Source organism: Schistocerca gregaria, chromosome 3, assembly GCF_023897955.1.
Source record: "Schistocerca gregaria isolate iqSchGreg1 chromosome 3, iqSchGreg1.2, whole genome shotgun sequence".
NCBI lineage: Eukaryota > Metazoa > Arthropoda > Insecta > Orthoptera > Acrididae > Schistocerca > Schistocerca gregaria.
This window is the reverse complement of record NC_064922.1, coordinates 145563768-145707946: the sequence shown is the minus strand read 5'-3', so window position 1 is coordinate 145707946 and position 144179 is coordinate 145563768. Positions and strand designations below refer to the sequence as shown.

General features: G+C 41.8%; 1 protein-coding gene across 1 annotated transcript; it reads right to left on the bottom strand.

Annotated features, from left to right (window-relative positions):
• Positions 1 to 40926: 40926 nt before the first annotated feature.
• On the bottom strand, positions 40927 to 116278 carry LOC126354417 (uncharacterized). Its single transcript, XM_050004039.1, has 3 exons — positions 116102 to 116278; positions 58155 to 58371; positions 40927 to 41195 (listed from the first exon to the last, which is right to left on the bottom strand). Exons 1-3 carry the CDS (start codon positions 116139 to 116141, stop codon positions 41147 to 41149), a joined length of 306 nt encoding a protein of 101 aa, XP_049859996.1. The 5' UTR covers positions 116142 to 116278; the 3' UTR covers positions 40927 to 41146.
• Positions 116279 to 144179: the final 27901 nt, after the last annotated feature.

Genomic DNA, 144179 nt, shown 5'->3' with positions numbered 1-144179 from the left:
ACTGAATATAATTGGCGAGAAGAGGAATTTATGGCACAACTTGAGTAGAAGAAGGGATCGTTTGGTAGGACACTTTCCGAGGCATCAACGGCTCATCAATTTAGTACCGTAGGGAAGCGAGGGGGGTAAAAATCGTAGAGGGAGACCAAGGCTTGAATGCATTAAACAGATTCGGAAGGATGTAGGTTGCAGTAATTATTCGGAGATGAAGAAGCTTGCAGGGGATAGAGTAACATTAACATGGAGAGCTGCATCAAACCAGTCTCTGGACTGAAGACCACAACAACAACAATAACAACATGTCTGTAAAACAATGCGTCTGTTTAGTCAAAAAGCAATAAAAGTTACATTGATATGGCAGAATGTTGCATTTGTAACCCTGCAACACATATACAGACAAGGATAAATATTTATCGCTGGTATAGTGACGAACAGGGCGTGGGGCTACGTCGCTATGTCACAGAGTGTTTTACTTTTCGCCTGCATCTTAGCACTGGGCGTTGTTGCCGGACTGGATCACCGCGTTCACCGTAACCTGCCGTTAATCTTTCATCGGACAGATACAGTAGAGTGAAATAAATTGTTTTGCATGTTTATTTATGTGCCATGGAAACGATTCGTCTTCGGATGTGAGTTTCTTTTCGTTTTAGTTTCTACCCGACGGCCTCTTCACAGGATGGACAACAACGTGGAAACGCAAGGAACACAACAAAATGCTATGCCGAGTACGGTGTAGGAAAGCCGGTAGCATTCAATACAGCTTCCAGTCGTGTAGAAATGGATAAATACAGGTCCTGTACGGTATTCAAAGGTTTCTTATACCACTCTACCTGCAAAACAGTGGCAAGTTCAGGTAACGATTCTGAAGGTAGATAGCGATCACGCACCATTTTCTTCAAAGTGGACCACAGAGGTCGTTCGTGGTCAAATACTGCAGCGCAACCTACATGCTTGGCTGCCATCCTCATTTATATTCAAGTATGAATTTCTCGCGGCGTTTCGATATTTATGCTTGCTGTCCAACCCCTGTACATGTACCAATAGCGTGTAAGGATAACTTAGGAGTACTCTGGAATGAAGAGTTGTGACTGTATTTATGATTCATTAACAGGCACGGCGCAGCACTTTCTACATCAACATCTACACGAAGTTCGCCCCCGGTAGCTGTGTGGTCAGCGCGACAATGTCAATCCTAAGTTCCCGGGTTCGATTCCCGGATGCGTCGGAGATTTTCTCCGCTGGGGTACTGAATGTTGTGTTGTCCTAATCATCATTTCATCCCCACCGATCCGCAAGTCACCGAAGTGGTGACAAATCGAAAGACTTGTACCCCGCGAACCGTCTACCCGACGGGAGGCCCTAGTCACGCGACATTTACATTTATCTACACGAATACCTTGTAATTCACACATAAGTGTCTGTTGGTATGTTTGTTTCGTGGTTTCAGCTACAAGAACAAACGGAACTACGAAACAACTGTACACTGAAAATTGTGAAGCAACTACGGACAATATGACCACACAAAAGAAAAATTTAATGACTTTTAAGTGCTTGGCACGGGGTTCATAGAACCATTTTCAGTATTCCTTTACCGTTTCACTCTCGAACAGAACGCGAGAAAAACGAGCTCCTAAATCATTCCGTGAGAATTCTATTTTACTTTGTTTTATTACGACGACCATTCCTCCCTATTATAAGTACATGGGAGTCAAAAAAATATTTTCTCCATCGTAAGAGGAAGTTGGTGACTGAAATTTCGTGGAAAGATATCGGCGTGGGGAGCCATCCACAGATAAACAATAGCTGGGGTCTATTGCTGGAAAGCTGCAGCAGGGTGGTGGCGGGAGGGGGAAAGGAATCGATTCGATTTGGTAACTTGTGACTCTAAAAGATGTTGTGCAAGTGAAATCCATCAACAAGCAATTCAAATGCTTAAGTCTTTGAGTCCTTGTTCTGGTAACACCGACTTGTTAGCCTACTCCCAGGAGGAGTTCGTAGCCTGCAATTATTTTACTGTTGGCAACCATGTCGTTCAAGGACCAAGTAATTCCTCCCTATCACCGTTGCTGAACACGATAATAAGATAAAATTCTCATTGAGAAATAATTTCCCGAAGTTTATTACAGAATATAGACAAGAGTGCAGGTTGGTACTACCAGAACCATGTTCACTAATTGTAGGCAAAGGGTGCTCTGAAATAGACCAAAACATTACAAGAATACACACACACACCACACACACACACGTATGTCTTAATATAATAAAAACTACAGGCAGCACACAACACAACTGCAGAAAGTCACCATAGTGATCATTTTATGAAGGTCCTAAACAGAAAGGCAACGACTGAGTACGCCGCAATGGTGGGTAATGCCGGGAAGGCTCACCTATTGCAAGCAGCTTGTACTCTGAGGTACTTCCCAATATCGTGTAGGAGTTCCTTTTGCTCGGCGTAGAGCAGCAACTCGAGGTGGCACAGAGTCAACAAGTCGTAGGAAGTCCCCTGCAGAAACATTGACTCATGAAGCCTCTACAGCCGTCATAACTGCGAAAGTGTTGCCGATGCAGCATCTTACTCACGAACTCACCTCTAGATTCTGTCTCATAAATGCTCGATGGGCTTCAGGTCGGGCAATCTGGGTAGCCAAACCATTCGCCCCAATAGTCCAGAATGTTCTTCAAGCCGTTCGTGAACAGTTGTACCGTGGTGTCATGGAGCATTGCCAACAAAAAAGATTCCATCGTTGTTTGGGAACATGAAGTCCATAAATGGCTGCAAATAGTCTCCAAGTAGCTGAACATAACCATTTCCAGTCAATGATCGAGTAAGTTTCGCCAGAGGACACAGTTCATTCCATATAAACAACACAGCCACTCCACTAGGGAGCCATCACCAACTTGCACAACCCGTTGTTGACAACTTTGGTCCATGGGTTCGTGGGGTCTGAGCCACACTCAAACCCTAGCGTCAGCTGTTACCAACTGAAACCAGAACTAATCTGACCAGGCCATGGTTTTCCAGTCGTCTAGGATCCAACCGATACGGTCACGAGCCCGGGAGAGGCGCTACAGGCGATGTCCTAATGTTAGTCTCGTGTCGGTCGTCTGCTCCCATGGTCTACTAACGCCAGATTTCGCCACACTATCCTAACCATTTGTTCGTCGTAGTCGCACATTGATTTCTGCGGTTATTTCACGCATTGTCCTTGTCTGTTAGCTCTGACAACACTATGCAAACGCCGCTGCTCTCAGTCGTTAAATGAAGGCCGTCGGTCACTGCGTTGTCAGTGGTGAGAGGTAATGCCTGAATTTGGTATTCTCTGCAGCTTTTGACACTGTAGATCTCGGAATATTAATTTCCCTAATGATTTCCGAAATGGAATGTCACACCCATCTGGCTCCGACTACCATTCCACTTTCAATGTCTGTTAATTCCCTTCGTGCTCCCGCGATAACGCCGGACATCTTTTCACACGAATACAAATGACAGCTCCGATAAAGCAGTGTCGTTTTATACCTTGTGTACGCGATGTTCTGGCCATCTGTATACGTCCATTTCGCTATAGCATGACTTTTGTGACGTCAGTGCATGTTAGCCCACCGCTGGCTGAGACGGACCATTGACGATTACTGAACACGATTAACGTCTGCGAAAAATGAGGGAGAACAGCGGGATTATGACGGTTTTAGAAACCTGAGGTTCGAATTTCCCGTTGAGCCATGACCCCACCATCTGGTTCCAGTGCCAACATAAATAAGGGTGTCCTGAAAGAATCGTCTCCGACTCTTCCTTAGCATAAAACATTGACGCACATTCGCAGAACTTGGCCAAGTATGGCCGAAGGCAGTGAGGATTAAACTGTTCCGCGTTCTGGTACCAAGCTTAACGGCCAAACCTGGTGTTGTTTTTACCGGTCTGGGGCTTTCGAAGCACTTATTCGCAACACTACTGATTACTCCTGTAAATGTGCTATTAATAATGCACTACATGCAACGATAGTAGAAAATGGAGGAGGCTTTAGTGGAGTGACAAGATGCTCTGGTGATTCAGAATTAATATCTTTTAACCGAACGATTAATTTCGAAAATTGAGTAATAACTTTCCTTAGAGAGGTCCGCATCTGCTCCTTCGAACCATTTTAGAAACGTTTAAAAGACAGGTGTCCGATATTGTTACAAGAGTCAAAACTGATCAAAGTCAGAATAAAAGTCCTGCAAAAATGTGTCCAGAAAATGTACCATTCGGTCGAACAACATTAATCGAGACCACGGCCTAAGTTCGACATCAACGTGCAATAACCACTCACAGACGGTAAGTGGAAGTACCAACAGTGGAGGATATACAGACCGTGTCGGGGAAACGCGGAAGGCAGCGCAGTCGTTGTCGTAAAGTGGAAACGGAGCGATTTATCTGACTCCAGAACGGCATGATCATTGGCTTTCAGGCCAAGGGTGGAAGCGTTTCCTAAACGGTGAAGTGTGTAAACTGTTCGCATGCAGCTGTTGATAAAGTGTACCGAGGGTGCCAAAATGGCGCTGAACTGAACAACAACTTCAGAAATGTGTACGAGCGAGCAGACGTACAAGTGTTGAGCAACTGACCGTCGAGATGAACCAACACTGCCGTCTCAACGACCGTTCAGCGAACTTTGCAGAGGACACGTCTGCGCAGAGCCGCTGATCGTGTCGCAGCAACTCAGCAACGATGTCTGCAGCAGTGGGAAGAAAGGCAATCTGCAAACCAACAGGCTTCACAACAGCCTAACCGTGTACCCAATATCCGCCACAGATCAAATTATAAGTTCTTTTCCCAGTTACCTGAAAAATCCGTAAAGCAAAACATTGAGCTGTAGCAGATTCAGCCTAGAAGATAAGGATAGACGCAGCAAAATTCACCACTCCCTGTTGTAGAAGGGTTTTATCGTAAAAAAAAAAAAAAAATTGGCAATTCAACAAAGTCACCGAGTTTCTATATGTTCGTTGTGCGGTCTGACACTCCTTGAAATCTTTGCCCGAATAAATTGAAATTCTCCTAATTTTTACTTAAATAATTGATTAATGTCACTAAAGAACCAATCTTGTTCTCACTTAACGAAATATTCCACTTTAAAGCTGATCTTGTTGACCACAACCGCCGATAAAGATTTAAAACAGAATTTTACTACACTTCACAGTATCGATTATTTTCAAAATGTCAGTACGTGTGTACTTCTCATTAATAAAACTTTAACTAGTTAATTGTTGAAGATCGTTCACGCTCCTGATAAAATTCTGCCAGAATCTCTTCAAGAAGTCAGAATTTTAATAACATTTGCAAATTTCACACGTAAGTAATATTTACGATGTATGTCGTAACAACAGAGTCAACTGACTGCTTTAACTTCCAACTCGAAGTTTATTTAACAGTTGATAACCAGTTGACATCCAATTGCAAACTTTATCATTCTACACTCAACATTGAACTCTTTTTCATTTTATAAATATAAAAAAACATAAAACATATTTTAATAATGGTCAGCATGATGTTTCAAGGGTTCTTCCAGGCGCCGGCCGTCGACTGCGATGCAGTAGTGGTTAGCTCTCGTCGTCCGCCGCGTCTGTAGTCCCCACTGGATCATCTCGCTTGGCGTCGCTCAAGCAGCAAAGAAAGGCGATGTTTCCCGATTAGACTTTTGGAAGAGCACAGGCTCCACAGTCGGGTGTGGTTGACGCTGCCAGGCTGACTGCTGTTCGTCGGTGACGAAGGCTGGAATGTGAACTGGTCGTCGGCTGAGTGGCGGCGGGTGGTCTTTTCAGACGAATCACGTTTTATGCTCCGATGGACGGATGGCTGTTGGCTTGTACGGCGTAAGACGTCTGAAAGTAAACACCCTGCATGCATAATGGACTGGGGAAAGTTTCTGTAGCCTTCTCTGGGTGATCTTGTCATTCTAGAAGCAACAATGGATCAACGCAAATATGCAGGCATCCTTGGAGACTATGTCCATCCCTGCATGCAATATGTTTTTGCTGGGCACGATGGCATCTACTAGCAGGACAACACAACATGTCACACGGCTCTCAGCGCACATATTTGGTTCGAACAGCGGCAGGATGAGTTTATCGCAGTCCCTGCCATCAAAATTTCCAGATTTAAATCCAGTCGTGAATCTGTGGGACCACGTCGATCGGGCTGTTGACGCCATGAATCCTCAGCCGAGACACCTCGTGTATCTGGTCACAACACTGGAACTGGCATTCCTGTCGATACCTTCCAGAACATCATTGGTTCGCTTTCCGCATCTCTTGCACTACAAAAAATGACTATTCAGCTTTTTCACAGTCGTTCACGTTAATGTGACTGGATAGTATATTTGCGTCGCGAAGGCCAGTTCACAACTGTCTCCTACATGATTTATTTCATACGTACCGTTTAGAGACTGTGCTGGCATCAAAACAAGATTAACGATTCCATGCAGTGTGAACAACATAAACAGGCCTATTATTCTACACGAGAACTGGCAGATTTGGTTTACTGCTACGGTTTAGGGATACGTAGTTAATCAGCAGTTATTATGTACGCCAAGCGACATACTCGTCGATGCATCGCTTCAGAAAAAAAGAATTGCTCAGCACATTGTCCGGCGCAACAAAGACAAGGACGGGTGTATACTCAGCCGAATCCATGCAGAACACCATGTGTGTACCCTGGGTAACGCTAAATGTATCAGAGCTAACCTCAGCTGCCACATAAAATCTTCAGGCGCAATTATAGCCATTATTCACGAAATCCTCATAGAAAACGAAGACCAGCAACGTCAAAGAGGCAAAATACACTCCTGGAAATGGAAAAAAGAACACATTGACACCGGTGTGTCAGACCCACCATACTTGCTCCGGACACTGCGAGAGGGCTGTACAAGCAATGATCACACGCACGGCACAGCGGACACACCAGGAACCGCGGTGTTGGCCGTCGAATGGCGCTAGCTGCGCAGCATTTGTGCACCGCCGCCGTCAGTGTCAGCCAGTTTGCCGTGGCATACGGAGATCCATCGCAGTCTTTAACACTGGTAGCATGCCGCGACAGCGTGGACGTGAACCGTATGTGCAGTTGACGGACTTTGAGCGAGGGCGTATAGTGGGCATGCGGGTGGCCGAGTGGACGTACCGCCGAATTGCTCAACACGTGGGGCGTGAGGTCTCCACAGTACATCGATGTTGTCGCCAGTGGTCGGCGGAAGGTGCACGTGCCCGTCGACCTGGGACCGGACCGCAGCGATGCACGGATGCACGCCAAGACCGTAGGATCCTACGCAGTGCCGTAGGGGACCGCACCGCCACTTCTCAGCAAATTAGGGACACTGTTGCTCCTGGGGTATCGGCGAGAACCATTCGCAACCGTTTCCATTAAGCTGGGCTACGGTCCCGCACACCGTTGGGCCGTCTTCCGCTCACGCCCCAACATCGTGCAGCCCGCCTCCAGTGGTGTCGCGTCATGCGTGAATGGAGGGACGAATGGAGACGTGTCGTCTTCAGCGATGAGAGTCGCTTCTGGCTTGGTGCCAATGATGGTCGTATGCGTGTTTGGCGCCGTGCAGGTGAGCGCCACAATCAGGACTGCATACGACCGAGGCACACAGGGCCAACACCCGGCGTCATGGTGTGGGGAGCGATCTCCTACACTGGCCCTACACCTCTGGTGATCGTCGAGGGGACACTGAATAGTGCACGGTACCTCCAAACCGTCATCGAACCCATCGTTCTACCATTCCTAGACCGGCAAGGGAACTTGCTGTTCCAACAGGACAATGCACGTCCGCATGTATCCCGTGCCACCCAACGCGCTCTAGAAGGTGTAAGTCAACTACGCTGGCCAGCAAGATCTCCGGATCTGTCCCCCATTGAGCATGTTTGGGACTGGATGAAGCGTCGTCTCACGCGGTCTGCACGTCCAGCACGAACGCTGGTCCAACTGAGGAAATGGCATGGTGGAAATGGCATGGCAAGCCGTTCCACAGGACTACATCCAGCATCTCTACGATCGTCTCCATGGGAGAATAGCAGCCTGCATTGCTGAGAAAGGTGGATATACACTGTACTAGGGCTGACATTGTGCATGCTCTGTTGCCTGTGTCTATGTGCCTGCGGTTCTGTCATTGTGATCATGTGACGTATCTGACCCCAGGAATGTGTCAATAAAGTTTCCCCTTCGTGGGACAATGAATTCACGGTGTTCTTATTTCAATTTCCAGGAGTGTACATGGATATGGCCTACTTGGAGCCGCAGACCATAGTTGAAATGGAGTTGCAACCTACGTCCGGAAAGACATCGACAACGCGAAACTAATTTCCAGCATAAATTCAAGTGTCCAACAAATAACAACAACAATAGGGGACATCACCGTCGTCATTGTTTATAATCCACCTCAAACACCTTGGCCTGACAATGTGTCAGAAGTGCACCCACATCTTTTTAATAGTCACCACACTGCCTGGAAATATCGAACTGCAGACGAAAATGGCGAACATCTTGTAAACTGCGGTGATTCCGAAAATCGTAATTCAATTTTTGATGCCAAAGAACTTAATTCGTTCAGATCAAATGCGTGGAATACGGAATCGAATCCAGATCTGTGCTTTGCGTCAGGGGACTCTCAGTACTGACAGACCCCAGTTCAAAGGAGAGTTCTGGACGATTTTCCACACAGCCAACGCCATCCAATTATCATCGAAATTGTAATTCAAATTCCAATAATCCATTTGACACCAAGGCCTAGGTAGAATTTTGGGAAGGCCTGGAGGGACAAATTTGGCGCACAGGGAGATTCCCTCCGAAAGGTAGTTACTACAGTAGATTTGTCAAAAGTGTGTAACAACAGCTGAAAGGCATATATTCCGTGGTTTCCGAAAGGAACATGTTCCCGGTTGCAATTATGGTACAGGGTGGCTTTATGAAGAATTCCAGATCAGCGGAAATTCCGAAACTGCTGACGAGCTCTTCAATCAGTAGATGTAGAATATCGTAAGGAATGGGAACAAACACCCTGTAACATGAACTTGAAAAAATAATTTAGGAAAGCTTGGAGTCGCGTTCAGAAACTAGGTGACTCCAACCAAACTGTGCGGAACTTCAAGAAATAACGAAGACCAGATTGTAACGCGAGTACCAATGCTCCATATGGCTCCAAGTAATAAACAACATAACGAAGACATTTAAAAACAATCTAAATACGACGCCAAACAATACCAGTTGTATACCCCTGAATATTTACTGTCGATAATGTAAACAGGAAAAGTGTAAGCTTGGCAAATCTCCTCCATTTGAAGGAATCCATCCCAAATTCCTCAAAAACTCTGGAAAATACGAGGGCTATCCACAAAGTACATTACGTTTTCGTTTGTGTCCGTTAGGGGCGGGGCTACGCGGCCATCTTGGTGTCATGGCCGCTCAGTCGGCATCCTGCCGTGTTAGTGAGAGGTTGGTGCTGTACTCCGTTGAGTTACTGTGACAGTTTCAAATGTCAGCGTTAATTGAAAATGCCGCGAAGCGTGAAGTGCGTGCTGTAATAAGGTTTCGACTGCAAAAAACTGTACACCTATAGAAATCTATCGGCAGGTTTGTGAAGTGTATGGGGACAACATAATCACTGAAGGTGGAGTGCGTCAATGGGTCATGAAATTTAAAAATAGCCGAACTAACGTTCACGACGAAGAGCGAAGTGGAAGACCCAGCATAGTGACTGCCGAACTTGTTGAAAAAGTCGACGCCGCGGTCCGTGAAAACCGTAATTTCACAATAACGGAACTCTCTATGAGTTTTCCACAAATTTCACGAAGTTTGTTGTACGAAATCATTACCGAAAAGCTTGGTTACCACAAGTTTTGTGCAAGATGGATACCAAAAATCTTGACAGAGATTCACAAAAATCAGCGAATAGCTGCAGCGTTATCGTTTTCGGACGCTTGCGAGGAAGATGGCGACTCATTACTCGATCGCGTCGTTACTGGTGACGATACATGGGTTAAGCATGTGAACTGAGAGAAAAAATTGCAGTCAATGCAGTGGGGGCACACAAATTGCCCGCAAAAACCCAAGAAATGCATGCAGACAATGTCGGCAAGGAAGGTGATGGCGGCTGCGTTTTGGGACAGAAAAGGTGTAATTTTTGTGGATTTCCTGGAATGAGGCACTACAATAAACTCTCAAAGGTGTTGCCAAACTTTGCACAACCACCGAAGAGCAATACAAAACAAGCGCAGGGGAAAGTTGAGCTCAAAGATCTTGCTGATTCACGACAACGCCCGGGCCCACACGGCAAATGCCACTCGTGAAGTTCTCGAATCTTTTATGTGGGAGTTGTTTCCTCATCCGCCGAACAGTCCTGACCTGGCACCAAGCGACTTCCACTTATTCCCAGCAATGAAGAAGTGGTTGGCTATACAGCGTTTTGATGACGATGCACAGCTTCAAGAAGAGGTAACCACGCGGTTGAAGGCGCAGGCGGCCGAATTTTACGTCGAAGGAATTTCCAAGCTCGTCCATCGCTGCGATAAGTGCCTTAATTTCAATGGCAACTATGTAGAAAAGTAGTATTTAAGTGTGGCTTTCATCTGTATATAATAAAACAATTCCAATACTTTATTTATTTTTAATTCCAAAACTTAATGTACTTTGTGGATAGCCCTCGTATACAGGAACACGGCTAAGCAGATTATTGTCTGATATCCTGGTAACAGACTATATCCTTGAGGAGCTATAGAAGTCGGAAGTCATCGCAATACTGAACTGGAACAAAGTGAAAGAACCAACTGAAAGCTACCTCCCATCTGCTCTACTGAGTTCATGTTGCAAACTCTTAGAAAGACTGATTCTAGAGACGAATAGACCCATTAATACTAGAACATATCCCGATGAACAGGCTGGAGACTAATTCCAAATATACAGGAACATGGCTAAGCAAATTCTTGTCTGATATCCTGCTAACAGACTATATCGGAAATCATCGCAATACTGAAATCGAACAAATGAAAGAACCAACTGATAGCTACCTCCCTGCTGCCCTATTGAGTTCAGTTACAAACTCGTAGAAAGACTGGATTCAGACGTCATCAAAGTTGGCTCGTTTCACAAGCGGTTGAAAACCACAGTGGTGTATATTGACTTGGCTGCAGCATACGACACGGTTTGGAAGGATGATCTTCTTTATAAACTTCTCAATGCGGTACCATGCGGCAGAATAACGTCATCAAATAATATACTCCGCGGCGGGCCTTTCCAGCTGATAACAGTCTCAAGGCTCAGACCTCGTCCCGGTCCTTTTTAATCTGTATATGCTGGCGACCTTGCCCTTGGCGCCCGCAATAATTTCACAGAGGTAGGCAGCAACATCTTGTCGGGAGACCTTACTGTGCTGGGGTGATAATTTGTCGACTGGAGATTAATTCCAAAAATGACCAAAATTCAAATGTCGTGCTTTCACCTCAATAATAAATCCAACGGAGAGCAGCGCGCTTCGTTACAGGATCATTTAGTAATTGCGAAAGCGTTACGGAGATGATAGATAAACTCCAGTGGAAGACTCTGCAGGAGAGACGCTCAGTAGCTCGGTACGGGCTTTTGTTAAAGTTTCGAGAACATACCTTCACCGAAGAGTCAAGCAGTATATTGCTCCCTCCTACGTATATCTCGCGAAGAGACCATGAGGATAAAATCAGAGAGATTAGAGCCCACACAGAAGCATACCGACAATCCTTCTTTCCACGTACAATACGAGACTGGAATAGAAGGGAGAACCGATAGAGGTACTCAGTGTACCCTCCGCCACACACCGTCAGGTGGCTTGCGGAGTATGGATGTAGATGTAGATGTAGAAACAAGCACGTCTAGAGCCACAATTACACTTCAACAACAACTTAGTTCGCTATAATCCTTTCCCAAAATGTTTAGGGACAACAGTGACCGAAAAGCTTTTAAAAAAAGATATGGAAAACCCCGCAGCAAAACTCAACAAGAGGAACACTATGATCCATAAACTGTGCGGTATCATATAGTTGGGAAGGCAAACGCAACCACCCACGTAACATCAGCACTTAGTCTCGTGTACTCGCTTGCCGAATACTTCGCTCCTGTCTGCTCAAGTATCCACCATGCGAAGACTCACACCAAACTGAATGAGAGCATGAGAATAAATATTGGCTGTGTATAAACCACTCCCGTACCTTGGCTAACTGTTCCTCCACTTTATTCGAAGACAGGTAAGATTGGTTGAGGAATACAACAAAATTTTAACAAATCTCCACGTTGCACTGCACGGTGATCTGCTTGATGCTGGTCTGCTTAGGCGAAAATCTAGATCTCCCCAACTCCCACTAGGCACAACTACCTCTGAGGGACCGTTTGAAAATTAACGACATGAGAGAACTTTCCAAAACTCTGAAACCGGCTCGAGCTGCACCCATTATGGAGCCTATATCACCACTGCCAGGAATGGGACTGCCTCGCCACGTGTGGGGCACCCTCAATACAAAGAACATCACAAGTGACTTCTGTGAAACTTCTAACACTACTACTACTACTACTACTACTACGTGATCAGGCCCAGTGGACCGCACACATCTACAAGTTTCCTCCTCCACTGTATTCTGCCCATTGCTGCCATCCGCCATTCGTCCACATCTGTTGACACTTGGTTTCAATCTTCATGGAGTCCATCCCTCCAACGCTTCTTGGGTCTCCCTGGCGGTCTCTTTCCTGTAGGTGTGAAATCCAGGAGCTTCCGAGACCATCTGTGATCCTCCATCTGGGCCATATGGCCGGCCCACTGCATTCGTTTGGCTTTGACAGTTCCTGCTATGTTGGGCTGCTGGAGCTGTACCTCAAGCTCTTGGTTGTATCTGATCCTCCATTCCCCTGTATCTGCATCCAGAACCGGACCGAAGATCTTCCGAAGCACTTTTCTCTCAAAAAGAAGGAGCGTATGGAAGTCCTGTTTCCGGATACTCCATGTCTCACAGCCATATAGAACAACAGGCTTGACTGGATTAATGGTCGCAACTCTAAATTTATAATTATATGCACGGCTTGAATGTTCTGTTTTATCCTTATGACTACACTGTGAAATTTTATCACTTTTTTCTATGCATATTACTTACATACAGGGTGTTTCGAAATTTCTGTTGCACACTTTTAGAGGTTGTAGACAGGACTTAGTAGATCAAGTTTTACATAGGAACTCGTGTTCGAAAACGCTATCCAACGACGCTAGAGAGCGTCAACGCCATTTGCACCAGCATCTATTAATTTGTATAGGCCACAGGCTGATTCCGTGATGATGTTACAAACTTTCAAGGATGATGGAGAAGGTTCAGTGTATAAATTTGACGTAACAGTCCCTCTGTGGGAAACGAACGAGCCGAAAGATATACACGAAAACCGTCCTCACACCTCTGACAGTGCAACACGTGTACCAGTACTGTTGTTGCTAAGATTTTATAATAGGCAACTTGCAGCAGTAGTAGTATGAACGAGAACAATAAAAATATCCAGTAAACATAGGCTCTAAAATGCGTACCTTAAAAGCTATGAGCACTTGCTAGATAGAGGAGATGTATTACAGAGTAGTGAAAATGGACAAGTGCTCGTAGCTCTTAAAGTGTGCACTTTACAGCCCATGGTTACTGGACATTTTTTCTTGTTTTGGTCCACACTAGTATTGCTGAAAGTTCCACAGCCTACAATCTTAGCAACAACAATGCCATTATACGTATTCCACTGCCAGAGGTATCAGAATGGTTCTCGCGTATAACTCGTTCGTTTCCGGTCAGGGACTCTGCCCTCAAACTTATGCATTTATTCTACAGTTTTACCTTTAGATTTTAAGACTGAGCCGTAATGTCCGCACTTAACTTCAAGCATTTTATTTACATATAAGAAGCAGGGCTGGAGGAAGAGTGACAATATCTGGTAACTGCATTGAATACCATCTGCAGTGTCAACAGAGAGATGGCTATCACAAGACAGAATGACCCATACCTCAATTAGTATTTCTTCCGGACAAATATTTATGTAACTCTTTCTACTTTCGCCCAACATTATCTTTTGTAAGAATATAGAAGACTTTTCTACTCAGCCTCTAATGAAGCTGTGTAGTCAGTGTTAGCAGTTATCTCAGACGGAGCACCGACAGCACTGCTTAATGTATGACGAAGTATTATCTAAACCGTGGAATTGTAAAGATAAGATAAGTCTAATTACCGCTCACACAGAAGCTCGTGTGCTGTCAATCTTCACAAGCTCTATACTTGTATGGAACGGGACGCAGGCTGAATGTGAAGTGCAACGGGAAGCACCCATGTCACATAGCCTGCTGTGGTTTGTAGTTATGACTGCTCTGACTGAAAACAGCCTATCTTCAGATGATTCGTTTTTCCATTTCTTTCCAGCAATACGCACTGCATGGACTACTGTTGAATGTGTGCCTGTTCGTTGTTTGCGTCACAATCTTTAAACAACACCCGTGACGCCGCGATAACTGATGAGGTGAAATCGTTCTCTTCACAAACAGATAAACAATAGCCGTTATCAGGTGTATAAAGTTCTTGTGGAAGTAGCTTCCTTCTCTTACGAAATCGAACGCTGCAGAATTGGCTGGTGTTCTGAGTGAACGTTATTTGAGTGATTTGTAGATCTCGCAACTCCGTATGTTTCGCGCAGAAATCTCCATCTCGATAACTGTTCGCATAGTTTCTTTCTAGGAATATTCTGGAAGAGGTAGTTTGTGTCGTTAAAGAGTTATTGTGGTTGCTTTATCGAAATAATTTTCCCCTGCTTATTAGAAATAATTTAAGCACCCAGCATGTGAATGAGAAAGCAGTCACGAGCACAGTGTAAAATTTCGCAGTTATGGTGTTGGAAGGCGAAAGCATAAGAAAATAACAAAAATATGTCAAATTCCACCCGAATAAAAAAAATTCTTGTGTGTATCGTGATTAATTTTTCACAGCTATCAGACGAACAATCATCGTGATGGACATGGCTGCACGGTTGTTTTAGACCGCGATTATCACTGAACGAAAGAAATACCTAATGGTCAAAGTTTTCAGAACAATTCATATCGAGTAAAGTACAGTTGAGCTCAGTAGGATGTCAATGAGACATGCTGCATGTGATATACGGCAACATAAAAATCCTATATTCCCGTAATTCACTGTCTCATTACTCCTGTAACACACTATTTGATCAAAAGTATCCGGACATTCCCATGTAAAGCTGGACTGACCACTACATGCACGAGGAAAGGACTCTCCAGTGTAGGAGGCAGGGAGTGTTGTGTTGTCAGCAGAGATGCAGCAACAGCAACGTTCAGGAGAGGTCAGTGGCTTCGATCTTGGACTGGTCATAGGATGTTTCTTCAGTAACAAATCCATCAAAGATATTTTAGTCCTACTAAAGCTGCCAAAGTCGACTGCTGTCGGTGATGTGTTTGTGAGGTGGAACAGCGAGGGAACAAACACAGCTAAACAAAGACCGGAAAGATCTCATGTACTGAGCGACAGGGATCATTCAGCGTTACAGAGGGTAGTTGTAGAAAATAGCATTGAAATCAACGGATGGAATCACTCGTGAGTTCCACTGTGTCACCAGCAGTCCAGCTAGAATAATGACTGCGCGCATGGAGTGAAGAAGAACGGGGTAGAGTGGTCGAGCACTTCCTCATAAGCCACACATTTCTACAGGCTTGTGGTGACGCTTGAGGTGGCGTAAATAGTGATTCAGCTCGACAGTGGATGACTGGAAACGAGTGATGCATCACCACATACCTGTGGTAAGCCGATGAAAGGGTTTGGCTCTGGCGAATGGCTGAAAAACGTTACTTGCCTTGATGTGTAGTGCAGACAGTGAAGAACGGAGGAGGGATTGTTTTCGGTATAAGGCTTTTTCGTGGTTAGTGTGTGACACTCCCCCCCCCCTCCCCCTTATTGTGCCTAAGAAAACCCTAAATGCGGAAGGATGTGAGCACATTTTACATCAATGCGTACAGAATAAAGTAGAAGAACAGTTCACAGACTATAATTGTTTGTTTCAGCACGACAATGCACCCTGCAATGAACCAGCATCTGTGGGGCAATGGACTGTGGACAGTAACATTCATGAAATGGACTGGCCTGGCCAGATGCCTGACCTGAACACAGTGGAATACCTCTGGGATGGGTTAGTAGGTCGACGTGGCTCCAGACGGCGGTCTCCGATATTGCTACTCACTCTTGGTTCGGCTGTTGTGGAAGAATGCGCTGCCCTTTTTAGAATGAGATTCAGGCACTTCATTGATACTGACCACAGTAGAGTTCACGCCATTATAAAGGCGATCCTTGGACACACCCCACCTTGAAGTCCACTAATAAGTGCCCAGATACTTTGGATAAGGTATTGTACGGTTCGTGCACATACGTAATTAGATTAAAAGGTGGCATTGCGTGAGTCGAAGAACAGAAATCTGATAATGCAATACGAACGTGCCCCAAGTCATCTGGACCGGTTGGAGAACATTTTCTCTTACAAGTAGCATGTCACTTGGCGTCACTTCCCCCTCAAACATTAGTCGCCTTCCCATGAGCTTTAAGAACAAATCTAAGTCTACCGATCGTGGAAATAGGTGGTATTTCTTTTAAAATAAGTACTATGTATACATTCCTCTGCAAAAAAAAGTTTCTGAATCTTATTCCAGTGCTAAATACGAAAAAGGAGAAGCAACTCATTTTCATTTAGAGTAATTCCTGAGATATTTAAAAATTTTCAGTGAAACCGAGATTCTTTATTTATTTCTCTATCGACCTAGTATTAAAGATATGATATTAGATATACAGGTTGGACACAGTTATCAGAGAAATATGACACGTTGGGAAGTATAGGATGCGGTAACAGAAGCAAATACGTTCTGGTAAACATGTGTTCTGTTGTTTTCTTGTAGCATCAGTAGAAGCCTATTATCCTTTAAACTGATTGCGAGTGAAAAGACAGAAAATATAAAATTTCAGTTATTTACATTTTAAGAATGTTGGAATTTTGTATTTTAAATTTCCAAATTATTTCACTTTCCTTCGGATAAAACAGACAAAAATACAATATATATCATATGATTTTTTTATTGTTGTGTTAAACATGAAACACCGTTTAACAGCGTATGTTGTACATTAGGTGTGAAGAAAATTCACCAGTAAGTAGTTATATTTCATAAGCTTCACTAAACTGAAATTCATAAACATGGTCAAATTTTTTATATTTGCATGAGAAAAAGGATATAGAAATTAATTTATGATACAAAGAGAAACAATGTGATGGGCCTGGGTCCAACTACTGGTGACCGCACCAATTTAAACCGACACAGTCATGACTGAAATGACGTCACATGAAAATATTTGCACCAAGCAATGATCTTCACGAGATTTACGGGAAAGTAGCCTATATCGCACAGACCCTCAAATCGCACCACTACGTTTTTAGATATACCGGTCATACTTACGCACCACCTAGCTGAAGTAGTTTGAACTAGGGAACACTCCCATGATGCTACGGTAGTTTGGTTTCAGTGGCTGCGGTAGTTTGTGTTGTATTTGGTATTCCACCTCACAAGAAAAGTGACGATCTGCATGTAAGATTTGTGCACTTTTCGTAAGGAGCCTGCTACAAAGGTACCAAACATAATTTCATTCATATATATTACGTATAATTAAGATATATTTAAGTACTCTTTGGCATCGTTATAATTGTCATTCAATCAGTTGTTTAGCTTACAGCATCACTAACTCACAAAATGGCGTGTTTGCCGAAATCGCACCAGTGCTGAGTTGCCTAAATAGCACCCGTTAGATTTAGGAATCTTTACTGGTGTGATTTAAGAACCTTAGAAATGAAAGTAAGTTAGACTAAATCTTTTGATACATTTATGGAGTCCAATATTCTCAAACTAAAAAAAGTAATTTCGCGGTGATCGTGAAAGTTGACGTTTCCCCTTCGTCATTGCAGATTTCCGTTATGATGGCTGGGAGGAAATACGGGAAGTGATCTCCAGAAAGTATGACTCGTGCATTCGAGGATTTTAAAGAAGAGAAAATAAAACTGGATGAATGTTGTAGAAAAATTTGAAATACTAAAGGAAACGTTTCTAAGACATATTCGAGGTGAAGTTATAGGGGGAGCCAACCGTGGCAACAATGGGGCAGTGAATGGGGGACAAACAGCATTACCACTTTCAGCTGAAGAAGAATTAGTTAATGTCATTTTAGAGTTCGAAGAAAACCTTTTCAACCTTACAGTAACTGACGTACGAAGTTAGCTTTTCAAGTACTTGAGGCTAATCCCCATCTTGACAATCCATTCAGCAAAGAGAAAAAAATGACTGGTAAGAAAAGGTTCTACGCTTTTGTGAAACGTCATCCGACACTAACTCCCTACGACAGCCTGCAAATGTATCTATTGTTAGGGCTAGAAAATGTTAACAAGTTTTTTGATATTCTGTAAAAAAATTGTAGACGAGCGTAAACTAAATGCACTATCATTTTCAATGTTGACGAATCGGGTTTCTCAACTGAACGAAATAAATCTCGTAAGATATTGGCGCAGAAGGGGAAACATCATGTGAGTAGTGTTTCTAGTGCCGAAAGAGGAACTAACACCACAATTGCCTGCTGTATGAGTGCTAGTGGTAATTATGTGCCCGACATGATAATATTTAAGAGGCTTAGGCTGCATCCTTCCCTGAAAACCGGTGCTCCGCCAGGAGCTCTTGTGGGAATTTCAGACACTGGTTATATTAATAGTGAGCTCTTCATTAACTGACTGGAGAATTTTATTGCTTGTCTTGGATGGACACTCGACACACTCCAAGAATCTTTAAGCTATTAAACTTGCAAGGTCGTATGGTATTTTACAACTCGACACACTCCAAGAATCTTTAAGCTATTAAACGTGCAAGGTCGCATGGTATTTTACAACTCGACACACTCCAAGAATCTTTAAGCTATTAAACTTGCAAGGTCGCATGGTATTTTACAACTCGACACACTCCAAGAATCTTTAAGCTATTAAACGTGCAAGGTAGCATGGTATTTTACAACTCCTGGAGCACACTACACACTGTTTGCAGACCCAAGATATGGCAATATTCAAGTCGTTGCAAATCTGTTATGATGCAGCACTGTGCAAATAGCTGCGAGCTAATGAGCCTCCTGTGACTCAGTTCAAACAAGGTTTGTTCTCTGCTTTCCAAAGCGTGGAGCCGAACAGTGACCTTGAGCAATGCAATGAATGTTTCAGAGCCACTGAAATCTGGGCCATAGACAGAAATATCTTTTCCGATGCTGACTTTGTTCCAGCCATTACCTGTTCACAGAAAAGCAACACAAATAAACCTGAAGAGACGCCAATGTGCCCAACTCTTCCCAATAACAGTGCTGAGATTGGACATCAAGAAGCTGAAGAAGTCCTCTCCAATGCAGCAAATACAAAGGTATCACAACCACTTCAAATTAGCCCTTCCGGAAGTTTTGCTGTGACTGTCCATGAAGTAAGTTCTTTGCCAAAACCGGTTACCAAACAAGGAAAAATACTAAAGAAAGGTGCACAGAAAGCTGAACTGTTGACTTCAAGCCCGTATAAGAATACATTGCAAGATATTATCGACAAAAAATTACTTCATGTTGAAATCAACTGATGAGCAGAGAAGCAACGAAAATACCACTGGTTCATCGTCATCATCTCTCGAAAACGTTCAGATTGAAATTGATGTAGATGAGTGGTTTTGCTTCATTTGTGAAGAAAGTAAGATATGATGCAATGCTCAATCTGCAGAAAATGGGCTCATGAAAGCTATGCTGATGTTTTAAATCATGAAATGACCTTTCAGTGTGAGTTTTGTTCATAAGTTTAACTGTACCTGAACAATGATAAATTTATTTTCTTTTTTTCAATAACAACAAAGCATTATTACGAATATTTTAAAGACTATTTGTGTGATGTGTTCGGTGAAATAAATAATTAATTATATGGAGTATACTGTAAAAAGTTTAAAAACAAATTTTCAACCAAAAACCGCATAATAGTAGGAACAGGTGCGATTTTGGCACCCTGTGGTGCAATTTAGGAAACCAGTAGCCTAAATGCCACCGTTTGCAGAATTTTACAAAATGGTCAAAAATAAAGAGTGTATATTATCGCAAAAATTTCTTTCAAATGCTTTTTGTACCCAAAACACAAATGTTCATTTATATTTATTTATATAACGGAAATAGAACATTTTAAGGCTTCTTCAGCGGTTTTTATGAAAAGTGGTGCGATTTAGTCTACTTTGCACTATTATTTATTTATCTATCGACATTATATTAAAGATGTGTAATTAAATATACAAGTTGGACACAGTTAACAGAGAAAATCGACACTTGTGGAAGTATAGGATGCAGTAATAGAAGCAAATACGTTCTGGTAAACATTTGTTCGCTACTGAGTTTATTAAAATCTCTCCGGCCATCACAACCTACCAGGTTTGGAAAATGCTGAAAGAATTTACGTTTCATGGAATATCAACACGAAATCTGAAAAACGAAAGAGCATCAAAGGGCGTTGTGGGCGCCAGAAGTTGATATCAAGTATTAACTGCGACGCGAGATGAACAATAACTCACAGTCTGGTTGGAGTCCAGACAATGAGAATATGTAACAGCGAAACTAGCAGCAGTGAAGAAGACGGCTGGGCCTATAGTCGAAAAATTGTGCAGAAAATGGAAATAACTCGACCCAACACCCGGAAGCTCACTATTACTCAAGTGCATCGAGAAACCCTGAGAGATCACATAAAGCATAAATTGGAACGTAGGAATATCGAACACCTGTCCTTACTAAAACCCCACTCTTTAAACAACTTGCGTTTCTGTTTATTCCATGAGTAATACATATACTGTGAAGATAGAAAATCTACAATTTCTTATTCACACCATATGCTTCGAAATTGTATTATTTAGGATGTAGTTCACAGACTGATGATTACTTCACAACATGAAATTTGCTAAAACAATGCTTACCTTAAAAAAAACGCTTTACTAAATGAATAAAATAACATTTACTCAGTTCATTTCTTTATCAATATTTGGAACGGTCTTGGAGTGACTGGTTGAATAATTCTTGATTCAGTATGGTTAGAGAAACGTAATTCCATTAATACCTGAGTAAGGCAGACGGATCTCTGAAATAATTAGGTTCACGGGTACTGACATAAGCATTAAACCAGGCAAGGTAACAATACTTTGCTTTTTAATAAGCTAACTGGAGCCTTGGAATAGTAACCGCAGCCTTTACATTAGACCCACAACTGTAACAGAGAGAGAATCACAATTAAAAAGAGCATTTAAATCGTTAAAACACTAATTTAGGCGACTAATAACATTTGGCTACAAAATCTGTGGGGGATGCCAATACACTATTCTTGTTTAAACAACAAAAGGTTTACTATGCCACGTACATACTGAAAACATTCAAAAGTTTACAACATAATATGATTACTTAAAACGGGGTTTAGTGCAGCTAAAGCACGTTCTGCTTTGGAAATCAATAAACGATCACAATAACTTAAAAACGAAAAAACACTTTTTAAAAGTTCTCAGCTGAGGCAATAAGTTTAAAATGTGAAACACGATACTCAGACGTTACCAACCGACCAACAGGAATACAAGATATATACAGTAAATATCGGCAAAATGTCATCACTTTCATTTAAACGATATTCATAAACACAAAGGTAAGATATTAACCATGACAACTATAAAAGGAAAATTTTCTGTGTCAATTTTCGCGTGAGATCCGAAGCGATGACAGCATCAAGTTTAACGTAAAGTTCTCACTGAATAATTTGCCTCTGTGATCGTGCTGAATTAGAGGATTCATAGCCTTCGATGACCTATTGAGGCTAACTTTCTTCTCAGGATGCTTCACCAAGTTAACAATGAGGCCTGGACTGCATTAAACGTATCAGAAGTAGAAGGGTGCCAAGGAGAACTTTCTCCGTGGGTCACAACATAGAGTGGTGCAATGTGCTACATCCAGCCCAGCCCAGATGATCATTATCACAACTCACATCAGCACACGACTGGGTAAGCTATTTCAGCCGATCCTCTTAACTCGGCATTGTGCCGTTTATTCCCTGGCGACATGCAAACTAAACACGTCCTCGCCAGTCAAGAAAAGTTACATTTATACATACTGTTGATCACACGCATTGGCACGGATCTAAAAGGAAAACGCAGGGAGGAAAGTTCGACCACTGGATGGACTAACCAACCCCTACAAGACTTCAGTTTTGGCTAAATGGATTGGGCATCTTAATGACTTCACAGGGACCTACGAAATGTAGCAATAAGTTAGCTGCGATCTTTTGATCAGCTTAACCGTGCGGCGGCAGGTTCTCAATAAGAACATAGTCACCTATACCCAACAAGGGTGAACGCCTACCTCGGTTATATTTGTGAGTCTCGCCGATTTGCTGAGTGAATATTACTAACCATTCTCTTCCAGTTCTGCTTAAGAGTATGGGGCTCTACATTCTCAGGAAGGAGATCGTTAATAAATCTCAGGTTACATATTGGCTTATTTACTGGGAAACCAAACATAAACTTGGCTGGTGTAGTTTAGCGAGACTCATGTTTACAGGAGGCAAAGTTTAAGCTGATAATGGAGTTACTCAATTACCTTGAGCTTGATTGTGATGGGTTATGAGCGCAGATATCAAATTTCCATTAACTCGTTCAGAAAAAGAGGGTTGAATGTAATATTGGACAGTTGTAATGTGGATTATGACATTCCCAAAAGATTTTTTTTTTAATTGTCATGTTGTAAATGTATATTCATTATCAATAACTAGGGATTTAGGTGATCCAAAATAAGAAAACAATCCAGCTCAGACTGGAAGTCGTCAAATCAGTCATCGTACCCCAGCTTGGCACAAGCCACACAAAGCGTATAAAGACACCAACTGTGTACCTGTTCCCACGTTAGGTCCGTGGAAGTTACCGCAAGTAACTTATAAAAAGCTTGTACACTGGCCACTCTTTCCAGCTGGACTGTAAAAGACTCTGACTGTTATTAGGATTAGATGTAGCTGTCTGACACTCGTGACACTGTCTAACCAGATTTCTGACGTCATCGATTTTTAAAGTCCCTAAACGGACAGCACAAAGAGAAAAATGAAAAACTTCGGGAATAAGTTCAGAGCGAAGACAGCGTTTACGCTCCCCATCGTATTTAGTGTGGCAACCTAATCTACCCTTATTCAAACAATACCTCTGAACAGACTGACCACGACAGAACTGATTTTTGATACCACTAATCCTCCGACCCGGTGTGCTTCTAGGTAAGATTTTGAAAAGGAGAAATGTCTGTTAGAATGGCGCTAGTAAGCACGAAACCCCCTTCTTCCTGCAGCTGTTCGGCTGCCTCCTGCCCTTGATTAAGGACTCGACTCAGTGTGTCTGTGAATTGGTTGTCACTCCCTTTCACGTGTTCAAAATGGTTCAAATGGCTCTAAGCACTATGGGACTTAACATCAGTCCCCTAGACTTAGAACTACTGAAAGCTAACTAACCTAAGGACATCACACGCAGCCATGCCCGAGGCAGGATTCGAACCTGCGACCGTAGCAGCAGCGCGGTTCCGGGCTGAAGCACCTAGAACCGCTCGGCCACAGCGGATGGCCCCTTTCATGTGACTGACAGGAAAATGAAAGGCTGCAGTCCGCACCACCCAAAGAACTATCCGTCCTGTTTTGAAAGGACGATCCAAAATGAAACTGAGGGCCTGGTTGTTGATCAGTAGGTGAAATTTTCAGTGCTCTAGATAGAATTTAAAATTTTCTAAGCCGACAAGAATAGCCAACGTCTCCAGCTATCTCACCGAATATTTAAGATCGCCGGTGTGTAGAGAGAGCTCTCGATTCGCACACTATCGGTCGACGGTCTCCCGGTAATCTTGCGTCAGAATGTCGGAGGTACGTAAATTAGAGCCATCTGCCTCCAAAATGACCTCGCGTTGAGACGCGCGTATAGCAAGCACGAGAGCATTACTGATGATCAGTTTGATCCCCGTAAAAAGAACGCTTGCTTTTGCACCAGCGTTGGTTAAGTGGCGTGTCCAACTAAGTAATCACAAAAATAAATTTTCTATAAAAAATATCCATGCCAATAAAATGTGCTGTTTCATTTTTTTTTCTACCGGATGGGGAAAATCATAAATAGATGTAGCGCGTTCATTGTAGTCTTTTATTCATTAAGCATATACAAGAAGACCAAGCAAAGATATTTCTGTGTGTGTGAGATTGACCTTATCAGGTTTTTACGGTCAATCCCACATTAAAACCTGAGAAAGATGTACTAGATGTTCACGAAAAGGCAGACTATAAATTATATCATCATCTAAATGGTTGTGCTCGCATTTGAACTGAAGTTCCTCAAGAAGTTCCAAACAAACTGGATAATACAGCAGCACTGATAGACAAACCGAAGGGCACCCTGTTATAAAGAAATAAACTGTAATCAATGCAAAAGGCAGTCAAAGCTTATATTGCAGAGAGGTGGAGATTAGTGTTTAACAGGGTCATTAGAGACGGAGCATAATCTCGAATTGGGGAAGGATGAAGAAGGAAATCGGGTGTGCCCTTTCAATGGAAGCATTTCGACATTTGTCTAAAGCGATCTAGAGAAATCACGGAAAACCTAAATCAGAATGGCCGGTGCGACTTTGAACTATCGTCATCCCGAAAGCGAGTCCAGTCTGCTGAACACTGCACCATCTCGTTATCTCGTTCGGTGGATTATATAGTTCAGAAAATCGAATATGATGGCAAGCCCAATTAAGATCAAGAACTGTAAATTACATGCCCCAGAAAACCAGGAGAAACATGCTTATGGGGCAAGGGGACAGACTGCAAAATAATTTTTTGGTTGAAGCCACAACAGTCAACTATCGGACTATAGCCTTCTCCCTTCTCTTTTGACACCAACAACATGGGAGATGCATATGGAGATATAGACTTCCTGATAACCCCTTCTTGGAGTAATCTATCAATTATTTTCTCAACTCATAAATTTTAGTTGGTGACAAAAGATAGGGAGAATGTCTGTGAGGGATTTGGTCAGTAAACTGAATTACACATTCTATTTTACTAACAAGTCCCAAACGGTCAGTCAAAACATCTGCGAACCAGTTACACAAATGCAACAATTAATCATGAGGTAAATGTCCCACTTCAAACTGAGATTCACTGGTTCTACGATTATCAACTTGAGATATGGAAAAATGCTGAAACCAGGTGTAACTTTTCTCAGGGAAAAATTTGAAAGACAATCTTTTGGTAGAACAATCAAGCAGATATCAAATTTTACTCAAAAAATCACTTCTCAAAAGAGTATTAGTGCAAAGGAGTCGACCTACGAAGATGTCTATGTGCCATGAGAATTTGCCAAAAGTTATGATAACCTGTATTTTCCCTAAAAAGAGTAAATTTTGTCCAATAACCATACAAAGTTTCTCAAGAACAGACTTCAGTTCACTGAAGCTATAAATATTTTTGTGCTTGAGGTACCAGTTGGACAACATTAATGAGATACTACTACCTGAGTCTAAAACACCACAACCTGGTTTGTGCTTAACTGAAAGGCGTACCCTATTGTAACGCCACTTGCCGATTACATCCCTTGGACGGCCATTTCCTTCCTCTTGTTTTACTGTCGCATGCAAAATGCGCTGGTTGATTACATTCACAGCAGTTCACGATTCCACTGATTTTTGAAAATAGCCACTTCCAGATGTTTGCTTTTGGCTTTGATGGTCTTCTTTGTTGATTAGGAAAACTAGTAGTCTTACTAACACGGCTAATTTCATTGAGTTTGAGAAAACTGTCAAGTTTGCTACTGAAAATTACCCTGGAGCAATCCTCACGTCGCATACTATTTGCAGTGACCTCTCTTTCGCTATCTTCCTGTCGGCCCAGCGTTCCAAAATAATTCTCGCTAGCAAGCTGATTTTTCAATCTATCGGGTCAATATTGCTGAACAATTCTACTTCTCCAATCCTTCAAAGTGCTCCCCTTCCCCGGTAACCTGTTCTGTAAAGCTACATAAATGGTTTCTGGCAAAGGGACACACAATTTGAATAATAAAAACATTAGCAACCTGAAGCTGGGTAACAAATCGCTGCATCTTTTCTAACATTTATAGGAACTCACAATACGGGCACTGTTATTGTTGGACAGTTCATGAATACCTTGCAAAATGATCGTAACTTGATTTGGTAACCAATTAGAAAGTTACCACATACCACGCTGCATCTCCATCCTGCTGGCCTCTTGGAAGATCGGAATTGTCCATCTTCTGAAGCAAATTGATACAGTGCTCCAATTATCTAACATTTTCGTGTGGTTTTTCTGTTAAAGGAATTTTCCCAGTGTCTGAATTAATCTGTCATAAATCGCGTAATAGATTACTTATGCGCTCAAGATGAGCATTTACTCTAAGAAACTAAAAATGTAATGGGAAACTATTTTTCAACTTTGAACACTGGACAAAAACTCGCGACAAATATGGAGCAAGTCACTTACCTTGCCAAGTGTAGTGAAGTTGCGCTGTACCTGCAGCACGTGTCACTTCTTGTAATGGTAGTTGCAGCGTCCATCTCTGGCAGAGAGTGACTTATTGTGTTTCACGTCAGTTAAATACCGCTTAGCGGAGCGCTTAAATACAGTCAAGCTCTCGCTAACACATGACGAAGTTCAGGACTTTAGTGTATACCTTTTCACTCACATACTGATATCCCCCATGGCCTCAAACGGACTAAAGCATTTCCAATGTATGTTGGGGAAGGCAACTAGTGCGATGTCACAAGTTCACTGCAGCGCCCATATTTCTCATAGGCCCTGGCTATTTCATGCAGTTTAGTGCACCCGCAAAGCGCTTGCTCTTTCAGTAACATTTTCTTCAGTATGACATCTACAAATTTTAAGTTTGTAGGCCAACTGCTCTTTCTTGAGATGACCGAAGCCTAAAATAGAGTGAGCTTCCATGATCTGGGAATTTTACGTGTGAACCAAAGCGAGAAAGGCTACACAATAGTAAACAATTGTTAAAAAATTAAAATTAACTTTGTGCCATAACTGGCTCTGCTACCAATGACAGATAGCAGACGGGTAGCGTGGAGTGGTGAAATGCCAGACCATGAATAAGCACAAACAATTTTATTTACCGAAATTAGTTTAGTCTTCTGCAAAATAACAAGGTTCTCAGTATAGAATTTGCTAAAACAATGTTTTCTTTGAAAACATATCTCAACACTTTACTAAATGACTAGAATAACATTTACCCAGTCCATTTGTTAGACAATATTTGGAACACTAATAAACAGTGAATGTCTTGGAATGACTAGTTGAATAACTCATGCTTCGGCACAGCTAGAGAAATATAATTCCATTAATACTTGGGTAAAACAAACCAATCTTTGAAATAATTATATTCACAGGCATTGACAAAGCATTAAAACAGATAACATGATAATACGTTGCTTCTTAACAAGCCAACAGGAGCCTTGGAACAGTAATGAAAGTTTTAACATTACTTGGGATAATAAATGGTGCAGAACTAGTACAAAGACAGAAACACAATTGAAAACAGCATTTAAATTATTAAAACACAAATTTAGATAACTAGTAAGAATCGGCTACAAAAAACATGAGGGGATTCCAATAAATTATACCTGGTTAAACAACAGAAGGATGAATATGCCAGATATCCTATGAAAACGTTTAAAAGGTTGCAGTATAATATGAATAGTGTGAAAGGTAGTTGTGGTTAACTGCCACTTAGGTATGTTATGTTTCAATAGTCCCTAAATGATCTCAATACTTTAAGAAAGAAATGGTTATTATAGGCTGCCATGTGAGGTAGTAAGTTAAAAACATTAAAACTGATACTCAAAAATCAGCAACCAACCCAGAGGAACATAAACCATATACAGCAAATATCGATAAAATGTCGCTACTCACGGTAACATTTAAACGCTATTCATAAACACATAGATAAGATATTTAACATGACAAGCAGAAAAGGTGAATTTTCAGTGCCAATTTTTGGGTGAGGTCCAGAGTGATGATAGAAACAAGTTTAACATAGAGTTCTCACTACGTAATTTTCCTCTATGATCATGCTGGAACAACGAAATCATAACCTTCGCTGTCGTGTGCTAGATTTAATCTATGCAGGCTAACTTCCCTCTCCAGGTGCTTCTCCAAGTTAGCAGTCAGGTCTGGGTTGCAGGAAATGCATCAGAGGCAGACGGGCGTCATGAAGAACTTCATCACTTGGCCCCAACATAATGTAATGTACTACACCTAGTTCAGCCCCAGTGATAATGACGCAACTCAATCCAGCACACGACTGAGTAGGTGAGCTCAGCCGTTCTGCTGAATTCTGGAATGTGCCATAAACTCCTTCGGCGTGTGGAAAGTAAACACGTTCTTGCCACTAAGAAAGGATACATTCACATGTGCTGTTGATCCTATGCAGTCATGTAGGCCAACTGGTGTGGATAATTTTGGCTCCAACAAAGTGGGTCTGCCAAAATGAATATTGACTGCCAATTTAGACGACCTGGATGACGATAATTGATATAAGTTGAGTGGAGACCTTTACTGCAGGAAAATCGTCAATATATCTCCATTTGAAAGGGAAAGATAGAATTGGTCTGTAAACTTTAGTAATGTTCTTCATGGATTTGTCCACACCCAATGGAACAAACCAGTAATACCCATAACACAGCATAAAATCCTGACAGTGGATAATCTTTCCATTTATAGGTAACCAAGCAGAATACCTGGACGCCTACAACCGATAATGAGAAACTGATCAACCACTAGTTAAATGATGGCAGTACTGGATGGAGTGATAATATGAGGTATGTTAGAAAAGTATCTGACCACTGGCCGGGCAAAAAAAAAAAAACTGACTTACCTGCAGTGTTATACGTCTAACAACTCTCAAAGTAGTTCTCTTGGGACTCCACACACTACTCTCAGAGGTGCCGCTATTGTCAGAAGCATGCCGAAAAAGCCTCTTTCAGAATAGCTGTCATTGGTGCCATTATCTCCTCTATTTTCTAAAATCGCATTCCTTTCAATGGTCTATTACCCATTAACAGAAGTCGCAGGTGGCCGTATCAGGAGAGTAAGGAGCCTGGTGAAGTACAAGAATCTGGCTTTTCGCCAAAAATTCTGAATCAGGTGCAAGGAATGTGCTGGAGCTTTGTCGTGATGGAGGCGCCAATATCCTGTTGACCGCAAGTCCGGTCTCCTGTGCCACATGGCATCACTTAGGAAATGGAGGACATCCCTGTAGTACTCTTTGGGGATTGATTGACTCTGTGGTGTGTACTCTTGGGAGTCAAAGCAGTGAGCATCACTTTGACACTGATGCGCATATGCTGGGCCTTTTTTAGTCTTGGTGATGAGGAACATTTCGACTGTGGCAACTGGGATTTGGTTTCTGGTTTATACCCGTATACCCAGGACTCGTTACCAGAGGTTGAGGTGTTCACAAAGTCAGGGTCACTGTTTGTGGACTCCAGCATGTCCTGTGAGGCTTTATAAAATAAATAAATAAATATATAAAATAAAATAAATATTAATTATTGTATATGTATGATAGTGATTGGTTGTAATTAATAATTGCTTATCTGGAACATGGACGTTTAATTACTTGGTATCAGACGCTTGACAATGGCTTTTTCGTAAATGCAATGTTATTCGTAGTTGACCGTGAAATAAGACTCAAATAATCGGACTTCGTATTTAAATCGTTTCCAAAGACTGCTGCGGTAGGTGCGGGTTCAAAATCTCAATATTAGAATAATTTGCCAGCCATGTCAATACGTCGTACAGAGGTGACCGTCTACTAAACATAAAAAAGTTTACACAGTTAGTTAAATCAGATATATTCAAGGAATAAGCCTACAGTTAAATAATTCAACTTACTTACATAAATATAGAATCTTTACAGGGTCGAGTGCCTAGTGAGATTGCAACTCGCAGTGTTCTTATATAACACCACATATGGCAGTGTGGCAGTTAATAAAATATACGTGCTTCTCGCACCAGCTATTCTCCGGACCTGCTTCTTCTTAATGAAACATAAGAGTGTCCTAATTGTATTTTGTTTTATCAGCGACATAGCGCTGCAGTTCTATGCCATAGGCTTTATTTATTTGTCAGAGACTAATTATTTAATTAAGATTTCGCGTTTCCGAGGAAACTCACGCACGGCATGCAAATGTGCCTTTATAGATTCTACACGAAGTTGCATTTGCTCTGCTGTCAGCAGCTTCAGCACGAATTTCGCCAACACTCTCTTCATGGTCAAATCTTCGGTCATAATGGAATGTGCCGAAAAAGTGCGGATGCCCAACTCTTCTGCAGCTTCTTTGATAGTCACACTATGGTCCCGCATCGCCACAGTATTCAAATGACTTGGTCATTTCTGCGTGTTAATGGCTGACCACAGTATAGCCCGCTCTCCACTGATGTGCATCCACCTTTAAAGCGGTTGTACCACTCCTTAATCTGTGTGATGCATCATCACCAAAAGCAGTCTGAATCTTCCAAACGCTTTTCACCTGGCTGTCGCCTCAGTTTCTGGCAAAATTCCATGCTCCCGTCGTTCTGTCCTTCTCTTGTAATTAAAAACCAACACGAGTATTACACACTAACTCACGCAACCGCTGCTTGCCAGCAACTGCTGCTGTCAATAGGTGGGAAAATACTTACACATACATATAAAGGATCAAGATCAGCTCATGCAAGTGTGCTAGATTCAAATCCCTCCTTATGTTCACAATAAAAAAAACCTTTTAGAATAAACTTTGTACCTACGAAGCAACAGTTGCCATCATCCCCCACCCTCCCAAAAAAAGTCATATGACAGAATGAGGTAGTACAGATTCTGCTGTGATTACTGATATCTAAATGCAAGAGCAGTTACATATGCATATCCTACACCGAATGTAATGGAAATACTGGACAATCTGGATCAGTGTAAACACTTGTCCATGATGATTTTAAAGGGTACTTATCACGATTTAGAAGTAGTTTCGAAGGACTGGCCGAAGACTGCATTTGTCATCCCATGGGGAAAATATCAGTAGTGGTGGGTGCCATTTGGACTTAAGAATGCACCGGCTACATTTCAGTGAGTACTGGATGGAGTGTTAAGGGTCCTAAAACCACGTCAGTGTATGACCTACTTAGGCGATATTGTTCTTTCCAAAGATCTAGCGGAGCATGCACAATGGCTGGAAGACGTGTTTAAAAGGTTGCGTTCAGTATGCATAATGCTGAGTACTGGAAAGTGTCAGTTTGTGTTGACATAAGTAAACTATCTGCAACTTGTGATTATCTCAGATAGTGTGAAAACTGATCCAAGATTAATATATACTGTCTGTGATTTCTCGCCACTGCAGACTACGAAACAATTCGATTCACTTTCAGAGCTTTGTAATTATTACAGGAATATTGTCAAAGAATTTACACGACTTGCTAGACTGTTAGCATATTTGTTGATGAAGGATGCAAAATTTCAGTGGATCACTGACTGTGAAGCTACAATCAAAAAATTGAAAGAGGCACTAACAGACAGCCCTGTTTTAATACTTCCAAATTACAAAAAAGAGTTTACTCCATCTCGTGACACTGGCGACCGAGCGATAAGATGCATTCTGAGTCAGGATGGGAATGGGAAGGGACACTCAGCATCATATGCATCAAAACAGTTAAATAAAGCTGAATGAAATTACTCAACCATGGAGATGATGTTGAGTATCGTACACAGTATTACCTATTTTTGTTATTAGAGAAAATGCTATCAGAGAAATTAACATCATGTGGTATTAAAGTGGCTATAAGAGGTAACAGGTACTTTTAGCAGATTGGCTCACTGGGCACTAAAATTAAGCAAGTTCGATTACAGGGTAGTGCACGATTCTGGCAAGAAGTATGACAATGCACAGAGCAAATGGTTGAGCAGAAGTTAAGATGAAGAGAAGAGTTAAGCAGAAAGTTTACTGTCGTACGAGTACTTGGCTGAAGCCTTTTTAGAGTGAAAGAAGACGCAGACTGCTGACATGGTGTGACATTTGTTCAGGATGCAGTCGCCGCTCATTATGCGTGATGGGTCACTGTGGAGAGTGACAAAGTTCAGGCCATGCATTTTGGTATAGCCCCTCTCTCCCAAATGTGCCTACATTTTCACAGTCAGTAACTTAGGGCATACATGATGCCAAGCAATGCTGTCAACACCACTCACTAACATTGAAACAAAGACTGTTCACTGTACATAGTGATGCAGCCAGACACATACTCTGAACTTCACCTCCAGAAAGCTAGACATCCGACTGAACAGAAGACTGTAGGCAAACTACTTGACGTCTTCGCACCAAAGGGTCACCTACTGCGTAACTTCCGTCACCTCCCAGGTGGGACGCATGTTCGAGTCCAGACAAGTAACTTCCTGGCTACCCTGTCCTTAGTCTCTGTCCTGGTGGGCCACATTGTCGTTGGTCACCACCCAATTTGGGCACACGCCTTTGACATTGATGATGCTGGAGTCTGTTGTCTGAGTACTGTTCTCCCAGTGTTGTATTCTGTATCCCCGAACCAGGCAAGCAGCTTGGCCATGCCAGCTACTCTCAACCTGCAGCGAGTGGCCTCAGACCAGCTTGTGCAGCCTGGTGCCATCAGTGGCCGACACTGCCTGCACACACTGCCTCCACTACTGCATCTCCTTTTGAAATTTTTTCTTGGATCGAACACTTTCAATGAGATGGATCCTCAAACAACACCATCCACCATATCTCCAGTGTTCCACTATTGGCGAAAAATGTTCAAGACTCATCTCCAAAAAAATTCAGGCCCACTCTAATACTTTCCATTTACACCATGAAGTGACATTGTCAGTCCACATAACCAACTATCATCAATAGTTTCCACATAGTGCCACAAGCCTAGAAGACATTTTCGTCTCCCCCATCTTTATGCACCACTCCTATGTCTCCTAAAACAGTTTTCACTTGAACATATTATCCAAAGGCACTTCGTTCAGTTGCATCATTTCTTTCCAGCTCAGTGTTGTGTAGTCTTTTACCCTAAACTCCACACACTACTCCTGATCTTAATATCAAGAACGATAATTCCTTAACTGATCTACAATGGTCACTAATTCTCTGACTATCCAAATTTGGATAGGTCTTTTTCCATATCCTTTAACAGAAATCGCGCTTTTTCGTACTATATAACAGAAACAAGTCTGTTCACAATACTAAGGGATTATTTGCCATGGCATATTTCTGAATACCTATTACGAACTGTGTTCTTTACCTAAGAAGAGTTTCATAAAATATGATCAACTCACTGGCAACAGATGATCAGTTTGCTATAATCATGTTCTGCACTCAATAAGAAGCCAAAAATGGAAGAGCTCCTACGCAGCATCACAGAATACAACATCCAGAAATGTTTTGTTCAGTGGTAAGAACAAATGCAGACATGAAAATGCTCAAATGGAACCTGCTTTTAAGGGTAGCGCCACTAACTGAAAATTCACAGCAGCAGTCTTATTTCTATTATGTGAGAGCTTGTATCCAACATTTTCGGGAGCAGTGCTGGAACACATTTGCAGTATGCTATTTGTTGTCCACTGCCACTGCGTTTGTCAGTTTTTATTAAACTTGTCACAATACATGGACCCAGTTCATGACTGAAAAAAGTGCGCACTGATAGACCATAATAAATAGTTCATTATTAATGCATGCAATCTTGTTAATTTTATATTAAGACGACATTTCTCCCAGTTACCAGAGTGAATGAACCACATCATGTTTACGTGCTCACAGTCAAAAATGTTCAAATGTGTGTGAATTCCTATGGGACCAAACTGCTGAGGTCATCGGTCCCTAGACTTACACACTACTTAAACTAAGTTACTCTAAAGACAACACTCACAGCCATGCCCGAGGGAGGACTCGAACCTCCGGCGGGAGTGGCCACCTCGAACCACGAGGACACCCCGCGCGGCTGCTTACAGTCCACCGGCTAGTTAGAAATTACAAAAATCACTTTCCTGGCATAAGTTGTGGCAAATAGCATATGAATACCTTCTTCACCTCGTGAGTCTGTTGAGTCCTTCAAACCAGGCATCGTCTGCTTTGAAGAACTAGATGGGCTCTGTCTTTCTGGTAGATTATACATGATCATCGTATTCCTGACGGATATTTCATCTTACTTCATTTGTTTATTTGTCTCGTTAATTTCTATCTCCGTTCAGTTACATTTTAATTTTTGGGTTCACTTCTTCTTTGCCTCCTTGTGTATTCCTGCGTTTTTCCTTTTTATTATCTTTGCATGTTTTTCGTTTCATGTTTTAGTTTCTTGATTTTTTTATTTCCACCTACGTTTTCCTGCTAATCATAGAAAAATGACTCTTCAAATAATTACCATACTTAATTTTTTAATAACATTTTATTCACCTTAAAGATATATCGTCCTTATCCACTTGAAGTATTCATCTACGTCTAAATCTACATGACTACTCTGGAATTCATAAATAAGTGGGAGGCAGAGGGTCCATCGAACCACGTTGAGACTATTTCTCTATCATTCCACTCTCGAAAAGCGGGCGAGAGAAACGAACACTTAAATCTTCCCTTGCGAGCTCTGATTTCTCTTATTAAAACGACCATTCTTCTTCTCGCCAAGAAAATATTTTCGCATTCGAAAAAGAAAGTGACTGAAATTTTTCCAAAAGTTTCTGCTGTAACGAGAAACGCCTTTGTTTCGATTAGAAATTATATTAGATTAGATTTGTTTTTCGTTCCATAGATCCGTGCTGAGGAGATCCTCGTGGATGTGGAACATGTCAATTTTTTTAAGCTGAAATGACAATACTAATAGTATGAATATATAAAATACACCATTTGTTTCTATTAAAAAATTCGTCAATGGAGGAGAAGGAGTTGGCCACTAGTAAGTCTTTCAGGCTCCTTTTAAACTGATCTTTATTTGTAACTAAATAACAATGATTACCACCCGATCGCGCATGTGATACCTGTGACTCTCTCTCCCCTATTTTGCCATAGTACAGAAAGAGCTGCCCTTCTTTGAACTTTATCGACGTCCTCTGTCAATCCTATCTGATGATCTGATGTGGATCCCACACCACGCAGCAACACTCAAGAAGAGGACGGACAAGTATAGTCTACACTGTCTCTTTAGTAGACCTGTTGCATCTTCTAAGTGTTTTGCCAATAAATAGCGGTATTTGGTTCGCTTTCACCTCAACGATATCTATGTCATCTTTCCAATTTAAGTTATTCGTAACTGTAAACGAAATTTAGCGGATTTCTTTTAGTACTCATGGTGATGACTTCACACTTTTCACTATTAAGAGTCAACTGCTATTTTTCGCACCATATAGATATCTTGTTTAATTTATTTTGCAACTTGCTTTGATCATGTGAGGACTTTACAAAACGGTAAATGACAGGATCGCTTGCAAATGGTGTAAGAGTGCCACTCAAATTTCCTCCTAAACCGTTTACACAGATCAGATACAAGGGAGGTCCTGTAACACTTCACGGAGAACGCCAAGTGTTATTTCTGTTTTATTCAACGACTTTTCGTCAGTTACTATGAACTGTGAACTTTACGACAGGAAATCACGAATCCAGACACACAACTGAAACGATTCTCAGTGGCACCCAACTTGATTAGACGTCGCTTGTAAGGGACGGTGTCAAAAGCCTTCAGGAAATATAAGAATTAATTTGAGGTCACATGTCGATGGCACTCTTACTTCGTGGGAATAAAGAACTAGTTGTGTTTCACAAGAATGATAATTTCTGTGTCTATGTTCACTATTTGTCAATAAATCATTTTCTTCGAGGTAATTCATAAACATTTATGTTCCAATTTCCTACTGAAAATTGACGTTAGCGTTGTGTGTCTGTAATACAGCGGATATCCTTTATTTCCTTTCTTGAATATTGGTGTGACCTGTGCAACTTTCCACTCTTTAGTAACGATATTTCGTCAAGAGTAAGTTTGGAACCATTGTATCAGCATACTCTGAAAGCAACCTAACTGATATACAGTCTGGACCTGAAGACTTATATTTATTAAGTGATTTAAGATGAATAGTTACGTTGAGGATATCTGCTTCTAAGTTACACATATTGGCAGGTGTTTTTGATTCGAATTATTTTATATTTACTTCGTCTTCTTTAGTGAAGCAATTTCGGAAAACCGTGTTTAGTAACTCCGCTTTAGTGATACTGTTATCGGTTACGTTGCCATTACTATTGCACAGTGAAGTTATTGATTGGTTATTGGTGCTGGTGTAGTTTACATACTACCAGAATCTCTTTGGATTTGCTACTAGATTTCTAGACAGTGTTTCTTTGTGGGAACTATTAAAAGCGTCTCGCTTTGAAGTCTGCACTTTTCTCGAGCTTCAAGTAAAACGTCACCGATCTTGGAAATTCTGCGTTCTTTTAAATTCAGCATTCTTTTTTCACTATTTCCACAACAGTGTACCGACATTTTTTGCGTACTTTTATTAATTTATTTGGTACATATCTCTCAGTTTCTGTTATACCGAATCTTTGAATCGAGCCAACATCCGGTCTACTCTTAAATAGTCAGTTTGGAAGGAGTGGAGACTGTCTCTTAGGAAGGAGGCAAGCGAATTTTTGTCTGCTTCACTAACTATACATATATTTTTCGTTTATTTCTCGTGGATTTGGATGTTTCGGTATTCAGTCTTGCTACGACCACCCTGTGGTCACTAATCCCTGTATCCACCACGATGCCCCCTGTTTGCTTAGGATTATTTGTTGCTTGTAGGTCAAGTGTGTTTCGCAACCATTTATTATTCGAATGCCCTCCTGAACTCACTATTCAAACTAATTTTCAGAGATAGTATTCAGATAAATTGTGGACGACGTCTTATGCCCATCACCGACTTTAAAGATGTATTTTTGCCATCAAATCGAGGGTAGATTGTAGTGATCACCAACTATATGTCTGTGTGGGACAGCTAGTTGAAATCAAGCTCAAGTTTTATTTGAACCGTTCAACAATTGTACATCTACCCATACCCATACCGAACTCCCAAGAACTATCTATTTCAGTTTCACTACAAGGTAAACTACCGGTACTTCTAACAGCAAGAAACACTCCACCATCATCTTTATTTAATCTGTTCTTTCCGAACAGCGTTAGGTCCTTTGTAAACATTTCAGCTGAATTTACCTCCGGCTTTAACCAGCTTTCAGTAACTATAACGATTGTAGCTTCAGTACTGTCTCTTAGCGTTCGGAGCTCTGATTCTTTCCAAAGATAGCTACGATGGTTTCCGACTACAGTATTGTTGGTTCTATATCTATCCTCTTCCTGTGTTTGTCAAGCACCCTTTGAAACTTATGCCCTTTCTGCACTTTCCTGAAACCCTCTAACCTAAAAAAAAACACCTGGTCCCCTTCAAGCAGCCCTCACTGGCCGAGCAGCTGCTTCCTGTGTGTAATGAACTGCTGACCTATTAAGATGAACCCGGAAAGCTACCACCCTAGAGTGCAAGTCAGGAAACCTGCAGCCCACACGTCACTTTCAGTCCATCTGCTGGGCTCTGTAGCAAAGTTCCTCACTCGGTCCTGTCGATGATGCTGCTGATGGTGAGCTCTGCCTGCATCTTGCAAGCAAAACTGGCACTCTTTACCTCTTAAGATATCCGCTAGAAACAAGAAAGAGTCTTTTCTGATCCATCGTTAGTAACGACATTAGCCACCATCTGCAATTGGTTGCGCCCTATGATCTTCATAGCATCTGGAGACACCTGGTTCACATCTGGGATGACTGCTCTTGGTATGGGCACATAGTGCAATCTGGAATTCTTCCCCTCCATGCCAGCCATATTCTTAAGGATCCCCATTCCATACCTAATATTGAAGCTCTCAACTACCGATAATCATCCTCTGTGACTCCCTAGATCTTGCACGCTAAGAGGCAGGGTAACCGACTGCATCTGGCTCAGAATATTTACCAGAAACAGAGAACGACTGAAACTTCTCTCATCTAAGCACAGCAATCACAGACCCTATGCATACTAAAGACGGCGAAAATATACACTAGACAGTTGTTAAAATGCGGAAATATAGCAAACAGGCAAGAACTTTAGGAATTTTTAAAAAAAGTACATCTTACTAGAATCTGTGTCAACCCACAAATGAAACTGTGGTCTCCTACGTGATGAAGCAGGGACGGAAGGTATTCTGATATTCTGTTCATACACTAATTGCTTTCACTTCACCGTGCAGTCCAGAAAAACTCCTTCTGCCAAATCATTCAGCGGGCATGATGTATTTTGCTTAACAAAATCATAAGAAACAGTTTATTTTTCGTCTCTCTCTGTGCCTCAACCAGCCTCACTAACATTTCCACCAGGATATTAAAAATGATTATTAAACAATGATCATAATTCACTAAGACAGCTATTTTCGCTAAAGGATCAATATGTAATGCATACACTGTTTCTTCTTCCTCACATGTTAAGGCCCCCAGATAAGCTACTGCATGCTTGATAATCACACTTGCGCAAGCATGCTTGCTCAAGCATGCACAACTTCGTCATGCCTCCATATGACTCAAGCACACACGTACAAGCATCTGTTTGTTTGCAATGGAAAATGTCGAGCATAGACGACGATGCGCTTCCTGTTGCAGCCTTTTTGCTTGTTTTACGAAAAGAAACAGGTGGAAACGCGATATGTGGAGTAAGAGTGCCTTAAAAAAACGAAAACCGTATTCTCATACAAATTTACTGAGTGAATTGAAGATATATTCTCGTGACTGGCATAATTACCTCAGGATGAATAAGGAAAAGTATTTGAATCTTTTGTCCCCCGTGACGCCTTATGGCTTAACAACAGATTAATTGCTACCATTGCAAAGGTATACTGCAGGAAACATTCCACTTGATGCTAAACATGTGTGAGAGGAATTTATGAACTATTTTGTGAATGGAGGACAAGTTCCTTGGCAACATAATTTTGTGCATTGGCAGTAAAGAAAATGTAAAAGAAAATAATGTGTATTGCAGTATAGTATAAACAAATAAAAGTATAGGCATATATCTTCATTGTAACAGTGCTACTGTAACTAAATACCACTACCAATCTATCTCACTTACCTCTATTCCTTGTAAATTACTGGAAGAGCATCTTGGTGTCTCCCGTTCATTTGAAAAGCTGAAAAGATCAGAGTACCACAGAACAGATCTGTAAACTTCGTTTACTGCAGCCCCTGATTTGTAAGTGCTGTCACGTTTCCTTTTTCCTTATCTGTAATTCGTTCGTAATGTATTAATTTTCTTAATAACAGTATCTTTAGTTTTTGTCACGTTTCCTTTTTCCTCGTCTGTAATTTGTTAGTAATATATTAATTTTCTTAATAACAGTATCTTTAGTTGCTGATGGCTCTATTTCTTTGTACTTTGTGAGAAGCACCTCATATGCCGCGTCTCTTTCAATTTTATCTGGATATTCTATACTTTTAATATTCCATAAACATAGGTGTCTTTCGTAACACCTATAAAATTCCTTCAACACTTCCCAGTCCGACATCAAAACGAAGAAGGAAACGACACAAAATCTAAATAAACGAGCGCTCTCCACAGTCTGTGTCCGAATGACAGATGCGTGCTTCTTCAAGTCTCCCTACTCTAGGCACATGCAAGCAAGCATGGACACGCTTGGAGGCTTGCACAAGCACGCATAAACGAAATACGGTCAAGCATCAAGCTGCTTGTGCAGGCCTGATGCTTGCGCTAATTTACCCTTCACACTTTCAAGCAAGCTCGCACAAGCACGCTTGCGCATGCGTGATCGTCAAGCATGCACTAGCGTGTGTGAGGGCCTTAAGAAGGATGTTCAATACGTAATGCAACATTTTTTTTCTCACCCATTTTCGGTTGAAAAATACGGAATTTGTTATGAGAGATCGTGGAATATTTCCGCTTCAGCCCCTATACTTTCATGGAGTTCCAATTCGTGATGGCGCAATACTTAACCTTCAAAATGGCGTCCGTAACGGAGGTGCGTTGCACTCAGAGACGTGCCAGTGAGATTCTTTTGGCGGGAGACCAGAGCATCGCAGATATTCATAGGCGCTTGTTGAATGTCCACGGAGACCTGGCACTGAACAAAAAAACGGTACGTTGTTGAGCAGGCGTCTGTCACCATCGCAACAAAGTCGTGCAAACGCGCCGACTGCACACTGTTATGAAATACTGAAGAAACGAGTCCAGCATGTTCATCACCATGAAAATGCAAACGAGCTTCTCCTTCTCCTTGACAACGCAACCCCTCATACAAGGTTGCACACACGAGAAGGCCTCTCAAAACTTTATTGGACGGTTCTTCCTTATCAACCCTACAGTTCAGAGCTCGCACCTTCCAACTTTATCTGTTAAGGCCAATGAAGGATTCAAGAATGCAATCTGTGGGAAATAGTACGCTGATGATGGGGAGGTTTTTCATGCCACAAGATATTGGCTCCAACGTCCAATAGGGTGGTACCAGCCCTCCCTATAAGGCAGCGTAAGGCCCCCACAATTAACAGAGATTATGTTGAAAAATAGCGATTTGTACCCAAAAGAATGAGGAATAATATGGGGTACTGGAATTCTAAAAAACACCAACCTGCTTTACGAAAAAAGTTTTCTATTACTTATTGAACGCTCCTTGTAGCAATTCTCTTCTCTGCTGTAACATTACGTCTTAAGCAGACATTATCAGAATTTTTAAATCTACCCAACAAAAAACACATTTTGTTTCTTCGACTCAACTTTTTATTTGAAACGGGTTTCACTTATGTCAACTTCCTTACTGATTCACACTTGCTTTAATCGATTATGTGAACCACTCCTTAGCAATAAAGTATAATAATGTTTCTCGCTGTACTATTAATGATCACATGAACAAACTCTAGCATCTTTGATTTTTTTACAATAGTTGACACAGTTTCAGTATGAGCTTCACTTTTTACTTAGCTTGGTGGCAGATATCGGAGAACATGGTTTTCGAAATGGAAGTCCCTGGAACATAAATATATAATTAATTTTTATTCTAATTAACTGACAATCACATTATCACAGAACGTTTAGTCTTGTCACAGAAAGTATTTCCAGGTTTTCACAGTATTTGCGTTTATTTACGTTTGTGACCCCCTGAAACAATACCTGGAATCATTTTGAATTAATATCGTTCAAATACAATAATGTCAGATTTGACTGGATTGCACTCAATTTAAAGGCCCAATAAAGATGTGCACTGGATACAGGTGCATACCCTAAATACCATGAGAAATAAATTACACAGCAAAATTAAACAGAACCCCGCCATTTCAACCATTAGGATCAGAAGTTCGAAGTTCGGCCCGACAGTGCCCACAAACTTCCTCTGTAATGGCGCAAAACTGTAGAGCACTGCCATGTTACCCTCGATGTCGGCGACACTTTAAACAGCAAGGTGCCAACTTGTAAAAATAAAATAAAACAACAACTAGAGCTCAGAACTAAATATGAAGTGAAAGGTCGGTTTATGATGTCACATTGGCACCACATTTCACCACAATTCAGCCCAACGCTACGGTGAATGCGTTACACCACAAGCAAGTCGTCACATCTTCCTTTACCCACATCTCACCCCTTCTCTTGACGCCTCTGTGACGGAGGTCAGAACCGCAATGTCCATCTTGAAATAACGTGGTTTTCGAATGGGTGGGCGAAGAAAAAATTTAAAACACACCACAGCTCAGAATCGACACGTAATGAAACCACCTGTTCCCCAAGGAATGGTATACTCCACAGTTAGAGCAACTGAAAAATACTGTTATGCTGTATTCTAGTCTGTACAAAACCAGTAAATCAGAACTGTATAAAGACCTGTATGCTAAAGCTAAATGCAAGTATAGGAAGGCAATAAATGAAGCAAAGAAACTGCATAACATAGTAAACATTGAAAAATCTAACAATAAATGCAAGAAGGCCTGGAGTGTAATAAACTCCATTGCACACACTAAACACAAAGAGGAAACTGCCATTACCCCAGAAGAATTTAATAAATATTGCACTCAGTCCATTGAAGAAATTAGTAGTTCAATAATCAAACCACCTGAAAATGCACTTAGTATTATGGACAGCTGCTTTGAAAAGCTTCCCCCAAGCACCTTCACTTTCACAGAAGTGAGCCCAAATAATATCCTAAAAATAGTGAAAAATTTCAAACCTTCAGTTAGTGTTGATTACTATGATATGTCATGTAATTTGTTGAAAGATGTTATTGATTGTGTGATTTATCCTTTAACCTTTTGTGTTAACAAATGCCTAGTTGAAAGTAAGTTCCCCGACATACTAAAAATTTCTAGAGTTGTGCCCATATACAAAAAAGGGGAAAAGAACTGTCCCGCTAGTTACAGACCTATATCCATAAACACAGTTTTTTCAAAAATCTTAAAAACGATTATGTATGAACAAGTTAGTGCTTACTTGGGTAAACTAAATATAATTAGTGATGAACAGTTTGGATTTAGGAAAGGTAAATCCACAATGGATGCAATGGACTCCCTCGCAAAATTAGTCCTAGATGTGTTTGAGGCTAGGGACTATGCCCAGGCTACATTTTGTGACCTGAGAAGAGCCTTTGACTGTGTAGAGCATGACACTGTGGTGAATAAGCTAGCTTACTATGGTTTCGATGACAACAGTATAAATATGTTGAGGTTTTTTTATAGAACCGCCAACAAGTTGTGTGCATTGGTAGGGAGAAATCAAATTTGGTTAATGTTAGGTACGGAGTGCCCCAAGGGTCGGTGCTTGGACCTTTACTATTTATATTAATGATTAATGACCTGCCCTTATTAATAAATTCTCATACAATATTGTATGCTGATGACACAACTTTTCTACATAAAAGCCCTGATCTAGGTACACTGAAAACACTCACTGAAAATACCCTTGCTCAATCCTTATTATGGTTCACAGCTAATGGCTTCTTGCTAAATGAAAACAAAACCCGGACACTTTACTTTAGCCTCAAAGAGATTCCTAACTACCAGGAATTAGAAACTTTTAAATTTTTTGGTGTTACTATTGACAATAAACTGACGTGGGAATCACACATTAAAAATATATTGGCTAGGCTTTCAAGAGTTATTTATCTAATTAGAAATTTAAAGAGACATGTTCCCAATGACTATGTGAGATCAGCATATTTTGCCTTCTTCCAAAGCATCATCTCTTATGGAATTTTACTGTGGGGTAGTAGCAGTCATGCAAATAACATTTTACTTTTACAGAAGAAAGTAATAAGAATAATAACGGATTCTGATAAAACAGAACATTGTAAACGTCTGTTTATTAAATTGCAATGTCTTACAGTAGTAAACTTATTAATCTACAATGTTTTAATGTACATTAGAAACAATGTGTCTAATTTTGTGTTGAGAAGTGATATTCATAGCCATAATACTAGAAACAGAACACCTGTAGACGTACCATAGCATAGATTATCAAAATCGCATAACTCTTACCTAGTTCTCGGACTAAGGATGTTTAATAGACTAAGTGCTGACTTTAAAGAACTGCCTGTAAATATCTTTAAAGCTAAATTATACAAGCTACTAGTGAACAATCCATTTTATACCATTGATGAATTCTTTGAAGATGAAAATACTGTATTCTAATGTGTACCTATTTTATGTTAACCAATTTACAGCAATATAGTAGTTTATATAGAAATATATGCTCTTGACTTTGTCTATTGCTGTAATCAGATGAACGACAGTAAAATTATTATTATTATTATTATTATTATTATAAAAGATTATTCAGGCTTATTCTTTCTCATCCCTCCGTCTTCGTGTCATCCTATGGCATGCATCTGAGAGGAATGCGATCTTGACATGTGTATGAATAAAATGTCAAAGAGTAACCTCTATGTCACGCCTGTTTCGAAAAAATCTCGGTGCCACCGACTATCTTTGTTGGGCACTTTAAAAATGTCCCTGTAAAGAGATATCCACACATCAATACCTAGACATCAGTGGGATAGACATCCCTGTTGACAAACCTCAGATTTCGCATGCGGCCAGCAAGTGCTAGTGCACCAGCGTTTCACTGCTCAACTGTTTTGTTTTGTCACACAATCAAATCAATCTGCAGACATTTATCATGTGATATGATGTGTTTCTTTCCCATTTATAGTCACTGTTCTAGGTGTGTGCCAAGGATTTCATGAAACGAACAATGAACGTGTTTGTTTTGTTTTGCAGAATGACGGCGCAGATACAGCTGCCTTCTACTGAGATTAGGCAAGCCATTCCTTTGTCTGGAGATGGCAAGTCACAGTGAATGTCCTAGTGTGTCGCCTAGTGTGATAAGAAGGCTGCAACAATCACATCAGAAGACAGGCACTACTATGCAATTTCTAAGTCAGAGGTGCCACTGTTGCAGTACACCGTGGGAGGATAACACTATTGGGTGGCATGCAGCCTGGGACCAAACAGTGAAACCATGGTCTCTAGCCAAAAGCCAGGCTACTGCTACTGGTCAGGTGGTGTCAGTGTAGACAGATCCACACTAGTACCACCTTGACACATGGACATTGTGGGAGCAGATTGCAGTTTGCATGACAAAATGTGCAGTGGCACATGGGGCATTGTCATTGGGTGCTCTTCAGAGAAGGTACATGCTCCTCCAAGAAGGGGGACTGCAGGATCCCTGTTTGGCATTACAATGTTGAGGCAAGTAACCATCCGTGTATCATTTCCCCACAGACTGCATCCACCAGAATGATTAGGAGAGACATCAGTCTAAATGGGGAGACAGCCCTCATCGTCATGCAATCTCAGCATTGAACGCTCAGCGTTTACTGAAAATTCATTTCGAGTCCTTAAAAAATAATTAAATTAAAATATTATCATGCACCTTTTCCCCCCTGTTGCTGGCAACACGCGAAATCTAAGAGGTGTCGAAAGGGTTGCCTATCCCACCAGCATTTAGGAATTGATGAATGTATGTTTCTGTATAAGGACATTCTTAAAGTTCCCAACAAAGGTATGTGAGTGGCATCGAGGGTGTTGCTGAAATGGTGGGTCTTGGAGAGACCCTTCACCGTTTTATTAATGCATGTGTCAATGTCACACACCCCTTCCCCTCTCTTTCCCTCCTCAACGTGCCTGCCACAGTAGGCACAAAAAGGGAGGGATTAAAAAGCAAAAACATTAACAATCTTTCTGCTTCGGATCACGTTCAAATTTCGTAGAATGATTTTTACTGCCCTAATGTTTCCACCCTGAAAACCAGAGCAAAAACTGTGGTCGTGCTACACTCAAAGGAGGTGAGATCACGATCTATTGGATTTGCAGCCCTGCGATGTCCTTAGAGAAGGATGGAACCGTCCAGGGAATGTCGTCGGTGGGAATGCCGTGGGTGTCAAAGGTTGTCAAGAACGTCATCCTGTTGCACACAGTACTGCAAACTGTAGTTTTTGATCGCGAAATGTAAGAAAATAAACGCCCAAACGAAGGAGCTGGTTTCATTCATGCTCTTAATAACACCTCCTGATGCTTTTTCGTGTCGATTCTGATCAGTGTTATTGTTATTCCGAAATGTTTTCTCAGGTCCTCGTAAGAACTCCACGTAATTTCGACGACAAGCATCGCGGTTCTGAACCTCCGCCGCAGAAGCCGAGAATGGATGAAAAATGGTTCAAATGGCTCTGAGCACTATGGGACTTAACATCGGAGGTCATCAGTCCCCTAGAACTACTTAAACCTAACTAACGTAAGAACAGCACACATACCCATCCCCAAGGCATGATTCGAACCTGCGACCGTAGCGGTTGTGCGGTTCCAGTCTGAAGCACCTAGAACCAGTCGGCCACACCGGCCGGCGAGAACGGATGAGATATGGATGGGGTGGGGGGTTGGGGGTGGAGCGTGACCGACATTCTCGTGGTGCGACATATCAACGATGGTGCTGGGCATAATTTTGGTGAAGTATGGTGTCAATGTGACATCACTACTCCACCTTATATCTCACATGAAACTCTGAGCTCTAAACGTTTTTTGAACATGCTTTCTGAAGCATCGCCAAGCACCAGGGTGACAGTGCAGGCAGCTATAGATTTACACCATTACAGAGGAATATTGTAGGCATCTTTGAGACAAATTTTGAACTTCTGCATTCCAGTAGGAGAAAATGACAGGGTTTCAAAAAAAAATGAGCCTTTAATTGTGGTGTGCAGTTTAGTTCAAACGGTGCACCCATCAATAGCTGTATCCTTTAGTTTGTGGTACAGCTCTCCAACTTTATGTATGCCTGTCTGGCCTCAAGAAGAGTGTGGAACCACAAGCACATTGGACTGATAAATGTACTTACACTGTGACAAGTAACGGTTACGCACTGTTTGTGATGGCTGTGGCTCTGAGGCTTAAATCTTGTAAAGAAATGTAATAATGACACTAACTGTTAAAAGTCTTAACTTATCGTTAAATTAAGTAGTATTAGTTAGTAAGTAAAATGCATGTATGTGAAATGACATAGAAACTTACAAACAGTTTAAGATAAGATTTTTTGTCTGTTGTGGTCTTCAGTACCATGTCTATCACGGTGACGCTGTTTATGATAGTCCATTCCCTGCAAGCCTCTTAATCTCTGTATAGCTAGAGCAGATTACATGCATTTGAACTTGCTTACTGTAGTCAGGCTTTAGCCTCCCTCACCCCTTTCCTCCTCCTCCTCAACTCGCACTCCTCATGTCCCCCACCCACTATCCCCATCCTCAATCCACACACTTCCAGCAATACCTAATTAACTATTTCTTGGTGCCTAAGAACATGTCATATTCCTTCTTTTAGTAAACTTTGCCATAAATTTCTTCCCCCCCAAAAAGATTAGGCACACATTCATTAGTTATCCGGTCTACACAATCAATCTTTAGATTCTTCTGTAGTCCCACATATCAAAACTTCTATTTCTTCCCTACTGTTTATCATCTGCGCTTTGCTTACATGCAAGGGTACACTATTCACAAATACAATCAGAAAAGATAACCTAATACTTTAATTTACTTGCACATTAAATGTTAACATAATTATCGTTTTCAGAAAAGCTTTTCTTGGCATCGCAGTTCAACATTTTATACGAATGATACTTCTGCCATCATCAGTTTTTTATTTCCCAAATAACAGATCATCTACTACGTCCAGTGACTCATTTCCTAAAATAATCCCCTCAAAATCTATCTCCTTCTCTGTCTCCTATAGTTCATGTAATCGCATAAGGTCTACGCTTTTTCCTGATTTGGAACATTTATTTTATTTTAACATTGTGACTGTATGCCTTTCCTGTTGCCACATTCATCAGGTAACATAATGGAGGCATGATCTTTGTATGCGTCATGAAAATTTTGTTCTGCATGATTCTGCTTTTTAATCATTTGTGTACCATATTTTCTGAGGCAGAGACCAGGGAGCAGTACAGAATTCACACTATTGAGTGCAGAAAACTGCATAAAAACCACACTCATCCTGGCTGGTGTACCAGACAAATGGTCATTAATGTGCTGTGTGGGTAGAGGAGAACCTGTAATGTCCATTCAACAGATCTTCCAAGTCCAAAACGTAATTTTTTTCTCTCTTCTCCTTGAACTTTAACGACACTGACTGCAAAAAAAAAAAAAAGTGAATAACCCACAAGGCCTGGTCATAAATGGTTCAAATTGTTCTGAGCACTATGGGACTCAACTGCTGTGGTCATTAGTCCCTTAGAACTTAGAAGTACTTAAACCTAACTAACCTAAGGACATTACACACATCCATGCCCGAGGCAGGATTCGAACCTGCGACCGTAGCAGTCGCATGGTTCCGGACTGCGCGCCTAGAACCGCGAGACCACCGCAGCCGGCGCCTGGTCATATGTCAATGCAACTACGTATATGAACACACTATTGGCCGGTATGCAAATGATGAGAGTTGCAATTCTCTGTGACAGATAGGTCATCCACCAGATTGCATTAGGTTGCTCTTACCAGGTCTGGTAGGGTAAACAATGAGTTTGACCAGTGTCAGATGTTAAGTGATCACTGTGAATATATGGTGATGCTCCTTTTGTGTGTGAGGCAGTGTTAGCAGCAGCTCACAGAGTTTGAAATAAGCCCATTACGGGTCTCTGTATGGCCTGCTGATGGAATCATGCAATAAACAGGTTTTCTGTGTCATTTGATGGTAGAGTGGCCCGATTTCATCTGCACGGGAATATGAGGATAGGTACACTCATCATTAAGGTTTTGTGTATACCATGTCTGACCACCACAAGGAAGGATCGCCACATTGCACACCGAGCTCACCCTAGTCAATTCACATTTGTACCTGCCTGCTGGACTCTGTGCAGTATTCTGGTTCATTCTGCACCATTCATTGTAGACAGGTACCAGCAAGCTTAGGGAATTACCATCTCACACGTAGGCTGCTGTCCCCACAATACAAACAGCTGTGTTTGGATTGGTGCCATGACAGGGAAGCTTGGACTGCTGGTGAATGGTGTCACATTCTGTTAATAGTGGCCTGGGCTGAAGCACTGCATCAGCATTGACAATTTCTTATCTGCAGGTTCATATTACAGCTGAAACAATCGCATGTGTCAAATCATCATCAGCACTTCCTCATCTCCAAGGCCATTCCAAGACTCATGACATCAGCACATCATTTAATGGGGGGAGAGGAGGACCTGGGAGGGGATGGTCCACCATGGCCACTCAGCCACCCCCCCCCCCCCCCTGTCCTCCCCCAAGCCCCTGCACCCACCGCACTCTAATGCATAGCAAATGTCATGCAATGTGCATGCATGTTATTAGCATGAAGCACTCCCCACCCCAAGTGCCCCCACTCAGCAGCAAGTGACATGCAATTTGCATGTGTGTTGCCAGCATGAAGCACCTTCTTCACCGAGCAACTCCACGCTACAGCCAATGACATGGAAGCTCAGCTCCCCACCATTTGATCACTTTTTTCAGACTGATGTGCTTGCTTATGCATCATCATTTACTGTCCAGCATGTAGCGCCGGCATCAGCAGCAGCAGCCATCAGCTGGAAAGGAAACTATCAGTATGTATTATGTCAACTCATCTCTAATTATAATTATTATTATTATTACTATTATTACTAAGTGTATATGCTTCATTATGTGCTATTTGCTATTATTGTTACCGACTATGATCTGATGCTAGATGAGGGCATGAAGCTGTTTCCTTCAGCACCACAACAGCCACAGCCCACAGGATGTCTTCCTCACCTGCTGAACCTGTTGTTGTCTGACTATGCCATAGCACAGCCACAGCAGCAGCAGCAGTGTGAACGAAAGTCTAGCATAATACTGCTGTCCACCAATACACACAGTTTACCTGTGAGTGGGTGTAAACATGTGAACATAGATCTAGCACCTCACAGTAACTTTGATATGTTGATTGAAATAGAGAACATTCAACGTCTTGGTGGTAAGGTGCGGCATTCATGGCATGAGGAGCTATCTGTGTAGTATGATGGAGTTCAGAGAGAGAGAAATGATGTCTGAATACAATCCATCACATGCTCCTATTAAAATTAGCAAGTTAAAGGGAGAGTCCTCAATTGTTGATATGTATGAGTGGCCAGTTCTTGAGTTAAAATGTAAGTGTGAGAGCATATACATTAAACATTATAGTGTGGTACATTTAAGTGATCTATACAATGCTTTATCGATTGGTGTGGGCACATGCAAGAGGGGTGTTCTATTAATACGTCCAGTGTTTGTGCAATAAGACTGAAAATATAGCTCAAATACAGCAATTTATCAATACCTGTATTAATACCCTACCAGACTGTGTAAATGTTGAGCCCTTCACAATGGAGGTTGAATTTACTGAAGGAATGCTCATACATGCAAGTGCACTTATAGACTTGAATACAGCACAGGTTAAATTCAAAGCATATAAAAAGCAATTATTTGGACACTTATGTAAAGCTGAATGATTCTGTGTAGGTAAAAAATGTTCAATAAAATAAAATTGTTCTTATTTGCTCCCATATTGCAATGACTTTAATGGTGAAATGATAAAATAATAAGAACACAGATGAAACAAATTAACTCATGTTTTGTTATCAGAAACAACAAACTTTTCTTTTAAAGGAAACTGGTTTTATAAATTCAGAATTATTATTTTTTATTTACTTAACAGCAGCTAGTAACTACACAATATTTAGAGCAGTAGTGATATACTGTACTATGTCAGTAACGACAATTAAAAAAAAAAAAAAAAAAAAAAAAACACAGGAATTCCATAAGTGCAGAATGATTTTATTTACATAAGAGCTACTGATCAACTAAACAATGTTTCCAGCAACAGAAATGCATTACACTAAGAGAGAAGGAGAATTATTTTTTTATTTACAGTTTTTTCAGAGTATAGTGACTAGCAGCAGCAGGAGAAGAACCATGCACAGACACACACACACAACTATGACAAATGTTTCGTCTAACTATTCTATATGCACAACTATGACAAATGCTTCATCTATCTATTCCACACACCCACCCACTCACTCACCCACACACACACACACACACACACACACACACACACACACACACACACACACACACACACACACACACACACACAAAGAAACATACACACAAAATCACTCAAGCAAATAGTGTGAGTACAAGAGGGTCCCAGTTGCATCCACACAGATGAAGCATCTGTTGTCTTGATGCAAAATACAGACTTTCATTATCAGTGCAGTCAGCAGCTCATGGTCCTGTGTCTGAAAGACTATGTGCTTCACTATATGAAGCGATTCATCGTCAGCCAAAAGACACTCCGTATACTCTTCAATTGTGAGTGACTGTGAGGCTGCACAGTGCACATCCTTAGTACATCTCTGGATGGCACCTATGTCTACATAGTATGCATACATCTTTGATCTAAGCCCCACAAACTCCACAATCTGCGAGCCATTCGCCTCACCTTTCATCAGGCCCATAACCTTCTTATTCAGAGGTGTTATGCCTTAAGGGTTATCCACTGCATATCCAGACATGTAGAATTCCTTGGGGTTGCACCCAATTACTTCAAATTGAGTCCAGCCTTTCACCCTGTAGGTGAAACCATCTGTATCCATTTAAAGTAGTTTGACATCAGTGAAGTATGATTTATCGAACATGTAGTGTACTTGATACATGAAGTTTTGACAGGCATCCTGAACTCCACTGAAACCTTTGCATCTCCGAAGTGAATATTCCTTCATTGGAAATTGTGGCCCACTTAAAATTTGGCCTGGTGACAAATCTGTTGCACCATAACGTCTGTCCCAGTGGTACACTAAACGAATTTCATGCTGTTTCTAACATTCTCCATGGTTTTGTCATAAATGGAATTTTCGGTGTTTACAGCTACATACTCCCTCAAACAGTGACACTGCTTGAAGAAGACCTAGGGCTGATCCTGAGAAGTTGCATTTGTAGCCTGAGACAGTATTGGAGGTTTCTATAGTGTAGAATATATCTCTGCTTGTTCCTCAGAATTTTCATCAGTTTGGGAAGGGAACCATTTTACAGGGCACAGTGCCATGTCACTGTACTCGTTATCCAGTTTGGTGGGATATTTGAGATCTGCCTCCAGGACATATCCCATATCAGCATCAGCAGCCACATCATGGATCTTATCCTACAGTGCAATGATTTCATCCTTGGACAGCCTTTGGAACCCTCAAAATGACAGAACTTGTCTTTAGAGATCGTTTACATCCAAGTAAAGGATGTAAGTTAAATCGTTCTATTGCCTGTACTGTTCCTCACTCAATCCGGATTTATTCACCTTGGTGTGTCTGCGGATGCACTGGCAAAGTCCCCTGTAAATCCTATGCTTAAAAAAATAAAAAAATATCAACATCAGTCAACAGTTTAATGTTGATAGTGACTTTTTTAACAATGCATCCTATGAAAGCCCTGGCATGATGTAATAGAAGTCAAGATCCAGAGTGTATGTACCCAGACATACAGTTCACAATTTCCCAAAAATGTCCGTTAGCAAGTACACATCTGTCTCCATGTACAATTTAGCATTCCCTCTAAATCAAATATGTTAAACTTCTGCAGTACACTCACCACATGCCTGTACCATGCATCCCTTATGGCAGTGCCTGTGTATTTCTTACTGAATGTGGTCACATTGCATAACATGGTTTTGTTGGGTCTCTCCATTGAATCCAGGTATTCATAAGGGAAGAACCCCTTCTTTGCTCCAAAGTGACTATTCCTTCATTGAAGATTGTGGCCCACATCAAGAAATAGAGATCGAGTGATATGCGTATCCTCCCAACACATCATCTCAGCAAGATTCAGAAGACGTGCCTGCATAAATCATAAAGAATCCAAAAAGCAGAGTGATATTCTTGTCATGATTTACTTGGAGAATGACATGTACTTTTTCACTGTGTCAGGTATGATACTGACGTTATCATTTTTCCAACCCAAAATCACTGAACTGCTCAACAAGAAAGTCAACGTCATACTCTCTCAATTTATAGAAGAAGACAGGGATGTCTCATAGCAGTCTATACTTCAAGTTACACGCATTGAAGTTCCCTGTTAGATGACAGTGGTCTCTAAGTAAATTTTCCACTTTTCTATCCAATGGCAACCCACAAATACGACATTCAACTGCCTGCTTCAATGAGGCACCGTTCTCCTGTGAACTGGTCGTTGGAATGTTTTGCTATAAAGCCCAGTAACATCAGACATAAGCTTTTCGAGCTCAGAGGGTAACCATCTCGCAGGTTTATCCCTGGCATATTAGTCAAACCTTTTGCAAATGGAGTCATACAAGCACACAACTTGATAGGTTGCTGTGCAGTATCTGTCATTCTGTGAGAATGAGTGAGAAGCATTGGGATCATCTTCACATTGTTCCACAGGAACTAGTAAGCACTCAAAGACAGCATATATAACAAAGGGGCATTGTTATTGGTGGTGGGCGTTCTCAACCTCTAAGAATTTGTTATCCTCAGTAGGCATATCAACATGTATCAGTTCCTGGCTCAAGCAGTCAATCTGATGTTTTTCATCTGCTGTGCTCCTTTTAGGTCAAGGTGATGGAGGTGTCGATGACCACGCTCAACTTCTATGCAATTGGCTATATATTAGAGTGGCGGCATTTAGGGTGGAGGTGTGATGACAACATGCATGGAAGTTGCATGCCATTGTCTATAAACTAGAGTAGGAGTACAGAGTGCGGGGTGCATAGGTTTTGGGGTGTGGGGTCAGGATGGGTGGGAAGGGCATGCAGGGTGGGCCCTCCCTTCCAAGGGCACCCCATGTGATGATTCTGATGTCATGATTCCTGGAATGGCCTTGGAGATAAGGAAGTGCTGATGCTGATTTGACATATGCAGTTTTTTCAGCTGTAATATGATACTGCAGATAAGAAAGTCCTGATGCTGAAGCCAGCATTTTTGCCGAGGACATACGCTGCCACACTACTTGTGTTCAGCAATGACTCATGATTCAGCACTACCCTAGATGACCAATGTCGGCCAGTAAGGTGGCAACCTAGGGAGAAGTACCATTCTTGCAATGTTTTCGAGAAGCAGAGCGATTATACTCCTGTAGTCATAGTATAGTGAATCATTAATTATGACATCAGATCATAGCTGGCTGTGATTCAGGGAACATTGGTGACACAATGGTACATCAATGACAATCTGCATGCTCATGTGTTACCTCTAATGAGACAATATTGAGGTGTCATTTTTCAACAGTACAATGCTCATCAACACATGGCACGTGTGTCTGTAAGATGTGGGATTAGCTTGGATGTCATCTCCTTCCCATTGCCAACATCCAGGATATCAAAGACAATTTACAATAGCTGTAGTTTAGTTTGCCTCAGGAGAGGACACAACGGCTTCATGACACTCTTCTCAAATGAGTTAGTACGTGCATTCAGGAAGCAGGGTTGCAACAATATGTTGGATTCACACTGTGAAGTTCTTAGTAAATTTCATGTGATTTTGTATTCACTGAATGTACATCACATACACAACAACGCATGAAAATTCAATTCGTTTCCTTGGCATTTCTGGGTACTTCACTTTTTTGTCACGGAGTGTATAATGCACCATTTAGTTTCATACATTGTATGAAAACTGATCGTTACTGAAGAAAGTTGTAGGTTTATGTGTTGTAGTTCCTTTTCCTGTATCTTCCTCTAATAAGAATACTATCTTTCAAGATTCCTCTGCTGATTGATAGCACTTTTGGACTAGCATGCTGTATAATTTTCTCTCTTAGTCTTGTTGGGGTTTTTGCCTTTTATTTTGTCACAAATCTTCATTCCCATGCATTACGAAGTTCTGTGAAGAGCTGCAAGCAATGGGTTGGAAGCTTGAAGTTTTCTTTATTTGTAATACTGTACATATACTGGAAACTACAGACATGTATTCTTGCATGCATACAATCATAAGGGGGCGGAACGATGTACTGCAATAGCTTGTCCCGAGCATCTTGTGCCTTTTGTGGCAATTAAGCAATGAGTCTTGCAAGACCTGGAGAACATATTTCCACTTCATCATGTCCCATATATATTCAGTTGGCAAGAGATCTGCTGATCTTGGCCAGAGCTGTTGTTGTACACCACTTACACCATGTAAATAGTCTTCACAGGTGTGCCACCGGATGATGTTCTGCAAATCACACAATATTTCTTCGGAGCATCTGTCCAACATCATCAGGTGGTTGAACCTCACTGGTGGCTAGGTATGACTGACAAGGTCCACATGTCGACGCTGCTGTATATAGAGCATGTGCATGAAGATTGTGCAGGCCCTGAACAATGCATGCACCGAAATTTTCAGATATATGGTGCCAGACTCAAACGCCCTCTTCCGGGAAACACAGAGCAGCCGTTCTTTGCATGTGCTGACGCTGTGTTTGCTAACAGGCATCCAAAGTTATGATGGGTCTATTATCGAAAGCTCTTTGCTGATGTTCATTGTAACATTCTTGTACTGTGCAACATGTCTGACCTATATATGCTGCCCCACACTGACATGGAATCTTGTACACACCATGTTTCCTCAGACTGAGACCATCCTTAATCGAACCTAACAGGTTCCTCAGTTTTTCAGATGGTCGGAAAACACATTTGATGTCATATCTTTCGAGGACTCTTCCAGTTCTTGATGACATGGCACCAAAGTATGGCCAGAAAGCCAAGGTGGTGGGTGTCTTCGTATCTTCTTTCTGCTCTGCTCTCTGAGAAGAGACCAAGACATTGTAATCCTACCTGCTGACAAAGGAAACGCTACCGTTCTCCTCTCACACACAGAATATAACAGCAAGATGTACAAACTGCTCAAAGATCCTGCATACAGCAAATTGAAAAGTAATCCGATGTGTAGGATCCAGAGGGAGACTTTGGAACTCATCAGGAAGAGTTCGATTCCAGTGCAAGCCGATAAGGGTTTACCTCAACAAGCTGCAGTTCCTCCTAGACTCTATGGCCTACCCAAGATCCATAAGAATGGGGTGCCTATGCGCCCTATCATGAGAAACATTGGAGCACCTACTTATTTTGTTGCCAAATAGCGGACGTCACTATTGGGACCTCTCGTAGGCAAGTGCGACCATCATATTTGCAACTCTGAGTATTTCATAGGTCGCTTGACAACTCTTAGTCTGCAGTCATCGGATCTCTTAGTAAGTTTCGATGTTTTGTCTTTATTTACAAAGGTGCCCTTGCAGGACTCTTTAGAGCTCATTAGTAACAAGTTTGAGGAGGACATAGTGGCACTATTTAAACATGTGCTTACTTCAACGTACTTCTTATTACAAGACCAATATTCTGAACAAGTGGATGGTGTCACCATGGGGAGCCCTCTTTCTCCTGTGATGGCCAGTTATTTTATGGAGGACTTTGAAGATAAAGCACTACAGTCAGCCACTCTCAAACCCTCTTGTTTTCTGTGGTATGTTGACAATACATTTGTGGTGTGGTCACACAGACTTGATACTCTATCTACGTTTCTTCAACATTTAAACTCGCTCCATCCAAATATTAACTTCACTATGGAAGCGGAGAAAGATGGCACTTTACCTTTTCTTGTTGTGTTGGTACAAAGGAAAGCAGATGGAACCTTGGGACGCAGTGTATACCGCAAGCCAACACATACAGATCTATATTTGCAGGCCATAAGCTGCCATCATCCAGCACAATGTGGTAGTGCATTACGTACGCTAGTTCATAGAGCACATGTGGTATCTGACTCTGAAAGCCTGCTGAGTGAGATGCAACATTTGAAGACAGTCTTCCATCAAAATGGTTATTCTGGGAGACAGATACGTAATGCATTCAGCCCCAAGCGAGTTCAATCTATGGAGCAGAAAGAAGATACGAAGACACCCATCACCTTGGCCTGCTTGCCGTACTTTGGTGCCATGTCATCAAGAATCGAAAGAGTCCTTGAAAGATATGACATCAAGTGTGTTTTCCAACCATCTGAAAAACTGAGGAACCTGTTAGGTTCGGTTAAGGATGATCTCGGTCTGAAGAAACGTGGTGTGTACAAGATTCCGTGTCAGTGTGGGGCAGCATATATATGTCAGACATGTCGCACAGTACAAGAACGTTGCGATGAACATCAGCGTCATACCCACCTACCACATCTGGAGAAGTCGGCAATTGTAGAACACTGTCTGAACACAGGATTTCACATGATTTATGAAAAGACGGAAGTTTTATTCCCAGCATCCCCTTTCTGGGATTGTGTCATTAAGGAAGCAATACATATCCGCACAGCTGATAACCTTTATCAACAGGGATGCAGGATTTCAATTGAGTACAGCCCAGAACCCTGCATTGGCTGCTGTTAAATCACGACAAGAAAACAAAGAGCTTTCGATAATAGACCCATAAAAACTTTGGCTGCATGTTAATAAACACAGCATCAGTACATGCAAAGAACGTCTGCTCTGTGTTTCCCGGAAGAGGGCAAGTCTGGCACCATATATCTGAAAATTTCGGTGCATGCGTTGTTCAGCAAGTGCGCAATCTTCATACGCATACTCTATATACAGCAGTGTCGACATGTGGACCTTATCAGGCGTACCTAGCCACCACCAAAGTTCAACCACCTGATTATGTCGGACAGTTGCTCTGAAGAAATATTGTGGGATTTGTACAATGTTGTCTGGTGGCACACCCGTGAAGACTATTTAAGACATATCCTTCGGGAAAGCCTGAATGTTGCAATGTAGCAGCCCTTTGTGGATGTCCACCACCTCCACATTAAAGAAATGGCATTAGCATTTGGATGACAGCCAATGCTATTATTTTACCCTACAGAAACACCAAATTTGACTATTGTGACTGATGACACCCCACACCAAGAAGCCTCATACATGACCTATTTGTTGTGGGAAAGTGCGCCCTGGAACAGACCTCTGGAAGAGGCATGTGATCTTAACCCTGATGACATAGGAGGTGCAATAATTGATGGATTTCGTCCCTGGATGGTGTTCGGTAGGCCACCATTGCTTACACAATGCATCGATCTTGCAATTTTGATAATAAACCACATAAACAACATTGTGATACAGAAAGCATCTTTTGCAGTGCGTTAGACTGGAGTTGGGTGAGAATCTCCATGATGCATTTGTGCTTTCTAAATTAAGTTGTAATGAAACATGTTCATCTTCTTTCTATCTTTTCTATTTCCTCTTCCAACCCCACCCTGTCCAGACCTCAGACTGATAAGCTATATTCATATATTAATCGAACTTCCTGAGGATTCTTCCAAACAATCTCAGTCTGGCATCTGCCTTACCTTTAACTAGTTTTATGTGGTCATTCCACTTTCAGTTGTTACATATGCATATCCCTAGATATTTTATGTATGTAACTTCTTCCATCATAAAGAAAGAAAGAGAGAGAGAGAGAGAGTATGTAAATTAACCTGGTTGCAGGTAGCTTGACAACTCTTTTCTCTGATAATGGTAAACCATCTTTAAATTCTTGCCACTTGTTTGCTAACTCGTGGTTCAAAGAGAAGGTTAACCTCTTAATTTCTTCTTCTTCTAACTGTTGCTTCTGACCAAGAGGTAAAATATCAGAAGTTTGTGTGTCTTGATATGAAGGAATATGGTGGTGAAAAAGTGCTTCTGCAAAGTAAGCTGCAATAAAGAACTCTGTGTTAAAACTAAGTCCAATGAAAATTCTGTACAGTTAAACAGTATAAACTAATGCTAAAATTTAAAGAAGTTATGTTATTTATTTCATTAAATGTAACTCTCAAAAGAGTAGATGTGAATAAAAATTTAAAACCTGCCATAGAGTGCAGTGTCTTGTTGAGTTGAAATAGTACTATGATCAGTAAAGTCTTCTTGAACACCAATAATTTCTGCTAACACTTGTTCACCTCCTAAAATGTGAGAGGCATACATGCTAGCCCAGACCACAGAATAATCTTTTAATTTCTCCTTTGTTGTCTGGGATGGTAGAGTCACTTTATCTGCACATTGCAGGTGGTAGCTGTATCTCCTGCAGCAGTTCTTAGCAGCTCTGACATCATACTAGATTCTACACAAGCATTTTAGTCACCAGAAAGGAAAGTGAAGTAATTGTTCAGCACATGTGATAGACAAGATTAGAAGGCACATGATAATGCATTTTTTCGAAACATTTTGTTTAACTAAATCTCCAACAGGAAAAATACAACGAATCATGATTTTTACTGTTTTCGTTATTTTACTCTAAAGTTTGGCTTGTATTTAATGAATGATACTGAATCTGAAACTCCAATAATTATAGGAATCTCGCTTCTGGAGATCTTGATAACTGATTTGTAATTCCCCCTTATAACTTTGTGTTGAAGGTATAATTTATTTCTAGAGGTCTGTAACAGACTTCGTACATCACAACCCAGCAACACAGAGCTACTGCTTTCATAATACTGTAATAAGCAGCTTTCACGAACACCAAGCATTCTTCATGTCCTTACTTGTTTGCTTTTGGTTGCAGTATCCTGTTTTAATGTTTTAATTAATCAAGATAATGTAATTACTGCGTCTAAATACTTAGGAATAGTTACTGCTTACTGCAACGATATGAGTTTGTAACATTTCTTACACCAGACTGGTAATAATTAAAATGATCAGTTCTTCCTTTTAGGAATGAGTCTCCAAATATTTCTTTTGTGCTTGCGTACTACCTCTGACATAAGACAACATATCTTTCACTACTTTCTGAAGAAGGAAAATATTTGAATTACAGCACGCTTGATATGCATTAAGGGTACCTATTTTACCGTTCTCACAGTCGACTGCATAAGTTGGCTAAACATTCTTCAGAATTTCTCCATTCTTCTTCTTCTTCTAGTGCATTCATTCATTGCATCGAAGAAAAAAAAATTAGGACATGGAGATTTGGACTCTCCATTTTCAGTTAACACCTCTACAATTCAGACCACTATGCCATGAGAAGTAGACATAAGTGTCATCTCCTTGAATACACGATTTCATAAACTTGTGGTAGTTCTGTGGTATTAATCTACTTTCCAATACAAATCTACAATTTAACTACTCTAGTGGAATTTTAAGCTCTGTTTCTTAAAATTAATAATGAATTAAACGAGGTCCACCTTTTTGCATGTGCACAACTATTGTTTCGATTTAACACCAAAATATGTTTCACCATAATTGTGACATCTTGAATATTTATTATTCCTGAAATACGTACATATAGATTTTATGAGTTAGGAAATATATTACAACAAATTTCTTGATGTTTAAAATATGTATGTCTTTTACCTTTTATTTATGTTGTGTGTGCCTTGTCGCAAGGGTTGCCTCTTGTCCTGATGTTGTAGGTATCAATCCTGCTTTTCTGTAAGTGTCCCCTGTCTGTAAATGAGTCTCTACTCTTTTGGTTTTCTTTTACGGTTTTACTTTTTTATATCATATTGCATAATTTTTTCTTATGTTTATCATCTTATTCTTGTTAGCCAAAGCCAATATGTGAAACTTACATGAGAGAGCAACAGAACAATGGGTTTAAAAGCCAATTGATTCACTGCCTTGTTGTCATGATAATGTTGAAGAGACAGCTGTATTTCTGGAGTGACCAAATGAAGGAGTATCGATATGTTTTATATTTTCGCTGTTCTGCAAGGGCAAAATATTATTAAATACTACGCTAATTTTAGGGTTTCCTGAAGTCCAATTCATATCACTAGATTAAATGGACACAAAATTGCAGTCTCAGTGAGTGTAGTGATGACAATTATGGCTCTATAAGTTGTAGCTCCAGTCCCACTGATTTTAAGCATTGTCTATGATTTTGCTGTGAAGATAAAAATTGGCGAACATTAGTAGGAATGTCACATTTAATATATTAAGTGCTACCTTTTGTCTGAAATGCTACAGCTTCTAGGTCAGCATGAAGTGTGCTATGGGTTTTGTTGTGTGATTATGTGAGTATCAAAACTGTGATTTAAGTGACTGTATCTTTTGACTGCATTGAATTTTATGCACCAAAATGGGACTATAGCCCTCACTACATGACATATATTTCAACTCGATACCTTGATTCATTTCAGAGAAAAAGGGGCCTTAAGAGACAAACAGACAGACAGACATACATACTGAATGTACAATGAAACTCCAATTGTGAGAAAACAAGGAATAAATGTGACGAACTACAAACTGCAGGAAAGATTAAAAATATCCACCACCACCACAGATAAATTTAATGAAACAGGCATGCATCAGTTAAGCAGCACAAAAATCTGTGATTTCATATATCTCTGTCAGACATGTAGAAGTTTCAAAATACCAACAGGAAGAAGATGCTGTGATATGTAAATGATTAGCTTTTCAGAGCATTCACACAAGGATGGTGATGGTGGCGACACCTACAACGTGCTGACATGAGGAAAGTTTTCAACCGATTTCTCATACACAAACAGCAGTTGACCGGCGTTGCCTGGTGAAAGGCCTCCCAAAGGCCTCACACTAAAGTTCCCATCTCTGGCTGCAATCCTTCTTTCCATCAGTCCTTATACCAGTTCCAAACTGCACAATCCATAGCCCTCACCCACCTAATGCTTCACCTATACATCGATTCGGCCAACGAACACACCCGTCAACTCCTATCCCAAATCAAAGTCCTCAATCTTTCCTCTCCCACATCCACACCGGCTGTTCATAGCATCCTCCTACAGGCCAACCGCAAATTAGAACAGCATGCCACCCTCCACCTCAAAAAAACTATCCAATCTCCTGCATTCCCACCTCCAGAAAGGCAACTCACTCACCCTCCACAACCTTTCCAACAAACCTCAACCTCCTCTCATTGCACACAGACCCAGTCTCTCCCATTTACTCAATCTCCCACTTCCAGCTCCACTCCCCTCAACACCTCAAAATTCTAGTCAACACAATCTGGGACCACACCACCCCAATTCAGTAGTTAACCTTTCTTCCAAACCTCTCTCCCAATCCAAAACCTCTGTCCTATCCAAAGGCCTCACCTTCAGCTCCACTCCCAGATTCAACCAAACTGCCCTTGTCAAGGATTTACTGTCCTACACTCATAGTCTCTGCTGGAAATATCCTGATCCCACTCCTAATGATCCAACTCCCCAAGACACTATCCAAATTGAACCCTGCCTGGAACAGTTCTGTCCTCCATCACAGCGGGACCCACCTCCTCTTCCTCAAAAACACCCTCTCCAAACCTTCCAGGAATTTCTCACTTCCAGCCTTGCCTCTCAATCTTTCTTAAAAAAACTTAATCCTACTCCCAACATCACCACAGCCGAAGCCCAGGCTATCAGTGATCTGAAAGCTCACCAATCCATCATTCTTCCGGCTGACAAGGATTCCACGACCGTGGTACTTGATCATAGGGAGTATGTGGCTGAGGGACTGCGTCAGCTTTCAGACAACTCTACATATAAAGTTTACCAAGGCAACCCCATTCCTGATGTCCAGGCAGAGCTTCAAGGAATCCTCAGAACCTTAGGCCCCCTACAAAACTTTTCACCTGACTCCATCAAACTCCTGACCCCACCGTCACCTTGCACTCCTGCCTTCTACCTACTTCCTAAAATTCACAAACCCAAACATCCCAGCCGACCCATTGTAGCTGGTTACCAAGCACCCACAGAACGTATCTCTGCCTACGGATCAACACCTTCAACCCATTACATGCAGTCTCCCATCCTTCATCAAAGATACCAACCACTTTCTCGAACACCTGGAATCCTTACCCAGTGTGTTATCCCCGGATACCATCCTTGTAACCATTGATGCCACTTCCCTATACACAAATAGCCCGCACGTCCAGGGCCTCGCTGCAATGTAGCACTTCCTTTCATGCCGATCACCTGCCACCCTACCTAAAACCTCTTTCCTCGTCACCTTAGCCAGCTTCATCCTGACCCAGAACTTCTTCACTTTTGAAGGCCAGACATACCAACAATTAAAGGGAACAGCCATTGGTACCAGGATGGCCCCCTCATATGCCAACCTATTTATGGGTCGCTTAGAGGAAGCCTTCTTGGTTAACCAAGCCTGCCAACCCAAAGTTTGGTACAGATTTATTGACGACATCTTCATGATCTGGACTCACAGTGAAGAACAACTCCTGAATTTCCTCTCCAACCTCAACTCCTTTGGTTCCATCAGATTCACCTGGTCCTACTCCAAATCCCATGCCACTATCCTTGACGATGACCTCCATCTGTCCAATGGCCAGCTTCACACATCCGTCCACATCAAACCCACCAACAAGCAACAGTACCTCCATTATGACAGCTGCCACCCATTCCATATCAAGCGGTCCCTTCCCTACAGCCTAGGCCTTCATGGCAAACGAACCTGCTCCAGTCCTGAATCCCTGAACCATTACACCAAGAACCTGAAAACAGCTTTCACATCCCGCAACTACCCTCCCCACCTGGTACAGAAGTAAATAACCAGAGCCACTTCCTCATCCCCTCAAACCCAGAACCTCTCACAGAAGAACCCTAAAAGTGCCCCATTTGTGTCAGGATACTTCCCGGGACTGGATCAGACTCTGAATGTGGCTCTCCAGCAGGGATACGACTTCCTAAAATCCTGCCCCGAAATGAGATCCATCCTTCATGAAATCCTCCCCACTCCACCAAGAGTGTCTTTCCGCCATCCACCTAACCTTCGTAACCTCTTGGTTCATCCCTATGAAATCCCCAAACCACTTTCCCTGCCCTCTGGCTCCTACCCTTGTAACCACCCCCGGTGTAAAACCATTCCTATGTACCCTCCCACCACCACCTACTCCAGTCCTGTAACCCGGAAGGTGTACACGATCAAAGGCAGAGCCACGTGTGAGAGCACCCACATGATTTACCAACTGACCTGCCTACACTGTGATGCTTTCTATGTGGGAATGACCAACAACAAACAGTCCATTCGCATGAATGGACACAGGCAGACAGTGTTTGTTGGTAATGAGGATCACCCTGTTGCTAAACATGCCTTGGTGCACGGCCAGCACATCTTGGCACAGTGATACACCGTCCAGGTTATCTGGATACTTCCCACCAACACCAACCTATCCGAACTCCGGAGATGGGAACTCGCCCTTCAGTATATCCTCTCTTCTCGATATCCGCCAGGCTTCAACCTCCACTAATTTCAAGTTGCCGCTGCTCATACCTCACCTGTCTTTCAACAACTTCTTTGTCTCTCTACTTCCGCCTTGACTGACATCTCTGCCTGAACTCTTTGCCTTTACAAATGTCTGCTTGTGTCTATGTACGTGCGGACGGATATGTGTGTGTGTGTGCGAGTGTGCACCTGTCCTTTTTTCCCCCTAAGGTAAGTCTTTCTGCTCCCGGGATTGGAATGACTCCATACCCTCTCCCTTACAACCCACACCCTTTCGTCTTTCCCTCTCCTTCCCTCTTTCCTGAAGAAGCAACCGTTGGTTGCGAAAGCTAGAAATTTTGTGTGTGTGTTTGTGTGTTATTTTATTCTGCCTGTCTACCAGTGCTTTCCCGCTTGGTAAGTCTTGGAATCTTTGTTTTTAATATATTCTTCCCATGTGGAAGTTTCTTTCTATTTTATTTACATCATATATGTACACACACACACACACACACACACACACACACACACACACACACACATATATATATATATATATATATATATATATATATATATATATATATATATATATATAATAGAAAGAAACTTCCACATGGGAAAAATATATTAAAAACAAAGATTCCAAGACTTACCAAGCGGGAAAGCGCCGGCAGACAGGCACATGAACAAAACACACAAACACACACACAGAATTACGAGCTTTCGCAACTGGCAGTTGCTTCGTCAGGAAAGAGGGAAGGAGAGGGAAAGATGAAAGGATGTGGGTTTTAAGGGAGAGGGTAAGGAGTCATTCCAATCCCGGGAGCGGAAAGACTTCCCTTAGGGGAAAAAAAGGACAGGTGTACACTCGCACACACACACACACACACACACACATATCCATCCGCACATACACAGACACAAGCAGACATATTTAAAGGCAAAGAGTAAGGGCAGAGACCGTGCGGTGTATGTACGGATGGATATGTGTGTGTGTGTGTGTGTGGGTGCGAGTGTACACCTGTCCATTTTTTCCCCTAAGGGAAGTCTTTCCGCTCCCGGGATTGGAATGACTCCTTACCCTCTCCCTTAAAACCCACATCCTTTCATTTTTCCCTCTCCTTCCCTCTTTCCTGACAAAGCAACTGCCAGTTGCGAAAGCTCGTAATTCTGTGTGTGTGTTTGTGTGTTTTGTTCATGTGCCTGTCTGCCGGCGCTTTCCCGCTTGGTAAGTCTTGGAATCTTTGTTTTTAATATATATATATATATATATATATATATATATATATATATATATATATATATATATATTCCACATGGGAAAAATATATTAAAAACAAAGATTCCAAGACTTACCAAGCGGGAGAGTGCTGGTAGACAGGCACAATAAATAAAACACACAAACACACACACAGAATTTCTAGCTTTCGCAACCGACGGTTGCTTCTTCAGGAAAGAGGGAAGGAGAGGGAAAGACGAAAGGATGTGGGTTTTAAGGGAGAGGGTAAGGAGTCATTCCAATCCCGGGAGCGGAAAGACTTACCTTAGGGGGAAAAAAGGATAGGTATATACTTGCGCACACACACACACACACACACACACACACACACATATCCATCCATACATACTGGGGTCGTTGTAGGGATGTTGTGAGGTTGACATGGTATTAGAAGGTGGAGAGGGTAACATGAGGTTAAAGTATATATATGCACTCCTGGAAATTGAAATAAGAACACCGTGAATTCATTGTCCCAAACATGCACAATGGGAGACAGATCCGGAGATCTTGCCAGGGTAGTTGACTTACACCTTCTAGAGCACGTTGGGTGGCACGGGATACATGGGGACGTGCATTGTCCTGTTGGAAGAGCAAGTTCCCTTGCCGGTCTAGGAATGGTAGAACAATGGGTTCGATGACCGTTTGGATGTACCGTGCACTATTAAGTGTCCCCTCGATGATCACCAGAGGTGTACGGCCAGTGTAGGAGATCGCTCCCCACACCATGATGCCGGGTGTTGGCCCTGTGTGCCTTGGTAGTATGCAGTCCTGATTGTGGCGCTCACCTGCACGGCGCCAAACACGCATACGACCATCATTGGCACCAAGGCAGAAGCGACTCTCATCGCTGAAGACGACATGTCTCCATTCGTCCCTCCATTCACGCCTGTCGCGACACCACTGGAGGCGGGCTGCACGATGTTGGGGTGTCAGCGGAAGACGGCCTAACGGTGTGCGGGACCGTAGCCCAGCTTCATGGAGACGGTTGCGAATGGTCCTCGCCGATACCCCAGGAGCAACAGTGTCCCTAATTTGCTGGGAAGTGGCAGTGCGGTCCCCTACGGCACTGCGTAAGATCCTACGGTCTTGGCGTGCATCCGTGCGTTGCTGCGGTCCGGTCCCAGGTCGACGGGCACATGCACCTTCTGCCGACCACTGGCGACAACATTGTTGTACTGTGGAGACCTCACGCCCCACGTGTTGAGCAATTCGGCGGTACGTCCACCCCGCCTCCCACATGCCCACTATATGCCCTCACTCAAAGTCCGTCAACTGCACATATGGTTCACGTCCACGCTGTCGCGGCATGCTATCAGTGTTAAAGACTGCGATGGAGCTCCATATGCCATGGCAAACTGGCTGACACTGATGGCGGCGGTGCACAAATGCTGTGCAGCTAGCGCCATTCGACGGCCAACACCGCAGTTCCTGGTGTGTCCGCTGTGCCGTGCGTGTGATCATTGCTTGTACAGCCCTCTCGCAGTGTCCAGAGCAAGTATGGTGGGTCTGACACACCAGTGTCAATGTGTTCTTTTTTCCATTTCCAGGAGTATATATATATATATATATAGGGAGAGATAAAGGTGTGAAAAAAGTCGAAAATGTGTTGGTTTGAGATGAGCTATGTTGATCCTGTGCTGAACTTAGGTTGGTGAACAACAATGGGTGCAAAGGTTAGGTAGTTGTGTTGTCTCCAAAACACGTTAAAGGGTTGGGAAATTCAGGAAAATTTCGAAAAAAATGCATGTAAATGTATTCAAAGGACTGTTTATGTACTGGCAGGTTATGAAAATGAGGCTAACAATTGTTTGAGGAAGAAATAATAACGTTTAAACTTGTGGGAAGCTGCTAAAAAATGATTGGTTATTTGGGAAAACGGGAATGGAAATAAAACGAAAGCTGTTGGAAATAGCTGAGATGGTTGTTTAATGGGTGAAAGGAACTGAAGCTGTGAAATAGTATTCATGAGTTTACACGAAATGTTTGTAAACTTGGAACAGTGGATTTTATAGCAGCGGTAACGTTGAAAGCGTTAAAGTTTTTAGGTTATGGTTTGGAAGTAAATTACGTATTATTGAATATAATTAGGCAGGATAAAATTTATGGTAGATTATGGAAAAAGGAAAGATGAATACAAAGTGAAACTACTTGTACAAACAAAAGAGAAAGTAAGATGATAGAAAAGATTTCGAAATGCAACAGAGACAATAACAAATGTAATTGTTGGGTTCAAATTAATGATGTAAATAAAACAGAAAGAAACTTCCACACAGGAAAAATATATTAAAAACAAAGATTCCAAGATTTACCAAGCGGGAAAGTGCCGGTAGACAGGCACAATAAATTAACACACAAACACACACACAAAATTTCTAGCTTTTGCAACCAACGGTTGCTTCTTCAGGAAAGAGGGAAGGAGAGGGAAAGACGGAAGGATGTAGGTTTTAAGGGAGAGGGTAAGGAGTCATTCCAATCCCAGGAATGGAAAGATTTACCTTAGGGGGAAAAAGATAGGTATATACTCGCGCGCGCGCGCACACACACACACACACACACACACACACACACACACACACACACACACACACACACACATATCCATCCATACATATATATGATGACAGCAGAAATTTGTAGCATAGGTATATGTATGGATGGATATGTGTGTGTATGTGCGAGTATATACCTATCCTTTTTTCCCCCTAAGGTAAGTCTTTCAGCTCCCGGGATTGGAATGACTCCTTACCCTCTCCCTTAAAACCCCCATCCTTTCGTCTTTCCCTCTCCTTCCCTCTTGCCTGAAGAAGCAACCGTTGGTTGCGAAAGCTAGAAATTTTGTGTGTGTGTTTGTGTGTTATTTTATTGTGCCTGTCTACCGGCACTTTCCCGCTTGGTAAGTCTTGGAATCTTTGTTTTTAATAGATATATAATATTTAAATATTAGATACCTAAAAACATGCTTGTACAAGAATTAGACATTGTGTCAAAATTTCAAAGATAAACAATTTTCACAAACCAACATATACATTTTGTTTTGCAGGGTGTATATGTGGAAAACGAAAACCATTCTTGGGTTTTTCCTGGATTTCTCGGTTGAAAATATACTTTTTCTTGTGTGAAAAAACAATTTGCCTGTGCTAAGTGACAGTATTCTTTCCCTCAGAACTGTAAAACTTATCAATCCTTCAAATGGTCACGGTTTGATACACCGGTGTGAAATGTCTCAGCACCTTTTTTTTTAAAAAAAAAAAAAGATCTCTGATGCGCCATAACATCATGTATGCTGCATATTTTCATATTACAAAAATATAAATTCGAATTCCACCAAACACAGCACGTTAATTGAGACTGTGATGCACGTTTGTAAGCCAGTCATAGTTCATACCATGTGATCTTGCTGACTGATGACAGCAGAAATTTGTAGCATAGGTCACATGATGTAGTGAGCCAATAGCAAGATCACTGTTAAGTAGCACGAACACGCAAATATGAAAAGTTAAAGGTTTAAATTAACATACATAGTGTAGCTACCATAAAAGCTAACCTTTCATATACATTGTTTTTTTTCACGTGTGTTACACTATTTTTGGGTTTATGGAATAGAAACTGAATCTAATTTGATCTTAGCGCCCATCACACAAATGTGCCAGTAAAATGCAATTAGAGGTAGTCGAAACACTGGTGGAGCATGTGACTCAGATCCTCAGGCCTTCACAGACCAAAATTTTCCTCCCAACCTTATTCAGAAACAGATCATCCATACCTTTTTTTCCACTCCACTACAACCTCCCACATAACCACCATCCAGCCACAAAAGGAACACTCCCTTTATGACTCAGTACTGCCCAGGGCTGGAGTAATTGAGTCACATGCTCCACCAGATTTTCGAGTACCTTCAATTGTGCTCTGAAATGAGGGATATCCTACTCACTAACCACTCCACCCCTCCCATAGTGGTATCCTGCTGGACATCAAAACTAAACAATATCCTTGTCCATCACTACACGTTGCACCATCCCTGCACCATCCCTCCTCCCAAACTGTCACCTCCTGGCTGATGTCCTTGCAATAGATTCCCATCACCGCCTATTACAACCCTGTAGCAGGATCTCCCATCCCATCAATTGCAGGGCATCTTATGAAAGCAGCCATGTGATTTCCAAACTAAGCTGCTACCACTGAGCTGCTTTTTATGTGGGCCTGGTAGCTAACAGGCTGTATGTCTTCATGAATGACTGCATACTAAACTGTGTCCAGGAGATCGCTGGACCAACCATTTGCTGAAGATGCTACCCGACACCATGTGCTGCTTCACTATGTGCACCATTGGCACCCTCCCTACCAACGCCAGCTTTTTTTAAAACTGTGTGAGTGGGAGCTCCCCCTACATGTCCTTCATTCATATAAACTCCCTCCCCACCCTCATCCCCCACCCCCTGGCCTCTACCTTTGTTAGTCCCAGTCCCCAGTCCTCCACATACCTATCCCCTTCCTGCTCCCACTCCAGCACTTCACATACTTTCTATTCTGCCAGCACACCCACTAGCATTCATTCTCCTCTTCACTACTTCTCTCTTTTCCTCTGTCCTCCCCTCCCCCACACCAAGCACAGTGACTCAAAGTATCTAGCAACCCTGTTCTGCTGTCCCTACCACATCACTCATGCTCCCACAGACAGCACACCACCTTCCCCCACCAAGAGACATTGCCCCTGTGTGTGTGTGTGTGTGTGTGTGTGTGTGTGTGTGTGTGTGTGTGTGTCTTGGAAACAGAAACATCTTTAGGAATTCCAGGTAGAGTGAGGGGGGTGGGGGCAGAGAGAAAGAGAGAGAGAGAGAGAGAGAGAGAGGCAGGGAGGGAGCAGCTGCTATATCTCTTGTAATGCACATCCAGTATGTGCAAAACTGTATAAATGTGAAGGAAGATCCAGATGTGGAACTTGTAGTGGATCTTGTGAGTACTCAAACTGTTTTTTACTACATGAAATGAGAGTAGTTTCAATGACTAAATGTGATTTGTGCTGGATGCCTTAAAGTGGAAGTAGCAAACATGATGAATTTTTTAAACCATGTGGTGTCTCAAAGTTCTTGTAAGAAGACATGGGTAATTTCTTTTATCCTTTAGTAGAAAATAAAGACATGTGCCCAGTAAACACCTTTTGTAATCTGTAACACATCTCCTGCTCAATCTGATCCACTTCATCCAGAGGTGCGACAGTCTTAAAAGTATAGGACTCATGTTGGAGATCTGATGAACTTCCATTTGCACTTTGTGGTTGCTGCTGTAGCGTCCCCCTCTCATTTGGTCTTCCAGAAAAGACAATGAGTGGAGTTACATGGAATGAGATGTGGGTTATAGAAATATTGTAGAAACATTTTGCAACCTTTCTTACTGACTTACCTGGTTTTAACAAATGGCAAGAGCCAATGATACCACAGTTCATTATCAACACATTGGTAACCCAATTCATCAGTCACCTCTTGAATATCGTGAGATGCCAACATTTGTTGCTTGGGTTACATCAAAATCTTCAATTACAGTGAGTAAGGTCATATTAGTTTACATCCAGAGCAAATACTCTTGATACATAGTTGAAAACATAATTTAGAGCATCACTAGACATGAAACAAATAACCTCTGTAAGACAAATGGTATTCAGTTCTCAAATGACAGGATATGTGAGGTGAGTTGTGTTAAATTGAATTGCTGGCCATTAAATTCAGTAAATTCTTCTAACAAGAGTCTAAAACTTAAGGAAGAAATGAAAATCAAAAGCAGATTGATTAGGTTTGCATAACTGCACCTTGTGTGCTCCACCAGGAGACATGAGTTTTTTCAAATGAACTGTTACAGATAAATAGAATCATTAGGTGACTGATCAGCACTAATGGTATTTCCATCAAATTACTATCAATCATTTTAGGCACGTCAGAAGTATTTCTTCTTTGCTGATTTATACTCTTATCTTTATTCATTTTTACACTGTGCTCCATTTCAAGTGCTGTTGTGTATTCATATGGCATTATAAATAACCTTACTTACTTCCAACATGGGATACTCTTGCACATTCTGCCATATAGCAGCTCCTAAAAGGTATCATGCTCTATAGAGCAAATATGACTTAGTTTGTTTATTAATTTTTTTTCAGGATCTTAGAGACTGATTACAGATTTCAGAATGTGCTTGCAACATTAAGAAAGAGGCAAAAACAGTTGGAAAGGATCATACTGAGGCTAATGTAAGTATTTGTGCTTTAGATTATATGCAGTGAGAGGTGGTTTATTGACTACAGACCTTTGTGTTACATCGTTGTGTATGGTGAAATTTTATGACCTCGAGGCATTATGAAAGTCACACTAGGAGTTGCTCCTCTTTGCTCTACAATGGGAGAAAACAGGGAGAAGATGTTTAAAAAAACAGAGAGAAATAAAGTTTTAGTGCAAATTGAAATCTCAGTTTTGTATGGGTACTCATAAAAAAATAAATTTCTGTAAATTTCAGAAGAGTCTCTATTGCAATTGAGAATTCCTACTAAGCTAAAAGTAAGCATTATTTTTTATAATGCTTGGGATGCACCAGACTGAACAGAAGCAAATGAACTTTTGCCAACAAGCATTGACTCCAGTGTAATTGGTAGACTTGTCAAGAGCATGTGCTCATATATAGTCTCCATTCACAATTGCTTGCTAATATTCCACTGGTTGATGGTCTTTCAGCAGATCATCAAAGGAAGTGGTATGCTCTGCCCTTCAGTGCTCACTTCAGCATTTCCTTTCCCTGTCACTGTTTTTTGCATGTGAAATGCCTTTGTGAATTGTATGACCTATGGAGTGGCCACAAGAGAATTTAATGTTAGTAATCAAAAAGTAGATGTAATAGGAGCCTGTGGGAACCAAGAAATCTACATGTACAAAAAGGGGTGCTCAGTAGGAAGTTTATGAAGCACTCAACAATTCATGTGGAAAATTCAGGAAGAAGGAAAATTCATTATTTGCTACTAGTAGGTGGGAATGGAGTAAGGAGGACATAGGCATAAGTATGGAGAAATCCTGAAAAAGTGCTTAAGATAAATGCAACTGCCTCCAGAATGAGAATACAACTTACAGCCTTTCTTTAGGTACTATTGCTCATCATTAGCTAGTCCCTTGCCTTACTATTTTACCCTCAGCTACAGTGAGTTGACCTCTTTTGTTAACGTATGTCCCAGCATACTCCCTAATTTCTTTTTGAAACAATCAGAGCACTTTATATCAAGAAATTAATTAATTAATTGTATTGATTGTTTTTGTATCAGTTGGAAGTCATTTGATCCACTCTGTCTTCATTAAAAAGAAAATGACGTATTTAAGACTGCTAAGTATTAAAAATAAAGTTCACATTACTTTACCACTGCCACGACAAATGGGAAATCTGGGTTCGAGTCTGGGTCAGACACTGATTTTCAATATCATCATTCCATTCTACATTAGGAGGTCACCCATATTTGCAAGTACAAATACATTTCCTGTAATTCATAATGGCTGTAGTCACCACAGTGTTGTTCCTTCAGACATGCATGCATGTGCAAAGTAACACTGCATCATACTTCTTTCAAACAAAGGCACTGCAATATCATAACATAAAAAACACTCACAAGTCCAAAATTAAAACATGACATGTCTAAATAAATTTTGGAGCAGATAATGATGGTGATGATTATGATTTCTGGTGGCTCAATGGCCTGAAACAAGTTTTTCAATTCAACAAATCTTTTTGGTGACTAGTGTATCCCTAACCTTCTCCACTAATCCAGTCAGAAAAAGGGGACCCACAGTTTATCCTGGAATCCAAAACATATGTTGTTCCTGGTGAATCTTTTCATCACTGAGAGATGAAGACTAGATTAAAGGCAGACTGAAAAATTTCCATAGTTTGATTGATCCCGAAACCTCGCTGTTTCCAGGCCTCACACTTTACCAATAGACCAGCAGGCCTGACAAGGGTATAGAAATAGCATTGCATTTTATTTACTATGATTGATGTTAATGCAGAAAAGAAAAATATGAAGTGTATTGTCATGTCTGTGTGTCTTCATATCTTTCTTGTGCAAGTGCAGTGGAAGCTTTGGACTGCTAAAACTGTAAGTTTTTTTGGTATTATGTTGTGTGTCTCTGAGAAACCTATATTTGTAAATCTTTTGTAGTCTTAACAGGTTATGGGCTCAGGTTGCATGTGAACAGCTATGAAGCATTTGCTTTTGCTCATACATAAATTTTCACGAAAATATCATGAATATGCCCATTGTTTTTGTGTCATGAAAATGGCAGCTGGTAATGGTGACTACAAAATGTAAGTGGATAAATTCTACTCATCTGAAGACTGAGCAAAATAGAAATGGCCTGTGCTGATGCTGTTGTGAATATATGCATTTGAAGACTTTTAAACCATTAAAAAGTCTTCTGAAAGTGTCCTGAGTTGCTGGAAGGCATGACTACAGAGAAAATTGTGGAACATCAGCAGTGGTTGAAAGACAATGTGAAAGCAGTAAGTTTATTAGCAAGTGCATTAAGAAGATCCATTGCCGAGCTCATGTTGACATGCACCTGTGCAACTGAAATCTGGGATAAGTTATGTGTGTGATTTGAAGGTAGACATATGCAACAACAAACATATTGCTCGAAGCACTGTTTTCACATTCAACATGACAATGAATAGAACGCTAGCACTTATGTCATGAAGTTATAAAAACTTTTTGTGGATCTGAATGATGAATTGCAGAATCACAAGAACCAATCAATTACAAAAGACAGTGAAAATATCCGCCATTGGAGCAGAAATAATATCAGAAAATGAAGGAGCAAAGGAATTGGTATGGCTGAAAAGGCTGCTGTATGAACTGATTGGAATATCCAAACTAGTGAAACCATCTACACACTATGTTGGCATTACAACTCAAGTGAAGTAGTCACAAAATCCAATGTGTCATATAAAACTGGAGCACATAGAAGTCCGGCACCTTTATGTCCAGGAAAGATTCTTGAATGGGGACCTTGGATTAGAACACACTGATGTGACTAATCAGTCAGATGATCAATTAAAAAATTGGAAAGGGTCCAAAATGAGGTGCTTTGGAAAAGAACTGAAGTGCAGAAAATTAAATCTCTATTAAATTCAGTAATCACTTTTGTATTTTTCTTTGGAGAAAATGTTAACATTGAAAATAAAAATACAAAGTATGTTATTACATCTCTGTAATGTGAGGTTTTGTATCTTTGTTATGCAAGAATAATGGAATCTTTGGACTGGTAAAACTGAAAGGATTTTAGTATTATGTCACGAGTGTCTTCCAGAGGAATCAAGCTGTGTAAATCTTTTGTAGTCTGTTTGAAATAATCTTAACAGTTGGGAAAGGCTTCATAATAGAAGTTAGCAATATTTACTGTAGCTTACAATTATATAATTGATGATTACAAAGATGAAGAATTTTGCACCTGCCCCTTCATCTTTTTCTCTTCCTTAGACACCACTCTCCAAATACATTATTTTAAAGAAACCCAAACAAAATTCACTTTCACTTTATAATATTGTACAATGTAACATACCTGTGTTTAATTTTGGTAAAAATACTCATAATTGTCAATGTTGCTCATGTGCACTATTTTCCTTAGTTCTGGGAATGATTTTTTTAAAATGACTATTTACACTGTATCAGTCGATGGCAATAATTCCCTGAAACTGTAATGTGAACACTTTTGTCATTGTTAACAATCATGTGAGGTAATGCTCATCACATCTGTGACATTTGATAAGCCACACATGCCCCCTGGGGTCGTGCTAAGTGACAAGCACCTTGGGGACCTTACCATTTGTTTACTGGGTACGGGCTTGGTGAGCCCATGTCTCCTGAATGAGAGCTGGTGAACCATGGCAGCCCTCTGTAAGCTCTGGACATGCTTCAGCAACCACCATGCAGCCGAGCAGTGGAATGTTGTCTGTCACAGAAAATTGGGATCTTGGCTCAAACACCTGGATCACGGGGATGAAAACACTTCTATAAAAAAATCCCTCAATCTCAAGGTGTGCTGTGCTGATGAGATGTGTGGCTGTTGAGGCAGAACAGCCATTAGCAGGCAACCTATGGGGAACCTGCTCCACCTCATTTGTATCAGGATAAGCCAGTCAAGTGAGGCACTGTATGTATGGACCTAAATAACCCTAGCTGCTTGTGGGAACACCATGGTGAATCAAATCAGTACCTTCATTTCCAATAAGACAAGTGTGCCATCTGGGAGTACTCACACCCACTCATCCAAATGAATGTGGGAGACTAGTCCTTATGAGAGATGGTCTGTAGTAAGAGGCCACAAGGAGTCGTAAAGCAGAATGTGTTTCCAGTGATCAAGTGGAAGAAGACCATAACCTTATTTGTGACTTTCAACTCTCCAACACAACCTGAACACATCATGGCAAGGCCCTTTCACTTCCGAGTCAGGGCTTATATAACTGACCCTGTTAGGTGTTTCAAAAGCCTTCAATTTGGCCACAAAACTCTGAGTTGCAGAGGTGAAGCAACATGTGGAAAAGCAGCCCACGAATCTGGCACTGACTGCACTTCTTCAACAATATGCATCAGCTGCTCTAGGAGCCACCTAGCCTGGAGCTGAGACTGGCCAGTTTTTGCTGAGGAACAAAAAAATTAAGGAAATAGAAGTGACAAAGTAGATCCTTACACAGAAGCCAAAAAAGAATGTAAGGTGAGGAAACCATCTGGCTTTGGCACATCGTTGGTTCCTTCTTGAAGCAAATGTCCTGAAAGTAGATTCTTTGATGCAGACAATGTCCAGCAAACCATTGTCCACCACCAGCACATGTTCTTGCACCCTTACATGCCATCGGAAAGAGAGTAAAGATACAGCAATCCAGGCAGCTACAACACAAGAAGGCAACACTCCCATAGTGAGTGTAGGAAAGGTACCCAAAAAGCAGAGTGCCTCTCAAATTCTCCTTTCCTCCGCTGAAGACCTTGCTGTCGTGCACCCAAAACCCCTCAAACCCCTTTCCCCAACATCCTTAAAGAACAGATGGGCAGGGAAAGGGTCATGATGTTTGCGTCAAAAGCTGTCCTTGGAGTCAGTAGATGTCATAATAGGATTTCTGGTGGATAAGGAGGACACCATCATAGAGTTAGATGTCTCATTACCAGACCGAGACAACCCCTCCACTTCCTCTGGCTTTCCAAGTGTCTCACCTACCTGGTACAAAGGTAGGGATAAATTAAAACTGTGCCACTGAAATGGCTCCCATACTCTAATGGAATATGAATGGATTCATGACCCAATGAGTCTTCAAAAGACTCATTTTAACCTTCTGATAGACAAGGGTGGTCACTCGCAGATACCACTTGTTAATAAACTTTGTTTTTTTAAATATTGAATGTTTATCGTAAAAGTACTATTAGGTATTATTCATGGGTTATAAAAAAAGCAAGGCAAAAATTTATTTAAAAATAAAGCTATGTTTCAAAGGACACATTTTCTTCCCACAGCTTCTCGAGGTACTGATACTTACTTCCCATATACTAAAGTTATTTAGAAGTTGAAATACAATAAATGCAAACATTTCTTGAATGATGTAAACAAAACATACTGTCTATATATGTCACATTTGAAAAGAGTGATTATTTAGAAGCTGAAATACAATCATTGCTAACATTTCTTGAATGCAATAAACAAATAAACTGTCCACATATTTTACATTTGAAACAGGTGATTCTTATTTCTTTACTAACAGAACATGGGCTACATCTTTTTTTTCAGAGGCTCCTGAGGTTGATCTTCTCCTTTTCCTCATTGCTGTAGGTGTTCATCTTCTGTGTGCAACAGATTTAAAACTTTTGTATGGAGGTCTCCAGTTACTTTAGTACTTCTCCTTTTTAAGTTTCCTGCTCAAGTTTGTTCGAAAATAGCTGAGATATTTTCTTCTTTTGATATTATGGCTGGTGTCTTCTTTCCATATTATTAATGAACTTATGGTAGCAACATTCATCATTGACAAAAACACCACCACACATCAATTTGTGTTTTTTGCAACGCTGAAAGACCCACCAAGTTTTTCAACAGTGTCAACTCCTCCTTTTGTGTGATTGTAAAAAGTTATAATTTCTTTTTTCTTTAGATCACCTGTTCCTTCATCAATTTTTCCGTTGTTGTGAAGGCTGGATATCAAGAAAACATTCTTTTACTTTTTCGGCATGTATGAAACAAGGGTTCCCTCTTTGCGAAAACCAGACAGACTTGAGTGGGGCTCTCACTTTCTGGTCACTGTGAATTCTGGAGGAATCAGAGGCTTATTTTTATGTAATGCACCAACATATGAAATTTGTTTTTATGCCAATGCCTTTACCAAATCAAAACCCGTAAACCAGTTGTCGGCCATGATATTTCTCCCACTGTAGAAAATTGGAGCTGCTAACCTTTTCACAATGTTGGACGGTTTATTGCTCACACTAAATGGGCCTTCTGGTTGGGTTTCAGCTTATGTTTCCATATTATATTGTAATATAGCGGAGCGTCGACCAAAGCATACATTTTTATGCCATATTTACTAAGTTTTTTTGGCATATATTGTATGAAACTGCATCTTCCTTGAAAAGCCTTGAGTTTTTCATCGATTGTGGCATTTTCACCAAGTAAATCGCATTTTTGGCAGGTCACAACGAATTCTTCAAAAATAACTCTTGTAGGAGCTGGATGGTCAGTTTTTCTTCATTCTCCTGTTGTTTCCATATCATCAAAATGAACAGATTTTATTAAAAACTGAAATCTTTTTATACTCATGACAGTTAGGAAGTCATCCATCTGCCATTAGTTATCAAGATTCAGAAAATTCATGTGGTACACCCCAGCCTGATAAAGCAGCCTGAATAATGCTTTCATTTCCACTGGTTCTGTCTGTTGAGCATCCCTTGAATGATAATAGTTACTTGTATTGTAAGAATAAATTGGTTTTTATTTTCTACAATACATTGAATCATTTTGTCAGAGATAAGACATTTCCATGAATCTAGAGTATTAGTCACGTTTTTTGCAGGTCGCATAACTTTGGGCAGATAAAGTAAAATATTTTGTTTACCTCGTCTTTGCCTGTTCCTTGGCTTTTTTGAGATGACCAAACCTAGATTATTTTTTTTATTTTTCCTTTGAACAGATTGAAATGTTGATTTGGTGCTCTCATCTTCATTGTCTTCTAAGCTGGACTGAGCACTCAGTTCCATATCAGAATCTCCATCTCTTTCCGATACGTGCCCTTCTTCATCAATGACATTGCCCTCTATAAAATTGTTGTCCTGATCATCCTCATCATATCATGCAGAATTGCAGTTATCACAGCTTCTTGTCAGAAGGATTGTTTAAATTATACAGCTCTTTGTCTCCCATAGTACCTAAGAAATAAATATGAAACGAAACTGAATAAATAACATGATGCAAGCATTGAAGGTCGCGCACCTGACACATACAATTCAGTTTAATTTCATTGTCAATTCGAGACACATGAAAATCGTCTGTGTGCACTATTTAAATTACTAATAAGCACTAAACATTTAACAATAAAAGATGGAAAGTTAAAAACTTACACAGAGGGTTGCGTGTATTCCTCAGATACAAAATACGTGTTACTAGCTTGCTGTTTGCCATAGCGGGCAGTGGCCAGGACTGAAGTAGGATGGGGTATAAAGAGGAGGCTAGCACAAAGGGGGAATTTCCCTCCCTCCCACTTTCCAAGAAAAGGTAACAAACATTGTTACTGTGTATCTGACACACAACTATCATAAGGTTAAACTGACTGACACACCTGTACTTGGAGCTTGTTACTTCCACAGGAAAAACAGCCGTACTTGTGACAGTGAAAGGTAAGATAGAAGTGTTTGTCAAGGACACATTCCAATCCTCACCTGTGCTTTTAACTATTAATGCTACAAGTTGTCATTGATAGGATAATGGCCCATGTTAATGTCATGATGTGCTCTATGTACCGACCATCCCATGATCCCACCGACAGCGAGATCCTCTCACAGCTTATTGTTCAGCTGCTCCATCCCTTTCTCCTTTTGGGAGATCTTATTATGCACAGTGCACTATGGTTACCCAAATACCACTTGACCTATGGGTCAGATATGTGAGGTTCTTACACACACAGCAGACACTGTATTGCTGTACTGGGTCAAGCTATGCATTTCAGCACCACTGCAGCTCATCTGCAGCCATACTCCTCTCATTCCACTTGCCTGCTATGTGGACACTGCTCAGTGGAAAGTGAATGACCAATCTTCATGGCAGCAAACACTACCCTATCTAGATCTATCTGCCAGATAGACCATATTGTGAAAGTAAGTTTCCGAGGTGACTGTTCTGAAAGGCTAAATGGATGCTTTTACAGGAGTTTGCTGTTTCTGAGGCATGTGAATGCGTCCAGCTGGATCACATTACAGCTGTGATTCACCACTGCTCATGTGTCCACCTCAAAGTCAATTGGGACATCTAGGAGGCAACCTGCCCCTTGGTAGAATGATGAGTGTCATTCTATAATCAGGGACATGAGGGCAGTAACATGAAGGTTGAATCGTTGTCCTACAGATGCAAATCATGCAAACTTTTGAATATTGAGTGCAAAGGCAAGAAGAATAACTTGAAATAGTAAGCAGAGATCCTGGCAGGACTATGTGAACTCCTTCAATACGTCCACATCCACAAGCAGAATATGGGAAGCCATTAAGAATTTCAGATGCAAATTACAGCTGACAATAGGAGCTATACAAGAGCAGTTGTGCCTCCTATTATCACCAAGAGGTGTTATTTTGACAAATGGCTGAATTCTATAAATTGTTATGGCCAATTCTAGCCAGGATCCAGCTTTCTATCATTATTGGGCAAGACAGGAGAGGGTGGGTTTTGATTTCCATTCCACCAACATGGAGAAATACAACCAGCCCTTCTCTCTTTAGGAGTTGGATTCTACATTGTTAGTAGTTCATGATGCTAAGCTTGGTTATGACACACCATGCAGCATTCTGAAACAGTTGACCCCACATATGAAGGGGGTCCTCCTTCAGCTCTTCAATGAAATTCGGTTAACAGGAATATTTTCCCCCTTGTGGAAAGAATCTACTTTAGTTCTGATGTTAACACCACAGATGGATCTGACTAACCCCAGTAGTTATCATAGCAGTTAGTCTCACAAGCTGCATAGACACTGGACATATGGTTGAATGGCACCTAGTGTGGGTTCTCGAAACCTGGTCACTCCCAGTATGAGTTCAGACGATATCAGGGCACACAGACTCTGCTCAATGCAGTGATTCAATAAGTTTTCCTATGCAAACAACACCTTTTGGTGTATTCTTTGACTGGAAAAAAGCCTACAGTGCTCCCTGAGACATAATATTCTGTTGCATTCTGTTGCTGGGGTCTCCATAGGAGCCTCCTCACTTTCATATGGTTTTTCCTCTCAGAAAGATATTCTAGATACAAAGTTGGGAGTGTCCTCTCTGACCATTTTAAGCAGGAGAATGGCATCATTCTTCAAGGAAGTGTTTTAGGTGTAATCGCGTTGACCATAGTGATTAACCATGTTTTGTCCACAGTATAACATCCTGTACCGTGTTCCTTGTTTGTAGATAACTTCTCCATCTTCTGTGCAGCCTCCAGCCTTGCAACAGCTACTCAGCAACTGCATTTGACAATCAGGTTGTTGGAGGAAAATTCAGACACCACAGATTTTAAATTCTCTTTAGAGAAAACTGTCCATGTTGATTTTAATTGCTCCTATTCTCCTTTTATTGTACATGTTTGAGAAATGGGGTTACTGTTCTCAATTTCTAGAAAAAGGTGAAATACTTGCACCTCACTTTTGGTGAGAGACTAACATAGCTACCACTCCTTACAGAACTAAAACCGAGGTGCCTCAAGACTTTAACCATTCTTAAATGTGTCAGTCATAGGTCTTGGAGTGCCAAAGGAACATCTGTTCCTCGTTTATAATGCCTTGATGCACAGCCGTCTAAATATGTGTGCCAGATTTATGGATCAGCAAGTCCTTCATACCTCAAAATGCTGGTTTTGGTTCACCAATCGGTATTATGCTGTCAGCAGGAGCTCGTCGCTCAAGTCCACTTGCTAGCTGGTTTGCTGAGGCTGATGAGCCTCCATTATCTATTTGATGTCTTCTCATCATGGTATGCCAAACTCTCAAGGTCTTGTCTGTTCATAATTTGCCAGCATTTGTCTCTGATGCTCAGCCACTACTTGAACATCTGTTTCATAAGTTTCTAAGTTTCTGCAGACAACAAGGCCATTTCATACTTGAGCGAGGGGGAGAGCTCTCCAAGGAAGAGAGTTGAGTTGTTATAGATGGAGGACGTTAAGGTACTAAGCCATGGGTGGAGTAGGGATCACCCTGGCTACTACAGAGGCCCAGGTTACTTTTTGAATTGACAGAATACAGGATGAATTACACCCCAGACTAATTTTTAAAAATAAATATAATGATATTTTATTAGTCCAAGCAGAGCAATTTTATCAGCTGCTCCATTGCATTCCTCAATGTCGTCCATAGGATAGGGCTCCAAGAGCAATTTTCAGTTTACTGTTGCTATCCTGAGGGGACTGGAGCAGAAGAGACAGCTTTGTGGCAAAAGAAGTTCCTCATGTACTAAGATTCCCAAACTGCTATTCTTGCTAGTCATCAGATGTACCCAACATGTAGGATGGTGCAGGAAGTGTAGGATGATCTACTTCTCTTGAAAATGCAAGAAAAGAAAATAATTTTATGCTACATTCAAGAGCACATAGGGTTCCAGGGAAATGAACTCACTGCTACAGCTGCCAAGGAAGCTTGTTCCATTCCACTTCATGCTCGCTGTTCATTTCTTCTGCAGGTTGTTACCACAGTTGTGATGCAGGAGATCATGTGTTGGCAGGAGATTCAGTGAATGGATTTGAGGAGTAATAAGATACATTTAGTGAAACCTTTCAGTGTGGCTGTGGCTTACCTCATTCCAACCACAAACTGAAGAAGTAGCTCTTATGAGGCTTAAAGTGGGACATTGGCAATTGACACATGCTTTCTCTAACTTGCTATGAGCCCCCAGTGGCTCACAAATGTGGAACACAGCTGTCAATAAGATAGCCTGAGGTCAAATCTGGGCCTTCCATAGGGCCTGCCCTCTATTTTATCTGATAATGAGGTTAGTGTGATTCATGTTTTAAGATTTTGTGTGATGTCAGATTCCTCCCAAAATACTGGGGGTAAGATTTTAATGTGTTACAGAGTGGCTCGGTCACCCTTTATTTCTAAGTCACTTATCAATCAACTTCCTCTTTTTAACTGTGTCTGCCCTGGTATTTTATCCTTGATTTTTTTTCTAGTTATTCTGTGGTGTTTTGTCTAACTTTAATGGTTCATCTTTGAAAAATATCACAACATTAAGGTTGCATTTTCATTATTTATGTGAAGATATAACTTGGCTTTTAAATTTAAGATTATTTTTAATAGATTTTCAACACACCTGTCTCTATTTATTTCAAGCAAGGGCACCAATGTTCAAACAGTTTAATGCCCTAAACCACCAATTATCATAATTAACAATTTTGAAAAAATAAAAAATTACTGAAGAATAAATGAATGTATAACATTTAGAGCTTCCTCTGTTATGCTTCTGCTGTGTGCTTTGACAGTAGTAACCTCATAGTGTAGGTATGTATGTGTATCTACACCAGATTTTACAGTACTCACTGAAAATTAGTTGTAATACATTGAGTGTTCTTTCAACAATTAAATCAGGCATAAACTTGACATTATATCTACATTTTTTTAATTTCTTTGGATACATGAGTTGATTATAATATTTTTTGTGTGTTCTGGATACTGGAGCTCAGGATAGAAATGTCTACTGATAGCACAAAAGTTCTAAGAAAATTATGTTCACATTCTCAGTTGTCATTCCAAGATCTACCAAATCCTTCCCAACACAACAACAAATGTTGTTATTCTCCATTATACTTAGTAATATGTAACAGACCATACAAAGAACTTCTCAGAAAGCTGGGCTGTTGTTGTTGTCTTCAGCCCAATGATTGATCTGACTCAGTTATCCCCACTATTATAAGCAAGATAAGTCTCCACTGCAAACTGAATTCATTTCAACTTGCTTACTGTATTCAAGCCTTCATCTCCCTATACAGGTTTTACCCCTACACTTTTCTCCTTTGCCAAACTAAATCAGTTGATGTCTCAAGTTCTGCCTTTCAACCCATTCCTTCTTTCCATCAAGCTAGAACCTTTCATTACTTTCTTCTCAATGACTGGTTCTCTTTCATTGATTCTTATAACTGCGGTATGCAGTTGTTTTCTATGAGCATTTTCCATAAGTGGCTCAGCTCCTTCAGAAAATGTTCAACTGAAATACCTTCCACTCGATGCACCAACATCCTTAGAACAGACTGTTTTTGTGATGTGTATTTATGAGGCACTACCTTATCGTAGCACTGTCCTTGTGGGCGGGGGAGTTTGTGTGCTCCAAGGAAGCTGAGAGCTATATCGGCAGTAGCGTAGCTGCTGGCAGGTCCAACCTAGCCGGGCAGATCTCAGCAGAGGAGCCAGACGAAGTGTGCCTCACAACGACCCGTCTTATACCCTATATCCTATATATCCTATTCCCTACCCTCTCCTCAGTCACCATTCGTTTTCTTTCTCTAATTACCTTAACACACCACTGCCTTGTGGTTGGTCTTGGGAGGGATGAAGGCTAAGGGAGAAAACCCTGAAAGAAAATCTGTAGTGGGGCACCAAAGGCGGTTGGAAGGCATACTATGTCCCCTTTTGGCAGCTCCTGCAACCGAAGTGATACCAGACGTATTGGCTTGCTTTTCCTCTGGCTGTTATCATTTAGGTCAACAGGGGGACCATGATGATTGGGCAACTCACATGTCTTCATATTTATCGCTCAGGCTTGTAGCATCATGGAGAGGACACTTCAGCGATGTCCAAGGACTTCGGCACAACACGGGAAGAGGCAGTTACCGGTTATAAGCTCTGTCTGATTGGCGTAAGACTCGAGTGCCAGGGGCCACTTCCGGCGGTGGGAGAGATCATTGCATCTCATTGAACAGCTACTGCTCGCCTCAAGCTGGGCAGTCCCCAGCAAATAAGATGCTGTTCCACCACTATCCGCCTGCTTCACGGGATGTGTGGAGCTTAGAAGTAATCTTCGACAAGCTGGTTGATATAGTACACCTACTAAAAACAAAAATGAAATAATAAAGAAATTACTATTTCATATTGCCACCTGGAATGTTAGGGCCATGTGTCCAAGGTACATTGATGACGCCCTAGAGGTTGATTTCATCCACAAGACTGCCGTAATTGACAGAGAGCTTCATCGTTTCAATGTTAACTTTGCGGGCTGAAGGAGACGTGGCTTCCAGATGCAGGCTCTATCAGAGAGGATAACTACACATTCTTCTGACAGGGGAAGTCTCAAGACGATCCAAGATATCATGGTGTAGAATTTGCTGTCAAAAACATCCTCCTGGACTGTACTGTGCCACCATCCCGTGGAACACATCGAATTATTGCTTTAAAAATATGCTCCTCAAGCGGCACTGTCAACATCCTAAATGTGTACACTTCCACCTTATCATCCAGCATGGAAGAGAAGGATCTGTTTTATGATTTACTCAGTGACAGAATAGCCAAGGTACCTAGCACCAAGACACTGTATATTCTAGGGGACTTTAATGCTAGAGTTGGATCAGATAATGACATATGGCCGAATTGCATGGGACATCATGGGATGGGAAAAATGAATGAAAATGGCCAGAGACTGCTTGAAGTTTGCTGCTTTTATGGACTCTGCATTACAAACACATATTTCCAGCTTAATGATCAGCACAAGGTGTCCTGGAGACACCCGCACTCTCATCACTGTAATCAACTTGACTTAGTCATAGCTAGGTGCACTGCTCTAAAAAATGCGCTACTAACACAAAGTTATCATAGTGCTGATTGCAACACTGACAACACCCTGGTGGCGTGCACATTGAGGCTCACTCCTAAGAAATATCGCCATGCTAAACTGGGAGGTCATCCCCGTATCAACAGAAACCATGTTCATGACACACAAAGAGAGAAGGAATTTGCAGGCAATTTTGAAAGTGCTTTCCCAGGAAATGTGCAAGCAGAAAGGAATGTTGATAAAAAATGGGCAAAACTCTTGGGTGCAATCTACAACTCAGCAGTATTGCCCTATGGAATAAAAGGAAAAAGAAATAAGGACTGGTACGAGCAAAATTTGGAAGAAATGGAACCAGTCACTGAGGCTTAATGGAAAGCCCTGCTTGCTTACAAAACAAACCCAAATGAAAGACCTACGAAAAGCAAAGAACAGGGCACAGCAAACATCCAGGAGATGCGCAAATAACTACTGGATGAATTTATGTGCAGGTATACAGAAAGCGGCTGATTCTGGGGATGCTAAGGGAATGTGCGACAGTATTAAGAAAGCAATTGGACCAACTGTCAGAAAAACAGCTCCTCTGAAGTCCAAGACAGGTGAAGTCATTACTGATGAAGGCAAAGAAATGGAACACTGGGTTGAACACTACCTCCAGTCGTATGCAGCCAAGAATGAAGTTAGCAAGGATGCATGTGATGCCATCAGACAAATGCCAGTTATGGAAGAACTAGATGCAATGCTTACTATGGAAGAACTCAGTAGGGAAATAGATTCTCTTGCTAACAGAAAGGCCCCAGGTGAAGATGGGATCCCTGCAAAAGTCATTAAGTATAACAAGTCTCTTCTTCTCAAACATTTATATTCACTTATCACAACCAGCTGGGAAGAAGGTTATGTCCTGATGAGTATGCAGAATTCAAGGATAGTTACTCTATATAAACAGAAAGGGAATAGAAGTGACTGTAACAATTACTGAGGCATATCATTACTAAGTGTAGCCGGGAAAGCTTATGCAAGAACCATCCTAATGCGATTACAAATCTTAGCTTCCAGAGTCTACCCAGAATCTCAGTGTGGTTTCAAGCCTGGCTGATCAACCCAGATACGATCTTCATAAGACAGCTACAAGAGAAATGTTGTGAGCAGCAGAGGCCACTTTGTATTGCTTTCATTGACCTTGTTAAAGCATTTGATTTAGCGAGCAGAATTGGGCTTTTCAAACTGTTGCATAAGATTGGATGCCCACCTAAACTACTACAAACAATTGTCTCTTTCCATGAGAAAACACAAGCAACAATCTGTTTCAATGGTCAAACATCAGAGGCATTCCCTGTTAATAGCGGTGTGCAACAGGGGTGTGTGTTAGCTCCTACATTATTTGGGATTTTATTTTCCCTTCTGCTCAGATTTGCCTTTGAAAACTGTGAGGAGGGAGTGTATCTACATATGAGGTCTGATGGAAATCTTTTCAACATTGCTCGCCTCAAGGCCAAGACCGAAGTAAATACAGTTGTTACCCGTGAGTTGTTATATGCAGATGATGCAGCTCTAGTAGCAAACACAGAAGATCAGCTGCAGTATATAATTAACAAATTATCACATGCCTGTGAAAAAGTTGGGCTACTCATCAGCCTTCAAAAGACTAAGATCATGGCACTGAGCACTACCAACCTTCCATCCATCGGCATTGATGGCAATCCTCTCCAGGTAGTTGATGACTTTACCTACTTAGGATCCACAATACGTAGCAACTTGTCCATGGACACTTAAATTACTAACAGAATCACAAAGGCATCATCTGTCATGGCTAGGTTGAAAAACAGAGTATGGAACAACGGACTGCTTTCCACAAAAGCTAAATTAAAAGTCTACAATGCTTGTGTTATAAGCACCCTTTTCTATAGCTGTGAGACATGGACAACTCTTTCTAAGCATGAATCTCAACTCAACATCTTCCACCTCCGCTGTCTCCAGAAGATCCTTCAGATCTCTTGGAGAGATAGATTACCCAACACTGAAGTCTTTCATCGTGCAATCACAAACAGCACCTTTGCGCTCCTGAGTCATCGACGTCTAAGATGGTTGGGACATGTCAGGTGCATGGATCCTTAATGGATACCGAAACAACTGCTATATGGAGAACTTCAGGAGAGTGTGAGGCCAGTGGGATGACTGCATCTTCATTTCAAGGATGTCTGCAAGAGAGACCTGACCAAGACCAGAATCAATCCAAGTCACTGGGAAAGCATTGCAGATGACCGTGTCAAGTGGCGAGTAACAGTGCACAGCAGCGTCAAGCTCTCAGAGGATGAACGCACACAGGAATAAATCAGGAAGAGGACAAAGCAAAGAGACAGAGCGGCTTGTGTTCGAAGTCCCTCAAATTTCACATGTCCAAACTGGAGTAGGGACTGCCACTCTCGAGTGGGACTTTTTAGCCACAGCAGATGCTGCAGACTCTGAACTAAGCATGTTACACCATCATCCCTCAAGGATGGATGGATGCCAGTATTATTATTGATTGCTGGTAGTAAGAAAATACCTGTCTCTGTGGGTGGGTTTCTGGCAAACACTGTTGAAGAGACATCCATTTGCTTTCAGGGGAGAAGTATATCAGGGAACAGCAAGGCATCATCTGTCTCTACCCCCATTATGAATTTCGTCATGAATGTTATCAATGTGATCAAAGAACTCTCCCAGCTTTTCACATCCATGTGGCTGATGTAGCAATAAAAGTAAATGGGCTACAAAGTGATGTCCTTAAAATACTCCATTAATAGGTTGGCTGAAACTGGAGCTAATGGGTTTCCCATTACAACACCATCCACCTGGTTAAAATGTTCTGCACCATACGAAAAGATATTATGACATTAAGGTGTATTTCACAAAAACACACAACAGTGTTTTCAAAGAACTGGGAGAGCAGATCTACAATCATTGATAGGAGCATATGTGAGTAATGAGACTACATCGAAATTGACCATCATATCTCCTACTCCAAGACGCACATTTAATTTGGTTTATCAAGTTGGTCATGTTGTTGGCATGCTGTACACAGTGATCAATGTGTGGAGTAAGGAGACTGGCCAGGTGTTTCATGAGCTAGCATGTCATTTACATATTCATATTCACTGGAAAATGTCCGTAGAGAGTGAAATTCATACTGTCTCATTAGTGAGTGCATTTATTCTGTAACATGGTGATTCTAATGAAGCTGCTAAAGTTTATTTCTTCAAATATGATCTGATCATTTATGTTACTTGCTTGTTATAGGTTGCTACATTTGCTGAGAATTTTGTTCTTGTGTGGTGTCCACTAAACATTAAGAAAGAGGAGGTATTGGCTGTTACTTTGTGAGCTACTCATTATCCTATTTAATTATCTCAGTTATGTAGTCTGCTTATCATCTAGTTCTCCACTGTATATTTTTATATATTTGTGACCTTAATGAACTACAGTCTTTATTTCTAAAATAAATAATAAACCCTAAGTGTACACATTACTCATTTTATCTCAGTTGTATATTAAATGCTATGATGAATTTAAATATTAGAAGAAGTAAAGGCAACAAATTGGTGTAGAATTATGGTGTTAAGCTTTTAATAAGTGCGTAGATGAGCCTGAAACTGTTGCCAAACTCTCAGACTCCTTCAGAGCTAACTGATGCAGAATTTACACACATATGCAAGACAATCTTGTTTTGGCTGACTGTATTGTGCAAGCACTGTAGTTCGATTTGGTGAGCAGTTGTGTCAGGTTGAGATGGTAAGAGGGGAAAGGAGGGAGCAGAAGGGCGCCTGATGTCTGGGAGGGAAAGACAACAAGGGAAGATCATGGATTAGATGAGATCATTATAGTGCAGGCAGGTGAAATAGAGTGGATTGCATTTTTTTGTGGTGGTGGTGGTGGTGGTGGTGGTGGTGGGGGGTAATTGTCGCAATGTAGAAGTGGGAGAGGGATACCATGAAGGGAAGCATGTGTAAGTTTACTGACCTGTTTATTGGGTTGCTCAGAAGTCTGCATCTCCTCTTTCTTCTTCTACTTAAGTCCAATTCTTCATTGCAGATAGCTTTAAGTGAACTTTAAAGAACTTCATGCAACACCATCAAAATACATTTTCATTTACTTCTTATTTACTTTCACTGTTTTTGTTGAACGTGGTAAGCTTTTAAGCATTAACTTATAATGAGAAATCTGTAAACCACATAAACTACAAGGAATCTAACAAAATTTTACAAGTGACAATAATATATTGTCCATACTTGATAACTGTTCAATACAAGTGGTTGTATATTACAACAGTTCAGTGTAGATTTTACCTATTGACTGATGAACATAGTAACTACTTCTGGAGTAACTGCATTGATATTACTCAGTGATTGCTTAGCACACACTGACTCTGGCATTGTGCACTGTCCTGTTTAAAGATGCATGTAAGACTGTTTTTACAAAATGATCTTGTATATATAGTTCACACATTTGCAATAATAATATAAAAGGCAGGAAAAATAAAAACACATATACACATTAGGCAGTTATGTTATTAAGATTAACAACAGGTTACATATCCTTAAACTGACATACATGATTGATTTTGTTTTATGCATCTGAAACTTGAGACATGCACTTGGAGTCCTGAGATGTAAAAAAGCTCATTGAGAATTTTCTGGAAACTCAGGTTTTCTATTGCAATATTTCATTAACTAACATGTTATTCCAGTAATATAATACATTTTTAAATCATAAAAATAAGGTCTATAATACTAAGGATTTATTAAATGATTACATCCTGTGACTAGAACATTCTAGGTATTTGTTTGGCAGTTTTTGAAATAGCCATTTTCAGAAAAATTTGGATAATCTTTAGCAAGAAAATATTGAGAGTTTTCAAATAAGGAATTTCAATTCTAAAATAGATAATTATTAGTGGGGTCAAATTTTGAAATGCACAGGGTTTTAGTGAACCATAAATTTTCAGTATTTTAATAATGAAAATGATTCTACATGAATCATTTACACTCTTGTTACCAGCTGCCTGTAAATGGTGAATTGTGTATACTGCAGAAAAAATAGTATTTATATTAAAGTGATATTATAGCAAGGGGAAATATTCTGCCTGGTTGTTTTTCAAGTGTGAGTATAGAATGAGACCAGGAAGATTGCAGAATCAAAATAATTGTTGTAATGACAGTTCAAAGAAGTTGGCATCAAACACAGGGTGCCCCACATAAAACTGGTATGCCTCACAAACAGGTTAATCATCTTTTAATCGAATTGCTTGTGAAGTGGCAACACAGTCTCGAAGGTTGGCTACACTGCATCTTATTGAAAATTTGAGTACACATGTGTGTTCATGCTTCACTTATTGTGAGAAGCTTGTATTGTTGCGTTGTTTCAGAAATGGAGCAGTATGCATTACAACAGTGAATTGATGTTTTAGAGTGTTACACAAAGATAGCCCACATCAAGGAATGTAAAAAAATGTCTCAAGCAAAATATCCTGGTAGGAAACTCCTTGCACCCAACCCTACTGAAGATCTACGCAAGAAATGGAGGGCTGTATGATCCATTCTGAATGTACAGAGGAATAGGCACTGACAGTGAGGATCCCTGAAACTATAGACAGAATGCATATGGACATTACAAGATGTCACTGCAAGTTGGTAAGGAGGTTATCATAGCAGGCTGTTGTATCTTGTACATTGTGTACTAAAAGATATGAAATTAAAAGTCTATTGTGTGAATGTGGTGCAAGAGCTGAAATTTGAGAATCAGGAAAAGAAAAAAAAGTTCATTATTGTAAATGGCTGTTAACATCAACTACTTACAGGTACTTGAACCTCTTGGTTTGCTTCATGTCAGATGAGGTCTGGTTTCATTTATCAGATGATGGAAACTCCCAGAATTGCAGGTATTGGTTGCATGATAACCCACATATTTTGCATGAACAACCTCTCCACTCAGAGAAGATAGATACTGGGTGTCTACTGTCTGTAGCCCCAGATTTTTCAGCTACTCATTAAACAGTGCCAGATATCTACAGACCTTTGACACTTTCTATACACAATTAACAGATTCAGAGAAACTGTATGCAGTATTCCAAATAGATGGAGCAACTGCACACATGTCCAACCAAAGTATGCCCCACCTCACCAACATGTTTCCTGAAGACAGGCTTGTCAGAGAGGCCTCTGCTCCCTAGGTCCGCAGACTAAACAAAACATTATTTTTATTTACGGAACACACAAAGTAAAGTCTATGTTGACAATCTTTGTGCAATAGATGGTCTTAATTGGAACATTACTGGAGAAATTAACATTATCACATATCCAGAATTACAGCATATTGTTGGTCATCACATGAAGTCAATAATGCCTGGATGCCCATGGTCACTACTTACAGCACCTCTTATATGTAGATGACCATGTGTTTTTAACAATACTATTACCTATTTTTTAGTTAGTTCATTGTTACTTGAATCTCAGACATGAGGTGTACTGGTTTTATGTGGTGCTATCTTTTTTCAGTGCTGAGGATGGGGATTTGCAGCACAAATGGAAAAAAAAAAAATCGTAAGTATCTTGTAACATGCCTTAGAGAAGTATTTTCCGAGCAAGGTGTTAAAGGGATGGGAAAGTTCTGCTATGGTTTTATAGCCATGTTAGAAAACTGCTATTTAACAAAGATAACTTCATCACAGATTGAAGAGAAGTCAAAATCTAGCTAACAAACAAAATATGAATGAAGTGAAAAGGAGTGTAAAGAGAGCAACGAGAGAAGTGTTCCATAACTTTGAAAATAAAATTTTGTCAATCAAACTTACTAAAAACTCTAAGAGTTTTGGTGATATGTGAAATCAGTAAGCAGTTCAAAATCTATTCATCCACTCAGTGGCCATACTGGCATCGAAACATAAGGGGATGATGATGTTTGCTTTGTGGGACACTCAACTGCACAGTCATCAGCACGTGTACAAAGTCACAATTTTTACATGGTCCAGTTTTTTACAGTGTAATCTAGCCAATGTTGAAATTTAAATGATGATGAAATGATGAGGACAACACAAACACCCAGTCCCCGGGCAGAGAAAATCCCCAACCTGCTGGGAATCGAACCCAGGACTCCATGATCCACAGACAGCAACACTAGCCACTAGACCATGAGCTGTGGACAAAACAGAAGATAACAAAAAGAAGGCTACAATACTAAAGTCAGTTTTTCAGACTGTTTCATAGCAGAAGATCGTAGCACGGTCCCTCCTTCCAATGACTGTATGAATGTCAAAATGGCAGATATTGAGGTAACTAAGTGCAGAGTAGAAAAGCAACTATACTCAATTAGTAGTGAAGTGGTATCAGGACCAGAAGAGATCCCTATAAGATTCTACAAAGGTTATACAAAAGAACTTGCTCTTCTTCTAGGAGCAGTTTATCATAGATTGCTGGAGCAACAAAGGGTACCTAGTGACTGGAAAAATCCCAGGTCATGGCTGTTTTCAAGAATGGTCTTAGGACAGGCGCATTTACTTATAGGCCTTTACATTGTCATCAGTCTGTTGTAGAATAATGGAACATGTTCATCATGACATTTTTGGAGAACGAAAATCTCTATAAAAATCAATGTGGTTTCTGCAAATAGAGATCTTGGGAAGCTCAGCTGGCTCTATTCCTCAATGAGATCCAGTGCACTGCAGACAATGGCATTCAGGTTGATGCTGTGTTCCTTGACTTCAGCAAGACACTTCACACTGTTCACACTGCTGTTTAGTGAAAAAAAATATGAGCTTACCAAATACTGGACCAGATTTGCAACTGGATTCAAGACTCCCGTGCCTGTAGAACTCAACATGTTGCTCTTAATGGAATAAAATCATCAGATGTAAAGGTAATTTGCAGAATTCCCCCAGGGAAATGTGATAGGACTGATTGTTTGCAGTATATGTAAATAAAAGCACTCTTTCTTTCAGGCCATAAGTGGCCCATCAGGATCATCTGACCGCCATGTCATCTTCAGCTGAGGATAGTTGTTATGATGGTTTTCTTTGACTGGAGCTGCTACTATTCAGTCAAATAGCTGCTTTATTGGCATCACTAGGCTGAGTGCACCCTTAAAAATGACAACAGTGCATGGCAGCCCGGATGGTCACCCTCCAAGTGCTGGTCACACCTGACAGTACTTTGCTTTGGTAATCTGACAGGAACCTGCGTATCCACTGCGGCATGGCCATTGCCAGTATATGTAAATGATGTAGTATAAAGTTTTGGAAGCTCTTTAAAACTGTTCACTGATGATGCAGTTGCCTGTAAAAAAGTAGCAATGCCATAAGATGGCCTGCACAAAACTGATGAATGGTGCAGACTGTGGTATCAGATCCTGACAGTTAATAAATGTAAATACTGCTCAAACATAGGAAAAGGTTTCCACTACTACACAACTACACCATTGATGACAAGTTGCAAGGAACAGTATATATTGTAAAATATCTAGGACTAACTATCCAGAGCAACCTTAAGAGGAAAAAGCAAATTAAATGAACAGTAGGGAAAAGCAGATACCATACTGAGATTCATTGGAAGAATATTAGGGCAATGTAACTCATCCATGAAGGAAGGGGCTTACAAGGTGCTTCTTCAACAAAGTCTTGAGTATTGTTCATCAATCTGAGATCCTTACAGGTAGGAGTGATAGAAGAGATATGGAAAATCCTACGAAGAGTGGCATGTTTAATCATGGGATCATTTGGTCAGTTTACTATGTTACCAAGATGCTCAGCACTCCAGTGGGAGATGGTGCAAGAGAGGTGTTGTATGCCACATAGAAATTTACTATTGAAATTTCAAGAGAACACTTTCTAGGAAGAGTTGGAAAACATATTACACCCTCCCAAATACATATCTGTGAAATGACTACAGTGAGAAGATTTAAAAAAATTAGGACTAAAACACAGGTTTACTGACAATCTTGTGAATGGAACAGGGAAGTTGGCATCAGTTAGTGATACCAGAAGTACCTTTTACCACACATTGTTAGTTCGCCTGCAGAGTATGATGTAGATGTAGATGCAAATAGGAGGTGGAAGTTCTGATGGCAGAGAGTGTGGAGCAAACGTTGAAGTTGAGGGTGTTTTGCTCAGCAGTGTGTTCTGCTATAGGTTAGTAAACTCTTCTCTGGGTTACTGTTTTGCCATTCATTTGAATGCTCAGCTGTGTGGTGGTCATGCTCATTTACAAAGTTGTGCAGGAGTTACAGTAAAACTGGCCATGATTTGACTGCTCCCACATGTATCCCTGTCTCTATGGGTACTAGATGTGCCTTTGATGGGATTGAAATATGGTGAGCTGGATTGGTGTGGTGTATAAGACAGCCTTTGTACCTTAAATATTTACATGGGTGGTTGAGAATACATGTGGTATAAGAATGGACCAGAATATTTCATAGAGTGGTTGAGTAGCGGAATACCACTTCGGGAGTTATTGTAAGGATTGTTAGTGGGATGTTCCTCACTTCCACTCACAATGATACATAGTTCAAGTCCTGGTTAAGGATGTGGTTAAGCTGTTCTAGTCTGGGGTACAAATTGAGGACTGGGGAGGAGGTGCTTCTCTGTGCAGCTGGTCTGTGGAAGTAGTTTGAGAATTAGGATATCCATAGATATGGTATGGAAGATAACTTTTATGACTAGGTTCCAACAGTGGTGCCTGTTCATAAAGGACTTGAGATGCTGGGCAACAGGTTCTGCATCTGTTGGAGAGACTTTAGTGTGGAAGGAATGACTGCTATCATAATGCAAGTACAGTTGATGTTGAGTCAGCTTGATGCAGATAAAGGTTTTTATGGAATTATCAGAGAGGTGGAGTTCACAGTGCAAATACAGGAAGGTATCCATCCTTCTGCTCTGAGGAAGTAACATGCACGTTAAAAAATCTAGATATTAGTTAGTTTTATTCCCCCCTACCATTTTGGCAGTAAAGTAAAGTAAATGTTACCTGCAGCAAGGGATATTGACACTGAAACTGGATATCCAACTCACATTGTAATCATACAATTGAATCGCAAGTTGAAACCAAATAAGTCAAAATTTTTGATTTTCGTTTTGTCACTGAATAGCACATTTAAGAGGACAGCGTATCATTTGGTGTTGAAATGAAACATGCCATGTGCCTACAAATGGTAGAAATGGTGGTGCCCTTTATGCTGTTTGTTGTTGAAACCACATTGTTGATCAAATTATCCACTCAAAAACAGATTATTCATATGTTATTACTTTAAAAATTTGTTTTATTAAAAAGAATATTCGCCATTAATATGTACGGTGAAATAGTAACAGATGCACAATTGTTATAGGTAGAGGGCACTTTTTACTGTTACCAATCAGGTTTCTCTAAAAACTGTGATATAAGGTTTTAAAAGGTTAAAATTTACTTTAGTTATGACAGCAAACCATTTGCTCTGTACTGACATATATGGTATGTTGGCATTTAATACATTCCAAACTTTCTTTTTGTAAACTAAGATATTTCTATCACTAACTATATCTCTCATTAGTTATATTTTTAACTTTGTCTAACAGATCTGAAGATGGGCAGCTAGCCCAAAACCAGTAATTGAAAATAAAGAATAGCGATCAAAGACTGAAATGCCATATTTTTATTCTTACATCTTCATGACACAGACATCTCTGATCCACCTCCACTCCCTATCTGACAGGCGTTAGGAGGGGCGGAGGGGATGGGATAGCACCTTGGGGCACCACTATCCAACCCCCATCATAGCACCACTATCCAACCCCCATCATACCCACATTGTCCTTCCTCATCAACCACTCATAGCACCTGGATCCTGCCTAGCTGCCCTTTTCAACCTACCACATCCTCCAAAACCCCATGTTGCGGTTGGCAGGAGAGCCAACACCATGTTACTAGAGGAGGCCGAAAGGTACCTGTTTTGGCTCACGCAGGCTGGCGTGAGGTCTGGAACAGGACAAGGAAATTAGAATTTAGAAAAACAGACGTAGCTGGTGGAATACTTAACTTTAATCCATTAATGACGAACGTCGGTCTTGAGAGTACATGATTCACAATATCAATAGTAACTGACAATGGCGCCTTGCTAGGTCATAGCAAATATCATAGCTGAAGGCTATGCTAACTATTGTCTCGGCAAATGAGAGCGTATTTAGTCAGTGAACCATCGCTAGCAAATTCGGCTGTACAACTGGGGCGAGTGCTAGGAAGTCTCTCTAGACCTGCTGTGTGGTAGCGCTCGGTCTGCAATCACTGATAGTGGCGACAGGCGGGTCCAACATATACTACCAGACTTCGGCCAATTTAAAGGCTACCAACTAGCAAGTGTGGTGTCTGGCGGTGACACCACACCCCATACCAATTCTGCATGAAATCAGAGCTGAAACAATCACAAAACACTGTTGTTAACCTTTCCACCATAATCCTCAGTCCCACAGAAGTTTTAGTCCTATCCGAAGCCCTCACAGTCAGTCCTATCCCCAGATTTAACCTTGCTGAGCTTGTGAAAAATCTACTCTGCTTCTTTCACTCCCTACAGTGGAAACACTTCTTTCCCACCAATCCCTCAATCCAAAGTCAATCCAATCTCAACATCAAATCCTGCTGTCCCAAACCCTACCACCGTCTGACCGTGATGCTTCCACACTCCTACCTAACCATCCCCTGGTAACCTTCCAGGAATTCCTAACTTCCAACTTGGCCTCAACATCCTTGCCCAGGTCCTTCCCTAAGAACAACCACCTTTCAACCAAAGAAAGGAGTACATTATACAACCTAAAAACGGATTCTGATCTAGTCATCATCTTGGCAGACAAAAGTTCCACCACTGTTGTCCTGATCTGGAGTGAGTACCTAGCAGGGGGCCTCCACTAGTTGTCTGACACCTGCACCTATAAGCCCTGCAAAACTACCCCATCCCACAACTCTCTCTTAACCTCCAGTCCCAACTGAAATCCTTAGGTCCTTCCCAGAACCTCTCCCACCAATCCATGTCCCTACTGACGCCAACAACATCCTGCACACCCATCTTGTACATGTTCCCAAAATCCACAAACCTAACAATCCTGGGTGCCCCATTGTGGCTGGTTACAGTGCCCCACTGAAAGAATCTTGGCACTTGTTGATCAACATATCTAACCAAATGCCCAAAACCTAGCCTCCCAAATCATTGATACCAACCACTTCCTGCACCAGTTCTCCACCATCCCCACACCCTTATCTCCCTGATCCCTACTCATCACTGTTGATGCACACTCCCTATATACCCACATCCCACATGCCCATGGCCTTGTCACAATGAAACACTTCCTCTCTCGCATTGCAAATTCAAAACCCACCACTTTATTACTGGTATACCTAACTAACTACATTCCTCCACAACATCAATATCTTCTCTCCCATCCATTTCATCTGGTCCTCCTCCACTCATCGTACCACCTTCCTAAGTGTTGATCTCCTCCTCTCTGATGCCTCCATCCACCAATGCCCAGCAGTACCTGTACTTTGACAGCTGCCACCCCTTGCACACCAATAAATCCCTTCTATATAACCTGGTTGCCCATGGTGGACACATCTGCAGTGATGAGATTTCTATTGCCAAATTGCTGAAGGCCTCACAAAGGCCTTCACAGACAGGCAATAGCCTCCAGCCTAATTTACCAACAGGTATCCCATGCCATATCCTCAAACACACCTGATCCACACATCCATCCTAAGAACCACCCAAAAAGAAGCACTCCAATTTTCACCCAATATGACCCCAGACAGGAATGACTGAACCACATTCTTAGTCTGGGCTTTGATTATGTATCATCATGCCCTGAAATGAGGGACATCTTTCCCAAGATACTTCCAGCTTCTTCTGCCACCCACCCAATATCAAAGTCCATCCCTGTACCGTGTCCTCCTCTCTCCCCTAATCCCCTGCCACAGGGATCACAACTGTGGAAGACCCAGTTGCAAGACCTGCCCAATCCACTCACCCAGCACCATCTTCTCCAATCCTGTCACAAGATTATCCTACCCCATCAGAGGCAAGGCCACGGGTGAATGAAGCCATGTTACATACTAGCTCTGCTGCAACCACTTCACAGTGTTTTATATTGGTATGCCAATCAACCAGATATCAAGCAGAATGAATGGCCACTGCCAGACTGATGCCAAAAACAAGGTGGATCACCCAGTAGCATAACATGCATGCAGCGAGATTTCAATGGCTGCTTCACAACCCGTGTCGTCCGAATCCTCCCAACCACTACCAGCTTTTCTGAGGTGCCCCCCTCCCTGACCTGCAGATACGTGTGTGTGTGTGTGTGTGTGTGTGTGTGTGTGTGTGTGTGTGTGTGTGTGTGTCTGTCTGTCTGTTTGTGTTTGTGCATGTGTGTGCACGTGTGCATACAGTCTGCTGCCTCAGTACCCCCACCCAATTTGTGTCCCCATATAAGCAAGATGTGTGCTGTTATCTCATGAATATGTCTATGAAAGCTCATCCCCAGCCGTCTACCAGCTGCCCCTTCCATCTGTATGCAAAGCTAGCCCACATATAGCTCCCTACTCTCCCACAAGCCACCTGACACTTCTCCCCATTTCTCTCCCTGCCTCCCACCTCTCTCCATCCCTCACCCCACCCCATCCCATACCATCACCTCACTCCAGTTCACTCACCATGGGCCAGGAAAGAGCTGGCAGTCAACTGAGATTAATGTATTAACATTAGTGTGTGTGTGTGTGTGTGTGTGTGTGTGTGTGTGTGTGTGTGTGTGTGTGTGTGTGTGCATGTTTTTCCTACAAGCTTGAAAAAGGAAATGTATTCCAAAAGCTAGCAATCTCCATACCTTTTCTTTGTATACCTATAGCTGATGCAGCACTTCTGCTTTTCGGTGAGTCATCTCCTGTACTCCTAAATAATTCATCATTCTCATCTGTCATACACACAGTTTGTTGGCAATATCATGCTGCATATGTGTTGTGAGTGTACATCACCACCACCCAACAACAGTTTACAGTGCAATCAATGGAGTGTACTCTTTGATGTGATGCATACCTACCCCTACTTCAAGGGTCTTTGCTTTGAGATATGCATTTAAATGGTTTGTACTTTGTTCAGAAATAGATTTGTAAATTCATTTAAAACTCATGTATTTGCTGCAGTAACCCATTCAGCTGTAATAGAAGAGGAGAGACAAGTAGCTGATGGTACATCTATATTTACATTTACATTACCTATGTAGAAATAGTCTGCAAGCAGCTGTACAGTGCATAGTGCAGGGTACATCATATTACTGCTTATCTTCCTACTCCGTTCACCTATTGAACTAGGGACAAATAACTGTCTATATGCCTCTGTACATGCCCTATTGTCTCATATCTTTTTACCATGATCTCCACGCAAAATATTTGGTGGTGGCAACATATTGGTCACACATTTTTCTTCAAATACAGATTCTCTAAATTTACCCAATAAGGTTTCCTGAGAACTGCATTGTCTTTCTTACAGGGATTCCCATTTATGTTTCCTGATCATTTCTATTACACTTTCCTGTGGGATATATCAGTCTATTGTCATGCCTATTTGATAAAGACTTTAAACACTGGAACAATATCCTGCAATTGCTCACACAACTGAGTTGTAGGTGATTTCATTTACAGACTCATTGCACTTTCCCAGAACCCTTCCATCACACCTAAGTATTCCATGCACCTCACCTAACATTAGTTTTATCCAGTAATTCCATTTCATATCAGTTCTTAGTCTTCCCTATAAATACTTATATGATGTGGCATGCTTATGATGCTCATGATTTGTCTTGTAATCAGATTCTGTAGGGTCCTTTCTCTTTGTTATTAGCATTATGTTATACCTATCTACATTTAAAGAGCGCTGCCATTCATTACTACAAGTGGAAATAGAGTCCAAGTCTTTGTATGTTTCCTTACAATTGTTCAAAGATGATACTTCCTGTACACAACATCATCATCAGAGTAGAATCTTTCAAGGCTGCTCATCCTATGTAATAAATTGTTTGTGTGTATTGAGATTGTTGGAGGTCCTTGTGGCATACCAGATATCACTTTCATTTGTTGGAACATTTGGCATCCCGTCTAATTATTGGTTTCTATTAGTTAAATGTTTATCGAGTCAACTGAATATTTGTGAATATAATCTGTACAATCATGTCTTCGTTAGCAACAGATGATGTAACATAGTGTCATATGCCTTACAGAAAGCTAAGGAGGTGGAATCTACCTATTTATTAGCATGGAATACTGCTCCAGTTTAATTCTCGCACTGCAGGAGAGACGCTCAGTAGCTCGGTACGGGCTTTTGTTGAAGTTTCGAGAACATACCTTCACCGAAGAGTCAAGCAGTATATTGCTCCCTCCTACGTATATCTCGCGAAGAGACCATGAGGATAAAATCAGAGAGATTAGAGCCCACACAGAAGCATACCGACAATCCTTCTTTCCACGTACAATACGAGACTGGAATAGAAGGGAGAACCGATAGAGGTACTCAGGGTACCCTCCGCCACACACCGTCAGGTGGCTTGCGGAGTACGGATGTAGATGTAGATGTAGCAACAAAGATGAGAGATGTAGTTAAGAGTGATACTGGTACTGAGAAACAGCTGATACCACTAAACCTGAACAAGACCACAAATCCTGACAGAATACCTTCCCGTACTGCTTCTTAGCAATAGAAGAAGATGCACTTCACACCTGTGTACAACAAGGGCAGAAGAAGTGATCCAAAACACTACTGTCCAATATCCTTGACATCCACCTGTTGCACAGTCTTAGAACATATTCTGAGCTCAAGCATGACAGGGTTTCTCAAACTGAACATCCTCCAGGTCAATAAGTGTGGTTTAGGAATACACTGGTCATGTGAAACTCAACTTGCATTTCTGGCACTTGACATGCGGAATGCCCTCAGTCAAGGCTGTCATGTAGATGTAGTATTACTTGACTTCTGGAAACCATTAGACTATGTACCTTACCAACACTCACAGTGTAAAATGACCATTATTGCCCCTCACTGCAAACTTCCACCATTGGCCCATCTTATATTATCCATGGAGTACTATATATTTCTTATTTTCATATAAAATGCAAAATAATTTCTGTTATTTGTTACTATCAGATGCTGGAGGCATTTCTTCAGGACACAAGGGCAAATTTGAATGCAAATCATGAATATGCTTTGGGTATTTGAAAACCTATTGTAAAATGTATTCTTTGTCAGAATCATCCCATATGTTTTTCACATCAAAGGTTTCACACTCTCTGGAGAAAATCATGCAGAATTATATGCCGGAAGATACTGTATCATTGACCAGCAATAAAGGTTATTCACATAAGACGTGTAAAGTAAGATCTGTCAGTTATCATCTTACCTAGCCATGAATCTAATGTTTGCAACAGCATGAACAATGAGCAATACCATGCCCAAAAACTCTTTTAATATAGTGAAGAGACTGTTAAAACAGAATGGATTGGAATTTTAGAAAGTTGCAGAATGCTTTTCATTCACACAGACCATCAAAATTGAACTGAACAGAACAGACTAGAACGTCAAAAAGTTCCACAGTGCATGCATTCTCACAGATTGTTAAAAAAGAATGGCTCAAATTTACTTCCATGAATTGTTATTATATTCAAAATTATGCAAATGGCCTGAATTTTGTGTAAATTGGTGCCAAGTTCAAAAATAACCAACTGATGTGGGATGTTTTAATAATTTTGCATTATTTATCATCATCAACAGTGATATTTCTAACGTTTGGATGCACTTTCATGACACAACTGAGTTTTGATAAATAGTGCATGATGTTTCCAGAAATCAGTTTGCAGATACTGGAAATTTGGTTATGCAGCTCATGCTTTTCTCTCATGCATTTGAATTGGTGTATGTGTGTGTGTGTTGGGGCTTATGGGCACTCAACATCGAGGTCATCAGTGCCGAACAATTTGTACATGGGGGCAAGTATGCATCAACAGGAGGAATCCAAGAAAACGTCGATATTGAAAAGAATGGGATCAGGGAGGTAGTAAATTTTTTTCTGTTGAGGCAGTATTATTACTGTACGGTATGCTTATTGAGGTACCAGTGATACACACGAGTTGACTACTGTATTTCATGCTTTTCAGGAGGACAGAAGAGAATTCATGTCTAAAATTACTTGCATCTGTGGTAAAGTATAACTGAGAGTGGACCGGGTGATCGACTAAGGTAGAGCTGTAACAAGGTACGATTTTATGGTGGACTGATACATTCTAGGGAAGGAAAGGTTGCTGCAGGTCAATTTTTTTTCAGTGCTCTGTCCGGATGCATCAGTCATGTGACATAGCCTTCGTTCTACTCATATACAGCCACATGTTCTGTATGTGGTTTAAAGTACTGTCTACTTTCGACTGTTAACGGAAACCTGCTGGTCGTCAGAGGACTTGATTAAACTTGACACATTCCTCTAAACGAACTTTGATTTATGCGATCCTTCCTGTCGCCTATTGGGTGTAAAATTGAAACTTCAGCGTCATAACTAAGTCAGCGATAGGAGCTTGTGAGGTGCTGCAAGCCCCGTGTACAAAATTTCCCGACACATGTGTCATTTACATAGTTGTTGACGGAATGACTTGTAATTTTCACATGTTGGTCACTGCTGCCATGCGTTTATCTGTTTGCTTGTAGGATGTATACCCAGCTACTAAGGATCATTTTATATAGGCCTAATGCACGCATAGTATAATTTCTGAATCGTGATCGGATGTGAACAGTGGACACTCTAGTATCAGGGACCCTATATTATGCTCATATCACGCAGAGCAAGTGTTTTAGGGAAGTAGATTGTTTTTCGTTTTAGAGTTGCGGTAAGATGATTTATGGTAGAGAAATCAGGAAGAAGGATGTATGTTATGCGCTTGAAATATATTTCTCATATTGGAATATTAACAACGCTACAATTCCATAAGTCTGATAGGTTGCAAACGCATGCAATGTAACATTATAGGCCCGTTTTAAGTGCAGAACGTTCTATCCTTAGGACTGCGTGTGTTTATGTTCTCTCTCTTACGAATACCTTCGAAGTGCCGATCCTAGACTCTAGAACAATACTTTAGAGTTGATAACTTGGTTCATTTACGTAAAAATGCCTCGAACTCGATACGTCTGGAGCTCCATCGCCTATAAAAATTATGTATGCTATTACATGATGGCAATTTGAAATCTGTTACTATAAATCGATAAGGGTTGCTAAGCGCCTCGACATGGTCGCATCTAGAGAAATCTCGTGCACTTGGACGGGTTAGGACTCGGAAAGCTCAAATCATTCACGAGACATGGAGTGTAGCGGTCTTCTTCTGGTCGGTTGCAGATTAATTCGGTAAAATTGCTGCATGGCTGGTTGGTCAATGACAGTGTGAGGAGGGTCTTTCAATATCTAATTTTACCCTAAGACAGTGAGACTGCTCTGTGACTCCCACATGCAGAGAGATAGATCATAAATTAAACACTATGCTCGAGGTGATAGAAATATGTGGAACGCTGTCTAGTATACTTTGATGATTTATGTGTTCGAGAATTAAGACTCAATGGACGTACTGCTCAGTCATCTATCCATGTTCACAATTATACTCGCAAGGTGGAGAGGGCATGGTTTAGCTATGATACTGAAATTGGGGAAACATGCTGTCACATCAGTGGCCGGTGTTGAACTTAGCGTAAAATTCTTCGCACTATCAAGTGTGATTTTTATTATTAGAGTACATGGATGGTGTCTTTTTTATCCCATACCTACATTGGTTAGCAGATAATGATTGACTGATATGGCTTGTTTGAGTTGGAGAAAAAGTTTTGGTGGATGGACAGCAACTTCTGGGGTTTCCTAGCAGCAAATGAGTGATCACATACATGCGTGCAATATGAGGAATGAGTCGAAAGGGAACACATAGTCGTCAGCTATTCCACCAGTGTAAGAGAAGTGTCTAAATGTAGATCTTGTGAATCACCTTCAGACTATAGTTTGGAGACCTACGCCGACGACATAAAAGTCTTCCAGTTTGCTTTTGTTGTAAGTGTCTTTTATTTAAAATCAGCAGATGTGACGTGTTATGGTTTCCGCCGTAAGACACAGGAGGCAGTAGCAGCAGCAGTTTGAGGTGAAAATTCGCAGAAGGACTGTGTATACCGCTAGGAATGGTTGGTTGGCTGGCCGCACGCTGCGCTATTCGGGGGAGTATTGTGAAATTTCTTTCTCTGCGTTTGAGTGCAGCATAGCTGTGTGTCAATGCACCAGCATCGGTGCCTAGTTGACTTATAAATGGGATGAACTTTTATAGTTTGTAATTTTTTCTCTGCGGGAGTGTAGAGCATAAGGAAGATAGCATTTTGGGCTGACTGATTTGAATGGGCACGGATCTGTAGCACTTGTGTGTAGTTTGGAGACCTGCCACATTGCGCGTATTTCCGCCGAATGGTCAAAACACGGTCCTGTTGCACTAACTAAGGTCATTCTGTTTCTACATGGGTTGCTGAAGGTGACGGATATGTCTTTCTCCGACTTTTGAACAGTTCTGACTTAAATTGGAACGATCACATGCGGAAAGCTGTAGAAATGGGAGCAGTTGCACGACGCGTAGGGTGTGACTGAAAACATGTTCGAGGAAAGGTGACTCGTTTAGAGATATGAGAGTGCCTGAAATATGATTCACTTGTGGCTGTGAGCCTATGCAAGTACGTGCTTGAATGGAACGATCTGGTTCCAAATGATGGACATAATTTCTAACATATTGTGTAACACTAGAGATCTGAGAAGGTAGTGTACATTTTTCTTCTTACGACCTCCATCAGCACGTCATCTACTACTACTGTTTATGTTCTCAATGGGTCATGGCCTATAACTCTGCGGATATATCGTGGAGCCTCTGATATGGTCTGAAGACAGAATGCGCTGCAAATAATTAAGAGTTATCGAGTTGTGGTCAGTGTGAGGAAGTCGCAAATATCGCTTTGACGCCACATTCCTTAGCTGAATCACATTCAAAGTTCATTGTTTTTATCCTGAGGTTGCATCGGGGGCTTACATATTCCTACGATCATGGTCATGGTATTTGTCCCGAAAAAAGAAAACTACCTCATTCAGAGGTAGTGTCGTACCACCATTTGTAAAGCATGTATAGCTTTTAACATGGATACTTGTGTGCACATGTAGAACAAAGAGCGCTTGTGAGAGTAACATTCAGTAGTTGTTGGGATGGGTTTTTTTCTTTAACGTCTGGTCGATTAGAGCTCTCTTTCTATGACACTGTGGTAGGACTCGCAAGAAGAACCTAAGGGACATGCACACGCATCGTTGCTTTTGGGTCGGTGTTATTTCGTATCGCAGGCAATGATTTATTGACGAACTTTTATAGTAGTAGTGGCGGTGGGTGCGTGATATGTACGTATTTGAAAATCAGGTTTATAAAGTAAGTGTTTGTGGGAAGGAGATGAGTGTGTGCTGTTGTGGGGGAGGTATGGATTTGACTTGGTGGACTGTGATAGGAAAGGGAATAGTATGTCCAGTCGTAAGGCAGATACAGATATATCAATTTCCAGAGCAACTGCCTTTGGTAGGGTATATTTATGATACTTCGCTCATTGTCGAATGACGTTCAATTGATATAGTGAACGTAAGATGGAGGGCTTTCGTGATCAAGTGGAAATTTGAGAACATTATGTATGGGGGTGCATTTGCGCTGGACCGTTATTCCCTCCCATGTAAATTGTTTGGTTGACTGCTTATGAACATTTAGCGCGTTTATTTAGTAGAGACAAGATCGAATGTGGTGTGTGGAAGATAAGTTTGTCTGTTCTCTAGACATGGGAAAGACCTAAGTTGGCTTGTAAATTATATGGATGATTTGGGATCTGTTACATGATAGACTTCAGTATTCGAGAGTGGAAATATCAGTTTCCTCTATCTGTTACTAGTTACTCACTGGTCTAGAAGGCGCTCCACATAGCTAAAGTTTCGGCCTTGTAGAGAAATAATTTCGAGTCTATATCTTGGGAATTATGTTGCCTGAGCGATCGGGAGGCTACTGCTGTGTGCTTGATATCTAGAAGTACGGAGATAATAAAATAATATTATCGTGAAAATAAGTGTGTTCTTGTAATCGACGAGTCTGGAGACTGGTGTAGAAAGGCAAGCAAGCAGACAGGTCCGGACTAGAAACAGCAGGGCGTTTGTATCGATAGGGAAAGGAGCCTGTCTTTGTAAATCGGTTCTGAAAGTGACTTCAGTTCGCTGATGTAAAGGGGGTGATTTTGTATGGTGGGGGATATGAATTGCAAGCTTACTAGATCGAGACGGTACTCGGTGATATATTGCCGGAATGGAGATCAGTTTCACCCTCCAATATCCTTGCGGGTCTCCGATGTATTTGATGATCTGTAGACAACCTTGCGAGGTTTAGTTGTTGGTGCAATATGGTGATCAGCGTAAAATAGTTTATTACCGCTGAATTTCGTGTCTGTAGAATGACAGAAAAAGCTGACGGTGCTTCCCTATCGGTGTCAGATTGAAGCAGCAATTGTAATATTTGATTCTAGTTATACTGGTAAATATTTTCCTGGCTTTGAATATTCTTCTGAGTGTAGTATGTATTTCATGATCTGCAGAAAAATTTGCGGGTTTAACTGTCAATGCAATTTAGCGATGTGTGGAAAATAATTTTACTTCTGAAAGGTACCAAAAGAATAGGTGGATGGTTCTTTGATACCGGTGGCATCAGTAATTCGTCGGGTCAACTCTATAAGAGCTAATCATAATGCTGCATCGTTTGTGCTAGGATATAGCAGCCTCTACATAGCGTAGGGAACATTTGCATATATTGAGAACAAGAAGGGTAACACATTAGGATCGCTGAGGAGAGTGCATTCGATATTATTTTCGTAAACAGGTTCTGTTAGGGTAAGAAATTCCATGCATACAAGCTGAGGCATGAAGAAAGGGAGGGTTAACTATTTCTGGAGCAGGACACAATTCTCGAGAGTTTGACTTCGCTGTTATCTTTTTACAAAGAGATGTGATGTAAAAATAACATCGAGGACGTTGTTAGATGCGTTTGTAAGTATGTGCGTGCCCAATGCTATTGTGTCATAGTTGGTAAAGACATCTGCTGCTATGGAGTGTCTCACATTTGGGGGCCATACCTTGGAATTATTACGACAGTATAACGGTGACTGTATAGGCCCGACTTGCATCTGCGTTCGGCGGCCACACCTCCAGGCTGTGACGGAGCGCGGTCCTGAACAGACGTCTGTGTGTGCTTTGACTAGCTTCTAGCGCTTGCGCTCTGTAAATATATCTTCATTCCCGTCCGATCGTGTCATCATCGTCATCTACGTGAACACGTATTGCGACAGCAATTTCTCAGAAATGAAATATGAAAGGGATGTGGTTGCTTGCGGGACCCGGGCAGGGGCCTGTGCGTGGTTTGAGATCTGATGGATGCATTACTTATCACTACCTCCCGTGTACTCTACTGGACAGGGGGTGGCGGACTGTGCTTGCATGCATGGGATTGCATTATTTCACGAGCAGGTCTGTAGGCCGTGCTATGCACTATTTTGACAGCTTACAAGTACTGAGCATGTCTACACATCAATGTGAGGCATTATTTAAAAGGAGTGTGAATGTCTGTAATTAAATTATTTCCGTAAATTAGGAGTTGTTTGGGTGTCTGGAGACGGTTTATTGTGAGCGCAAGCAGAAGATGGAGAGTGTTTTGCCTCGGTGTGGTAAATATATTCAATTTGTAAATAAAATGTTCGAAAATAAATAGAGTGGGCTCCTTCCTTACACTACCCAGCAGCCTAGCACAGCCTGACTAATTTTAGCATAATTGCCGCCCCTACACCATCTGGGATTAGGTCATACAAGGGATGACAGACGATCTGATAGCAGTAATGTGTACTATGTCAGTTGGACAGTAAATCTCGTGGCGGAGACACCGCCTGCAAAATAAAACTTGTGTTCAGATGTGTTCCTACACCATCTGGGATTAGGTCATACAAGGGATGACAGACGATCTGATGGCAGTAATGTGTACTATGTCAGTTGGACAGTGAATCTCGTGGCGGAGACACCGTCTGCAAAATAAAGATTTGTGTTCAGATGTGTTTTCCCGCCATTTTGCTTCACCATCTTGGATGACGTCATGCGCTTTGCACATTAGTACACATTAGTACATGTTAGCCCGCTAACAAGGGTCGGTAAGGTGGCGTGGTGTTGGGTTGAGGATCGTGGAGGAGAATTTAACTATTTGATTCCAAGTCCAGGTGCGTGTGGCATTGGTGAAAATTGATTACAAGTCTTAGGTTCTATGAAGTCGAATCATGTGACAAATGCAGTAGTCAGTAGGAGTGCAGCATTCTAGGGGTGGGGGGTGCTAGGTCACGAATGAACACCGTGGTGATGGTGGGAAAATGTGGAACTTCTCATTTGATCATTGCATATTCAAATTGTAAATTGACTTATTGAATATGATTAAAATTGAAATGGAATTAAGTACTTAGGTAACTGATAGGTTAGATGCGATACTTTAGTTAGTATATTTACAGAAGACTATGTCCAGCACGAGTATAAAGGTGTGGGCTTGAGGCTGTGATGTAAGTGGTTGCTCACAGTCCACTGGCGCGTCGCATGTCCGGTTATAATGCGCGTGCGCAAGGGAGCAGACGATCTTGTGTCATTAGGCAACTTCATGGTAGTGCCCTCTGGTGGCCACGATATGAACTAAGGTAGTTGGGCTCTGGAGCTCACGGTGAACACAGTGGGTGCTGTCATCTTGAATATCGGCACTTACATCATGATCTGAGATCAGGAGAGCGCCCTCTGGTGGCGATGATATGAACTAAGCCAGTTGGAGTCCATACCCAGTGGAGAACACACATGCTTAAAATTGCTTAAATAATAAAGACAACTCCTTTTCCCCCACCATCTTCTTTTCTTAGTGGAGATAGTGTGGTGTGATGGATTATCATGTTGGAATTTGAACTTTGCGCCATTTTTCTTGGGGAGGGGGGCGTGGCACTTTACCACCGAAATTCAAATTTCCTGCCAACATCCGCCATGTTGAATGACGTCATGGGCGCCAATTTGGATGACGTCATCGCCGCCATCTTGGATAACGGTACTTTGGGGTAGAACACAGGTTGTCCCAATGCTTGCATATTAGGACCAATCGTTTCTGTAGTGAAACTTTATCATTAGTGAGTGCCAGACTTCATTCTTGCAGAAGTTTTAATCTCTCCCTTAACCAGCAGTGGTCCTCAGTCCATATGAATGCAGAATTTGACACATCTATAAACAAGGTTATGTACTCTGCAATGAAGAAAAAGCGGAGCTCCACTTCTCTTACTTAAGTTGAATGTTATTGTTTTGAACAGGTTTCCCTCACGAATTGTGAACTGAACGACTACAATAGTCGATAGCTCTTATCGTTTTCGATAACTGCGTTTTATATCTAAATGACGACGAGTTTGTCGCACCTATTGTGAACCGAACGATCACAATAGTCGATCAACAGCTCTTTCTGTTTTGATAACTGCCATCAAAATGACACCGCCTTTGCATGAAGTCTTGTGAACTGTAGGTTACCAGTGTTCACCACATCTTGGTATTCTCAAACAAAAGTAGACTTAACGCACGAGATTAGATATGACAGATTGCTATTTGCTATCTGAATTTGAAATGGATTAAATTTGATTATATCTTCAATGAAGAAACTCTTTGCTACAAAATATGAAGCAGTTATTGCATAAATTACCTGTTGTAAGTATTACAACTTAAGGATACTCTTTAAGCTGGTCACGCATTTTTCTGTGCAGGCAGAAATTCGCTTCATAGACTGAGCAAGTGGGTATAGCAGTCCATTCTGCTTCTTTCCAGTGTCACATCACTCCATTTCATAACATTTATCATCGTTTTGTGAGCTTGGCTTTGAATCACAGCTCTTTATCCACGAGCAGGAGTGGAATGAGTTGAACCTGCCTCCCCCAATGAAGCAGCATCAGCTTATCACATATTTTTAAAGTAATTGCATGTCGGAAATCGCTTCACAAGCCACAACAGGGCACAGCAAAGTTAACATGGAGACAATATTTCTACAGCAACATGAGTCCATCAGGAGTTTCGAAGTCATAATCGAGGTAACGAAAGAAGGGAGATAGCGCTACAGATTTACGATGTATATCGTTATGAAACAAGAGTGGGCGGGGCCTGCCGCCATCTTAGGCCGGTATTACACTATCAAATTTCTTTGTTAAATATCTTTGTCAAAGAAATTTCATGGTGCAATAGGGATCTTTGTCAAATGTCGCCTGTCATCAAATAAATTTTATCAAATCTAGTGCCTTGCTGTAGATTTGATCAAAGAAGCCGCTTGTCTTTTGTTCACGTGGAGCGCTAGCATCGCTGCAGCGTACTGTCATCTGTAGTGTTTTTTATAAACATTGCCGGTAAATATAATTGGTGTGTGTGCAGACAACTACAAAATTAATAGAGATCTATGAAGCCGATGAGGCGCTTTACAACTTGAGGCACCCTGAATACAAAAACAGTTTAAGAAGATTGGAGACCTGACCTAATGTAGCCTAACCTAACTCTCTCCTGAAGCAAGGAATTAGTGTGTTATGCCGGCCGTAGTAGCCGAGCGGCTCTAGGCGCTACAGTCTGGAACCGTGCGACTGCTACGGTCGCAGGTTCGAATCCTGTCTTGGGCATGGATGTGTGTGATGTCCTTAGGTTAGTTAAGTTTAAGTAGTTCAAAGTTCTAGGGGACTGATGAGTACAGTAGTTAAGTCCCATAGTGCTCAGAGCCATTTGAACCATTTGGAGTGTTACATCGAGCCTGTCTTCTGCATATATAGCAGTTCTTAAGCGAGTATTGTGTTTTGTCATGTGAGGATACAGTTCACTGAGCACATACTGAAATGTATGCTCATCCATTCTGATGTACGACTTGACATCCTCCACTACTTTACGATTGATTCTTGTTCATTATCCCTGTGTAGTGCACGCAACAACTGTTACAAATACTACAAATTACTGTGCTAATATGAATAGCATAGTGTCAGGAAGGCAGTTTCGAACATTTTTGTGTTCTTGAATGTGTATTTGCTCTAGTAATACGACACATGTGGCATCGTTAAAATAAATTGTTTTTTGTTGGTATCAAGAAGAAAAGGAAATGAAGTGAAAAGCACAGTTTCGTAATCCATTTAATTCGCCTGTTTCTGTATTTTTATCGACAGCAAATTAAGCTGGAATTTCGAAACCAATGCTTGTTTTCTTTACTGGTGTTGCTTCTTGTTCGTTACATTTTCAGCTTTTAACTCGTATGCACAACATTTTTAATGTTCACGTTTGCAAAAACTTACCTACGTGTTCTTTGCTAGCCCATAAACGTGTACATGGCATGCTATCGTAATCGCATGTGAACAAAGTGAACGATGATTGAAATGTCAAAGAAGCAGAACAGCATAGAGGTATTCCTACATACAGACTAAAGAGTTCTTGTTTTATTAGACTGTCACTGCATTAGTTTCAATGTTGTTTACACATCTTCTCTCTTTGAAATTTTACGTGTGATGTCTCAGTGTGTGACCAATAAAAGCAATTTAAGGGGTAAACAAATATATATTTTTTAAAAAGTGTTCCAGCACTGAGCAATAATGCAAACGTTAATAAGGTAATGGTCTCAAACAATTAGACGCGTTAAATGGATATTTTACTTTAACATGTGTATAAGTAATTTTTTAGTAATGGTAGCCTAACCAGTTTAACATACAGGCCTACTTATCCAACATTAGCTTATTTTTTTTTCTTTTTCCAGAATATTTCTCCGTAGTAACTGTCGGTTTTTCAGGAATAACCAAACCTATCACAACTGGAACTATGTCAACTTTGATTATTTGCTTCATTATATACATGAATTTCACTTTGAGGTTTCCAAAGTATGTAAGTCTATACCATGGTTTGTCATATAGCAATAATTAGTTTCTTTCGTGCTCCATGTATCATTTGCACCATAAATTGTATCATTTTATATTATCATCATTTTTTTAAAAGTATGCCTTCATGCTGATCGTTTATTAGTTTTGTTTTTTTAATTAAAGACAGACAGATACGAGAAATTCTTACCCACTACCATTTTCATATTACAATAATAGTCTTCTGGGGATTAGCAGGAGTTATTAAAGAGAACCGTTTCCAGTTTAGCTTCAAGTTTTCCTTTGCTGTCTTTCAGGCATTATCACTGGGTAAGTGACGGAAACTTATGGTTGAACCCTTGTTTGTGCTACAGACAATCTTAATGTGGCGTAATGAAAATCATTTATTTCTTCTAGTCTTGTAATTCTCTACATCATTGTTCCTGTTGAAGTGCAGTAGACATTTACAACGAACTTCATGAGGGAATAACTATGCTGTGAAGTAGATAGATTGCTACTCATACAGCGAGCAGCAGGCAGACATGACGAAAAGAGTGTTTACGTTTTCGGCCAACTCTTCAGAAAGAAAGAAAAGCTTACACACAACACTCACACACATAGGACATACAGGGGATAGGTAAAATAATGTGAACAGTGGTAGTAATGGAGTAGTTGTGTCTGACGTTCAACACAAGTAAGGAATGTATCGGGATGCGGTGTGCGTGTTCAGTACGAACTAGGCATCAGTGGAAGTTGTGCACACTTCGAATCTGCATTCAGAGGCCGAGGTCGACGTGCAATGAAAGACCTAACAGAGTTCCAAAGAGGGCAGGTTGTGGGGGGCCGAATAGCTGGAGCATCAGTAACCAAGACAGCCAACTTACTGAATGTTTCAAGAGCAACTGTTTCAACAGTCATGACAGCCTACACAAAATATGGAAAGTCGTCATCGAGTAAACGTAATTGTGGGTGCAGATCAAAACTAAATGACAAGAGATCGTCGTACGCTAACACGGATTGTGTCAAAACAATACAAAACTACTGCGGTTAAAGTGACCGTAGAGAGCTCAACAGCCATCTTCGAGACCCCGTATCTATCGACACTGTACGACGGGAACTCCATAAAGAGAATTTTCATGGACGAGCTACTGTACCGAAACCAACACAAAGCAGCGTAAAACATGGTGTCAGGTGCATAAATCATGGACGGCCGATCAGCGGAAACACGTGATATGGTCCGACGAGTCAACGTTTTCGTTGTTTCCAACATCGGCCCTGGTTTACTTCTGGAGAACGCCAAAAGAAGTCCACAATCCTCATTTCTTGATTCCGATGGTTAAGCATAGAAGTGTGATGGTGTGGGCAGCCATCTCATGGTGTTCTCCTGGTCCCATCATTACTATCAAAGACCGTGTTACAGCCAACGATTATGTGAACATTTTACGTGATCAGGCGCGTCCCATGAATCGAATGTTGTTCCCCAACAATGATGTCATATTTCAGGACGATAATGCAGCTATTCACACAGTCAGGAGAGCGCAATCGTGGTATGAGCAGCATGCAACTGAACTGCAGCGTCTTCCCTGTCCAGCACAGTCCCCGGACTTGGAACATTATCGGACCCTTATGGGCGGTACTAAAGCCCAGTCTCCGGAGCATATTTCCGCCTCCCTCATCACTACAGGAGTTTGAAGAGGTTCTGATCGAAGAGTGGCATAACATTCGACTGGAGACTATACAATAATTATATGGCAGTATTCCAAGAAGAATCGCAGCTGTATTACGGGTAAAAAGGAGTTCAACCCCTTATTAATAAACCATTCCTAAGTACGTGCAGGTGTTCACGCTATTTTGCCTATCCCCTGTATGCTTCTGGCTGTGCTAGCCAAAATATTTTTCATTTAACGAGGGAGGAAGTGTGAACGATGAATAATCACCGGCGGGAGAATTTTAAGGCATGGCATGCGACACCGACAGTCAGCGCGGTCACATAGCCGTGCGTTGTGGGGAGAACGGAAAGGACGTGGGGGTAGTGCAAAACTCTGAATCTTTTCCGTTCTCGCGTACGTTGTGCGGGGATGAGACCGTTGATACAGTGTGGCTAGGATGTCGAGCGTTTGCGGTTTGGAAGGCAATGAAAAACAGAGGAATGAATAAAAGCAAACAGCGCAACCATAATTCACGTATAAAAAAGAAAATATTACATGAACGGCTCCACTTACGAATAAATGTGATTCTTTTAAAGTCTAGATTACGATAGGATCGATTAGTACACACGTAAACGACGCAAGCCGGAATTTTTGATAAACCAACTACGTCTCCACTGAATAAAAGCACCAGATGCGGTTTAGAATACGACCACAAGAGCTGATAGATATCCTCAACGGTCACGCCAGACTGACACCACGGGTACATATCACCGCGGTGAACCATGGAAGTATACGTGCGATAAACCTAATGTTTTTGGCTACATAGGATGGGCTGACAACTCGCTTGTTTTTTTTTTTTTTACGGTCATGATCTAAATATACACTCTTTCAACTCTTTAAAATAGCGACTACTGTCGGTCACCTCGTTGTAGCTCTATAGAAAGCAGGAGGTAGTTCCAAAGGATAAATTTACGAAGCTCCTAAAGAAATTGTCGGAGAGGATGCGTAATCAGCAGCTAGATCTACTAGAAGGCTTCAGAAAAACTGGTATGAACGCCTAACCAGTGAACGGGGTACCCAGAAGGCTGGCTACCTCAGTTAAGGAAGATAGTTCGTTGTTTGATGTCACTGGAGATGGGGGAGTCTGAGAGTTTACAAGTCACACCACTGAAACAAAAACTGTGTAGATATAAATTTGCTTTGTGACCACCTTACAGGCACACACAAGACCCATGACAATTTCCGGCAAATAAACACTAAAAATAGACGAAGTTCATCGGAACACAGCACTGGTGTATTTTCACTATACTACAATGATCGAACACGGTGATGTAATGAGTCCTCTCTTAAAAGATACGACGATTCAGTTGGTGGATGCCAACCGCACAATATTCTCACAAGTGATATTTGTCTCAGGAAGTATGTTCGTATTTGTCCAAGACCCATGACAATTTCCGGTAAATAAACACTAAAAATAGACGAAGTTATCGGAACACAGCACTGGTGTATTTTCACTATACTACAATGATCGAACACGGTGATGTAATGAGTCCTCTTTTAAGAGATACGACGATTCAGTTGGTGGATGCCAACCACACAATATTCTCACAAGTGATATTTGTCTCAGGAAGTATGTTCGTATTTGTCGCGAAGGGGATTTTATCTCGGTTTGATTCCAGGAACTCAGCGAACATATACGTTGTTCATGCAACAACAAAAAGAAAACATCCAAGTAACGACTCGAAAAATCAGATGAAACTAGTTAACTTCCAAGTGAAGTTATTTTCCCTGAAAAACAATACCATTACTTATTCGATGAAATGAAGAAAAACTGCCATTGATGATGTTACAGTTTACGATTTTTGATATTTTTTTTGTTTTCTGTAGTCGCATGATATATAGATTAAAAGAAGTGTGGGATAGCTTTGCTCATTGTGCTCTTATTGTTACATAAACGTGTTGGAAGAACACCTCAGACTGGGGCGATAGCTGGAGAATTATTTTGATTTGATTTGATTTATTATTGGTCTTGTAGATCATACAATTTGTAGAGCAGAGCACTAATTGTCCGATATAAGATTGTAGGAAACAAGTTTCAGACAGCGATAGAAGAACGTAAATTTCACCAAAGTATAGTGGTTTCGCATTGCACTCTGACCAGAAATTTATACTCGGGTAAAAATTTGCAGACAAAGTATATACGAACGAATACATACATGATGTAGCATAACATGGCTTAATGTTAACCTGAATCACACTTGTTAGCATGAGCTAACATTCTTAAGGAAACGCTTTTTCTTAGTTCAAAATTAAACTGATAGAACATGTATTTTGCTGAATGTAGCAACATACCTTGCCTAGAGGTGTTATGTTTCGTGCAATGGGCTGCCATCACTGACGATGTTGCGAGCCGAACTCCCTCTTCAGAATTAATTACGGAAAATTTACCACCACAAAAACTTTGATCCAGAGAATTATTTTCAGCGGCGTCTCTTAACCGAAATACGTTTATCCAACAATTAGCACCAAAAAGTCAAAGATTATAACATAATTAAAAATATAGCATAGGTGCGATAAATGTCTTTGTTCGGTACCGATGTGACCATGGAGGCAAAGAAAGAATACAGTGATCCGTGACAGAAGAACAATTTTCATGTGGCACTGTGTTTCTCATAATATGGTGCCAGCTGAAACCACGGCTATCTATGGACCACTCGTGCCAAATTCTCTGCCGTGTTTACACAGCTAGAATAAGCACTCATCGCTTTGAAACCAGCACTAAAATCGTATGAAAGTGGAATAAAGCATTAATTTTAATAACTAAGCTGTGCGCCGAATTATAATTACAGGTGTAGAATGACAGTTGCCTTGATTGCCGGGAAATTTCCAGATATAAGCTACATACCACAATGTTCAGATATATCTCATTCTATTCTTTTTTTATAATTTTGACAGCGCTGGTACTCAACGTTTCGCGACTAAAGAATTTGTAGAGTGCCTGTCTGGTTTTGATTGAGGCGGTAGTCACTTAATGTCGCCTTGGTTTGTGCATCTTTGAATACTCGACAACAAAATGCACGCTCTCAATCTCTGTCCTGTGTTGTCGTTTAATTTAGCAATACCAACTCATTTTCAGTAAAGCGTATTATGAAGGGGAGGTATTTTGTGCCCAAACTAAAGGATTTAAAGGAAAACAAAATTTGTTACTTGTTCTTGACTTCCATTAACAACGTACAATTGAAAGAGGTACTGGTGTGGAAGTAGGGTCCAAAACCTGAAAATATCTTTTAGCACACCCTTAGCAATACCAATGCACTTTCAATAACGTGTAGGTGTACTACGGAAAGAGGGAAGCGCCTACTTTATGGCCCCCACAAAAAATTAAAATATACAGATTTCGTTAAGTGTTGTTGACTTTTACTGACATCATAATTTTTAAGAGATAATTATGTGTGTCCAGAATCTAAAAATACCGAGTATAACTTTCGTTGTAAAAAATCACTTTTGCTACTAAGACTTAAATTGTGGGTTAAGTTTAACTCAAAAACTGAAAATATTTATGGAATTTGGTAGAAATCTTCACTGAAAACAATAAATATTTTTTCAAAATTTTGAAATAAAAGTATCTGGCTGGATTTAGACATTTTCAAAAGGTAGGCATAAAGTACACTCCACCATTATTGGTGTTACAGAGATTAAGCACTACCTTTGGAGATAAGAGAACCACTTGTATGAACATAAGGAGCTCAGATGGAAACCCAGTTCTAAGCAAAGAAGAGAAAGCAGAAACGTGGAAGGAGTATATAGAGAGCCTATACAAGGGCGATGTACTTGAGGACAATATTATGGAATTGGAAGAGGATGTAGATGAAGATGAAATGGGAGATACGATACTGCGTGTAGAGTTTGACAGAGCACTGAAAGACCTGAGTCGAAACAAGGCCCCCGGAGTAGACAACATTCCATTGGAACTACTGACGGCCTTGGGAGAGCCAGTCCTGACAAAACTCTACCACCTGGTAAGCAAGATGTATGAGACAGGCGAAATACCCTCAGACTTCAAGAAGAATATAATAATTCTAATCCCAAAGAAAGCAGGTGTTGACAGATGTGAAAATTACCGAACCATCAGTTTAATAAGTCACAGCTGCAAACTACTAACGCGAATTCTTTACAGACGAATGGAAAAACTGGTAGAAGCTGACCTTAGGGAAGATCAGCTTGGATTCCGTTGAAATGTTGGATCACATGAGGCAATACTGACCCTACGACGTATCTTGGAAAATCGATTAAGGAAAGGCAAACCTACGTTTCTAGCATTTGCAGACTTAGAGAAAGCTTTTGACAATGTTGACTGGAATACACTCTTTCAAATTCTAAAGGTGGCAGGGGTAAAATACAAGGAGCGAGAGGCAATTTACAATTTGTACAGAAACCAGATGGCAGATATAAGAGTCGAGGGACATGAAAGGGAAGCAGTGGTTGGGAAGGGAGTGAGACAGGGTTGTAGTCTCTCTCCAATGTTATTTAATCTGTATATTGGGCAAGCAGTAAAGGAAACAAAAGAAAAATTCGGAGTAGGTATTAAAATCCATGGAGAAGAAATAAAAACTTTGAGGTTCGCCGATGACATCGCAATTCTGTCAGAGACAGCAAAGGACTTGGAAGAGCAGTTGAACGGAATGGACAGTGTCTTGAAAGGAGGATATAAGATGAACATCAACAAAAGCAAAACGAGGATAATGGAATGTAGTCAAATTAAGTCGGAGGATGCAGAGGGAATTAGACTAGGAAATGAGACACTCAAAGTAGTAAAGGAGTTTTGCTGTTTGGGGAGCAAAATAACTGATGATAGAGAGGATATAAAATGTAGACTGGCAATGGCAAGGAAAGCGTTTCTGAAGAAGAGAAATTTGTTAACATCGAGTATTGATTTAAGTGTAAGGAAGTCATTTCTGAAAGTATTTGTATGGAGTGTAGCCATGTATGGAAGTGAAACATGGACGATAAATAGTTTGGACAAGAAGAGATTAGAAGCTTTCGAAATGTGGTGCTACAGAAGAATGCTGAAGATTAGATGGGTAGGTCACATAACTAATGAGAAAGTATTGAATAGGATTGGGGAGAAGAGAAGTTTGTGGCACAACTTGACCAGAAGAAGTGATCGGTTGGTAGGACATGTTCTGAGGCATCAAGGGATCACCAATTTAGTATTGGAGGGCAGCGTAGAGGGTAAAAATCGTCGAGGGAGACCAAGAGATGACTACACTAAGCAGATTCAGAAGGATGTGGGTTGCAGTGGGTACTGGGAGATGAAGAAGCTTGCACAGGATAGAGCAGCATGGAGAGCTGCATCAAACCAGTCTCAGGACTGAAGACCACAACAACAATAACAAGCACTACATTCGAAAGTGGATACCTATACGATCCCGAGTAATTCACTGAATTTAGGGGCTCATAAGATGATGAGGAATGTGATTACTTCGTTGGAGACTGTAAGTAATGACAATCCATCATATGGTTGTTTTTAAGTGATGTCAGCGATACGTAATAAATAAGTTAGCTATGTTCCAAATAAATCCTACGAGGTGTCCGTTCATAGGCAACCTTGCAGTTCATCTAGTGAATAAATGTGCGGATGATGTCTTACTTTCTATGGATTAGTTCGTTGACGATGACTTGATGAACATCATTGACATACAGACAAACGGATACTGTAAACAGCAACATAGTTTCTCAGTGCCAACGGCGAAATGCGAAACTTTATCGCAGTTGCATTAACTTCAAAACATTGTGATGAAGCCAAATTACCAAATGTATTGGACAAAAACACAGTATTCACTATGTCGATAGCTCGACAGTTTTTCTCGGTTTCATACGATGAAAAATTTCCTCCAGTATTAAAACAGTTATGTCAGTGACGCCGTGAGCCATCGACAACTGAAGGTAAACAAAATTTGGCCTTTCTTGGAAGGCGTCAAAAACAAGTTCTAAAGCTTCTGCGTGCCAGGCAGATATATAACAATCGACGAAAGCTTACTATATAAAGCTATTTGAGTCCAAAGTGGATACTGTGGTGTTTCAAACTCTCATTACAGATAATTACTACGCTCCTCCTCAACTCGCTGGCTTACTTGTTACTCAGAGAACTGATATCTATGGACTGTGCAGTTGTCCAGAAGAGACATACTTCTATCATTTCATCATAAGAAAGTAAAGAAGGGGTAAATCGTTGCTTTTCAGTGGTAAAGAGTAATAATAATACGATGGAATGATAAGATAGATGTGTCTGTCTTGACCAGTTTTCACAATGCTGTATTGAAAGCAGATAACAAAATACACCAAGAGGTGATGAAGCCAGTACACGTCGTGATTTATACAGCCCAATGTGCGGAGTAGATAAAGTACATCAGCACTTAACTAACGACCCAGCAACGAGGAAATATTACAAGAAAATCTTTTTTTTTTTTTAATCCTGTTAGAGTGGCTTTGTAGAGTGCATATGTCCTGTTGAAATAACAAGATAGTAAGAGAAATCCTCCTCATTATTTAAGAGCAGCCTGAGATTTACCCGAACAGAGTTTCATTGTTTGAAATGACTAGTCTGCACGATATCAATAATACTACAAAAAGGCGCCGTCAAAGCACATTCTCAATAAAGTTACTACCAGAAGCAGTGCACATGAATTCGATTCAGCTACGAGAGGAAAGTAAACAGGTCTTTAAAAAAAATATTTCACACGTCTGGATCGATTTCACCGCAGAATCTCTGTACCTTGAGGATGGGGAGGGTCTGAGTGAGTGGAACTGTCTGAGAGAAGTGACGCATTTCGAAGTGTCGCTATTGGACCGAGCTGTGACGAACTAGAGGAGATGAGCTAGAACCTGGCAGCCTAATTCAGCCTAATGTTTACACATAACAGGATCGTTCATACTCTGCACTTGTACATAGCAGTCCCGCAGAATTTAGAATCTGAGCACCGTTGACCTGTGAAGTATTCATATGTCTGACTGGGAAGAGCCAACTCAAGTCCCATATGGCTGAACACCATTTAATTAATAATAGGTTTTCTCAGTCTCTTACTGCACAATAATTCTTTTTTCGTTTTGGCCATCTGATGATCAAGTTAATTCGGGTCAGCTTCGTTTCTTTTGATCTTTATCCCTTTCTAGTAACCTTTCATACCCATACTTGGCAACCTTCATCACTCTTCCATACGTAATTGTTGTAGCTCTGGATGTAATTCTGTCCTGGAAACCAGTAACAGATTGTTTTTTTTTTAATTTTAAAGTATCTTTATTGTAAATCTCTGTTTTCTGTACTTCCATTTGTTCTATCTGTTTATACCTCATGGATCCAGTATATTTGGTTCTCTTATTCACAAGAAATTGCTTTATCTGATTTATCAACCTCCTATGATCCATGTGTGGAAGTGAAACATGGACGATAAATAGTTTAGACAAGAAGAGAATAGAAGCTTTCGAAATGTGGCGCTACAAAAGAATGCTGAATATTAGATGGGTAGATCACATAAGTAATGATGAGCTATTGAATAGAATTGGGGGAAAGAGGAGTTTGTGGCACAACTTGACTAGAAGAAGGGATCGGTTGGTAGGACATGTTCTGAGGCATCAAGGGATCACCAATTTAGTACTGGAGGGCAGCGTGGAGGGTAAAAATCGTAGAGGGAGACCAAGAGATGAATACAGTAATCAGATTCAGAAGGATGTAGGCTGCAGTAGGTACTGGGAGATGAAGAAGCTTGCACAGGATAGAGTAGCATGGAGAGATGCATCAAACCAGTCTCAGGACTGAAGACCACAACAACAACATGATCCATGCGATGGATGTGTTAGAAGAACATACTCGTTCTTTTCCTCATGATGTCCGGGATATGGTTCTTGGGTCGCTCATCTTCTTGACTGGTCGTCTCCTGTTCCTCAAGATCCTTGTATCCTCCTGAGAAGCCTTCGTTTCAGAGGTTCCAGCCACTTAAGTGCTCCTGTTCTTACTAGGTCCGTACTTTCTGCTGTGTATATAGCTTCAGTAGGGACCGCTGTATGGTAATGTCTCAATTTGATATTGATCGAAAGATCTTCCTATTGTAGATGTTCATAGTTAGTTTGTATGCTAAATTCATTCTGTTTATTCGCGTGCGTCCCTAATCAAGTGTTGATGCGGCCCTCTCTCCTCAGCCGTAATTTATCCTAATAGACTTCTAGCAACTAACAGCAGAATCCAAAAAATATCAGCTAATACCACGAGCTTCTTAAGAGCGAACTTATAACAACCAAGAGTACTTAAAGAGACAGTTATGTTTTAAGATGTGTTTAATTTTAATCGACTTTGGTCAGTTCGGCAGGGAGCTAAGTAAAGTTGTTTGTTTGCTTTAGAGGCAGAGTGGTGCCCACTGCGAGGTTAGAGGACGTGGGAGGGGAATGTTTTACTGTCTTCCATCACCACCACGGCAGCACGTTCCCGAGCCTCTGCCGGCAGCGGCGGGCTCCAACCCACGAACGTGCGCGGCTCGTTTTGATCAGGAGCCGTGGAGGAAAGTTTGACACGGGAGTAATAGAGATTAGTGAATGCGTCTTACAGAGGCGATCATCTTCAAATGCGCTACTTATTTTTAGCAAAGAAAATTAAATTAATTAAGGCTGTTGTTGTAGGACGCAAAGAGTGGAAGCAAAATGACACCAAATCTTTTAGTTTTGGTGGTGGTGACCCATAATGCATAATGCATTGTATATAAGTACAGTTTCGACTATTAATCATTTAATCGTCCACATAGACAATAACACCGTCAGTCAATTACAGTACCACAACTTTTGGGGTCACTGAGGGAGACAACGATCTGAAACAGGGAACAGTCGACACATACTGTTCCGAATGGTATCGACTTTTTTGATCAATGCTTGGGAGCTGATCGCCAACTTATGGTGCTCTTACTGTAGCCGGTCTATTAGGGGCTCATAACACAATTGTTTATGTAGGTTGCCATTTAGTAATAAGAGGCGCACATATGTGGCACGAGGTGCCGCCCCACAATTTCAGTATAGGCTCATGAGCAAAATAATTTGGTGACCACTGATCTAGAAACTGACTTAATGTTAGGACGATCATATATTGTGTCTCTCTGACAGAGATCTGAAGGCCCGTTTCAACCGCTTGGCTCTGTAGTTGCGAGGTTTGATTAGCTGCCTCTTCTAAAGGTTCCGACATCGCAATATCGTCTGCGAATGCCAGACTATCCATATTGTATTTTCTAGCATCTCAGTCGTATTACAGCCACTCCCTTCATTTTGTATCTCGCCATTCCCTGATCACCCTGTCAAGTACACAGTTAAAGGGCAAAGGGGAGGGTCCATCAGTAGTAGGGTACAGGGGCCACGTCCAATTTTGATTTCGAATTGATATGTAAATTAATTGAATTGATCAATTAATTACTCCCTCCCCAACCACGCCCCCCCCCCCCAGATGACGTCATGTGTTTTTGTCAGCCTACACTTGGGTTCCCGCACTCTTCCCATCCCTCCCCCTCCCCCTCTCCTGCATAATTTTCGAATTTGGTGGGAATTTCGAATTTTGGCGGAACCCTCTTTGTTCCAGGGTTGTGCTGAAGCCCGCCCCCCCCCCCCCCCACGTGGGCATTGGCGAGAAATTAAAAATGGTGGTGCCCTTTCCAGGACTCCAACCCTGGTCCTCCTGGAAGGAAATCCCAAGTACACCCCCAACACACTGGAACTGGCCAGAAGCAGAAGTGGAAGGTTAAGTTAGTATACTTCGTTTATTTTCGTTGGGAAATTGATGTAAAGATCGGTCCTAATTTCATAATTAATCATAATACAGATTGGTGCTGATTACAAAACTATATGCATAGCGCTGTACAAGGACTGCCTAAAATCACAATACAGCACAAAAATTGACGACGTCATACTACAGATGTTATCCTGCTAGGAAAAAAATTTCACAGTACCGCTCGAAATTAGTGACAGACGCACTCAAACTCTGCTCTTCACCTACATGCTGGCGGGAATAAGGCCTGGGGTGTAAGGTACTATCTTTAAATTTGATGAGAAATATATACAACTGACGAGATTCTGGTGTCAGACAGAGAGGATTTTAACGAGTTTATTACCTGTAAGCATACAGCTGAGGACTGTATCCATCACTATTTGACGTCAGAGATCACTAAGGACGCCTGCTTGACACTAACCCTACAGTTCAGGTAATAGAAGCAAATATACGCTGCCACAACTGCTGGAAAAAATGCATCACTGTTCTAATTACTCTTCGAAAATGTCGTGGAAAAATCAGCACCCGTAATGAGCAGGTCATAATGCAACAAATGCACTGGAGAAAATAGTCGTTCTCCTCGATGTGTGTTCACGAACTACCTACTTGGAGGCAGTCTTACTCCTCTCCCACCCCTAATCCCTCCTTCCCTCCCTCTCTCTCCCTCCTCACTGTTGGTAGGGTAGAGGCCTGTTCTTTTTTGCTGCTGGTGGTCTACGAAGAGATCCCTCTAGTGGTATTGATAGACTGTCTCCAGTCTGCAGAAATCACAGACAGACAAAAGGTAAGAAGAGAACGCTTTGTGCAATCTGTTAAACGTATTTCTGGGAAAGACTACACCCCTCTGGAACAACAATTAAATTCCGGAGAATGTTCCAGATCGCTTTCTCAAACGGCCAGCTCCTGTCTCCGCACCCTGCTGTAGAAATTTTGGTTGTGATTGACTGGACACATTCGAGTGCACACAAAATAGTGGAATTGGGATAATGTTCCATCATGTATTTGTTAAAGAGTATAAAAGGAGGTGTAACAGGCGCAGCATCCTTGCTCTGTTGTTATTACTGGAGAATCTAGACAATATTGTTACACAATATCTGTACTATAACTTGCATCTAAGATGTTATGCTCTCTAGCAGGATGGATTTAAATGTGCTTACATCTCTTACAGAATCGTTTTGCGACGTGTTGTTCGCTCTTTGCGGGTCTGTAGCACTGCCGAAGATAACGCACAACTGGTTGAGATAGAGACTTCGCGATTGCTAATACGTATGCATAGTTGTAAGCCCGCCCGATTGGCCATGCGGTGTAACGCACGGCATTCCGGGCGGGAAGAAGCGCCTGGTCCCCGGCACGAATCTGCCCGGCGGATTTGTGTCGAGGTCCGGTGAGCCGACCAGTCTGTGGATGGTTTTTAGGGCGGTTTTCCATCTGCCTCGGCGAATGCGGACTGGTTTCCCTTATTCCGCCTCAGTTGCACTATGTCGGCGGTTGCTGCGCAAACAAGTTCCCCACGTACGCGTACACCACCATTACTCTACCACGCAAACATAGGCGTTACACTCGTCTGGTGTGAGACTTTCCTAGGGGGATCCACCGGGGGCCGAACCGCACAATAACCCTGGGTTCGGTGTGGGGCGGCGGAGGGGTGAAGTGGACTGTAGAAGTCGTCGTGGGGTTGTGGACCACTGCGGCTGTGGCGGGGACGGAGTCTCTCTGTCGTTTCTAGGTCTCCGGTTAACATACAATACATAAAACTTCCTAGCAGATTGAAACTGTGTGCCGGAACAAGACTTGAACTCGGGACCTTTGAGTTTTGCGGGCAAGTGCTCTACTAACTGAGCTACCCAAGCACGACTCACGCCCCGTCCTCACAGCTTTACTTCTGCCAGTACCTCGTCTCCTACCTTCCAAACTTTACAGAAGCTCTCCTGCGAACCTTGCAGAACTAGCACTCGTGAAAGAAAGGATATAGAGGAGACATAGCTGAGACACAGCCAGGGGGATGTTTCCAGAATGAGATTTTCACTCTGCAGCGGAGTGTGCGCTGATATGAAACTTCCTGGCAGATTAAAACTGTGTGCCGGACCGAGAATCGAACTCGAGACCTTTGCCTTTGCGCGGGCAAGTGCTCTACCAACTGAACTACCCACGCACGACTCACGCCCCGTCATCACAGCTCTAATCTGCCAGGAAGTTTCATATCAGCGCACACTCCGCTGCAGAGTGAAAATCTCATTCTGGAAACATCCCCTAGGCTGTGGCTAAGCCATGTCTCCGCAATATACTTTCTTTCAGGAGTGCTAATTCTGCAAAGTTCGCAGGAGAGCTTCTGTAAAGTTTGGAATGTAGGAGACGAGGTACTGGTAGAAATAAAACTGTGAGGACGGGGCATGAGTCGTGCTTGGGTAGCTCAGTTGGTAGAGCACATGCCAGGGCAAAGCAAAGGTCCCGAGTTCGAGTCTCGGTCCGCCACACAGTTTTAATCTGCCAGGAAGTTTCATATCAGTGCACACTCCGCTGCAGAGTGAAAATCTCATTCCTTATACAATACATACAATGCATAGTTGTATCTCTGTAGAGCGGTCAGCAGCTAATGCATAACTTGCTAACTGTTCGTCTGTAAATTACATCGCCTGCGATGCACTCTCTGTAGGTACAGGGTACACTCCAGGATGCTAAGTGCTGTCGACACACTGTCAACTAAAGAATAACTTATTACTAAGATAAAGCCGCGCGAAGTTGCAAAATTACATAAAACGAGAGAAAAAGTACCACGAAATGCAGGGACTTGAGGTGGGTTAGTGGTACCCAGACACTCAAGACCGAAAAAAGCTTAATATATATATATATATATATATATATATATATATATATATATATATATATATATACGAGGGTTGTTTCTTAAGTAAAGGCTGTTCACGCGTTTAGTCCTGTAGTTCGCGCGGACGCCGCAACAAGCCACCGCGCCACTTGCCGGCATTCTTCCCGCTCACACTGATGCAAGTTGCAGCTCTGTAGCTGACGTGTACGCATCGCTGTGCTACTTTATAATGTTTACGATTATCGAATCGCCCGCAGCGTGTGAGATACGGTCAGTGACACTTTTTTCGACCGCGAGAAGCCTATCAGCTGCAGAAATTGATCGTCAGTTAACAGAAGTTTATGGCTTGAATGCAATGAGTGAAGGTAAAGTGCGTCAATGGGTTAGAGAGTTTAAAAATGGCCGTCAAAACGTCCATGACGAAGAACGCTCAGGCCGGCCCTCTGTGATCACTGATGATTTGGTGGCTGCAGTCGACACAAAGATTCGTGAGGACAGAAGATTCACAATTTCCACTCTTTCTTAGGAATTTCCACAAGTTTCAAGATCGGTTTTGTACAAAATTGTGTCTGAAAACCTAAACTTTAAGAAACTGTGTTCACGGTGGATAGCCAGACTCCTCACAGAGGACCACAAAGGGAAGGGATTTGCCACTTCATTGGACTTTTTGATTCGTTACTAGGAAGAAGGGGATGACATGTTGAGTCAAATTGTCACTAGAGATGAAACATGGGTATCCCATATCACTCCCGAAAGCAAGCGACAATCGATGGAATGGCGACACACAACCTCACCCGTCAAGGTCAAAGACAAACAGACACTGTCAAAGCACAAGATTATGGCAACTGTGTTCTGGGACTGGCGCGGTGTTTTGCTAGTGGACTTTATGCCATGAGGAACGACAATCAACTCAGATGCCTACTGTGCAACTCTAAAGAAGCTCCGCAGAGCAATTCAAAAGAAAAGGCGCGGCATGCTGACAAAAGGAGTTTTGCTCCTGCACGATAACGCTAGGCCTCACACCTCTCAAAAGACTCGAGATTTGATTGATTCTTTTGGCTGGGAAGTTTTGGACCATGCACCATACAGCCCCGACCTTGCTCCTAGCGATTTTCACCTTTTGCGGTACCTGAAACACCATCTTGGCGGGCAGCGCTTCAATGACGACGATGAAGTGAAAGCGGCCGTGAACTCTTGGCTGTCGGAGCAGGCGGCCGAATTCTTTGAAGAGGGAATTAAAAACTTAGTTGTACGGCATGACAAGTGCTTAAATAAACAAGGCAACTCTGTAGAAAAATAGGTAAAAGTGAGTAGAATCAGAAAATAAAAGTTTTTTTTACAAAAGTATTTGTACCTTTGTTTTTAAATAAAAACGGCCCTTAATTAAAAAACAACCCTCATATATATATATATATATATATATATATATATATATATATATATATATATATATATATATATATATATCGAATTACAAGCAATGTTATTCCTTAAATATTAAGGAGAAGGATCAATGCGTTTATGAGACTTAAGGCATCCCTAGAGAGTCCTGTAGGAGAGTGTGGAGTGATGTCGCATATATCACTTTAAAGAGTGTGTGCATGTGGGCGGGATGTACTCGAGAGATGTAGTGTTAGGACGAAATTGCTGTATTATCTTACACATGATCAAAACTACCTAACTTCTTTGTGCGAAAAGAAATGCTACCAGAGCTGTGGTGATGGTACTGTAAACAGCAATAAGACTGTTACATCTCCTGTGGCTACTGACTGTGTTGCTTCTTTGTGCGCATTTTCGTGCAGCAGGGTGTGGGTGGTGCCTCAGTGTATAAACTGCCAAATATTCATGTTAGTTATTTCTCGCCGGCCGTGGTGGCCCAGCGGTTCTAGGCGCTTCAGTGCGGAACCGCACTGCTGCTACGGTCGCAGGTTCTAATCCTGCCTCTGGCATGGATGTGTGTGATGTCCTTAGGTTAGTTCTAAGTCTATGGGACTGATGACCTCAGATGTTAAGTCCCATAGGGCTTAGAGCCATTTTTGTTTGTTTGTTTGTTTGTTATTCCTCGCTCTGTTTCCTTGTGAGATGTAGCCACATTCATAAAAACCGATACTATTACTAACTATAAGCATGACTGATGCGAGAAGTGTGATTGAGGGTATGTACGTTTCTGACTCCAAAAGACGTACAAAATCCATTACTTTCCCAAGAGACAGTACAGCAGTCTTCGGACTACATTCTAGTTGGTTCGTAAGCAGCTTGAGCGGTGGATATACACTGCCATCCTAAGACACCAGAACATTGTAAAAGGAAGTAATAATGCTTCAGAATGGAGAGGACGGTTGGTTTACGTGAAATGTTTCAAACTGCATCGATGTGGAGCTCCATCTTTAATAAGCCACACGTTTCTTCTTAACCATCTGTTATATCACCGCAACACTCTCGTGCCTACTGTATGCTGATAAGAGACGCTATCCTCTTCAAGACGCTCACATCTGGAGAGATCTCATGCTCTTGGAGGGGTGTCGTGGGTAAGATTGGTGTTTCAGGAATGATGTGGGAGGGATCTGCCAATATACGACTTTATCTTACAAATGCATGAATACTCTGTGACGCCCTTCTACACAGGAGAAGGAGGCCAGTTGTAATCATAAATTCCGCACTATGACCGATGCTTTGGAAATATGTATAGAATGCTGTCTAGTATACTTTGGTATATATGGTACATATATATATGGACGTATTGAACAGTCGTCTAGCTGCATTTGCAATCTAGTATATGGTACTTGCAAAGAAGTGGAGGGGTAATTAAGCGATGATGGAGAAACTGGGAAGCATTCTGTTGTGTTCAAAATGGTTCAAATGGCTCTGAGCACTATGGGACTTCATCAGTCCCCTAGAAGTTAGAACTACTTAAACCTAACTAACCTAAGGACATCAAACACATCCATGCCCGAGGCAGGATTCGAACCTGCGACTGTAGTGGTCGTGCAGTTCCAGACTGTAGCGACTAGAACTGCTCGGCCACTCTGGCCGGCCATTCTGCTGTGTCATTGGTTGGCAATGAAATTGCCGAACAACTGGTAAAATTGCTAAAACTGTTCGCGCTATGTACTTCGAAGTAGTTACAGTGCATCTCCCCATATTGATAGTGCCTTTCCCATCCTTTCTGTCCACTGGTATGCTGTTGATTACCACATAATGACTGACTGAAATTACTTGGTAGAAATGGAGGGAGCCTTGGCAAACACTGGATATTTTCTACTTGTCACTGTGGAGCACGGGATTAAATGTAGAAGTCATCACCTCCAGGTAGTTGTTTGGAAGTATTCCTGAAAGCTGCAAGACTCATCCGGTTTCCATTTGCTGCGAAGCTCTCCATATGTTTTTTATCACCAGTAAGATAAAAATGCCTTTTTTTATCTCTACTATCTCAGGCGTGTTGTGAATGGCACCTTCTGCCTACGGTCAATACTAGAACCATAATCATGTAAATGACTGCAAAATGAGGAAACAATGCTCATCGAAACGGAACACTGAGACATCCCGTAGCCTATTGCTGTGGAAGGTGAGATTAACTGTATAGGTCATTGTTGTATTCTCCAACATTTTATTGAACATAACTTCTTCTACAATACAAAAGCTGGCTGTGCAATAGATGTTGGCGTCCGTCGATCTAGCCGGAGATGTGGCTCCTCTCGGTCGTCTGGTACTTCGATCGGCAGTGCAATACAGTGGCTTCGGTGATATCTTCTCGGGGACTCTGCTATACCAGTTGCCATTAGCAGTGGACTAAGATTGGTCTGCCTTCGACCGGCTGAGCCTATATAGTGAGCTGGAGCCAAGGGAAACCTGGCGTAGGAATCCATGGCCGGATATGCCGCAGCGACCTTTGCAAGGAAAGGTTCCTATTAATCGAATGGAATCTTCGGCGAGTTTACCTGATGTCTTCACCTGTTTGGCTGCTGGTTTGTTTCCCTCATAGCGTGGCTGTTATGTGGGAAGACGGCCGCGATGGCGCCAGGGGCATAGGTTCATCGACATCTGCAGGATGCTGCCCGGAAAGTGGACCGTGCGGGTGTCGCTGGCTAGGCTGTGACATAGGCGGGCGGCGGTGCCAAGGGCATGGGGGCATCGTCAACGATGGTGGATGGCGCTGTCGGTCGGGCCAGTGGAGGAGCCGGTGGAGCCTGATGCCGCTGTGGAGACGACGGCTGTTGCTGCTGGACAGGCTCTGGCGCCCCTGCACGCCGACCACAGGTGGAAGGGAGTACATCTGGGTGATTTGAAGAAGGTGGCAGAGCGACTTGCCGGAAAGAAGAGGCGTTCGGAAAACCCTGATACCGGCGCTGGAGTTGGTTGCGATGCGGACGTCAAAGAGCTGATGGCCTCGCGGCCGGATAATCACCCCCTGAATCCATCTGGCTCTCGGGCTGAAACCTCGCGCCCAGATAAGGGATCCTGGAACAAAGGGAGCCTGTGCAGTTGGGACCCATTGTTTGAGTCCAAGCTGGAGAAGGTGCAAAAGGGTACGAGTTTGCCGGCCATGCAAAAGTTCCACCGTACTACGGGAGCCGATGGGTGTCGACTGATAGAAACTGAGGAACAATGTCAGCGACTCGGCCAAAGTGTGAGCGGAGGCATATTTTGTTATTTGGGCCTTACATGTCCGGACGAGGCGTTCGGCCTTACTGTTCGACTGTGGGTGAAAGGGCAGAGTGAGGATGTGTTGGATGCCGTTGGCAGAACAAAACGTCCCGAATTCCTGGCTCCGGACTTGAGGGCAATTATCGGTAACAATTGTTAGTGGCAACCCATCCAAGGAAAGATCTTTCTGGAGAGCAGCGAGGGTCGCTTCCGAAGTGGTGCTGGTACAATGGATAACGAACGGAAAATGTGAAAAGGCATCGGTGACGAGAAGCCATTGGTAGCCAAGGAAGGGGCCGGTGAAGTCCAAATGAATGTGATCCCAAGGACCCATCAGCGTAGGCCAAGAGAGGAAGGTTTGAGGCGGCCGGGACAGCTGTTGGGCGCCCGTGGAGCAATTCTGAACTATGTGAGTGACGTCCCTGGTAAGCCCAAACAAAAAGACGTGACGCCGGGCCAACACCTTGGTGCAAGCGATTCCCCAAGGCCCTTGATGTAAGAGATGCAAGACTTCAGTCCATAGATGCTGGGGAATTACACCATCCACAGCCAACAGCTGATGACAGATAGAAAAAAAGAACCAAAGGTGCTGCTGGTCGCAGGTGGGGGCACAGCTGCGACACCTGTGCTGAATATAGGAATGGACACGGCGCAACAATGGGTCACGCGTGGTAGCAATTGCCACCGTGGAGGCCTTGATGGGAAACTCACACAGGGTTTCATGGATCGCTTCATCAACTTGGAACATGAGGACGTCCGAAGAGTCAAACGCAGGGTCAGGACCAAGAGGAAGGCAGTAAAGAGCATCCGCATTGACGTGGACTGAAAATGCAAGGTGTAACGTAATTGTGAGAGGAACAGGGCCCATCATTGAAGCCTCTGAGACATCTTCGTAGCAAGCCGGGCCTCTGGGGAAAACAGGGAGAGGTGGGGCTTGTAGTTAGTGGCGATATGAAAGGCCCGTCCATATAAAAAAAGACACGAGTTTGGAACAGGTGAATACGATAGCCAATGCCTCCTTTTCAATCTGAGAGTACTTCAGTTGGGTGGTAGTTAGGGCCTTGGATAGAAAAGCCACCGGACGTTCTGTCCCATCTGGAAGCCTGTGGGAGAGGACAGCCACGACCCCGTAATCAGAGGCGTCTGTGGCCAGGAGCAACAGCAGAGACGGATCTACGGCATCACACAGCAGGCCAATTGCAACTTTCGTTTGAGGGTGAAAAAGGCCATCTGACAGGCCGGGGACCAACTAAAGGAGACATTTTTGCAGCATGAGTGATATAAGGGGGCCGCCAGCTGAGCGGCCAATGGAAGGAACTTCCGGTAATACGATATTTTTGTAAGGAAGGATTCCAGCTGATGGATGTCCCATGGGGGAGGCAGGCGGTGTATGGTGTCCACATAGGAAAATGACAGAGAGCTGCCTTTATGTGAAATAACATGTCCCAAATAGGAAATAGAATGTTGAAAGCAGGAACACATCTCCTTATTGCATTTTAGCCCAGCCTGGCAAAGAAACAGCTGATGCAAGTTGGTAAGATGGGCTGAAGTAGTAGGGCCCGTAATGACAATGTCGTCGAGGTAATTAATGCAACCGGGAATGTCCTGCAGAAGTTGTTCCAAGAAGCATTGGAAAATGGCCAGGGCACTCGGCAGGCCAAACATGAGGTGTGCGACTTGGAACAGGCCGGCAGGCATATTCAGAATGGTGAGGACTTGAGAAGGTTGATCCAAAGGAACCTGGAGGTACACCTCAGCGAGATCAATTTTGGTAAAGTACCGACTACCAGCCAATTTACGGAAGAGATCATCAGGCCAAGGGAGCGGAAAGTCGCCCACCTGGAGCTAGGGGTTGAGGGTTGGCGAAAAGTCCCCGCAGAGACGCCTGCCTGGCTTCTGGACGATGACAAGAGGTGTGGCCCAGGGGCTGAACTGAACAGGCCATAGGAACCCTTCCTGTTGCAGATGGTCCAATTCGTTGCGCAGCGGCTGCTGGAAAGCGACGGGGACCTGCCTCACCTGAAAGTATTGAGGGCGGGCTGACAGCCGGAGGTGGAGGGTCGCTGCAAACCCCTTGGCGCACCCAATGCTGGGGGAGAAGAGATCCTGGAATTTGGTGCAGAGAGAGTCAACTTTGGGAAACGGCACAAGCTGAGAAACCAGATGTACATGATCGTTGATTGTGAACCCAAACATTTGGAAAGCATCCCACCCAAACAGATCGGTAGCATCAGGACTGTTGACTACCAGAAAAGAAATCGTGTGACTGGCAGATTTGTAAGAAACCACCGTCGTGAACTGCCCCAACAAAGCGATTTCCTGTCTGTTGTACGTAAGGAGGCGTCGAGGAGCCAGTTGTAGGCTTGGCACTCCTAAAACGGTGTAGATGGTGTAATTGAGCAGGGATACCGCAGCCCCTGTATCGACCTGCATTTGAACTGGCTTACCCAATACGGTGACATCAATATACAGTTTGGGGGACGCTGAAGACACAATTTGGTTGATGTCCACGGATGCCTCAGTGTCAGAGCGCCTGGAGATTGGCGCCTTGGCAGAGTGACAGACAGATGCAAGATGCCCGTCCTGACCGAAATGGTGACACGTCGCCCAGCGGTCAGGACAATCCTCGCGTTCATGCCGGGAGTAGCATCCCGGATAAGATGGAAGGTGCAGGGATTCCCTGCGGCGGCGTTGCTGGCCCGGCGGCAGCTGCTGGTTGTCTTCCTGGAACGACCGTCTTTTTTCTTTTTCGTACGTTGAGAAGATGCCAGGGTGTTACGCTGGGGAGTGCTGCGTGAAGGTGCGTATATGGCTACGACGTCCTCCTGGACGTCGGAAGTCTCTTCTCAGAAGGCTGCGACGTCGGCCCACGTTTCCAATTTGCAGTCGGCTGCAGTGGAAACTTCAAACTTGAATGCAAGGTCTATGATTTGATCTAGCGACTGGTCCTCCAACTTTAAGGCGTCGTGGCGGAAAGCCGCGTCTGGGGCTGCTTGGATCAGGTGATACCGGACCATGACATCTGCGTAAGATTCCCAGGATATGCGGGTGACAAAGTTGCACTTCTGAGCGAGACCTTGGAGTTCAGCAGCCCATTGTCAGTACATCTGATCAGGTTTCTTTCGACTATGGTGAAATTCCACTCTTGCTACCATGACGTGATACCTGAGGCGATAGTAGGAGGTGAGACACTCACATATGGCGGTGAAGGTAAGACAGTCAGGTTCACGTGGCTGGAATTTCGTCAGGAGCACGTACATACGGGAGACATTTCAAGAAAAAAAATAGGCTCTCTGATCGTTTTCCTGGGATACCTGATGAATCCGGAGATGTTGACGAATCCTCTTTTCGTATGTTTCCCAATCTTCAGCGTCTTCATTCAATGCTGGGAACGCTGGTGGTGGACGGTGAAGACTTTGAATTTCGGCAATCAGTTGCTGCTGCAGTATCGCGAACTGTTGAAAAAGTTGATTCAGTACTTGTTGCACTGATACATTCTGCTGTTGCAGTTGTGGTTGTGCTTGTTGTGGTTCCATCTTCTTTGAATTAGCGAATCCCGTCCTCGTCGCCCCTCTTGTATTCTCCAACAGTTTATTGAACGTAACTTCTTCTACAATACAAGAGCTGGCTGTACAATAGATGTTGATGTCCGTCGATCTAGCCGGAGATGTGGTTCCTCTCGGTCGGCTGGTACTTCGATCGGCGGTGCAGTACAGCGGCTTCGGTGATATCTTCTTGGAGACTCTGCAATAGCGGTTGCCATTAGCAGTGGACTAAGACTGGTCTGCCTTCGACCGGCTGAGCCTATATAGTGAGCTGGAGCCAATGGAAGCCCGGCGTAGAAATCCTTGGCCGGATATGCTGCAGCGACCTCTGCAAGGAAAGGTTCCTGTTAATCGACTGGAATCTTCGGCGAGTTTAGCTGATGTCTTGTCCTGTTTGGCTATTGGTTTGTTTCCCTCATAGCGTGGCTGTTATGCGGTGCTGCCTGCTATTTAGGGGAACCCGATGGCAGACAGTACAGACATCATCTTCAGACAGCTGTTGGAAAAGCTCTACAGTGCTGTTACAGTTTCCATATGTTGCATTGTCAATGAGAAACATCGCCTCCGTGTTTTTATTCCTGTGTGTTGTGGGAGCTGCATGGTTTACAACATGCGATATTCAGCTATCTGTGAAAGCCAAAGGATAGAAACACGTTAATATCGTTTTAGCACCTGACACAGGCCTGGAAGTCATGGTAGAAAAACAAAGTGTATGGCGGTATACAAAACTGTAGTTGTACAGTGCTTGGATGTGTTACTGCCGAAAAATTAATGTATTAATCTGCTTATGAAGGACCAATACAGGAACCCTCTCTTGTGATTGACAGTCTGCTGGATATGGTCTTGCTCCAGTACTGTTGACAGAACTTTACACAGATCTGTGCAAGCGACTTCAAGCACTGCCCACATGCTCCAAGTGGGCGATGCGTGTATGTGTAATACGTTCGATGTCAACATGCAGACGGTATTTGACTTTTCGATATATCAGAAGAGATACATGCGGTAAAATTTTACAGAAGGTTGTGTTATAAGGAGTAGTATAACTGGTTAAGGTTTGGATCCAGATAGTTCTCTCAAAACTATACCAGTTTTGCTCATAAACTGGTAGAAATCGGATGTAACTATCCACATAGAATCATGACTGTATTATTTCATACTTCATACCCTATAATTATAAAGTGGACACCACTTGAACTATAGCTCGTTGTGGAACCTATAAATTATAATGTTTTTTCCCCAGATACGTGAGTAGATTGCATGAAACATGTTGTGATGAGGAAATTGCCTTCAAAATTAGATCACAAGAATCTACTGTATGATTCAAAAATTTAGAAACATGTCGATAGAGGGGAGTTATGGAACAAAAATGTCAAATGTAAGCACGCAGACGGTAATTAGTTCCGATGTTATGGAAGAAAGAGAGAGAAAGAGAGAGAGAGAGACAGAGAGAGCCGCGCAGAGTGGCCGCTCGGAGTGGCCGCCCGGTTTGAGACGTCCTGTCACAGACTGCCCGTCGGAGCTTCGAGTCCTTCCTCGGGCATGGGTGTATGTGTTGTTCTTGGCATATGTTAGTTTAAGTAGTGTGGAAGTCTAGGGACCGATGACCTCAGCAGTTTGGTCCCTTAGCAATTCACACACATTTGAACATTTTAATAGAGAGAGATAGAGAGAGAGAGAGAGAGAGAGAGAGAGAGAGAGAGAGAGAGACAGTAAGATCTTATAGGAGGTTGTATTACAAAACAGACTCACGATTTGTTTCGTAAACGCAGGTGTGGTGCAGCTTCGCACTCGTAAAATGGGACTTGCCACAGTGTGCAAAGCAGCACATTCCTCTTGAATTATAGCATGTTGTTGTTGAACGTAAAATTATTATTATTATTATTATTATTATTATTATTATTATTATTTACGGGATGTGAGCTAATGGCGTGAAAAATTGTATTCTCTATTGTTATGTCACGTGTCTGAAATGGTTGTAACACACAAGTGCTGGACGGTATATTTATAGACACTGATTTCAACATGGGAGACGCTTTCAGGTCGTGTGATTTGTCCATCAAGCTGAAAAAATTGCTTATCAATGATGTTTTTCTCTGGAGTTTAAATTCTCGTTTTTTCTTTACTTCGATGGCTGTTTCGAAATAACGAGGACATTCTGCGGTGATCGGTAGTTTTCGCAGCAAAACTGTGGAAGTTTTTTTTCCAATTTTATGCAAGGTAGGCGTGTACAGGCCTCTGATCACCTGTAATCGGTGGTAGTGCACTTCACCGGATGTCGCAAAATAATAAGATGCGAATTGTATCCTGCGGTTAACGTAAAAACTATACCGATTTTGCTCATAAACTAAAAGAAAATGGACTGCGCCTATTTTCGTAGAAGATAACATTTATTATCATCGTGATTGTATTTTCTCTTTAAAAGGTGCTTGATTATAAGAGTTGGACCGACGTTAAATGAAAATGTTCTCCACCACAGAATGACAGATCTATTAGAGGCATTGCGGGCGTGCCTAGTCTGTGAGAGGTCGCCCACTGACCAGGGGGGCGACCTGTAGGGGCGGATCTGTATCACTGTATTTTGGACAAACAAGTTGCACTTAGGGCCTCCCTTTATCTCCTATTGTTCAGCTGACTATACATGCTTTTGTGTTGGCAAAGGACGGTCGCCTTAAGGCAGGCATCGACTGCAGTGATGTCGGCCTTGCTGGAGGGGCTATATGCCGCAAAGCAGGGCGCGGTGGCAGGAGCTGGCCATTTGAAAAAGCGATCTGGAGAGTTCTCTGGAATTTCATTACTGTTTCAGAGGGGTGTAGTCAGTCCGATAAATACATTTAAAAGATAGCATGAACCGTTCTTATCTTACCTGTTATCTGTCTGTGACTGATTTCAGCAGACTGGAGGCAGTAGATCAATTCCACCAGAAAGATCTCTTCGTGGACCACCAGCTGCAAGAGAGAACAGGCCTCTATCACTACCTAAGGCAAGGAGATGGAGGGAGGGATGAGGGGTGGAACGGGAGTAAGTTGGTCAGCTGGTGAGTCACCACCAAAGAGTGATCACTAACGTCCCCTCTGCAGTCTTTCGGGACGACGATTTTCTCCACTACATGTGTTGCATTATAACTCATTCATTACGAGTGCTGGTTTTTTTCACGACATTTTCTAAGTGTAATTAGAAGAGGGATGAATTTTTCCATCAGTTGTGGTAGTGTGTATTGGCTTTGATTACCTGAGCTGTAGGGTGATTCTCGAGCAGGCATATGTAGCAAACTCTGACGCCAAACAGTGATAGATACAGTCCTCAGCTGTATGCTTACAGCATTGTTACATACCTCTCTACCAAACACCAGTATCTCATCAGTTGAATATATTTCCCACAAAAAAAGGAAAAGACTGTACCTTGCACCCCATCCTTCCTCCTGCCAGCTTGTAGGTGAAGGGTAGAGTTTGAATTTGTCAGTTACTAGTTTCGAGTGATATTGTGAAATTTTTTCCTAGAAGGACAACATCTATTCTATGGCGTCGTCAATTTTTGGTTTGTATTACGATTTTAGGCAGTCCTTGTACAGCACTATGCATATAGATGTGTAACTAGGACCAATGTGTATTATGATTAATTATGTAATTAGGACCAATCTTTACATCAATTCACCAGCTAAAATAAACGAAGTACACTAACTTAACCTACCTCTCCTGCGTTTGGGAAGTTGCCCTGTGTTGGAGGATGCACTTGAGCTTTCCTTCCAGGACGACCAGGGTTCAAGTCCTGGAAAGGGCACCACCATTTGTAATTTACCGCCAATTCCAGGGTGGGATGGATAGCCAGCACAGGTCTGGGACAAAGAGATTTCCGCCGAAATTCGAAATTCCCGAAGAAATTCGGAACTGCAGCCGAAATTCTAAATTTCCACCAATGGAGCATGTAGGGGAGCGTGTGGGGACCCACGTGCCGGTTGGCGAAAACACATGACATCGTCTGGGGTGGGGGTGGACGTGGATGTGGAGGGGGTAATTAATTGACCAATTTAATTATTTTGCATATCAGTTTGATATCAAAATATAGGTGGTGCCCCTAGTACCATACTGCTTCCGTCGACCTCTCTGTATCCGGAAGTCTTCCTATGAACTTGGCCCTGGATGTGTTGCTGCTTTAGGTCTGTTTGTTCGACTGACTTGGTTTCTGATCAAAACTCATTTGCTCAAAAATTGGCAACAATATTGGTCTATGTACCGAATCTTCGTGATGTCTTTGTTAGTGGGTAGGAATTTCATGCACTTCTGTATTTGACATGCAATCACCAGTTTCAGATTAGGGATTTGTTCTACTCATGGTCTACTCTTGGTATTAGCCAGTTTGTGGATTTATTTGCTTTTCCACTCTGTTCAACAATGCGTTTGACAATATCCAATAGGTTAATGATATTCTTCTGTAGTTTGCAGCTTTGACTAACCTTCTATCTCGGTTGTTGTTGTTGTTGTCTTCAGTCCTGAGACTGGTTTGATGCAGCTCTCCATGCTACTCTATCCTGTGTAAGCTTCTTCATCTCCCAGTAGCTACTGCAACCTACATCCTTCTGAATCTGCTTAGTGTAGTCATCACTTGGTCTCCCTCTACGATTCTTACCCTCCACGCTGCCCTCCAATACTAAATTGGTGATCCCTTGATGCCTCAGAACATGTCCTACCAACCGATTTCTTCTTCTGGTCAAGTTGTGCCACAAACTTCTTTTCTCCCCAATTCGATTCAATACTTCCTCATTACTTATGTGATCTACCCATCTAATCTTCAGCATTCTTCTGTAGCACCACATTTCGAAACCTTCTATTCTCTTCTTGTCCAAACTATTTATCGTCCATGTTTCGCTTCCATACATGGCTACACTCCATACAAATACTTTCAGAAACGACTTCCTCATACATAAATCTATATTCGATGTTAACTAATTTCTCTTCTTCAGAAACGCTTTCCTTGCCATTGCCAGTCTACATTTTATATCCTCTCTACTTCGGCCATCATCAGTTATTTTGCTCCCCAAATAGCAAAAATCCTTTACTACTTAAAGTGTCTCATTACCTAATCAAATTCTCTCAGCATCACCTGACTTAATTCGACTACATTCCATTATCCTCGTTTTGCTTTTGTTGATGTTCATCTTATATCCTCCTTTCAAGACACTATCCATTCCGGTCAAGTGCTCTTCCAAGTCCTTTGCTGTCTCTGAAAGAATTACGATGTCAACCGCGAACCTCAAAGTTTTTATTTCTTCTCCATGGATTTTAATACCCACTCGGAATTTTTCTTTTGTTTCCTTCACTGCTTGCTCAATATACAGATTGAATAACATCGGGGAGAGACTACAACCCTGTCTCATTCCCTCCCCAACCACTGCCTCCCTTTCATGTCCCTCGACTCTAATAACTGCCATCTGGTTTCTATACAAATTGTAAATAGCCTTTCGCTCCCTGTATTTTACCCCTGCCGCCTTCAGAATTTGAAAGAGAGTATTCCAGTCAACATTGTCGAAAGCTTTCTCTAAGTCTACAAATGCTAGAAACGTAGGTTTGTCCTTCCTTAATCTAGCTTCTAAGATAAGTCGTAGGGTCAGTATTGCCTCACGTGTTCCAACATTTCTACGGAATCCAAACTGATCTTCCCCGAGGTCGGCTTCTACCAGTTTTTCCATTCGTCTGTAAAGAATTCGAGTTAGTATTTTGCAGCTGTGACTTATTAAACTGATAGTTCGGTAATTTTCACATCTGTCAACACCTGCTTTCTTTGGGATTGGAATTATTATATTCTTCTTGAAGTCTGAGGGTATTTCGCCTGTCTCATACATGTTGCTCACCAGATGGTAGAGTTTTGTCAGAACTGGATCTCCCAAGGCCGTCAGTAGTTCCAATGGAATGTTGTCTACTCCGGGGCTCTTGTTTCGACTCAGGTCTTTCAGTGCTCTGTCAAACTCTTCACGCAGTATCGTAACTCCCATTTCGTCTTCATCTACGTCCTCTTCCATTTCCATAATATTGTCTTCAAGTACATCGCCCTTGTATAGACGCTCTATATACGCCTTCCACCTTTCTGCTTTCCCTTCTTTCCTTAGAACTGGGTTTCCGTCTGAGGTCTTGATGTTCATACAAGTGGTTCTCTTATCTCCAAAGGTCTCTTTAATTTTCCTGTAGGCAGTATCTATCTTACCCATAGTGAGATAAGCCTCTACATCCTTACATTTGTCCTCTAGCCATTCCTGCTTAGCCATGTTGCACTTCCTGTCGATCTCATTTTTGAGACGTCTGTATTCATTTTTGCCTGCTTCATTTACTGCATTTTTATATTTTCTCCTCTCATCAATTAAATTCAATATTTCTTCTGTTACCCAAGGATTTCTACTAGCCCTCGTCTTTTTACCTACTTTATCTTCTGCTGCCTTCACTACTTCATCCCTCAAAGCTACCCATTCTTCTTCCACCGTATTTCTTTCCCCCATTCCTGACAATTGTTCCCTTATGCTCTCCCTGAAAGTCTGTACAACCTCTAGTTCTGTCAGTTTATCCCAGTCCCATCTCCTTAAATTCCAACTTTTTTGCAGTTTCTTCAGTTTTAATCTACAGGTCATAACCAATAGATTGTGGTCAGAGTGCACATCTGCCCCTGGAAATGTGTTACAATTTAAAACCTGGTTCCTAAATCACTGTCTTACCATTATATAATCTATCTGAAACCTGTCAGTATCTCGAGGCTTCTTCCATGTATACAACCTTATTTTATGATTCTTGAACCAAGTGTTAGCTATGATTAAGTTGTGATCTGTGCAAAATTTTATCAGGCGACTTCTTCTTTCATTTCTTAGCCCCAATCCATATTAACCTACTACGTTTCCTTCTCTCCCTTTCCCTACTACCGAATTCCAGTCACCCATGACTATTAAATATTCGTCACCCTTCACTATCTGAATAATTTCTTTTATTTCATCATACATTTCTTCAATTTCTTCGTCATCTACAGAGCTAGTTGTCATATAAACTTGTACTACTGTAGTAGGTGTGGGCTTCTTGTCTATCTTAGCCACAATAATGCGTTCACTATGCTGTTGGTAGTAGCTTACCCTCATTCCTATTTTCCTATTCATTATTAAACCTACTCCTACATTACCCCTATTTGATTTTGTGTTTATAACCCTGTAGTCACGTGACCAGAAGTCTTGTTCCTCCCACCACCGAATTTCAGTAATTCCCAACTATATCTAACTTTAATCTATCCATTTCCCTATTAAAATTTTCTATCCTACCTAAGGAATCTGACATTCCACGCTCCGATCCGTAGAACGCCAGTTTTCCTTCTCCTGTTAACGACATCCTCTTGAGTAGTCCCCGCCCGGAGATCCGAATGGGAGACTATTTTACGTCCGGAATATTTTACCCAAGAGGGCGCTATCATCATTTAATCATACAGTAAAGCTGCATGCCCTCGGGAAAAATTACGGCTGTAGTTTCCCCTTGCTTTCAGCCGTTCACAGTACCAGCACAGCAAGGCCGTTTTGGTTATTGTTACAAGGCCAGATCAGTCAGTCATCCAGACTGTTGCCCCTGCAACTACTGAAAAGGCTGCTGCCCCTCTTCAGGAACCACACGTTTGTCTGGCCTCTCAACAGATACCTCTCCGTTGTGGTTGCACCTACGGTACGGCTATCTGTATCGCTGAGGCTTGCAAGCCTCCCCACCAATGGCAAGATCCATGGTTCCTGGGGGGGGGGGGGGGTCTTTCTCGGTATGATGCATTATTGTCTATCCATTTGGAAGCTGCTGTTCATCCCAAATTTTATTTATAATATGTCAGTTCGATTATCGTTTCCCCGTTAGTATGCTTCAAGAATTCTGCAATGCTCTCCCCCAGGAGCGTTATTATTCTTCAGTGTACAGGGTGTCGCCACTAAGGATCTTAAGGCACATTTTCTATGGTGTATCGGCAGATACCTGCAGTTTCTTCTCTGCCCAAACAAATACTGCCTATCATGTCTTTCATGCGAAGCTCAGGGTGGATGTAGAGCGTTGGTTTGTTTCCCATTACAAACAAAAGTATTTTTAGAGTGGAATTTTATGTCCCCATTCGATGGAGCGGTCCTATATTAGTTCAGCGCGATATTCCTTCTACATATGTGCTATTAACAGGGACAGTAAAACACGAGGAATAACGAATACCCCACCAGCTCCTTCCTGCTTCCCAGGCAGCGCTGACTGCCATCGCCATGCTGAAGCGCTGTTCAGTTTCTGCTGAAGTGCTGATTATTCTTCAAATTTAACTGTTCCTGTTAATACACATCAATAAACGGAGTATTGCACTAGGCTAATTTGAGACTGCTCTGGGCACATAAAATTCCACTCTAAAAAATAATTTTGTTTGTAATGGGAAAAACCGAAGCTTTCTGTGCACACTAGACGTCACATGAAAGACTTGGTTGGACTGACTAGTAAGTTCTGATGTTGGGTAGTGTCTCTAGTATGACCGTCGATCGCATCAAGACGGTCTTTTTAGTTGTGACCGCACTCAGAGCGAGTAAAGGTGCCCAGAACATCGACGTCTCCCGCCAAGTAGGAGGGCCCGCTGAGAGGCTTCGCCTTAATGAATGCAGCCCACCTAACACAACTGCCACGCACTTCCTTCTTCGTGGCAATTCTCAGCCGCACTCTGCAGGGGCAGTGAAGACAATCCTGCAGCCTTTTCGATGGGAAGTGTTCGATCACCCACAACACAGCCCTAATTGGCTCGTCCTGAGTATCATCTCTGTTCTCATCAAATGCTGGATACGAAGACAACACTTCGGCTCAGGCTACGCGCTATAGGCCAGTGTAGAGAACTACCGTCGTGGACAGGTGGCTGCCTTCCATGACGATGGTGTTGGAAATTTGGTATAACACTCCGACAAATGTATAACGCTCCGACAAATGTCTAAGTCGGTGCGGCGACTATGTAGAGAAGTATCTGGAAAGTGTAGCTAACTGTTGCAAATAAAATGTTTCTGATTTTCACTGTGGTTTCCATTTGGCGACCGATCGGAACTTACTTTCTGGACAACCCTCGTATCAGTCGAAATACCAGAGAAACGGCTCCTCACGACCTATAGCAGAGTGCCAGGTATTTTATGATGTTCCTGATCCCTTCAACCACACGGTGCTGTTAATTCAACATTAAAGTTATTTGCTCTTTACCAACTCGTTGGGTACCAGGACGGGGCAGCCACTTAATACTAAGCTAATTACGGCAGATGCCCCGAACAAGACAACATACGAGCGTTAATCATAAAATAAATGTAAACATAGTCCGTAATAGGCTGTAATGAGATATTTATTTAATCGTGCGATTAACTAATTTCAACTGAGCGTCATTGTCAAGCACATTTGTAACTAAAAGTGATTTGAAAATGACATGAAATACAGATGCTACAAATGTGCTTGACAGTGACTCTTAGTCGAAATTAAGTAATGGCACTATTAAGTAAATATCGCATTACAGCCTACTACGGACCATGTTTACGTTTATTAAGTATCCGGAGGCTGTGGATTCCTACATATACACTCCTGGAAATGGAAAAAAGAACACATTGACACCGGTGTGCCAGACCCACCA

Coding starts and splice junctions, on each gene's coding strand:
- LOC126354417 (XM_050004039.1), bottom strand. CDS start 116,141: ATGGCAGCCCATTGCACGAAACATAACACCTCTAGGCAAG. Junction 58,372..116,101: donor ACATAACACCTCTAGGCAAG/GTATGTTGCTAC, acceptor TCTTTATTGCAG/CTTACTTTGCAGAAGCACTT. Junction 41,196..58,154: donor GTCAAGCTACCTGCAACCAG/GTTAATTTACAT, acceptor TTTATGTTCCAG/GGACTTCCATTTCGAAAACC.